This window comes from Prunus mume, linkage group LG4 (assembly GCF_029339155.1).
Source record: "Prunus mume cultivar Tortuosa linkage group LG4, ASM2933915v1, whole genome shotgun sequence".
NCBI classification, from domain to species: Eukaryota; Viridiplantae; Streptophyta; class Magnoliopsida; order Rosales; family Rosaceae; genus Prunus; species Prunus mume.
Window position 1 is genome coordinate 11,093,370 of NC_142701.1, and position 137,710 is coordinate 11,231,079.

Here is a 137,710-nt window from a genome sequence, read left to right on the forward strand (position 1 = left end):
TAATAGTACTATAATTACTTTGTGACTATGTCCAAATTCCAGAATGGAATCGAACAATTTGCTCTGTTTGGTGTGGTTTGACTTTTTGTTTTAGGATACCTCCATAACCATTTTATGAGGCATTAGTTTTGACTATTTTGAAGGAATTGACAGAAGGAATACCAAGACAGGGTAGTGTTTTGACATGAATTTTGATTTACTTAACAATTTCTATATGAACAGAAGTCCAAGGAGGAGGATTACTCTGGAGTCTATCAAATAAGGGTTTACATTGTTTTCGCAGATTTTGATAGAAATTAGAGACATAATTAAGAGATCCTAGGAACCTTTGAAGTTGACTTTTAGCAAGAATTTGATCTGGAAACTTATCAACAAACTGGATGACCTGATCAATTGGGCTGATTTGTGACTGACAGATATTGAAACCAAGAAACCTAATATTGGTTTGGAATAGCTTGATCTTTTTTGGTGAGATAACTAAACCATTTCTCTTGACTATTTGAAGGAATTTATACAGATGTTTCCAATGTTGTTCTATTGACTAGGAGAAAGTAAGGACATCATCAATATAAACTATACAGAAATCACTGAAATGGTTGAATATTTCATTCATTATATTCTGGAATTCACTAGGCGCATTTTTTAGACCAAAAGGCATGACATTCCATTCATAGTGACCAAATGAGGTTACAAAAGCGGTTTTATATTTATCTGACTTTTGGATTTGAATTTGCCAAAATCCACTTTTCATATCAAATTTAGAGAAAATGATTGCTTTATCTAATCTATTAATTAGATCTCTCTTATTGGGGATCGGATATCTAATCCATTCTAATGTCCGTATTAAGGGATTTATAGTTGATGACTAATCTTAGGGCCTCTCTTTCTAATTCAGCATTTTTCTGAACATAAAAGGCTAGACAGGACCAAGGTGACTTGCTTTTATGGATTATCCCTTTTTGAAGTAGTTATGTAATTTCCTTTTTGCAAAATTCCATGACTTCTTGACTCATTTGGATTGGTTTGCTTTAGTAGGAATATGTTTCTCATTAAAGGTTTTGACGTAAGGAAGACTCACTACATGTTGTTTTCTATGCCAAAAGGCATTAGGTAGGTCTGAACAAACTCCTTGTTTTAACTTTTCTTCAAAAATTTTGACTTGTAGTTGCAAGTTTTTATTTGCAAGTTGTTGTTCAATTCTATTGAAGTTGATTTATTCTTTAAGGAAGTTGACTTGCTTGCTTTTAATTTGAATTAGTTTGACTGATTTAGAGACTGCATTTTTTTGAAGAGCTTTTAACACTTGTAATTCTGGCTTAGTTAAAAATTCAAATTTAACTTTTTCTCCCATATGGATTGAGGTGACTCCGGCGTATTCTACATTAAAAGGGTAGAGTAGGGCAATAAATGGTAATCCTAGAATGACTTCATCAGTTATGCCTTTGACTAAGACAAAGGATGTCTTAAAGCATATTTTATTTTGGCATAAATGGGCTTTAAGGATTTCATATTTGAAGTGCAGTGGTTTACCAGAGGTTGTTCCTAAAGATTCTTTTGATTTTATGTAATATTTAGTGGGAATTAGTCCTTCTTGAATACAATTAAGGTTGGCTCCTGAGTCAAATAAGGCTATTGTTTTTAGTTCAAAGTTGTTGATATAAATGCTGACTCTTGAATACCATTTTCGGAAACTTAATTGTTTGATTAAATTAATGGTTTTGTCAGTACTTGAATGTTCATCCTTCATCTTCAAACTGGTCTTCAAACTGTTTTTTACCTTTGTTGTTAGGTTCCATTTTTTCTAGTAGATTGATTAAGTCTTGTTTAATGTCAATATTATCACTTTGTAATTGTCGGTTGGATTGTTTCAACTCAATGATTTCCTTTTTGATGGTTTTTTATTTCAAGTTGTAAATCTTGTAAAGTAACTTCTTTTCTTTTATTGAATTTTTCTAAGGTAGTATTTAGGCTTTTTTTTGGGGGGGGGGGGTGTTGACTCATATCTTTTTGACCAATGACTTTTCTTAGTTTGGTCTTTTGGAATTTTATTAAGAGCTTGGAAATTCATATTAGTTCTTGTGACTTTATAATAAATTCTGTAGACTAAAGCTAGAGGTTGGGTACATGGCAAGACTTTATACCTTGAAGTTTTAATGTTTAATGTTAGAGTTTTTAATATGTGAGGATCATAAGGCTTACTATGAAGTATGGGTAATAGTCAAAGTGAATTGGACCATTAAACAAGCTTGACTCTATTATTCCTATGGTACTATCACTAAAGTTGGTAAATCTGGCATCACGTAGGCAAAGTAAAATAGAGGCATTTAGTCCTAACCCAGTAAGGGGTTTGACTGCTACTTGAATGAGGCCAATGTGAAGGAAATTGTTTCCATCACTCTTATGTTTCTTTATTGACTCAAGGTTTAATAATTGACATGTTTCATGTTCTTTACTCAAGGCATAGACTTGTTCAACTGTTTTCACATGGGTTGTACTTTTGAAACTTGAAAGTGACCATTTTTTCTTGTAAATTTATGTACTAGGGATTTTGGGGATATTCCAATCTTTAAAGTCAATTTCATTACTAGTTTCATATTTTATTTCTGGGAGTTTACTAATATTGGCTCTAGAACTGCTACTATTACAAGAGTTTGTTCTAAAAAGGAGACTCATTGGGACAAAGATTATTGGTTTTCTTACAAAGGGTAGGAAGGAAAGCTAAAAATTCTATAAATAGGTTCAAGGATTCATGAAAAAAATAGCTAGCAATCTAAACATGTCATCACCAGCAGATTCGCCTTTTTCGTACTACCAAGATTCCCCCCATCCAACTCCTCCAGAATTTCAATATGAATCGACCCTGGCAACACACCTAAACTTTCAATATGAATCTCCGCCACCGCCACCGCCATCATCGATACCTTCTGATGTATCCCATTATAGTTAGGACCATTAAACAAGCTTGACTCTATTATTCATAGCGTACTATCACTAAAGTTGGTAAATTTGGCATTACGTAGGAAAAGTAAAATAGAGGCATTTAGTCCTAACCCGATAAGGGGTTTGATTGCTACTTGAACGAGGTCCCATGTGAAGGAAATTGTTTCCATCACTCTTATGTTTCTTTATTGACTCAAGGTTTAATAATTGACATGTTTCGTGTTCCTTACTCAAGGCATAGACTTGTTCGACTGTTTTCACATGGGTTGTACTTTTGAAACTTGAAAGTGACCATTTTTTCTTGTAAATTTATGTACTAGGGATTTTGGGGATATTCCAATCTTTATAGTCAATTTCATTACTAGTTTCATATTCTATTCCCATGAGTTTACTAATACTTGCTCTAGAACTGCTACTGTTACAAGAGTTTGTTTCTAAAAAGGCGACTCATTGGGACAAAGATTATTGGTTTTCTTACAAAGGATTGGAAGGAAAGCTAAAATTTTTATAAATATGTTCAAGGATTCATGAAAAAAATAGCTAGCAATCTAAACATGTCATCACCAGCAGATTCGCCTTTTTCGTACCACCAAGATTCCCCCCTCCAACTCCTCCAGAATTTCAATATGAATCGGCCCTGGCAACACCACCTAAATTTCAATATGAATCTCCGCCACCGCCATGCCATCATCGATACCTTCTGATATATCCCACTATAGTTAGGACCATTAAACAATCTTGACTCTATTATTCCTAGGGTACTATCACTAAAGTTGGTAAATTTGGCATCACGTAGGAAAAGTAAAATAGAGGCATTTAGTCCTAACCCGATAAGGGGTTTGACTGCTACTTGAACGAGGCCCATGTGAAGGAAATTGTTTCCATCACTCTTATGTTTCTTTATTGACTCAAGGTTTAATAATTGACATGTTTCGTGTTCCTTACTCAAGGCATAGACTTGTTCGACTGTTTTCACATGGGTTGTACTTTTGAAACTTGAAAGTGACCATTTTTTCTTATAAATTTATGTATTAGGGATTTTGAGGACATTCCAATCTTTAAAGTCAATTTCATTACTAGTTTCATATTTTATTTCCGGGAGTTTACTAATATTGGCTCTAGAACTACTACTGCTACAAGAGTTTGTTCTAAAAAGGCGACTCATTGGGACAAAGATTACTGGTTTTCTTACAAAGGGTAGGAAGGAAAGCTAAAATTCTATAAATAGGTTCAAGGATTCATGAAAAAAATAGCTAGCAATCTAAACATGTCATCACCAGCAGATTTGCCTTTTTCGTACTACCAAGATTGCCCTCATCCAACTCCTCTAGAATTTCAATATGAATCGACCTTGGCAACACACCTAAATTTCAATATGAATCTCCGCCACCGCCACCGCCATCATCGAATACCTTTGATGTATCCCACTATAGTTAGGACCATTAAACAAGCTTGACTCTATTATTCCTAGGGTACTATCACTAAAGTTGGTAAATTTGGCATCACGTAGGAAAGTAAAATAGAGGCATTTAGTCCTAACCCGGTAAGGGGTTTGCTGTTACTTGAACGAGGCCCATGTGAAGGAAATTATTTCCATCACTCTTATGTTTCTTTATTCACTCAAGGTTTAATAATTGACATGTTTCGTGTTCTTTACTCAAGGCATAGACTTGTTCAACTGTTTTCACATGGGTTGTACTTTTGAAACTTGAAAGTGACCATTTTTTCTTGTAAATTTATGTACTAGGGATTTTGGGGATATTCCAATCTTTATAATCAATTTCATTACTAGTTTCATGGCTCTAGAACTTCTACTATTACAAGAGTTTGTTCTAAAAAGGCAACTCATTGGGACATAGATTATTGGTTTTCTTATGAAGAGTAGGAAGGAAAGCTAAAAATTCTATAAACAGGTTCAAGGATTCCTGAAAAAAATAGCTAGCAATTTAAACATGTCATCACCAGCGGATTCGCCTTTTTCGTTCTACCAAGATTCCTCCCCTCCAACTCCTCTAGAATTTCAATATGATTCGGCCATTGCAACACCACCTGAATTTCAATATGAATCGGCCATTGCAACACCCCCAGAATTTCAATATGAATTGGCCCTGGCAACACCACTTGAATCTCAAAATGAATTTCTGCCATCGCCATCGCCATCACGGATACCTTCTAATGTATCCGACCAGGGATCGACCTTGAGGAAAAGGAGCGTAGTATCGACGGGAACTTTGGTTGGAGTGATTGCGGGGTGTGTGATAGGTTTCATACTACTTTTCATCGTCTACTATAGGAGGAAGAGAAGCAAACGACATGATGTGGTGGAGATTTTCCACGGAGAGCCTCCATGAACCCAAAGGTATGAGCGCATTTTGTTATATTTATATTGTCCTTAATTACCAATCCTCATTGCACCTAACAAGAATTTAGAGGCCTTGTTACCGAAATGATTTAATTGTAAAACGCACTTACATTTTCACATAATAATATAGAATTTAGTTGTTATATAATTGCAGATTGAATCATTCACTTCTTTTAATAATAAGACATCGTTTCGATCGGTGACAATACATAAATATTTAGAAAGTTTATCTCTGTACATGATGCCTTGTGTCTGATTTTCCATCCTTCAACATTACTTGTATTATTTTGTTCGAAATATTTCATGTATCCTATTGATTTTAGTTAATACCTTTCTTTCCTTTTGGGTTCAAATTAATTTCCAATTCCCCTATCACCGAAAACAATTAAATTAAGCAGGCAGGGAAACATAATAAAATTAGAGTGAATTTTGATACGTAAATGGCTCAATCCGTTCCAAGTTTCAAGGAAAACAATCTACGTCTATTTCTTAATTTTTGGTAAGAAAAGTTATCAAAAAGGAAAAAAGAAAAAGAAAATCAAATCTGACCAAAAAAAGAAAAAGAAAATCAAACAGTTAGGAAAAGTTGACGTACCAAAGACGAAGTATAAACTGTCTCTTTCGATTTGGGGCCCACCGCGTTAGTCTTCCCTTCATTCTCCACCAACTACCACGGTACTACCACCCATGTGACTGTTCATTTCACTTTCAGAGACCTTCTCTTCGCAAACGCAAAAAAAAAAACGGCGAATTGCTTCTTCAATCCCTCGGCTAACTTCGAACCTCGCCGGAAATGTCGGCGCCGTCTCCGGCGACCAACTCTACGTCACCTCTTCCTCCGGTGACTAACGCCACGTCACCTCCCCCTCCGGCGACCAAGGCCACGTCACCACCTCCTCCGGCGACCAACGCCCCAGCGCCTACTACTCCTTCTCCTCCGGCCAACGCCACAACACCTCCCCCTCCCCCTCCCACAGCGCCCACCGAGTCTCCGCCGCCGCCGCCGTCGCCGGGGAGTGGGACCTTGCCGACGAAAACGAATGTTGCGATTATAGTCGGGGTTGGGATTGGAGGGTTCAGTATGCTAGTTTTCGTGTCGATTTTCTTCTTTTTCTACAGAAGACGGAAGAGGCGGCAGCAAGGGAGGCCATATGAGTATCCACATGAACCTAAAAGTGAGCTTCCTTTTTTTGTTGTTCGAAAATTGAAATCTGAAAACTCGAATTTTCTTTTGGTTGGAAACTTTTGTTTATGTGAAGTTTGAAGTTTTGGTTTATTGAATTTTGATATTAATTATATAGTGAATGTGGGTGCACTGCTTAAGTTTGCACATTGGAATTGAGTGAGTTGAATTTGCAATTTTTGAATTTGGTTATGGATTTCTTGAATTATTTCCTCTGAGTTCATTCATTGGGTTTCATGGCATGGAAATGTCTATAGACATCTGGTCTTTGCCCCTAATTAATTTGTGCAATTTATGTCCTTTGATTTCTCCAGATGATCAATTTAGTGGCCAACCTCAGCATTTGCAACAAAATTATACTCCTCCACTGGCAGACAAAGTAGAAATATATTCAAAGCCTACTGATTTTCCAGCACCATCTTCAAGCAGTAGCAGCTTGAGCTCTGAGAAACCACCCTCAGGACAATCTCCTGGCATTGCCCTTGGATCATCGCAAATCACATTTACATATGAAGAGTTACTGATGGCAACAAATGGTTTCTCCAATGCCAATCTCCTTGGTCAAGGAGGATTTGGTTATGTCCATAAAGGAGTCCTTCCAAATGGGAAAGTGGTTGCAATTAAGCAGCTGAAAGCTGGGAGTGGACAAGGGGAGCGTGAATTCCAGGCAGAGATCGAGGTCATTAGTCGCGTCCATCACAGATATCTTGTTTCACTGGTTGGATACTGCATTAGCGGGGCCCAAAGGATGCTTATTTATGAGTTCGTTCCAAACAATACCTTGGAATTTCATCTGCATGGTATGTCTTTTCATTGGTTATAGTTTGCTGCCTTTCTAAAATCACCAAAATGGAATGAAAGAAAAAGAACGGTTATGCTAGGATCTGGTTTTTATTCTGCATTTCATAGCAATGATTGGAATCTTATCAAAGAAAATCATTGCAGGAAAGGGGAGGCCAACTATGAATTGGCCAACAAGATTGAAAATTGCCCTAGGCTCTGCAAAAGGATTGGCATATCTCCATGAGGACTGTAAGCCTTCTTTGCACGCTAGTTTTTTGTGTTGCTAACCATAAGCAAAATTGTTGGTCATTGTTATCTGCCTTGGAAGTCACCCACTGTTGAACTATATCTCAGGTCAGCCCAAGATCATACACCGTGACATCAAGGCATCTAATATTCTTCTTGACCATAACTTTGAGGCAAAGGTAGATAGTAATAGCTTCCCCATTTTGATACGATTCTTTTTAAACTTTCAAATGCATCAAAGTTACAATGTTCTTCCTGGATAGTTGAGCCTAATTAAGGTAGCATTGTAATAGCTTCATGGTTCATTACCTAATCTCTTAATTAACCACTAATTCCAAACCGGTACCGGTAAAATTCGAAGACATGATGAATGATATGATAATAAATAACTACTGTAGATTTGTTTGTTTTGGTCGTATCTACTTTCTTTTCTTAAAATGGAGGAAAAAAAAAGAGACAAGGAGATTCGCATTCATGTATGAGGGATAGTATTGTAAGTTCCTCACCAAAATTTTGATCCTTTTCCTGCCTTTTCAATTCTCCATGGCAAACTAAAGGAATGCATTGTAGTTGAATTGACTGGCTATCTGGATAACTTTAACTTAAAACATTCGAATCAGCACTGCTTAGCATTTGAACATGCAAATCCATCTTTAAGTCGGAATTCTTGAATGGTTTTTTAATTTGTTTTGAAATGCTCCTAAAATTAACTCGTATTGTGTATTGTATGTGATTTTTGTTCAGGTTGCAGATTTTGGACTTGCCAAGGTTTCTTTAGATACAGATACTCATGTCTCCACTAGGGTCATGGGAACTTTTGGGTAAGATCAATTGTCTGTATTAATTTACTCATAGCTTTACTGGTTCCATGAAGTCTATTTGTGGAGTGAAAATAAAACCATCTATTTTTGGGATATCATGGTTGATTTGCTAATATAGTTCCATTTTTGCTTGTTTGTAAATTTACCAAATGCAGTTACTTAGCTCCTGAATATGCATCTAGTGGAAAGCTCACTGAGAAGTCAGATGTCTTCTCATTTGGGGTTGTTCTATTGGAGTTGATAACTGGACGCCAACCAATTGATAAAACTCAATCTTTCACTGATGATAGCATGGTTGAGTGGGTGTGTAGACAATATCATCACTACTAATTTCTAGCATTTTATCAATTTGTTGTACTTGTAGTAGAGCTGTTCAATTGTGGCACCTGAACTTTACCATCATGTTTTTGTGGAGAACGAACTATAAAGCACACACCTTTGTTTAGATGCAGAGCGTAATCTCTCTCTCTCTCTCTCTCTCTCTCACACACACACACACACACACACAAAAACACAGTTCTGTGGGATATTTCTTTGGTTTAGGGAAGTGGACAAGTCTTCTGTGTGACTAACAGTTTTTGTTTTCACCTATTGTAATGAAATCTTATTCATTGCAAGGCTTGAATGGCATGGGAAAGATGATGGACAATGTTATTGAATTTCAGGCAAGGCCTTTGCTTGCACAAGCATTGGAAACAGGCAACTTTGATGCTATTGTTGATGTAAGGTTGCAGAATGACTACAACACTGGTGAAATGGCTTGCATGCTTGCTTGCGCTGCTGCTTGCGTACGTCATTCTGGCCGACGTCGGCCACGAATGAGCCAGGTAATCTTTACAAAGTTCTGAAATTAGTTTGAGCTGCCAAAATAAGTCTAATAGTCTTGTCTTTAGCAACCGAATTGTTATAATTCAGTTGTCTTTATATGTGTATGGACTTAGAAACCCCTACAGAAGTGCTTTAAGTGGATCCTTATTTTCTTGTTTAGCAAGAGTCCAACAATGGTTAACTTTATTGCAAAGTGTTTTCCATTTTCCAATTCGATCTGATCCATTCATTCGTAGAGCTATTTACTTACTACTGTAGTCATGAGGTAATTTTTAAGTACGGCTGAAGAGCAGGTCCATGCTCCCAGAGAGATGTGGGATTGTTGTGGATAACTTTGTGGAGAACAAAATTTGTTACCTTATTTAACGACAAAACTTGAGCAATACATGATTACACATATACAACCCTAAATAACATGTTGATTATCTAAAGTACCCCTGAAATATAAAATTTGTACCATAGTCAACACCTATCTTAGTTCTGTTCAACACTCACAGCTTTTAAGAGAAGAGTTCAAGGGACTAGAAGTGACAGTGGTGGTCTAATCGACAGCAGCTGTCACTTGTTGATCTCCAGTGGGAGGTTTGAATCCGAAGTCCCTCGTGTTAGAGGATTGGTTTGGTTTCATTGAGTAAAAGAGTGCATAACCTGCCAACAGACCCAATCTAATCTGTTTCATGTTTGGTGAATCCAAACAGACAGTTCAAAGTTCGAACCCACCTAGTTGTGTAAGATTGTGTGGGGTCGTTCTTAGTCAGATTTTCCGTTTCATTTATCTCTCCTATTACCTTGTATTTGTTCAGATTGTCAGTATGCCTACGAAATCCATTGATTCCATTTTGACTGTCCAATGCTGATTTGTGTTTTTACTCTGATATATATAAAAATTGTTCTGTATGTGGCATTTCGTTCTTAATCTTTGATTAAAAGCAGGTAGTTCGAGCTTTGGAAGGAAATCTTTCTCCAGATGAGTTAAATGAGGGAGTTATACCTGGTCACAGTACAATATACAGTTCCTACGGAAGCTCAGACTACAACACTAGTGAATACAAGGAAGACTTGCAGAAATTCAGAAAACTAGCATTAGAAAGCCAAGAGCAAGAGCAAGGAACTAGTGGGATTAGTGGGCCTAGCAGTGAGTTTGATCAGCACCAATCTGCCTCTAGTGGTGAAGGCCAACAAACCTCCCAAGAGATTGAACTTGGGAAAACGAAGAAAAACACCCGTAATTTGAGTGAAAGCTCTTGACAACTGATCCCCCAAAACCTTGGAAAAACCAATTTCTCCTGTTCTACATCCGATATCCTTCCAAACTTTCCAGAATCACACACTATACTGTGTCACGTTTTCATGAAAAAACACTTCTGATGGTACATTTGGTAGATCGAATGTACATTTTTCAGCTAGATTAATGATTTTTGTGGGAGTCGCATGCTCAGTCGTTTGAAGAATTCGAGTGTTTCTATACCTCCCAAGAGTTTGATTGAAATGTCCATATGAAGAAATCTTTTTATATATATTGAAGTTAGGAACAATTAGGAGGAATAATTATGTATGTATTATGGTGGATTTTTCATTGTTAACGTTAACGGTTGGTTAGTGTTCAAATTTTGTTGAATCTGTACATGTGTTATTTGTTTTTATTTTTTATTTTTTATGTGTATATCAAATAAACTCCAAGTCCGATTTTCATCCCTTTTATTGGAGACCAGGATGCCGTCCAATCAGTGTCTTCTTGTTGTCACCAACTCTCATCCATTATACAAGGTACAGATTGTTAAAATAGGATGAATTGCCAAAGGAAAAAGTAATTTATGCTTGTCAATAAATAAGAAAAATATTAAGTGGAAGTATTTTATTTTGTTTTTCTTTTGGGTGAATTGGTTCTATAACAAGGTTTTATAATCAAATCTTTATAAAAATAAAAGTAAAAGTTCAACATACTGCAAAAGTGGGTTACGCTAGTGGGACGGGATAGTGAGTCTGCTCATGTAGACTCAAATTTCGAGTCCTCCTTCCTTATTTTAAACGAAATTAGAATTATCTACTTCATAAAAATTGAATTGATTTGGCGAATTCTCCTATCCGTTTATTCTCTCCGCCATATATTTTACTTTTCCTATTCTCTTTGTACCATATAATAAGTAAGGGTTAATGACTAAAATGGTCCTCCAATTATTGCCCAGTATCATTTTGGTTCACTAACTAAAATTTTCATTTGAACCGTCCTTCAACTTTTTATTTGGTATCAAAACGGTCCTACCATTAAAGTCCGTCAATTTTATTGTTAAATTGAGGAGTAAAAATGTCTCTATGAATTAAAATAGTAATTTATAATTAAAAATTAAAGGAAACTATTATAAAACTTAGAAAATTTTAAAAAATTGAATCTCACTAGCCACATGGCTTTTTTTTTCTTCGTGAGATTGACCTAACAATTAATACAAAAAAATTATCTATGTTAAATTAATTAAAAAAATTAAAATCAAATAAATATAAAAATAAAATCCACCAACATGGCTTTTTTTTGCTGACATGGACTTAAAAAGTAATAATTTTTTTCCTCTATTGTTTAAATTAATTAAAAAAATTAAATCAGATAGATACAAAAAAATTAAAAAATTATATATGGACAGTTTTACCCCTTAATTTAACAATAAAATTGACAGATTTTAATGATAAGACCATCTTGATACGAAATAAAAAGTTGAGGATTGTTCAAATGAATATTTTAATTAATGAACCAAAATAATACTGAAACAATAGTTGAGGAACCATTTCAATCATCAGCTCTAATAAGTGAAGATGTGGACGAAAGATGTGGAAGTCTTATTAATTCCAAATCAAGAAAACGAAGTTTCCAGAATTGATTCGAGTGACAAAAATGGGATATTCTCTTTTTTCAGAAAGTCCAGACTTCATGTGTAAAATCAACCAAAAAGTGTGGGTACTTTTGGTATAGTAGAAAGTCAGAAACAGTGCAATTTTGTCCAGGCTGTCACTATTCGGTTAGCTCTGCTCCCATCCCAACAACACCAATACCCGCTCTAGAATATCCTCTCTCTCCTCTCTCTCTCTCTCTCTCAAACTTTCAAACACCAAATTCGAAGTTCGAAAAATTTCCCTTTTGTTTTTCTGGTCGCGCAAGCAAACCCTGATTTGAATTCTCCACGCCTTTGATCCATGGCTTCTCGTAGGCGCATGCTTCTGAAGGTCATTATCCTCGGCGACAGCGGGTAAGCTTCATCAGTTTCTTAATAATTGTTTGTTTTTTGCAAATCGAAGAATTAAAATTCTGAATCTCGTTGCTTGCTTATACAAATTAAAATTCACAATTTTGGTCAACTAGTTATATGTATTCTGATTTATTGGATAAAACAAGTTGTTTTATTTCTTTTGGTTAATAGTTCAATTTTGCTTGTAATTAATGCCAGGATTTAGACATTTATTTGTTGATGTTAAAAATGTGTTTCTATGCTAATCTATGTTTTGTTTACTTTTTATTTGGCAGGGTGGGGAAGACATCGCTGATGAATCAGTACCGTCCAAAATCTAGATCATGCATTTATTTTTCTTCAAATTCTGGATTTGTTTTTTGTCGGTTTGGTAATTCATTATGTTTTCGAATTTTAGGTATGTGAATCGTAAGTTTAGTAATCAGTACAAGGCCACAATTGGAGCCGATTTTCTGACCAAGGAAGTTCAGTTTGAAGATAGGTTGTTCACGTTGCAGGTGAGAGATCTCTGAGCGTTCATGTGTTTTTATTATTTGACGAATGTTATTGAATAAAAGCCAAAATCCATGTTGTGCAATGAATATTTAAACAATTATAATTGGTACCCCGAACTCTGTGGTCTGATTGGTTTGGTGTTGTTAACTTATTGTCACTTAGATTGTGACTTTTTAAATATTCTGCTTTCTTATTGAAAACCCCATTTGTTACTTTTGTAATTCTCGTTCAAAAAGTAGTTGCTTTCATTTGGTGTGGTTCATTTAATGTACCGATGGGAGGAGAAATCCCAAGTTGAAAATTTAACTTAATTTGTGCTCTCTCAAGATCAAGAATGTTTTCTTTAGTGGACAGCTTATGATATTTGTATGGACAGTTGATCATTGTGGGGTTTCGTGGTCACGAGAAAAGTTTCCACTATTTCTCTCTATGTCATTGATGCTGAGAGGGAAAGAATGACTTAAGTTCAGTGATGGCTGTTAAGGTATTAGATAAAAAGAAATTAATTATAATAGAAAAAGAAAGAATGGGAGATGAAATCTATGCTTTAGCAGTTGAAAAACTATTTGTTTCCATAAACAACATATACTGGAAAGAAACTGATTTGCTTCATGTTTGGGATATTATCTACCTACTTCTGTAGTATTGACACCCCTATCTAGAACATGCAGCATGTAGTGCAAAATGACATGAAGCAAGTATTGATGTGAATGTCATGAAATAATTTGTAAGAGAACATTTGGGATTCATGAACGTGTAAATTAGAAGGTTTACATCTTTTATTACAGATTTGGGATACTGCTGGGCAAGAGAGGTTTCAAAGTCTTGGTGTGGCTTTCTATCGTGGTGCAGATTGCTGTGTTCTTGTGTATGATGTGAATGTCATGAAATCATTTGAAAATCTTAACAACTGGAGGGAAGAATTTCTGATTCAGGTAATTACCATTAGATTGGCGTCTTAGATAATCACACATATTGAAACATTGACTGAAGTTACATTTTCTGGATTTGATGTTTAGGCCAGTCCATCAGACCCTGAAAACTTCCCATTTGTCGTGTTGGGGAACAAGATTGATGTTGATGGTGGAAATAGTCGAGTGGTATGTCATCTAGAATATGGAGGTTCTATGTTGTTGTAGGATGTATGTGCAGCTGTTCTTTTCTTATAGTGCATGCATGTGGTTTTACTCTTTTGGCTGTAGGTTTCTGAAAAGAAAGCAAAGGCCTGGTGTGCTTCCAAGGGAAACATACCATACTTTGAGACCTCTGCAAAAGAGGGCTTTAATGTGGATGATGCCTTCCAGTGTATAGCCAAAAATGCACTGAAGAATGAACCTGAAGAAGAGATGTAAGTATTCTCTAGTCTCCCCTTTCGCCATGGATTTCTTCTTTTCAGTATTGAATTTAGTCCCTCGTTCATTATTTAGTAAATAACTTATATAGCGCGGCCATAATTTGAGATAATTATCTGAATAGGTGAAGACAATTCTATAGTTGATCAATTTAAAGTATTTGGAAAAAAAATTATGTTATCAGTCAATTTATTTTTTGTCAAATGATGATGGTAGCTACAGAATAAGGATAGCAATTATCTTGTTTACTCTTATCCCATGAGTTGATATGGAGAAGTACCTCTTGGTTATAGTTGCTTTTGATAATGAGTAATTATAGTCAAGTGGTATTCCCTCGCCTTTTTATTAAGGGGTTCTTGCATTCAACCCATGGAGGGATGAAATTTGTGTGGAGGGAGGCTACCTTTTTGTTTAACGTACTTTGGCCAATTAATTAATGACGAGAGATCATTTTGTTTTGATGACTTAATAACAAGCATGAATAATGGAGCTCAAACAGTCAACACAAACAAAAGCTTGGGAAGCATGTTGGAATGCTATGGTTTTGGATTGAATTATAATCCAATCCTTCTGTACTTGACCAACAAATTCTTTGGTCCATGGTGGCATGGTCAATAGTTCTGATCTTAGCATTCGTATTGGGAAGCTGATTACCATCACAAAAGTCAACAGGGATAAACAAAGTTTAGGTAGAAGTGCTTATCTTGAAGTAAGGGAGAGAAAGAAGAACAGGAAACTGTTCTGACAGCTGGGGCCCATGATTTCTATTGTTTTTGGACCACAGTCCTCTCCAATTTAACTTGAAATGGGGTGGAACGGTCTTTAATATTAGCTGCCAGATCAAGATTGATGGTACTGCACATATCATGAAAGTGATGCTACTTTCTTGAAAAATTACTGCAGAATAGTTTGGTTTTGATTGCATAGCTATTATAAATGAACCAGCGAACTGTCCAACCAGAGAGAAGCTTGTGTGGGACCGTTATATGATGTCATTGTACTGATTTAGTGGGTCTAACCACTCAAAGGAAGTCATTTGTTAGAAAGAAGTGAAGTTCTTCATTTGAATGGCTTCCTTTGAATGGTTAGGCTCACCACATCAGCATGATGACGTGGTATGACGGTCCTACACAAGTTTTGCTTGTCCAATAGAATGTGGGCTGTGCAGTCAGAAACGAAAAGTTGCTTATGATTTCATTTCATGTTGGAAAATACGGTAGAACATCAAAGCTGCAAATTAGAAAAATATGGTTGAATGTAGTCCTTATGATTTCAGTTCCAGTCCTCTCTCAAACCAGGTTTTAGGTTTAACCTAAAATTGATACAGTGTAAAACAAAGCAATTGCCACAAACAGAAACAAATGACTCCTTTATATTTAATGAACTTGTTATAAGCTGCCCTTCTCCCATTTTTCTTTTCCTTATCATGTGAATGTTAAATCAGTAGGAATACCCAATTTTTGATGCGGTTACTAATTAAACACTTTTGGCTTTTGTGTGTGGATGATGAAGATACCTTCCTGACACAATTGATGTTGCTGGTGGAGGGAGGCAGCAAAGATCTACTGGCTGTGAATGTTGAAAGAGTTGTTGAATGGGGCTTATTATGTGGATGGCAGAAAGCAATTATCGTCGACGATATTTGGTGATTAAGACTCAGTAATTTTAAAAGTTGATAATGTAGGCAAGTTTACAAATTTTTTATTTGTATTATAAGTGGATGGGAAGAGTCATTTGTTTACTTTGTATTGTTTCTGTTTATATTTGATGGTTGTATTTCCCCTTCCATTTGTTTCTTCTGGGAAGATAATGGTTATTTTCATTTACTGTAGCTCCTTCAAACTCAACATAAACTTATTTACACGTAGAACTGGGTCATTTTTGTGAGGTGCATGCTTAAAATCTCGGGAGTTGGCTGTGCTGATACTTGGTAGATATCAGTTTCCAGAAAAACCCACTAAACACTGATCAGTAATTTCTTTAATCATGTAGCTTTGAACCTATGAAGGCCCATGAAATACTAGGTAGTTTTGGATTGAATTTAGACCCATAGGGTGTTTTAAGTGAAGATTATTTACATAACTACATACAATAATCTTTGAGGAATGCTAGCAACCTTCTCTTTAATCTTCTTTTTTGGACCTTCTCATTTTTCTTCATGACATGTGTTATTTTCTTTACATTAAAAACAATGTAATTAATGCATCAAATAAGATAACATTTGTTTCCAAATATGCCCTTATTTTTTGTATTAATTTTAATGTTTCCTTAAATTTATTATCCAAATTTGTTACAACTTTCTTATCACTTTGTCAAAAAAATTAAATAAGAAAAAACATTAGTTTTTTTTTCTTTTTTGAAAGACTCCAACAAATAAGACTTACCTAATTAATGGTTTTTAAAAAAAAATTCAATAATCAAACTTATCGAATTAATGGTTTGAAGATGCAATCAATGAACTTCCTTTTAAAACAGACTTCCTTAGAAGGACATCTTTTGTCTATATAAAAAAAGGATTTAAGGTCATTATTGTATTTTTTTTAACCCAAAAAAAAAAAAAGTTTTTCCTCTAAAAAAAATAGACATTTTCTTTTTAAAAAACATAATTTTTTACATTTGGTAAGAGAGTTGTAAAAAAAAAAATTGGATAAATTGAAGGACAATACATTTAATAAGGGTAAAGTTGGAAAACAAAAGGTGGTTTGTTTGATGTATTAGTGTCATTATTTTAAGTGTATGAGAAGTGACACATGTCATGAGGAAAAGAGAGAAGGTCCAAAAGAAAAAGTTGGAAAGAAGGTTACAAAGAGAAGGTTTGAGAGAAGGTTACTAGCATTCCCCATCATTCAATGAAACAATTGCTAACAGTTAGTTCTTTCTCATGTGGAAATTTTTACATTTCTCACTTATTCATGCACACTGCCTTTCCTTAACTGGTCTATCAATTTTCTATTATGTCTAAACTTATTGATGTGTATGAGTTCCTATCATGTATTGGGGGAACAAACAAAAAGGAAGACAGATTAGTCAATGAAATAATGTGTGAAATTTCTATTCTTTCTTTATGTAATTTTCATATTAAATGACGAAGAAAATTCTAGAGAAAGATAGATTAGTCAATGAAATAATGTATGGAATTTCTGCTCTTTTTTTATTCAATTTTCATATTAAATGACGAAGAAAATTCTAGAAGAAGACAGATTAGTCAATGAAATAATGTATGAAATTTTCGCTCTTTCTTTTTGTAATTTTCATATTAAATGACTTGGAAAATTCTAGAGGAAGATAGATTAGTCAATGAAATAATATATGAAATTTCCGCTCTTTCTTTATATAATTTTCATATTAAATGATGAAGAAAATTCTAAAGGTAGACTTATCAGAAAAGGATATACATGTGCTCATAAATGAAAAAGTAAAATACATGCCCTCCTTCTTTGTTCTGAGGAGTGGGACAAAAGTGAGTGTTTATAAGACTTTGAGGAAGGCTTTTACCAATCAATCATTGAAGACTAGAGGAAGACTTTTACCAATCAATCAATGAAGACTAGAGGAAGACTTAAATACCAATGAACGGCTCCTTTTTTGGTTGGGGGAACGTGTGTGGGGTGTTAAAACTCATTGGAGAAAGACTAGAGGGCTATACCACATCATGTGGTAGATAATGTGTTATTTTGCAACTAACTTTAATAGCTAGTGGACTATACTAGCCACCTACAGCTTAAAGCCTGATCATACAGATAATGCTTGCATCCTCTATTTTACCGTGATTGCTAGCGCAAAGAAAGCCGATGCTTTCATTGCCTCTTCTACCTCCACGTGACATTACTCTGTCGGGCTTTCTCCCATTGTCGAGAATTCCTCATTACTGCCTTCGGTAGGAGTATGGGATGTGTCTCAGTTAGTGTGGTTGATCTTCCTAATTGCCTTAGTTAGCTTTGCCTTACCAACTACCTAATCAGACACAAGGCCCCTCCTCGGAGAGAAAGTTATTAGCATAACTATATAAGACTTTTAACAGTTGTCACATATGATTATGTGTGTTAAACCCCTTTCAACCTTAACCCTAGAATTACACAGAGTAACAAGTATTATTCATTGAATTATCGAAACAATACAATATTCTCAACAACTCATTCTTGATACAATAATTTACTAGTAGAACTATATAAGACTTTTAACCGTTGTCACATATGATTATGTGTGTTAAACCCCTTTCAACCTTAACCCTAGAATTACACAGGGTAACAAGTATTATTTATTGAATTATCGAAATAGTACAATATCCTCAACAACTCATTCTTGATATAATAATTGCATAATATAGCTATAAGCTCTCATTAATCAATTCGGTTAGAAACTAATTTCTTAACTAATCAATTAACAAATTGACTATGTCAACTCATCACTAATCCAGCTCAGTAATGATGAAGGTTCCTAACAATGTCATCAGCCAATGTGACGTAATGTTATTGATTAAAATATATCAATCTCTACCACCTCATGTAAATCCCACAATCCTCCCATTCAAGGAGGGGAAGAAAGTAGGGGGAATGCTAGCAACCTTCTCTCTAACCTTCTTTTTTGGACATTCTCTATTTTCCTCATGACATGTGTCACTTTCCTTACATTAAAAACAATGTAATTAATGCATCAAATAAGATAACATTTGTTTCCAAATTTACCCTTATTTTTTGTATTGATTTTAATGTTTCCTTAAACTTATTATCCAAATTTGTTACAACTTTCTTATCACCTTGTTAAAAAATTAAATAAGAAAAAACATTTGTTTTTCTTATCTTTTTTGAAAGGCTCCAATAAATAAGACTTACCTAATTAATGGTTAGGAAAAAAAAAATCAATACTCAAACTTGATATATCTTTTTTGGATTTTTTAAAGGTCATTGTGTTTTTTTTATAACCAAAAAAAAAAAATTTCCTCTTAAAAAAACAGACATTTTCTTTTGAAAAAACATAATTTTTTTTTACATATGGTAAGAGAGTTGTAAAAAAAATTGGATAAATTGAAGGACAATATATTTAATAAGAGTAAACTTGGGAAACGAAAGGTGTTTGTTTGATGTATTATTGTTATTATTTTAAGTGTATGAGAAGTGACAAATGTTATGAGGAAAATGAAGAAGGTCCAAAAGTGAAGATTTGAGAGAATGATACTAGCATTCCCCATAATCTTTTGTCACCATTTAGTAGTAAAAGTAAATTACATGAAATCAAAATGGCTTGTTTTGTTGTGTTGTAACTTGTAAGAGCATGTCTGAAATAACCCGTATGGTGACATTGGCTAAAAATTTTTTCCCTTATAAAAAATACCTAACCATTTTATTTCCTTTCCACACCAAATCTTCATACAATTCTTCTTTATCCAATATTTTTAGTCTCCACTCACATTATTCACTTTCCACACCAAATCTTCATTCAATTCTTCTACATCCAATATTTTTTTATCCAAAAATTTAATTACAAAAGATTATCAAAATTAATGGTTTAAAGTATAAAAAATAGGAAATGAAGTACAATGAATAGTATACTTGAACCCTTCCAAATAAGACTTGTAAAACATAATATATTCAATTTTTGTCAAATTTATTAAGTCTAATACCGACCTGTGCTTGGATTTTTTTTAAAATTATTTTATTTCTTTTCTTTTTCTTCCATGCATTTTTTTCCCCGAAAAAAAAAAAAAACTGAGCAAGTAGCTATTAACACGTAGCTACACTAATATTCCTTCAGAGCGTGACACGTGTACCGCTGATCGCAGATATCTACGCGAAAAAGGGCAAAAGCGCATCATTCTTCAAGCAACCAAACAGACAGTATTTTTTACATCGATCGCTGCACTTCCTCTTCTTCTTCTTCTTCTTCGATCAGTCAGGGTTTTTGAGCACGAAGGTTCCCCTCAAATCTTAACAATGGAGGCCAGCAAGGAACAAGGAGCTGGCTTACTGCACCACATACTCCCTCCGCGTCTCGAAGACGCAGGCCTCGAAGACTGCGCGCTCCCAGCGGACTCCATCAAAGAAGCCTTCCTTAAAGCCGCCACGGCCGTTAAGTCACGATCCACCTCGATCTTCACCGCCGACGAAGACGAAGAAGCCTTTGAGGATTGCATCAGTGACCCATGGCCTGACCTAAAGGTTCCCGCTGACGAGGTGGTCGGAGCTGGGCCTGAGACTCGGTCGCCTGGACCGTGCGGCGGCGATAAGGTTGGGTCGGTGGAGGTCGGTGGAGATGAAGTGGTGGTGAGCGGTGAGGAGGCGAAAGGGGATAAGGTGATTGTGGGAGGTGAAGATCTGAGAGAGGGTGGTGATAGGGCTTGTGTGGATGGGTTGGCTGGGTTGGAAATTGGAGGGAAGGGGAACAGCAAGGTGAGGAATGGTGATGGTGAAGGACCAATTTTGGTTGGAGGTTATGTTTGAAACCCTAATTACTAGTTTTGTTTGGATTTTTTTTTTGGGGATTGTGTTAACTTCATGTTGTTTGTGGTTGTATTGTACAGTGTAATGAACTTTTACAAATTGACAATGTGAAGATGAGGTAAAATACACAAGCTTTGTTGCAAGTGGTTTTAAGAAGGTTTGCATTTTATGCATCCATCACCATAACATGCTGCTTGCCTCCACATGAATTGATGCATTCCCAACTATAATAAGAAAATCTTTAGTGTTAATGAACAACTATTTTCTAATTTCATAACAAAAATATGATAATTTCTGTAGGAAAAAAAAAAAAAAAACACTTGCATTATAATTTTTTTGATTAATTTAATTGAATGTGATATAGCGGAGGTGGATGGTGGCCGGCCGGCGGTGTGGTTGACGGCTGCCAGCGGCGGTAGTAGATATGCGAATGGAGATGGGAGTGATTGATTTTGATGAGTTTGTGAAACATATGAAGAACAGCTTTTGCATCCAATTTTTTTTCATGTTTATGTTTGAAACATGCTGAAGCTACTCATTAAAAATTCACAACCGCAGTCCATAACCTTAGCTCTGAATTACAATTTACAACCAGCCCTGTGTCTATCTTTGGCAACGAAACACAAGTCCTACTAGGAATACGAGTAGGTTTTGGTTACACATTCTTACTATTTTCTTGTTGCTGTGGGGAAAATAGTTTCCCTATTATTAAAGGATTTGTTTTCAATTCTCCATATAATTAAAGAGTTCACTTCTCATCATCAATTACTATGAAAGCATTCTTCTCTGCATAACATAACATCACATTCCATCCATACTTCGTTCTTATTATGTTCTCTGGTTTTGCCTTTTCCTTGTGTTTCCAAATCAAAGTTTGATAAGAATAATTCATTATCAATCATGTCCAGTTTTAAGTCTAATAAGAAGCCCTGTCGTAGGACCCCGGTTGATAGCTTCAGCTGTGGGGGATGGACAAGCCTTCCAGTGCTTGTTTTTTTGATTCTGGATAAGTTATTAGAACCCATTGACCATGTTCGTTTTGCTGCTGTTTGCAAGCATTGTCGTTCTATGTCCGAACTCTATAATCATGCAACGCAACGGTGGCGCAATAAACAACTTCCCCCCATGCTCTTGATCCCAAAGCAGGACGACAACTACCGAAGGGTAGTGTACAGCATTTCTGAAGGAAGAATCTACAACAATATTCGACTGCAAGTGCCTTTTAGCAGGAGGTGTTGTGGCTCTAGCCATGGTTGGTTTGCCACAGTAGATGTTGAGCAAAGACTTCCCGTGGTAGTACTCAGGAACCCTTTCACAAAAGCAAAGCCCATCTTTCTCCCTCCCTTGAGAACCATTATCTCACACGATGACCCCCCTTACCATGAGCATTATGTTCGTAAGGTTATCTTGTCTGCCGATCCCACTATGAATCCGGAAAATTATGTGGTTGTAGCACTTTACGGTCGCTTTTTCATGTTGGCTTTCATCAAGGCAGGCCAAAACAATTGGACTTACCCCATCCCAAATGGTTTATTTGATGATGTTATATTCTATAAAAGCAAAGTGTACGCACTTGAAACCTATGGAGAGATTGAGTCATTGGATGTTTTTAGCAGTGACTCGCCACGGCTAAAGCTATGCACACCTTATAAACCATTCCCATCTTGTAAATTTTTGCATGCATATCTTGTGGAATCAACTAAGGGAGACTTGTTGCATATCCTAAGATTTTATGCGTCAAGTGATGGTCGTTTCAGGTATGATGCTAGGCGGCAGACTACACACTTCATCGTTTACAAGTGGGTGTATGGAGATGGAGGATCTATTGGGCACAAGGTTGAGGTGAAAAGCATTGGAGATGAGGCTTTGTTCGTGGGTGGCAATCACTCAATCTCTGTTTTAGCTTCAAAGTTTCCTGAATGCCAGCCAAATTCCATATATTACACCGATGATTACTTTTCAAATTGGCCAACATTACACAGTGATGAACCATTTGATATGGGCATCTTCAACTTGGAGGATGGAACCATCACACAACATTACTCTCCACACTCCATTTCTCAAAGGGCAATTTGGGTTGTGCCACCGTTTAATGGACTATGATGTATTTTGTTTGCTACTAATTCATCTTACAATTAATGGCCCGCTTTGATCTAGGTTTTGGCGGAATGCCAAGGCAAATCTTATGTTATTTGCCTTTATTTATATAATTTGCACAATGGTAAATGATTATGAAGTGAAGTAACTCTACTTAAATTTTGAAGTTTTTATCCATAAAGTACTTCCGATGCTACTGAGTGGGTTTTTTTTTTATTTTATTTTATTTTATTTTTGTGTGTAGGTAATTTGTGTAATTTCTTTTTCCTTTTAAAAAAGTATTTATTAGTATTTATAGGAATTTTGGTTACACATTCTTATTAGTTCCTTGTAGCTTTGGGAAAATGGTTTCCGTATTCTTATAGGATTTTTTTTAGGTATTGTTAACTGATGCTCCTTATTATTAAGGAGAGAGGAAGGAGAAAAAGGAGTAGAAAATTGATCCTCCATCTTATTAACTAAAAAAAGATGGTTACTGTGCTTCTACATTTGTATTAACCTTTTTTTGGTAGTTTATGTCATTGCGGCTGATGGTCTTGGTGCCTAAATTAGAAAACAATTATCACTTACTCTAAAAAAAAAAAATCCACGCAATTATCCATGACAAGTAAAATGTTGTAATTGTTTGCAGCAGATTGGCTATATAGAGCTCGTCTGATTCAATATAATGCATTATCTGAAAATCCATTTTCTCCACAAACATTTGCAATTGGTTTTCTTAATCATTTTCTGTAACATATTTAAGTTTCATATGAATCTTTATCTTCTGTATTTTGTTAAGTATATGCGAACCCAGAAGAAAAGTTACTCATTTGACTTGTAATGAGATTAAATATTTTCCCTAGTGCTTCAACACGAATTTCATTATCAATTAGTTCACGCTCAATTGAGATTTGTCGAGTCCAAGCCAGCTCACCAAACATGACCTTAACTCAGGGCTCTATCAATGATGATAGATCTTCCCATTGCTTTCCCACTTGGTCACTCTCTGACCGTTAGATCTTCGGTCAGGTAAACTTGCCACGCTATAAAAACAGCGCTCTTGTGTTGTTAGTTTAACTTCCTGTTTGAAACAAATGCATGATTTTGTAAAAGAAGCCAAAATGAACAAATTTGCCCTGATTTATTTTTGAATTTCCTAAGAAATCATTTACACTTGCATGTCTTTGATTTGAAAGTTGAGAGGTTTTTCTGTCCTTTTAAAAAAAGCTTTGGCTTTTTCCAAAAGTGAAATTTTTTTTATGGCTAAAACCTAAATTTACTTTGAAAAACAAATGCATGTATGAATGATTCTCATGACGGGTCTCTACAGACGATGGTAGTGAATTGTTGTTACCGGAGATGAGTAGAGGTATAACATGAGTGATGTAGGATATGGATGAATTGTAAGATTTAGATAAATTAGCGAAAACAAAAACAATGAAAAACAAAAAATAGAACAATAAAAATGCCTTGGCTTCACACCGAGAATTCAAAGTCATTAATAAGTTCTTGTTTTAAATTCAATTCAGTGTCATAAATCAATGTATTAAAGCCGTCACAATTCCTTTGAGACGAGTCATTCGAGTAAACCAAAAACAAAAAGTAGAGGTTGATAAAACATTCAAATTACCAAAAAATGTTATTGGTTAACAAAAAAATTAAGAACTGAAATTATTAATTAAATAAAAATAATATGATAAATTCATAATTTTTCATACTAAAAATATTTTAAAATTAAAAACAAAATCATTATCCAATTTATGAAACACAATTTATCCATTTTTAATTCTAAAATAAAATAAAAAAATTCAAAAAACCAATTGCATTTCATCGATTGGTGTTTAGCGAAGTCAAAAGTAAGTCCTAATCAAAACCCAGAAAAAGTCTCTTTCTGTCTCTCTCTCCTCGTCCGTCTGCCACTTCGCCCTTTGTCCCTGTATCACTTCGTCTCTCTCTCTCTCTCTCTCTCTCCTCGTAGCTGCTTATTCAGGTACCCACTCCAATTATTATTATTTTTATTTTCAACTAATAGAATGCAACTTTCAAGAATGCGTTCAAGAATTCAAAGAAAAATTCAAGCCCTAAGAGAATCACAATAATTTTTTCAGAAAATTTTCTCTAAGCATTTCGTTATCATCAAGTAAATGTTAATTACTCTCTAATATTCTCTTGTGGTTAGGATTTTGGCTGCGGAAAGGTTATCTGTTCCGACCTTGGGGTTTGAATTCTTGTTTGTATGTTACTTTGCTCACCTTTTGTGTTACAATTGTTATTTGGTTTTAGATATGCTCTTGTTGTTTATATTTGAATGAGCGAGTTCGTTTTTGTAGGATTACCTTGGGCTTTGCATCGCAGTTTTTGTAGAGAAGACGTTTTAATGACCATGGATTCCTCGCGAGGAGAGCCGTAAGTTCTTCATCTCCTCGTCTTTTATTCTAATTTTTGTGAAATATTAATTTTTTTTGTTTGCTTTAATTTTGTTTAGGGAAATGTTTGTGGTTGATTATCCATGTCTATTCTGGTTGATGATGAGATTAAGCTGATTATTTTTTGATTTGATGTGTCCCTGCTTGTTGATTTACTGTGTGTGCATGCAATGTTTATTTTTATATTTTAAAATCAAAGGATAATTTTTCAGTAAAAATCTCTGAAATTAACAGTGTCGATTGACTTGCTGAGAAAGAGGAGAAACCAAAAATAGGAATTATTATCCTCATCACGTGTGCATGCTTTTCTTATCTCTCCTTTTTATGGAATAAATTTTAAGATGATGTTTAATTTTATGTGAAAAATATGTTTTTGGGTCTATTGATCTACTGGAACAGTTTGGAAATGATGCACGTTAACTAATTTGTAAGTTTCTTTCTGTGAATGAAGTTCGGGGCAACCCCAGATGATGGGCGGAGCAGCTGCCCAGAAACTAACAACAAATGATGCCTTAGCGGCATATCAAAAGGCTGTGAAGTATATATTTGAAGACAAGAAGGAAAAATATGAAGAATTTCTTGAAGTCATGAAAGACTTCAAGGCCCAAAGGTTCGATTATGGCATATGCTTTACTTGACTTTGTAAACTTATTTTACTTGATGAAGGGTGGGGTGGACATTTGCTTATATGAGCTTGTGTTGTTCACTTGAGTTTGTGTGTGTTGTGTTAATTGTAGAATTGACACTGTGGATGTGATAGAGAGGGTGAAGGATTTATTTCAAGGGCATCAAAAGCTATTATTAGGTTTCAATACCTTCTTGCCAAAGGGATATGAAATCACCCTCCCACTTGAGGACGAGCAACGGCCTCCTCAAAAGAAGCCTGTAGAATTTGAAGAAGCTATCAGTTTTGTTAACAAGAAAGTTTTCTCAGGTCACAGGTTAATCTATAAAGTTTTCTAACCTAAAGAATACCCTACCTGCAGACACGATTTGAAGGAGATGACCATGTTTATAAATCTTTTTTAGACATTCTGAATATGCACAGAATGGAAAACAAGTCCATTGCAGAGGTTTACCAGGAGGTGTGTTGGTGCATCTTTCACATACCTTATCCCTTCATTTGGTGCTGTTCATTCATCTCATGTTTAAGAAATTTACTTTGACCTTTTGCAGGTTGCAGCACTTTTCCAAGATAACTCAGACTTACTTGTGGAGTTTACTCATTTCTTACGTGATACTTCAGGAGCAGCCTCCATTCACTATGCTCCATCTCATAAAAACTCAATGCTCAGTGATAGGAGCTCTGCTATGCCTCCTATGCGGCAAATGCATGTTGACAAGGTTTATTTCATTCTCCGTCTCTCATCCTTGCGTAAAATTTTTATGTTTTATTTTTCATTTTAATATCTCGTTGTTGTTAAAGCTAACATCTGGTACATGTGCTTTGTTTCCAGAAAGAAAGGACTATGGGTTCTTATACCGACTACGATGATGACTGTTCTGATCCTGACCGTGATAGAGCTCTGATGAAAGCTGACAAAGAGCAAAGGAGGCGTGGTGAGAAGGAGAAGGAGAGGAAAGAAGACGGAGAAAGAAGAGATCGTGAACGGGATGATAGGGATTTTGACCATGATGGCAGTAGGGACTTCAACATGCAACCTTTTCACCACAAATGGCAAGATTCTCATATGACTGAAGACTCAGCTAATGAACAAGTGCATCCAGGTGCTCAAGGCGATGAAAACTTTGCAGAACATTTCATTTCATCCTCTTATGAGGATAGAAATTCTGCCAAAAGTGAGGATTATGATGTTTTTGACCTAAGTTATGTAATAATCAAAACTTATTGTAATCAACTACTTAGTACAGCAAAGCTATCCATCTAGTAAGAAATTTGCTTTATTCCTATGCGTGTATGTGTGTGTGAGAAAGGGGGAGGGGGTGGGTGTGGGAGGAAGTAAGTACTGTCACACCTTGGATAGCCAAAGTCTATTGCACGGGCATAAGTTTAGCGTCAGTATCAAGTATAGTCTTGTTTCTACATTTTTTTTCTTGGTTGAGCACTTTATCTGCCTGTTTGTTCTTGTTCCTGCAGTAGCTTCTTTTACTCTTGCATCTCATGGCAGGTATGTACAGCCAGAAGCTTGCTTACTGTGATAAGGTGAAGGAGAAGTTACGAAATCCTGATGATTACGTTGAATTTTTGAAGTACGTCCATTGTTTTAGCAAGGAAATTATTACACGATCCGAATTGCAGTCTTTGGTAAGACATGTGCATGTAATATAGATATATACTGTTATCATCTCCTTACTCATTTAAGGACATTAGTCAGAATACAATCTCTAATTTGTAGGTGAGTGATTTACTTGGAAGGTATCCGGATCTTATGGATGCGTTCGACGAATTTTTGGCATGTGAAAAAAAAGGTAATGGTCTAATCTAATTGTTCATTTTACCTGCTCTATATACTGTGATTAACACTATATCTAATTGAGTCCTGTGGCAGATGAGTTCCTTGCTGGTCTCATGAGTAAACGTGCGTAACATAATTTGTTCCCTTTTTGTTTCAATAAGCTAGATCCTCCTCTTAGTTTATCATAAGAGTTCAGGCACTGTCACATGCTTCAACAGAACCCTCTGTTTTTGGTTGTTTCTTAATTTAATTTGAGGGTGACATGCATTTTTAGTTTTGTACTTTGTCTATAAAACTGCAAATCAATTCTTAATTCTTGATTCATCACAGAAGCCTTAAGGAGTGAAGGAAATTTATCCAGATCAGTGAAGGTAGAGGATATGGATAGGGATCATGATTGTGAAAGGGATGATGGGGTTAACAATAGAGAGCGTGGAACTTGGAAAGGGGATACGTTTGAGAAAAATGGTGCCTCTGGCAATAAAGAAGTTGGAGGCCAGAAGATTTCTATATTTTCCAGCAAGGATAAATACTTGGCAAAACCTATTAATGAGCTTGACCTCTCTAACTGTGAGCGCTGCACTCCAACCCATCTCCTCCTCCCAAAGAATGTATGTGATGCTTTCTCAGATAATTCATCTATGTTTACTTTTAAGTAATTTTGGTGCTTTTACAGAAATTTGTATTTATATGTGTCATGCAGTATCCAATACCTTCTGCTAGCCAAAAAACGGAGCTTGTGTCTGAAGTATTGAATGATCCTTTGGCATCTGTCACTTCTGGAAGTGAGGATTACTCTTCTAAACATGTGCGCAAAAACCAGTATGAAGAGAGCCTGTTTCGGTGCAAGGATGACAGGTTGGTCTGAGATTTTCAGTATCTATGTTGGTTTTCCCTTTATTCATTTATTTGTTTCGAAGAGGCATCAACTGAATGTGGCTGTTCTCTGTTTCTTCTTTGCTGCCCGATTGTCTTCATTGTCATTGGCAATTAAATTTGATGCGGTCATTCTTGCACTTAAATTGGCATGCTTATTTATAAATGCTGAAACCTATGTTTTGTTTCTGACATTTGTTTTCTGGTAGGTAAATAACAAATTTTTTTTTATTTTTTATGTAGAGAAACTTGCGCATGTTGTTTGCATCTACATTTTGCCCTTTACTGCACCCGCTCATCTTGATTTAAACCCGATTAGGTTGCCTGCTCTCTCTATGACTTTTGTAACTGGTTAATTTATCTTATTGTTTGTCTTAGGTTTGACCTGGATATGTTGTTGGATTCCATGAACGTAACGACCAAGTGTGTGGAAGAACTATTAGAAAAGATCAATAACGGTATGATTAAGATGGACAGTCCAATCCGTATTGACGAACACTTGACAGGTTATATTCTTTTTAATGACTGAATTGAGGAATGCCTGTTTATGTAATCTGAGTTCAGTTGTTGATTTTCTTTATATATTGACTGGACATTTCTCTTCTCTCTTCTTTTCTAGCTGTGAATCTGAGGTGCATTGAGCAACTCTGTGGTGACCATGGGCGTGATGTGATGGATTTGTTGAGAAAAAATGGTCCACTAGCTTTGTCTGATATATTAACCTGTTTGAAGCAAAAGCAAGAAGAGTGGGCAAGGTGTCGTTCTGATTCTAATGAAGTTGGGGCTGATATATGTGACAAGAACTATCCCGAGTCACAGGACACAAAGAGCTTAAGCAGAAAAGGTAATCTAAAAACTTCATGTCACAGTTTCCACTGTTATTATGTTTGCTACTTAAAAATCAATGAGATAATATTCTATACTGTTAATCTTCCTTTTTTGGGCAGGCCATGCTATATTTTTTATTAATTAAAGCAGGCTTTCTCTTCCATTTCCTTTTAAACTATTAAGAATGTTCCTTCATGTTTTTTGCAATCGCTCATTTTACTTGTGCGTTATTGCTTGTTTCCACTTTCCTCTCATCTCATGGATGGGAACAAACTTTTGTAGCCTTGCTGACGGAGACTAAAGAGTTCAGTGAGAAGAAGCGGACTGAAAATGGTCAGGAGCAATGATAACTTTGCTTGGGACCTCAGATCAAAGACTCAGGCAGATTGTTTGATGCATACTGTACAGGAAATTGAACTCCATGGCTTTGGCAGAAGCGAAGCTGAGCTGATGCTTATATTAGGGATGTTGGAAAACCCCACTTGGGAGCAATAAACATCAAAGAGGTTTAATAGGTGGCATTGTTTATCCTTATGAGCCTACTTTAGTTCTCATCCTAGTTTGATCGTTCAGCTAGTGTTTGTGTACACACTTGGATTTTCTCAGATGCCGTGTGTCCATTTCTTTTGCAGATTCAGACTATTACTCTACCTCGTATATGCTGGTGTATCTTTTATTTCACCAACCCTAGGAAACTTGTGACTACGATGACATAGATTTTCTATTTCCAATGTTTTAATATTGACTTTTTAGTTAGATTTTTAAAAGAATTTTCAGGTGTTTTACCCCCGAACTATGACCCTAATCGAACTCCCCGAACTAAAAAGCCAGCCAATTTGGCACCTCAATTTATGAAAACAGCCAATTTAGCCATTCCCGTTAAATATTTTTAGTTTCGTCCCCTTTTCTATTTAAAAAGTCACGTGCCCTTTACAGGACTTGTTATTTGATTGATTATTATTAAAAATTAAAATATATAGAAAAAAAAAAATTGAAGAAAGTGAAAAACGGAAATGGTTCGGTAAAGCACAGATCCTAGGAAGCCATTTCCCTTATCTCTACAATATCACTTGTATCAAAATAATGCAAAAACGTCCCTCCCTCGCATTATCATCATGGGCAGGCAACATGGTTCTGTGGATGCATGTCACGTTTTCTCTACATAACTTTTTCATGTTTATGTTTGAAACTGACTGTATGTGTCTTTGGCAACGACACACAAGACCAAACAGAACTTATAAGCAAAGACGGAGACCTTCATACCCCAACCCACATAGCATTCTTCTCTGCATAACAAAGCATTACATTCCATCCATACTTTGTTCTTATTATATTCTCTGGTTTTGCCTTTTCCTTGTGTTTCAAAATTAAAGTTTGATAAGAACAATTCATTATCAATCATGTCCAGTTCTTTTAAGTCTAATAAGAAGCCCTGTCGTAGGAACCCGGTTGTTAGCTTCAGTTGTGTGGGATGGACAAGCCTTCCAGTGCTCGTCTTTTTTTATTCTGGATAAGTTATTAGAACCAATTGACCATGTTCATTTGCTGCTGTTTGCAAGCAATGTCGTTTATAATCATGCAACGCAATGGTGGGGCAATAAACAACTCCCCCCATACTCTTGATCCCGAAGCAGGACGACAACCATAGAAGGGTAGTGTACAACATTTCTGAAGGAAGAATCTACAACAATATTCGACTGCAAGTGCCTTTTAGCAGGAGGTGTTGTGGCTCTAGCCATGGTTGGTTTGCCACAGTAGATGTTGAGCAAAGACTTCCCGTGTTCACAAAAGCAAAGCCCATCTTTCTCCCTCCCTTGAAAACCATTATCTCACACGATGACCCCCCCTACCATGAGCATTACGTTCGTAAGGTTATCTTGTCTGCTGATCCCACTATGAATCCGGAGAATTATGTGGTTGTAGCACTTTACGGTCGCTTTTTCATGTTGGCTTTCATCAAGGCAGGCCAAAACAATTGGACTTACCCCATCCCAACTGGCGAATTTGATGATGTTATATTCTATAAAAGCAAAGTGTACGCACTTGAAACCTATGGAGAGATTGAGTCATTGGATGTTTTTAGCAGTGACTCGCCACGGCTAAAGCTACGCACACCTTATAAACCATTCCTATCTTGTAAATTTTTGCATGCATATCTTGTGGAATCAAATAAGAGAGACTTGTTGCATATCCTAAGATTTTATGAGTCAAGTGACGGTCGTTTCAGGTATGATGCTAGGCAGCAGACTACACACTTCATCGTTTACAAGTGGGTGTATGAAGATGGAGGATCTATTGGGCACAAGGTTGAGGTGAAAAGCATTGGAGATGAGGCTCTGTTCGTGGGTGGCAATCACTCAATCTTTGTTTTAGCTTCAAAGTTTCCTGAATGCCAGCCAAATTCCATATATTACACCAATGATTATTTTTCAAATTGGCCAACATTACACAGTGATGAACCATTTGATATGGGTATCTTCAACTTGGAGGACGGAACCATCACACAACATTACTTTCCACACTCCAATTCTCAAAGAGCAATTTGGGTTGTGCCACCGTTTAATGGACTATGATGTATTTTGTTTGCTACTAATTCGTCTTACAATTAATGGCCCGCTTTGATCTAGGTTTTGGCGGAATGCCAAAAAATGCTCTTGGTTAATTCAAACATTAAAAATTGAAATTATTAATTAAATGAGGATAATATAGTAAATTCACATTTTTTTCATATTAAAAAAAATTAAATAATAGGTCCTATTTTTATGAAACACAACTACCAATTATTTTTTTAATTCTAAAATAAAATTAAATTTTTTTTTAAAAAAAGCCTCTCGCATGCGCGGAAGTGTGTGTGGAGAGGCTAGTTAGTGTTTATAGGAATTTTGCCTACACATTCTTATTAGTTCCTTGTTGCTTTGGGAAAATGGTTTCTGTATTCTTATAGGATTTGTTTTAGGTATTGTTAACTGATGCTCCTTATTATTAACGAGAGAGGAAGGAAAAAAAGGAGTAGAAAACTGATCCTCCATCTTATTAACTGAAAAAAAAGTAGTTACTGTGCTTCTACATTTGTATTAACCTTTTTTTTGGTAGTTTATGTCCTTGCGGCTAATGGTCTTGGTGCCTAAATTACCAAACATCGCTTACTCTATAAAAAAAAATCCACTCAATTATCCATGACAAGAAAAATGTTGTAATTTTTTGCAGTAGACTGGCTATATAGAGCTCGTCTGATTCAATATAATGCATTATCTGAAAATCCATTTTCTCTACAAACATTTGCAATTGGTTTTCTTAATCATTTTCGGTAACATATTTAAGTTTCATATGAATCTTTATCTTCTCTATTTTTATAAGTTTATGCGAACCCAGAAGAGAAGTTAGTCATTTGACTTGTAAAAACTTTGAAGCTTCAAACAGGGCCCCAGTGTTTTTACATCTGTGAGCAACTCGGGGCTCTATCAATGACGATAAATCTTCCCCTGGCTTTCTCACTTGGCCACTCTCTTACCGTTAGATCTTCAGTCAGGTAAACTCGCCACGCCATAAAGGCAGCTCTCTTGTGTAGTTTAACTTCCTGTTTGAAACAAATGCATGTATGAATGATTCTCATGATGGGTCTATATAGACGATGGTAGTGAATTGTTGTCACCGGAGATCAGTAGTGGTATAACATGAATGATGTAGGATATTGGTGAATTGTAAGATTTAAGTAAATTATCGAAAACAAAAACGATGAAAAACAAAAAATAGAAGAATAAAAATGCCTTGGATTTTGGTGGTGTTGGCAGGTTTTTGTGTTAGATAGGATCTTATATTCATGGAGATTCTAATTCATCAAAGATTTGATGAAATAATGCAAACACTTCTCCCAAGGACTAGTAATTTAAATGGTTAAAGGTATTTTACCTTGCACTCTAGATCCTAGATTCGATTCTCTCCTCCTGCAATATCGCTTGTATCAAAATAATGCAAAAACTTCTCTCCCTCACATTATCATCATGGGCAACATGTTATGGTGGATGCTTACAAATTTTTATTTTTATTTTTATTTTTATTTTTATTTTTATTTTTTTTGTGTGTGGTGTAAAGAGATATGTGTATGTCAACCTTTTGTTTCTGTACCTCGTTCTGTCGGTTGCTTAATTTTGCCGGAACCCATGATAAACAAATCATTGCAGCTCAATTTCCTGTCATTTAATTTAATTCAATCACTTGTTGCTGATAGTGCTATTTTTTGTATGGAGATCGGCCATTGGATCTGCACACAACTTGATGGACCAATGCAGTTCATGGATCTATTCGCTTTATTAATTGGTTGATTATGTTGAGAAATAACCATCACAGCCAATTATTATTAGAGATATTTAGTGATATACTCATTTTTAACACTAATATTATAAATAAACCCTACACAATTGAATTTCTATAAACATACCCAAAAAACCCCCAAAAAAATGACAGCTGGCCTTATTAAATTTAATATTGAGTATTAAATTACTTTGATGTCCTATTGAGTGTTTTCGGTATTTTTATGAGATTTTGGGGTTGGGCTTGTTTTAAGAAATTGATGGCAGTTTTGTAATTTATAAAAAGTTAAAAGCTTTTTTATTATGTTGTAAATGAGATTTGGGTGTGTTTCTAAAGTCCATTTCATATGTTGTATTTTTATAATTTGAGCCTATATATTGAATATAATAGTAAATCTTTTAATACAAGTAATAATTTATTTTAATTTAATTTAATTTATAAATAAGAAAACTTGAATTTGAGTGCAAAATGACGTACTCACTGTACCCGCAACTAGTGTAACCCACGTTTGCGCATCATATCCAGATATGTTAGCTTTCCATAAAGAAAAGAAAAAGAAAAAGGCAAGTGTTGGTCAACATCTTGCCAAAATCATATGTATATCTAAATCCCGTTTACGTCAATCTATATATCTTGAGTCATGTATTAGCGAAACACTTTTTGACTTTTTAAACAAAGACATAATTTACTCCAGTGGATGATACTTTCAGGACCCAATAAAGCACAAAATGTCTGCCATATATGAAAAGCTAATTTTAGATTATAGAGGATAAAATCCTAGGAAAGATTGGAATGATTTACTAAACATTTCCCAGTGGACGAAAGCTATTTTATTTATTATTTTTTATTTATTTAAACTCCGCACTTCTCTTTGTTCACTCTATACTCTAAGTTTATCAATTTTTAATTCGAATTTTCACAATTTTTAAGATAATCTCACTATCTTCCCAAACTGCCATAAAATACACACCCAGCAGAAAAAATAAAAAAATGAAAAAATTCATCAACCTCACTCCTCACTCTCTTGCCCCTCATCACTTTAAGTTCACCTCAACCTCACATTACTTGAAGAGATAAAAATAATGTTGTCAACCGTGTAGCAACATTATATTATTATTATTTTATTATTTTATTATTTAGGGTTTGTGAAGAGAAGATGAGAGTGTAGTAGGTATTAGATTAAAAGAGAAGAGTAATCTGGCAATAAGGCGTAAAGGAGTTTGTGTTTTTATAAAACTTAATATGAAGAGTGGTGAGATGTGTAGAGGTGTGTGCATATATATATAGGATTAAGTATTAAGTTAGATGACTCTTTTTTGTCTTTTTACACAATAATAAAATTTAAAAGTTTAATGATTTAAGTATTTGAGTGAACAAAGAAAAGTGTGGGGTTTAAATAGAAAATTGTTTACTTATTATTGTCTGCAAGAGAAGCGGGCTCATGGTTTGAATGGGAATATTTTGAAGAAGCAAACAAAAGATTCATGAGATTTCCATTCCATTCCACCTTATATAGGAGAGAGAGAGAAAACGGAAGTGAGAGCCAGTGAGAGAAAGGCAGAAAGAGACGGTGAAGACAGATTTTGGACGCGAGAGAGAGAGAGAGGTAGAAAAAGACAGTCAAGACAGATTTTGGACGACACAGAGAGAGAGAGGGAGGCAGAGTGTGACAAAAACAGAGCTCCTTTCTGAAAGCTTCTTGGTTCTTTTTGGCAAGAAGTTTCTTAGTACTTTCATGTCCGGTGATACGCAGTTCTCTATAGCTTTAAATTTAAAGTCACCGTCTTTATACAAATATAGAAAGCAAAGCTCACTCTACTTCCAGGTTTTGGCTAGCAACTCCATTTCCAGCTTAGAGAGTGAGGGACAGCAGCAACAAATAGGAACTGTGTTTTTACAGAGCTTTTGGTTTAAGGAAGTTTGATATTCTGTAGGTTGGAGTTATTAGATGGCTCAAGTTGGATTAGAATGGTGGAGTCTTAGGAGGAGGGCTGCAATGGTTGTGATTGGTTTTCTTCTAGCAGCTTCAGTAGTTGCTTCAGCACAAGAAACTTCGGAACAAGATGCTTCAAGTTACAGTGGGAGTGATAAGTTTCTACCCGATTATTTCGACAGAGTGTTGAACTTTCTTTGGCAGCCGGGTCGATTGGGTTATGAGCATGTTTGGCCTGTACGTCTTAACTTTAATTACCTTCTTGATGAGTTTTTCCTTCATGATATTTCTGATATGTCATTCCCATATTTTTCCTTCTAACAAGAGCAGATTGCAACCTGAATTGCTTAGAAAATTGAATAGTTTGATCCTTTGATTGATTGTGGAACCATGGAAGTACAGATGGTGCATGCTAGAACACCCTTTGTTTATTGTTTTAAAATGGTTCAACAAGACTTAAAACTTTTGGCCGGTAACTGCTCAAAACTTGTCCAACTTATGATGTGGCAAAATCGGATATGCAGGAACTGAAATTCGACTGGAAAATTGTTGTCTGTACAGTAATTGGATTCATCGGTGCTGCTTTTGGGACTGTTGGTGGAGTTGGTGGAGGTGGCATTTTTGTTCCAATGCTCACTTTGATTATAGGATTTGATGAGAAATCTTCAACGGCAATATCCAAGTGTAAGTCATAGCTTGGTGTAGGCTAATTGGCCACCACACTTGATTTAGTATGTAGTTTGGGTTATTTGGCCCTTCACTTAGATTGGTGAGCTTATTGGCTCCTCAACATAGCTTTGTTGGGTAGCTCTTGGCTTCGTTGTTAGACTCCACTTTGCTTCGTTGCACTGCATGCCTATTTATAGGCATTCTTTGCCGACATCACCAAGTCCACCGACTTGGCTTCTTTACTCCAGCCACAAGTGTGTGGCTTCATCTAGAATATTCTATATTGTACAATATTAATTTTGTGGCTATTGTTTAGCCATCATACTCCACCGCCATAGTCTAGCAACATGAGTGTTCTTGCTCTTGAGAGTTCTTCCAACTTCAATTCTCTTTGTCTAGCCGACATAGTATGTTCTCCACAACTCTAGAACCATCCTTGTATTCATGATTCTTCTAGAACTGTGTAGAACACAAATGGACATTATTTTTCGACATTTGATTTTGCCCCCCTAAGATCATCTCGGTAATTTAGAAACTGTATGCTATTTGAATGTTGATGCAATATTGAAATGAAACCTATTTGCCCCTCAACTGCTGTTTATAGAAATAAACATGATGAATTTATACTTCTGGTTCTGTTTTTCTCCATGGAGGATGTAACCGATCGCAATTTGAGATGCTTAATTTCAATTAGGTCCTTTGCTTTCCACCAAATGATGTGTGTGCCATTGCCTTTGAAGAACAAAAATTATAAATAAGTTCATCATTCTAGCTTTTCACTTTGCAAATGTTAGCGTTTTCTGATGTGTGTGAGTGAGAGTGACGAAGGGAGAGAGGAAGGAAAAAAGAAAAATGGCTACTGCTCTGCTTTCTTGGAGCAGAGGAATGTTTTCTTCTATTCCATTACAACCTCAAGCACTTGGAGTGTGGAATATAACCGTTAGGCATCTGTAGCTGGATACCTTACATCACAAGGTGATCTCAGCTATTCATTTAGTTATCCAATAGGATCTTTACACTTGGCTATAAAATTAAGAAAACAAAAATGCTGTTTTAACTAACTCTTAACTCAGCTTAAGAGCTTATAATTCAACAGCAAACACACCTGAAAGCAGTTTGGCATGGTTCTCTCTGGTTGGACAGGTATGATCACTGGTGGAGCAGCTGCAAGTGTTTTCTACAATTTAAGGCTAAGGCATCCGACACTTGATCTGCCGATCATCGACTATGACCTAGCACTTCTTTTGCAACCAATGCTTATGCTTGGGATCAGTATTGGAGTTTCTTTCAATGTTATCTTTGCTGACTGGATGATCACAGTGTTGCTAATTATTTTTTTCTTATGTAAGAATTATATGATTTCTCGTTCCATTTTAGGCAACTCGTTCAAGTCGTATTCTGATAACCTCCTGCAGGCACATCAACGAAGGCATTCTTGAAGGGTGTTGAGGCATGGAACAGAGAAACTGTAATGAAACAGGTTGTCTCAAAATTTAGTCATTGGATTTATTTGTATATGTGGCTTCACTTAATCAAACCCTGCATTTCAGTTGACTAGTTTTTGAATTTTCAGGAGTTTGCCAGACTAATGCAGTCAGATGGTGAGTTTATCTATCATTCTGTCTTTGCTAGCAATGTTCCTTCACCTATCCAAATTTGGGCGTCGAAACGAGGATTCGTTTCCAGTCTAATATTTAAGTGTCTTTGATTCAGGTAATTCTAGTGACGAAGTTGAATACAGACCTCTAGCTAGTGGCCCAAACAATGTCATTCTATTAGGCACCAAGGAATCTAAAAGAACAGAGGTACAATTTTTGCAGCCTGAATGTCCTTCCTTAGACACATGATTTTGGAGACTTGACTTCTATAACCATCTCAGGTTTCTATTATTGAGAATGTTTACTGGAAGGAATTACTTCTTCTTGTTGCTGTCTGGGTCATAATACTTGCGTTGCAGATTGCTAAGGTCTTTTTCCATTTCTATGTGGTTCATTTCCCTTTGCTTTCATGCATTGAAAACTGAGCTTGAAAACTTGTTTGTTGTGCACAGAATTACACCACAACTTGTTCAGCAGAATATTGGGTATTAAATCTCTTGCAGGTACCTTCCATGTCTTTTACAAGGAAAAACACTTATATTTTCCATTTGTTGCATAAGAAAATACAGTCCCCATTATGAGCTTGAATTATCGAGTCGTCGTTCAGTAGTTTTTTAATTTATATTTTAGATCCCTGTGGCTTTCGGAGTATCTACGTATGAGGCAGTTAACCTGTACAAGGGGCGCAGAGTGATTGCATCCAAGGAAGAATCAGTCACAGACTGGAAAGTGCACCAGCTTGTTCTGTATTGTGCCTGTGGCATCATAGCTGGTATAGTTGGCGGATTGCTTGGTCTTGGTGGAGGGTTCATTCTGGGACCTCTCTTTCTTGAGCTGGGAATCCCACCTCAGGTGTACTGACATTTCTTTAATTTCCTCATATAATTCTAGCATTCAATCCCAGTAAGAAACAGGTCCCACCTTTCTCTTATAAGTTAAAAACAGCTCAAAATTAGGTACACACTTTCCCACTACACTGTCTTCACAACTTCACTCAAGTGATAAGTCATGAGTGTTCCTATCTGTTAGAGATAAGTGGTCCTAAAATCATTTAAGAGACGACGGCCCTTATTTTCTAGAGATATTTAGTCATATACCCATTTTTAGCACTAAAATTATAAATAAACCCTACACTATTTAATTTCTATAAACAAACCCAAAAAATGACAACTGGTCCTATTGAATTTAATTTTGATTATAAAATTACATTGATGCCCTATTGAGTGTTTTGAGCTTTTTTATGAGGTTCTTGGGTTGAGTTTGTTTTAAGAAATCAATGACAGTTTTGTAATTTAAAAGAAGTTAAAAAGTCTTTTTGTTATGTTGTAAATAGACTTTGGGTGTGTTTCTAAAGTCCATTTCATATATGGTTTTTATTTTATTTTATAATTTGAGCTCCTATATTGGATATAATAGTGAATCTCCCTATTTTCTAATGATATTGTTTCCATCCTGGCTCAATGGTTGAGAATTGTCGTGCAGGTATCTAGTGCAACTGCCACATTTGCAATGACGTTCTCTGCATCCATGTCTGTTGTTGAGTACTACCTACTCAAACGTTTTCCGGTCCCTTACGGTAACTTCTCTCATCCATTCAAGTTTCTGTTGATAAAACGTTGAATGGTAGGAATACAAGGTTTTCTTTGGCATTCAATAATTTGATGTCCCGGCCTCTGGTCATTGTCAATTTATTTTTTGCAGCTGTCTACTTTGCTGTTATGTCCAGCCTGTCTGCCCTTGTAGGCCAACATGTAGTGAGAAGGGTGATCAGTGTATTAGGCAGAGCATCTATAATTATCTTCATTCTGGCCTCCACAATCTTTGTGAGTGCAATATCACTAGGTATGTGAATATTTTTGATTGATTTGCAGAAGAGATTACCTTGTATTTGTCATGTCCCAATGATTTTGATTCTGGTTTCTTTTCAATGGATGCTTAATATTTTGTTTTTAACAGGTGGGGTTGGCATAGCAGATATGATTGGAAAGATTGAGCGCAAAGAATATATGGGATTTGAAAACATCTGCACTTAGCAGGGCTAGTTTTAGTGACTTCTGTCTTCACTTCCCCAATCTCAAGCTTTCTGGACCTACGAATTGGCTGGTCCTATTAAGTTATCTCCAACTCTCTTTCCGGGAACAAAAGCATTTGTTGACCTGTATTTGTTTTTGTTTTTTTTTTTCAATATTATATAATCCAATGGGAAGGAAGAAGGTGTTGATAATTCATTAAGTTATGGTCTATGATATGAATTAGATGTAAAGGAGGTGGGCATTGTGGTGTTAACAACTCTTTGACACTACAACCTTTATACCCAGGTTTAGGTTTAGGTTTGGGTTCTGGCTCAGGACAGGCATGTCCCACAGCTTGTGATCTAAGACTCTTGTCTGTCTTGTGTGGTGTGGTTTTGCTTGTCTAGTCAATTCTTGCTAATATCACGTGTTTTAAATAAATAAATAAATAAATAAGTACTGATAAAGGGTTGGTACGTTCACATCATTTATTTATGCCACGAGATCACGTGTTGAAAATAATAATAAAAAATTTATTGTAAAGGGATTGTACGTTCAAATTACTCATAAAAACACAAATATATATAAAATACATCAAATCATATAGTTGACGAGAAAGTAAGAGTTTCTTTTCTTAGAAGTATTATAGCTCAGTGATACTAGTATTTATTTGCATATCAATGATTTCAAATTTGAACTCATGACATCTTCCCTTCTAAGTTTCGACAAACAAAAAAAAAAGTACGTATTTTATTTTTAACTAGAAAAATGAAATTTCTACCTAAAAAAACACGTGGATGGCCTTGAAACGGAAGGTCTGTGTGGCTACGGTGAGCACTGTACAGTCCCCCCCACAATTATTGAAACCCCATCGAAAGCTAATTCAGATCACCAAAAACATATTTCGGCAATAATTGCTCAGGGATTAGCATAAAGTCAAATTCAAAATTTAAGAGTAATATTGACTGAAGTGAATGACTTTTAATTTGCTATCATTATTTACCTTGGCAAAATAGCCATAATTAGTAACTAATGCATATTTGGCTTCAATTTAATAAGTGTAATACAAGGGTTTTATTTTATTTTTATAAAATAAATATTTTTAGTATGGAATGAGTCTATAATAAAAGAAGCTTTATTTATTATTATTAATTTTTTTTATACAAGAATATTCTACTTTAATCTGATCTAAACTACGAAAAGAGATATTCAAACTTGGGTATAGAGTTTATTTTTATATCCTGAAAGAAGTTTAATCCTCAAAAAATTTGTTCCTGTAGAAACAAGGAAGGGGAGAGAGAGAGAGAGAAGAGAGAGAGAGAGAGAGAAGAGTAAATGATATGATTGACATAAGAGATCCATCCTATATATAATTATATGACTGACATTACAGGGCCATATAATAGAGTGAGTACGCTGAAGCAAGGTAGTGCTTTTTTGGTTTGACTCAGTTGAGCTACAGCTTCTTTTCCTTTTGTTTATTATTTCTTTCTTTTTGGTTAGCTTCTTTCTCATATCTATATGTCGGTGATCATGCACCCATTACTATTTATAGAATTTTATTAATGCATGCATTCGGGTTAACCTGCTTTCTTTTATATAACTGGAAATTATTCCTTTTTTTGTTTTCAGAGTTTTCATTACAAAGATTCAGACATAAATCTGCATCCATGGCTACAGAAGTTGTTGGAGCAGAATGGTCGGGTCTAAGGTGGACTGCAATATTGCTTGTGACTGGTTTTCTTGTACTTGCTTCAGCAAAGGAACCAGCTTGGAGCAAGATGATGCTTCTTCAAGATACATTAATGGGACTCAAAAGTTTCAATCTGATAATGATCTATTTACCAGAGTGTTCAACTTTCTATGGCAACAAGGTCCAGGATTATGGAGTTATGAGCATGTTTGGCCTGTAAGTCTAATTTTCATTTCCCTTATCATATATTTTGAATGGTAAGTCCTATATTTTTCTTTACAGGAAAAGGTGTTTGTGGGTTATGATAAATTTATGAGTCTATGGAGCTTTAAAAAATATATATATTTAAAGGCACTTTTTGCAGTGCTTTATTTATCAAAACATCATTTATCCAGCATATAATAAAGTCTATGTAAAGGAATTATTACAGATGAACATGATTGTGTATGCTGCAGCTAGTCTCTGTTTTACACTCACAAAATCTAACACAAACACATAAAAAGATTCTTCCTTTTTTTTCTTCTTTTTTTGGGGTGGTCTTAAGACCTACTCATATCCTCAAAGGGATAAGTAGGGGAATTCAACCCTCTTTGATAGCGAAGTTCAGCCCAAGAAAAATAACCGAACTCCAAAAAGATTCTTTCAAGCAGGCACAAACTTACAAGAAGATACTTTTTGTGGACTATGGTGGTTTCTGATAGGGGTGTCTGGATTTTAATCTGAATCTGATTTGATATAGCTTACTTTCAATTTAAAATTCAATTACGATCCGAATTCGATTCTAAAGCTTGAAAAACCATGATAATGGTTGTGGAAGAGCAGCAGAAGCCTAGATATGTAGTGCTTGCTAGAGCACCCTTGTTTAGTGCTTTAGAATAGTTCAAAATTTGCTTCTTTTTTTATGTTTTTAAGTTTTTATGTTTTTGTTTTTGAGGGTGCAGTAAGTGTTCAAAACTTGACTTATTTATGACGTGGTGAAATTGGATATGCAGGAAATGAAATTGGGCTGGAAAATTGTGGTGGGTTCAGTAATTGGATTCTTTGGGGCTGCTTTTGGGACTGTTGGTGGAGTTGGTGGGGGTGGCATTTTTGTTCCAATGCTCACTCTGATTATTGGGTTTGATCAGAAATCATCAACAGCAATATCAAAGTGTAAGTCCTTTCTCACAGGTTTTGCCTTCTTTTACAGTTTTCAGCTGCAACAGAAGCCTCAAATTTTATTGCAGCGTTTATAAAATCCAATTAGGCACCCCCAAATATCATCCCAAGTCATGCTATTTGAGGTCTTGAGTGTTGATGCAATTATTCAACTTATGCATCAGTGTATACTTCTGGTTATGACCATTAGATAAAAAACTATACTTCTAGTTCTCTTTTCCCTTCTTACATTTTAATAGTAGTATTTGACTATGTGTCTCAGTGAAAAGCTTAAACTGTTAAGAAATGTGCCAAACAATATATATCAAGCTAATACCATCTCTCGCATGCAACTCGATCCTGCACGTGGAGAGACCGAAAAATGCAGACAGATAGAAACATATGGGTCCTTTTTGCTTTCACCGAATGAATCCATAAAAATGAACGCAATTTTGAATGCTTGTGCTGGTTGGTCAGGTATGATCACTGGTGCTGCATTTTCTTCTGTTGTCTACAATTTAAGGCTAAGGCATCCCACGCTTGAGCTGCCCCTCATCGATTATGACTTGGCGCTTCTTTTCCAACCAATGCTTGTGCTTGGGATCAGTATTGGAGTTGCTTTAAATGTGATATTGGCTGACTGGATGATTACTGTGTTGCTAATTATTACTTTCATAGGTAAGAGTTATTTGAAACGAAATCTTTTGTGCTTTTCTTGTTTCATCAATTGGACAACTTGTTTGAGTCGTATAGTGATGACATGCAGGCACATCAACTAGGGCATTCTTCAAGGGCGTTGAGACATGGAAGAAGGAAACTATAATGAAAGAGGTCACCTTAAGATGTGTTAGTTTGATTTGTAAATATGGCATAACTTAATCCATCCCCTGCATCTTGGCTCACTCTACTTTTCCAATTTTCAGGAGGCTGCTAGACGACAAATGCAGTCGAATGGTGAGTTGATCTCTCAATCTCTCTTTGCTAGCAATGGTTTTTCATCTTTTGAACCAGTCTAACATATAGAAATTTTTTCATTCAGGGGATCCTAGGGAAGAAGTTGAATACAAACCTCTACCTGGTGGCCCAAGCATTGACACTTCAACAGAAATCAGGGAACCTAAAAGAACAGAGGTACTAATCTTTGCAGTTTATATTTTCCATGAAGCATTTTAGAGGCTGACTTCTGTAACCTTCTCAGGTTCCTATCATTGAGAATCTTTACTGGAAGGAACTTCTAGTTCTTGTTGCTGTCTGGGTCATAATACTTGCATTGCAGATTTCTAAGGTATTTATCTACTATTTGGATGATTTTCTTTATAGGCGTTATGATTTGGTACTTCCCTTTTTTTGCTTTTATGCATTGAGTCAGACTGATGGGAAAATTGTTTGTTGTCACAGAATTATACCACAACTTGTTCAGCTGCATATTGGGCATTAAACCTCTTGCAGGTACCCTTCATGTCCCTTATCAGAAGAAAACATAAATCTTCACTTTCCATATTTCACGCTTCAAATACGACCCTCATTTGAGATTGAATTAATGAATTTTGGTTCAAAACCATGATGTTTTTCTTTGTTTTTCCTCAAATGAATTCTCAGATCCCTGTTGCTTTCTCAGTAACTACATATGAGGCAGTTAACCTGTACTTGGGACATAGAGTGATTACATCCAAGGGCGAATCGCACACAGATTGGAAAGTGCACCAGCTTGTTCTTTATAGTGCCTGTGGCATCGTAGCTGGTATAGTTGGTGGATTGCTTGGTCTTGGTGGAGGGTTCATTTTGGGTCCTGTTTTTCTGGAGCTGGGAATCCCACCTCAGGTGAATTTTGTACTTCTCTTTGATGTTAGTGAGTGGACTAATTGAGTTTGTGTTTATTGAATTTCCTTGCATATAATCCAGCATTTAATTATCCCATTAAGAACAGTCATCTTTAAGTGGTAATTATGCTATATACTTGTTTGTTTTCATGCCTGGCTCACTCTGTTTGAGAACTTTCATGCAGGTGTCAAGTGCCACAGCCACATTTGCCATGACATTTTCTGCCTCCATGTCTGTTATAGAGTACTACCTCCTACATCGTTTTCCAGTTCCTTACGGTAACCATCGTAGCCATTCAAGTTTCTGGTAAATTATAGAATGTTGAATGGTCGGAAGATAAAACTTATTCCAATAATTTGAAGTTGGCTTTAGTCAGTGTTATTTGATTTGTCTTGCAGCTCTCTACCTTGCTGCTGTAGCCACCCTTTCTGCCGTTGTAGGGCAACATGTAGTGAGAAAGGTGGTCATGATTTTAGGGAGAGCATCTATAATTATCTTCATTCTGGCCTTCACAATCTTTGTGAGTGCAATATCATTAGGTATGTTTTCATTCATACATTATGTTAGTGATCATTTCCTGCCCATGAAATGGATTAGGGTATCTTTTTATTTTCCTCCATATGATTAATGGATGCTTAATGTGTTTTTAAACAGGTGGGGTTGGAATAGCAGATACGGTTGAAAAGATTGAGCACAAAGAATACATGGGATTTGAAAACATCTGCACTTATGATGCCTAGTTTCAGCGACTTTCTGCTTCCACTTCCACCATCGCAAACTCCTTACCCTACCCTAAGCTTCAAGATTCCTCTGATTTGACAACAAAAGTTGGATCCTTTTTTGGACCAACTAAGCTGGCCCTACAAGTTATCACTAGCATGAGAGGGAAGAGAAACGAACTGTCCTGAAATTCTTGAGCACCAATTCGGCTTGTACCTTTTGAGATTTGGAAAATAAATTTTATCAGTTGCTTTCCTAATGATTTATGAGATTTTATTATAAATTCCTTTCTTATAATAAAATAAATGGAAATTAGGGTATCTTTATATAAAATTTGAAGGATGATAAGGGCTAAAAACCTGAACAGGATATAGAATTTGAACCATCAAAAGCAACCTATACAAAATCAGCCAAAGTTGCTTTTGGCTTCCTATGGACAAAGATTTATCCTTCACGTTATGCACACAATGGACAAAACAGCTTCCCTTAATTATTTTCTACCTTATATCTCTATCACATCAAGCAAATATGAACGGGTTAGCTTTTTCTTGGTGCCTTTGACTAAATTTGGATTTTGTTTATAGCAGTCTGTTGGACCACTGAGAAAATTAACAATGAGAACACATGAAAAATTGCATGCCGTATTCCAAGTAAGTTTTCATTAATTTGGTGACGCTCTAATCATTTCAACAAAATTGGAGTGGGGAGTTTTTATGTACTTCCATTGATTGGTACAATTGAATATCTTTTTTTTGGAGGCAGCGCTTAGACAATTTGAAATAAAGACAACAAAAGGCGGAGCAATATTTGACACGTTAAAAGTATGATGTTATTAAATAATTTAACATGTTATGTTTTCAAATTGTAAATCGATATCATATATGATAAGTGTTTAGATCAAATCTTTATCAAGATCTGATTGTAAAAAAATCCGGCCACATTTGGGTCTCGAGTTGTGCATGACATTGAGATGGCCTAGACATGGCTCAAACCAAATTGGGATGGGTCAAGCCCATCTACAGTCTTGATACATTTTGTCTGGTCTCGCATTTATCACACAATACATACGTTATGTGGCATTTATCTTGTGGTTGTGACACTTGAGAATGATATTTGCTTTTTCTCATGGGTATCTAAAATCCAATTGATGAAGATTTTTCAAACAAACCAAGATTTGTGTTTCTTGTTCCCATCTTGTTGTCTTAACCTTGTACTATAATGACATGAGAATGAAAATAACACCGAGCATTAAATTTGAGAGAAATATCATTAGACCAAAAGGTGGTTAGTTCACACTTAGAATTCTTAAAATAAGAAGGCTTGTGGAAGCAAAGCGACCAAAATTTACAGCTTTCAATTTACCTTTTGTTTTATGGAATCCCCTTTTTTTTTTTTTATTTTTTTTTAAATTTTTTTTTTTTTAAACACTGACGGTAATAATTTACCAGAATTTTGGTGATGTGAACCAACTTGATGTGATGGGATGCTTGGAAGCAAGGAGAAGTCGGCCACTAAATTAAATGCATTTAACATCATATTCTTCCATCTCCTTCACCTTTTGCAAATGATAACTTCTAGCTAGATAAAAATAAATAAATAAACGCCAAAACACAAGCAATTAAACACAGAACAATTAAGTTTCCCGTCCACCAAAACTACAAGAATATATAAATTGAAATAAAAGTTCTAACCAAAACTATAGCCAGTGAAGACTACCAGAAACGGTGTACACAAAGAAACAAGAAAAAAATGTGGATGCATCACAGATATTGGTCAGTTGTCTGCATAATGCTAGGCTAAGTGGGTTTCTACAACATCAAGGTTAAAGTAATTTGATTCTTCATTTCATAATTTTTTTACATGGTCTTTTTTGTTGCTACTTTTTTTTCTTCCTCTGATTTCATCAGAAAAAAATTTATCATGGCATGGGAAGCAGACAGGCAACTGGTAAGTTGAAAGTGGACGGGGTGTGTGTGTGAATTAGCAGACCTCAAGCTTGTTTTCATGCATGAAATTCTTGCATGCAATCTGAACTTGAAATGTCTTCTTGGCTGGGAGTTTGAGAGAGACTAGTCCACGGCTGGGCTACCACTATACTTTTGACAAGTTGAGAAAGTACCACTTTTGTGTACAGTCACAAGGAAAAATTCTGAACACAAGAATAGATTCCAAAATTGACTGCTTATGTCTAGAGATTAGTACTCCTCTTAACAGTACTTTGAAATTCTGCAGAACTTGGTAGAAGAACATGGTTTTGGTTTCAACCATGAGTATTTGTTAGAATAAATGTTCTGTTTCGATTGTTGGGTTTGAGGAGGAAGTTCTGAGGCATCCGATGGCGTCTCGGAGCGGATCAAATTGGTGGAGTCTGAGGTTGCTTGGAATGGTTTACCTTGTTTTAGCTTTAGTATTTGTTTCAGCACAAGAAATTTTGGAGCAGCAACCGTCAAGTCAGACTCTTGGGGAAGAGGTTGAATCTAATGACTTAATCCGAGCGTCCAAATTTCTTTCGCATCCCGATGGAGTGGTTTATAAGCATGTCTGGCCTGTAAGTCCAATTTCCATTAACTTTGTCAGATATATATATTTTTTTGGTGATTCTAGACTGATTGTGTGAAGCTGAACTGTTTGGCTGGTGAGAAAATGTTGCTTAAGAATGATTTAAGTATGTAAAAAGTTTGGCCTATATATTTATGTATACTGTTTTACTTCTCAATTTCCATTCCCTATTGTTCCCTCCGACCTTCCTCTGTTTTATCATCAAAGAAACAACTTCTCTGTTACCAATAGGCCAAAAAGCATGGACTCATTTGTTTTTCTCTTCTTAATAATAGATTTTAGAAGGTCTGGCACTCTAGATAGCTCTTACTGAGAAATGTTGTGGTGCATTATTCATTGAAATTGGGTCACAGGAAATGAGGTTTGGCTGGAAAATTGCCATTGGAACGATAATTGGATTCCTGGGGGCAGCATTTGGGAGTGTAGGAGGTGTTGGTGGGGGTGGCTTTTTTGTTCCAATGCTCACCTTGATTATTGGCTTTGATCAGAAATCATCGACAGCAATATCAAAATGTAAGTACTTTCATCACAGCTTTTTCCCTTTTCACCTTCTGAAGAAGCCACCTCTTCTGAACTCAAATACATTAGTTTTATAAAATTCCAAAGAATTATAATAATAAGCAGGAAAATTGATTTTATATGTTTCTGTGTGGTTGGTCAGGTATGATCACAAGTGGAGCAGCTGCAACTGTCTTCTACAATTTAAGGCTCAGGCATCCGACACTCGAGTTGCCCCTCATTGACTATGATCTTGCACTTCTGTTCCAACCAATGTTGGTGCTGGGGATCAGTATAGGAGTTTCTTTGAATGTTGTTCTTCCTGAATGGATGATCACAATCTTACTCATTATTGTTCTCTTAGGTAACACTTTTCTAAACTGCATCCTTCCCTGTTCACACTTGGACAACTTATTTATGCATATCTGCAGGCACATCAACTAAGTCGTTCTTCAGAGGCATTGAGATGTGGAAGAAAGAAACCATCACGAAAAAGGTAGTTTTAAAATTTGCTTGTTTTCTAGGCTGATTGTATGTTCTGCATCATGTTGTCCATCTAATACTGCACCTTGTTTCATTTCTTCAGAATTTGCTGGATGCTTCCAAAAGTTTGCAATCAAAAGGTGAGTTGGTCACTCATTTCTTCACTTTCTGGTATACGTCTGTCATCTATAGGTTTTCCAGGCTAACATGCTCCTTAACTAGATGCTGGCAGTGAAGACATAACTATCCCTGGAGGTGTAGGCAACGACACGACTGAAACCAAGGAAACTAAAAGAAAGAAGGTTAGAATTTTCAAACTAAACTCTATGCATGGTTTTAGGGACTGACTTCTTCTGTGACCTTCCCAGGTTTCTATTCTTCACAATGTTCACTGGAGGCAACTTGGGGTCATAGTTATTGTCTGGATCATAATACTTGCATTGCAGATTGCTAAGGTTTCAATCAAGTACATATGATGTTGATTTTCCTTGATAGCTTATTTATTTGGAATTTCCCTAAGAAGTCAGATTAATAAGAAACTCATTTTTGCTGGCACAGAATTACGCGACGAAATGTTCAGTGGTATATTGGATATTAAATCTCTTGCAGGTACCTTCCATGCTGCTTGTATCAGGAAAGCTATCTTCCTTGTGGCTGGAAATGATGATTGCGAAATAAGAACCTAACAATATGGGAACTTTTTCTTTTTGTTCAGATTCCGGTGACCGTGGGGATAACTTCATATGAGGCAGTTAAGCTATACAAGGGGAGCAGAATAATTGAATCCAAGGGAGAAGGTGGTGCAAACTGGAGAGTGCACAAGCTTGTTTCTTATTGTGTCCTTGGCATAGTAGCTGGAATACTTGGTGGGTTGCTTGGTCTTGGTGGAGGGTTTATTATGGGCCCAGTCTTTTTGGAGATGGGAATTCCTCCTCAGGTACATTTCATGCTTCAACATTTGATAAGTTCTGCAGTTGAGTTTGTTTCCTTTGAAAGTTAAATTTTTTTTTATTAATTACAGTACAATTCACATTGTTTTCATTTCCATTTTTGCACCCCTCAAAGGGGAAAAGCTATCCATCATAAACTTTCTAGGAAATTACTGGACGCCTTTAAATCCTCCTTACATTTGCAGGTTTCAAGTGCCACAGCCACATTTATCATGACATTCTCTTCATCCATGTCTGTGGTAGAATACTACCTCCTAAAACGGTTTCCAATTCCATATGGTAAATTTCTTAACCATTCAAGTTTCTGTGTCAATAAGTCTAGAAGATGATTTCTATCTTCAACTAAGTCATAAATGTTGGCTTTTATTTCATTGTGATTCTTGTGCAGCTCTCTACTTCGCTGCTGTTGCTACCGTTTCCGCGATCATGGGGCAATATTTAGTGGGAAAGGTGATCAAAGCATTAGGAAGAGCATCCTTGATCATCTTCATTCTGGCTTTAACAATATTTGTGAGTGCATTGACATTAGGTATGTGTCATTTTTACATATGTGTCCAGATCAAGATATGGATTTTCTGTTTTACATAGCTTTTGTTTGTGAACAGGTGGGGTTGGCATAGCAAACATGGTGAAAAAGATTGAGCACAAGGAATTCCTGGGGTTTGAGAAAATGTGCACTCAGAAATCCTAATCTTGTTAACTCTTCTCTTGACTTCCTCAATTCCCAGACCATCAAAATTCTTCACACTTCAAATCATGTTGCAATGATCATATGATTTTAAGTGTGCCAACGGTAATGCTGAAAGTCAAACTTCAATTTTCTGCTTTGCATTTGTTTATTATTTTTAAAATTGTTGGATATACTTGCTATTCAGATGCATAAACTTGTATTGACACAATTCTAGATATGGATGCATTTGACAAGGACAAGGTGAGGATGAAATTGACAAGTATTTGAATCACCACATCACTACCTACAAGATACTGCTAATAAAAATCAACCTATTCGTTCATGCCAAATTTGTAGCTCAAGTTGTTAAAAGAAGCTACTCTTCCACCGAGTTTTTGGGTTTGAATACCCTTCCCAATATCGCTTGTATATTATTAATAAAAAATAATAATAAAAAATAAAAAATAAAAAAGAAGAAGTGTTTAGGTGGTGAATTTTTTTGTTCAACAAATGGCGACTGAAAAAACCTTTTGCTAGTTTAAGTATCAAATTACGTAGACATAGGGTCTAATCCAATAAAAAAATGCCTTGATTTGTGGACAAGTAGTCTCAAATTGAAACCTTATGGTGTGTGTATGTATGAGAAATCTTCCTCCCCTTATAATTTAGACTATCACTTGTATTTTAAAAAAAATATCAAATCACGCAATGTAAACTAAACTAATAATATGAACTTTATGTTTCTAGACAAAAAAAATACATATACATGAACTTTATGCAAGGGGCTTATACCTCAAGTTGTCAAAAGTATTTACTCATGCACTTGAGGTACTAAGTTTGATTCTCACCTCATCCAATATCGCTGATTTTAAAAATAAAATAAAAAACTTATGAAAATTAATAAAATTAGCCAAAAGAATCAGTCGCTGGGCATCCTTTCCTCCCCTTTCAACATTGACCATTATAGAACTACAAGCAATTGTGGTAGATAACAAAGGTTGTCATAAGCATTGCTAAATTCCCAGGCTGATTTTATATTTTTAGTGGAAGATAATACTACTCTAATATTTATTTTTATTTTTTCCTTAGAAAGAGGTTTATCGACATCATATACTAATTTGCTTGGTGATTGAGAAGATAAATAGGAAAAAATATGTGAATCTCAAAAAGTTAGTGGTGGATAAAGGGATAGGGTTAATGAGGAGGTGGATTGAGACATCTTTGGTGATGCCAACTTTTGCTGACTCACTCTTCAGTCAATCTAGGACATTCCATTCATATGCCACGTAGGTCTCACATTTTTGTGTTTTAAAGTTATTTTAAGGGTATTTTCAGACAATATATCCTAATCCTAGGATAAAACCAAAACCAAAACTACATTGAAAAACATTGACAAATTCGTACTTAATTGTTAAAATTGAGTGCTAAATTGAAATTAATTTATCTTATGAGTACAACTGGAGAGTGCTAAATTGAAATTAATCCATCTTTTTAATATTGGAAACAATTCTAATTCCAAACTAGTTAGGGAATAAAGAAGGCTAAACTAAAAATAAATAAAAACAAAACTGATAAGAACATCCACAAAACAAAAATAGTTTAGGCTAAACTAAGACAAGGCCCCTCTGGACCAAAATCATTTTCCTGTTATTTTGGGTCCTTCTTTCTTCCCTTTGAGCCAGAAAATGTCAGATAGGAAATTAATTCCAGAAACAAACAGTAAAAAAAGATTCTAAAAAAAAAATAAAAATAAAAAAGCTAGCTAAAAGCTATATCACATTGCTTGCATAGAAAATCATTACAAAGCACTTGATCACAAAATAAAAGTCCATACCTAGCATAGCCTAGCCTAAACATCACCATTGCAAAACCAACCCTGTTCAGGAAAACCAGAAAAACCCAAAAAAAGGGAAACAAAAAAGCAAACTGTACAGCCTTCCTGAATCTCCAACTTTTTTTCTTTTCTGCCAAACACTGCGTTAGCCTTTGGGTAAGGAGGAAGGAGAAGAAGCCCCTTTGAAGATGAGAAAGCTGAGACTCTCAAGTGTAAAGTAGATGAAGCTTCCTTTTGAATGAGTGAAGAAACACCCAAAGTTTGAGCCCACCACACATTGCCAACCGCCTCCATATCTCATGTCAAACTCCTGAAAAAAAATAATTAAAAAAAATGAATCCATCAATTAGCCACAGAAAGAAAACAGAGGAAATTCTTCAATTATGTTAGTTTAGACAAAGTGGCAGAGAAAGTTTGTACCTTTTTTATGTGGGCGGCTATGGATCTGCAATCAAAGACGTCATAAAGATCCAGAGCTTGAGAAGCAGCAGCCATGGCCTGCATCTGCATCTTCACTGGCATGTCTGTGTCCTCCACGAAAGCTTTGCCTTCCAACATCTTTTCTTCTCTTTGGCTCTCTCTCTCTCTCTCTCTCTCTCTCTCTCTCTCTGTTTTTGTCCCTAGAGAAGAAAAGCCAGTTGGGATTTTGTAGGATTTGGTAGTTCTTATCTTCAAGGAGGAAATGATTCTCTCTTGATTTTAATATGAATTTTCAGAGTGTGGTGATCAGAAATAGAAGAGGGAAAAAATGGCACATGTTGCTGGAGGAAGTAGACAGAGATAAACACACGGCAGATTTTGCTGAAGCCCAAAGGCAATTCCAACCTGGCACGTACTCCAATAAATATTGTTTTTCTCAGTCTTTTCTCCTCACTTTATGGACTTTCTTTAACTTTATTCTATTTTTTAATTATATAACCAGTACGGCTCTTGCCACGTTATGGACCATTTTAGTTTTTTTTTAGTTTTGCTTTTCGGGTATGGATAAGATTGGAGGTTTGTGTATTGCTATTTGTATCATCTCAGTCTGACACTTTAAGATTTTGAGGCTTACGGATGATCCTAAAGCAAGATGAGACTTACTCATGTTTGTGAATTTCATCACACATTTCCAAGATATTTGCTCAAGAAATTGAAGTGATGTGCACTCATGTTTGTGCATCTCATCTTATCATGTTTTCAAAAATTTCTGTTTTGACTTTTCCGATTGGAGTATTGAACTTGAAATATCTACCAACATTATGCGGTAAGTTATCAGTAAAATCATTAACGGGCTTGATTCTAAATACTTTTCAATTTACTTACATGGTCCCAAAACCCTATTAAACATTTCCCCTCTTTATTTTTTGGTTTTTGATATAAGCGATCTAAATTAGGGAAGAGTGATTCAAACTCAATGCAGAATGAGGAGTATAACCGCTCTAAGTCCATATCTGCAAACATTTCCCCTATTAATACTGTCAATAATAAGATAGATCAATTTAACAAGATTCATGCTTGGACTTTTTTCTTTTCTGAAAATAAATAAGCTACATTATTTTTACAATTCCTTATTGACCTTTTTCAAATCGAATTCCATGATATATTTCCTTGATACCCTGATTTTGTTGCACAGTCTATTTACTTGGCTTTGACGTCTCTCTTATTTCAATTTTTATATGCAGAGAATCACCCATAGTTGATTATGTGAATCGAGTCACTAACTTGCAATTTGCTCTCTCTTTACACCATCGAATCATTATATAGTTTGAGAATATGTGTTTATGATATTTCACGTATATGGGGTGTTGATGTTGACATTTTTGTCATGGGGATTTTTAGGAGGTGATTTGATTTGATTCGAATATCATGTCGTTCGGCCTTGAAATATTTACAAGTCATGAAGGCGTTTATTATTATGATTTTCAATTGGAAGTTTTTGCTAAAATATGAGAAACTTAGAGAAAATATTTGTTTGTGAGAATTTTTTGTGTATTCTTCTCCTTGTAGGCGGTCATATTTATAATACAATAGATCCTTAGTGGCCAAGTAAAATAATAAATTCTTATTTCTATTTACTGTAGGAAATTAGGAATTAAAGTAAATAAATTATAATTAATATGGGAATCCTTGGTAAGCAAGGAAAGTCAATGGTCCACAAGTTACTCCAATACTCCATCTCACGTTGGTGCATAGATGTTGCCAATGCCCAACTGGTCTAGTGAATTGTGGAATGCTCTACTGGAAATTGCCTTTGTTAAAATAACCACCAATTGATCCTCGGACTTCACGAAAGAAAACTGAATCACTTTAGCCTCAAGCTTCTGTTTGATGAAGTGTCAATCCACCACAACATGTTTGATGCAATTATGTTGAACCGGATTTTGTGCAATAGCGATTGCAGCCTTGTTGTCACAAAAAAGATTCATTGTGGATGTAGGTTCATACCCAAGTTCAGTAAGCAACTTCTTTAATCAAATGAGCTCACAAATTCCTTTAGTCCTACCTCTAAACTCGGCTTCTGCACTAGCCTTCTGTTTCTTGCTCCTCCATGTCACAAAATTACCTCTTACGAATATGAAGTAACCAGATATGGATCTTCTGTTTGTTACATTGCCTACCCAATCTCCATCTAAATACCCATCAATATTAAGATGACCATGTTTTGAGAACATAAGTCCTTTTCCTGGTGAACACTTCAAATATCTAAGTATCCAAAGAACTGCATTCATGTGGTCTTCACTTAGAGAATGCATATATTGACTGACGACGCTCACCACATAAGCAATATATGGTCAAGTATGTGACAAATATATCAATCTTCCCACTAACCTTTGGTATCTTTCTTTGTTAGTTGGAACTTAATCTGGGTATTCTCCAAGATGATGATTCTGAACAATAGAAGAGTCCACAGGTTTGCTGTCTAGCATTCTTGTGACTGTCAACAAGTCCAAGACATATTTCATTTGAGAGAGAAATATGCCTTGCTTTGATCGAGCCACCTTAATTCCCAAGAAATACTTGAGTCCACTTAGATTCTTCATTTCAAATTCAGTAGTTAGACTTGTAGCTATGATATTTCATGTTTATCATTCTCAGTAATAATCATGTCGTCAACATAGATTATTAAACCAGTTACCTTTCCTTTTTGATGTTTCAAGAACATAGTATGATTTGAGTTACACTATCTAAAACCATTGTTCTTCATCGCCATGGTTAACCGTCCAAACCATGCGCGTGGTGACTGTTTCAATACATGTAATTCCTTTCGTAATTTGCATACTGTTCCAATCTTAGTTGTATTATATCAAGGAGGAATGCTCATATACACCTTCTCTGTGAGTTCTCCATGCAAGAAAGTATTCTTTACATCAAACTGGTGTAGTGATCAATCCAAATTAGCTGCAAGGGACAGTAAGACTCTGATTGTGTTTAACTTTGCTACTTGAGCAAAGGTTTCTTCATAGTTTATATCGTAGGTTTGTGTGTATCATTTGGCCACAAGCCTTACCTTGTATCGCTTGATAGATCCATCACCATTGGGTTTAATAGTAAACACTCATCTACATTCGACGGTCCTTTTCCCTTGTGGTAAAGTTTCTAGTCTCCAAGGCTAATTTTTCTCAAGAGCTTTCGTCTCTTCTTTTATAGCTTGAACCCACTTAGGGTCTTTCAATGCTTCAGCAACCTTGGTTGGGATACGAATAGCAGACAACCGATGCACAAAGCCTTGAGTGGTTTAGACAGTTTCTCAGTGGATACATGATTCGCAATTGGATACTTTGATGTCTTGCCAATATCTGGTGAATAATGATTTGGTGGCTTCCCATGATTCTACCAAAAGGTAATTGATATCCAATATATTTATCCTATAAATTCACAAGTGTAGTAGGAGTAATTACCTCAAAGATATTATCAGGAAATTGGTCTGTTGGTAGTGTTGAGTGAGAGGGATGGTATTCAACTTGTTGCTATAGGTTGTTTCTTGGAGTGAGACTTAAATCAAAAGAAGATTTGCAGGGTTAGGCGATAAATCATACGGAATGAACGATTGATCGGTTTGCGGCATAGAAGAACATTATGCTTCATGCTCGGGGCGATCAATCGTCGGTGTTGGACGAGAGATTGTTTCTTGGTAGAGAGAAGACCCATGCTCCAAACCTTGTGGCGATCAATCGTTAAAGGTAAGACGATTGATCGCTTTTGTGCAGACGCAAATTTCTTCTTTTTCCAAGGTGCTCCAATTCTGCTCTTCACTCTGTATCTCCTCCTAAAGTATATAATTGGATGCGGGATCTTGCAAGAACGTCACAGATTCTAGAAAGGTTATATCTAAAGTGACATATGTCTGTCGGGTGGGAGGGTGATAACACCAATAACCTTTCTTATGAGTGACATATCCACACAAAAAAAAAAACGAATGATGCATGGATCAAGCTTGCTACGTTGTTTTTTGTGAAAATGAACAAAGGCCACACATCCAAAGATTCAGGGTGTGAGCACCAAAATAGGGGCAGTGCCCGTGTTGCGAGAACACTTGTAAGGGAGTGCGAAAGTTTAGGACCACAGATGGCATGCAGATGATCAAGTGAACGGCAATGATGATAACAACATCCAGTGATGACGAGGAACATGAGCACTAATCCGAAGTGCTTAGGTTGTTTCCATAAGATGTGGATTCTTTTGTTTAGCAACACCATTTTATTGTGGTGTGTGAAGACAAGTCGTCTCATGGATAATTCCATGTTGGAAGTAAGTCTGAAAGTCATGATTGACAAATTCTCCACCATTGTCTGAGTGAAGAATCTATATTTTAGCATTGAACTAAGTTTGCATTTGTTTGTGGAAGAATTGAAATAGTAAAAACACTTCATTTTTATTCTTCATCAAATACAGCTATGTCATATGTGTACAATCATCTACAAATTTGACAAACCATTGAATGCCTGAAGAAGTAGTGATAGGTGAGGGTCTTCTGACATCACAATGAATTAACGTAAACGGAGTAGTATACTTGCTCGTACTCAACGGATAGGGCACATGGTGACTCTCGGTCATAATACATGTTTCACATTTGAAGTCGTAGTCTTTAAAATCTGAGAATAAATCCGATAGAATATGTTTCATATAACTAAAAGACAAACATACCAATCAGCAATGCCACAACTAGATTTGCTTTTGTTTGCTATTAGAAGGATGCGTCACATTGTTAGCCATATGTAGGAGTCTTTTTCGTTCCAGCAGCCCAACGAATGGGTTGGGCTACCGTAATGAGCAAACTGATGAAATTACCCCCTGTGTCTGAGTTCAAAGATCAGACCCCAAGAATACTACGAAAGTGTAGCGGAGCCTTAGGAAGCACCTTGGTTATCTTCACTAACAAAAAAGACAATTGCTTACAGGTAGATTCTTAGCTTGGCATGAGAAGTTTGTGGCATGGGAGCAAAACCATCATGAGTTTAGCATAAACAAAGAGAAGGCTGTGAATTCCTATGAGAAACAGGGGTTTTAAGACAAGAGAGAATAGATTCTAAGAGGATTTGTTGAAGAGTGAGAGAGATGGAGATATGATGGGTGTGTTGAGCAGTTTCCGGCAGCTTGATGAAAAGTCTGTCAAGCTCTGGAATGATTTAGTAGAAGAGAAAATGGGAGGAAATTGAGGAATAGGGCACGAAATTGCAAAGGTTTCAAATATGAGAGATGAAGCTTGCTCTCTAAATGTGTGTTGTAGCTAGTGGTGAAGTAGTGAGTGTGGTTTGAGTGAATTTCCAATTGCTTGACAAAGCTTGGTTGCACTCTGGATGATGATTTTGCTGGGTAGAAGAAGCCTCCTTTTATAGGCATTGGAAGCTCCTTCTTCCCAAGAAACCCTAATGGTTTATAACCAATTTGGCCAAGTTTTTCCTCTCCTTTCTCTTCTCTTCCTTTGACTCATCCTATTTGGTGAAATTCTCTCTACCCAATCGCATAAAACAGGGTTTTGGGAGCCCTAGGCTTTAGCTGTTTCAGTGGTGATTTCTTATTTTTTTTGGCTATCATATAATCTCTCCTCATTTCTTCCCCTATTTCATGGAAAGGTCTGGTAAATGAAGGAGATAGATAACTTTGGCTGGTCTGAAGGCTGCATTTTCTCCTGCACGAGTCAATATCCTCTGGTTTCTTAAAGGATTTGCTTTGAGGTTTGTTTTTGCCCATGTGCTGGAGCCTCCCAGCAGCTTACAGACATACACATTTTGGCTTTTCATCGTGGTTCATGTTTCCGGCTAAGCGATGGAGACTATAGATATTTTTCTTGACTTGCTTGGGCCTTGCTAAAGCGATGAGTTCCATTAAGGACATGAGCTAATTTCCTTAAGTGATTGGCTAATTTTCTAGAGTATTTGAGCTTTTTCCTCTATTTTATGCTTACCCACATATTTGGGTTCAAGAAATGGGCTTGAGTTTTGGGGCTCCCAAGCAGCCCAAAACTTTCATTTATCTGCTCATCAATGGGTCTCGTGAAAGCTCGTTACCATCCATACCACAACCCACTCAAGCAAGCCTCAAACATTTGTATGGCTTGGAGTCATTAAAGTATTAACAGGATTATACGTTGCAAGTGTAGTGAATCCATGAACTTTATATAAGTACCCCTGCTACCCATATTTCTAGTATTGGACCAGTCAGAGGAGGCAAAACTTCTTTCTTTAACTGTACAACAAGATCTTTATTGTCCTACAAACTCCATCTAGTCCTCTCCTTCCAAAGGGAATACTATCTGGAGTAGATATCTACACTATTATTCTGTACTCTTATAGTATATAGGTAACAATTGAATTGTTTCTTAGTTTATGGAGCTGCTTCCTATTGTTGTAGCATTTCTTTTCATAAGGGAGGAATAGAAAATTGTCTAACATGAAATGTAATCATAGATACTTGTTGGACCATCGAATTTATGTATGTTGTAACATCCTGCCCCGAAATTTAATTTAAATTTCAAATTTCTAAAGTGAAAGGACGACTTTAATCTTAGGGTTCTTTGGTATGTGAGAGTTTGTGATCAAATATATGTATGCATGTATGCTAGGCAATAATCTAATTTAGCTGCAACTTTTTATTATAAAGCTCACTTACTATGCATTTGTCTTGATTTGGAAATGGTCACTGTCATATAATATTTTAAGTAACATTTTGCAATACCGTTTAAGCTTTAGTTCAATGAAATTTTGTACAGGTTATGCATTGTAGTTTTGCACAAACAACATTACAGTTTTGGAAACTGCATTGCAGTTTTCATTTAATTACAGTTGAATTTTTGCCATTTCCTTGGCTTTCAACCTCACCAATTTGAAGAATAGAGGCTACCCATATGAGAAATTGGGTGGGCAAGAGAAAAGTAGAACTACCCAAGAGCAAGGCAACTCAAAATTGGGCACTGCCCGATATGAAGCTCTTCTAAAAAATGGTGACCAAGTCACTTTTGTTCTTGAAGAGATGATCACCCTTGTAAGTTTTTGCTCCTCTCTCTCTCTCTCTCTCTCTCTCTCTCTGTAGATTGGTTGCAGAGAAATTGGTAAAGAAGGAAATGATGGATAATTTAGTATAAGGCGTAGTTGAGTCAAATTTTAATTAATTTCAGTTCATTTAAATACCTATTCTAAATGTGGAATTCATATGGTTTTCATCAATATGATGACATATATTGCTATGTATTAATTGCCCTATTGTCTAATTTTACTGAAATTGGATTATCAAGCTGTTTACTATCTAGAAGTTGCTTGCGTTTCGTTTGCATATATCTGTTTTTGCTCTTTGTTTCAAAATCACGAGCCAACTAATGCTTTCGTCTGCATATATATCTTTTTGCTCTTTGTAGAAAACGGAAACTGCATTGCAAAAAACGGAACCTACAATGCAGAAAATAGAAACATGAATAACCTATTTTACATTCTAGGTGGTCTTCAGTATGATTCCCGCTCTCCTAACATGTCTTGAATTAAAAGAAAATTGTTTTGTTTTGTTTAACTCTAGAGCTGAGCATTTTTGCCCAGACTTAGCATTGCAGTTTCCATTTTTGTATTGTAGTTTCCGTTTATGCATTACAATTTCTGTTTTAGCATTGCAGTTTCCACTTCTACATTGTAGTTTTCGTTTCTGCATCGCAGTTTCCATTTTAGTACTTTCATCTTGGTTTTCCATTTGGTTCATCACTTATTAATATATTTATTTTTCCTCATACTCTGGAGTGTAGTTTTTGTTTGCAGTTTGCAGTTTTTATTTATTTACATCATTGATATCTACCTTATTTTTGTTTTGAAATCCCACTTAAATATGAGAAGTTTTGGTTTTTCTAGAAACTGTAGTGCATTTTTCGATCTTCTTCTATTGCAGTATTCATGTTTTGATGTGAAGGTCAGTTTTTCTGTTGTTGAGGTATGTATATTCGTGATCAAATTCTTATTTGAATTTTCTAGTTATTTTTTGCTTTTTATAAGTTGATTTTTCTACTCTTTGATGTAATTTTTATTTTTTACTTTGGCTTTTTTTTATTTATCAGATTTGGTTTGAGGTGCTATTTGGTTAGAGATTTTTGTATAATTTTCTAGTACTTTCATCATGTTTATTTTTTCCCCATACTCTGCAGTGCAATTTTTGCTACTATAAAATTAATTTTTATTTTTGTTGCTATTTTTATTTTTTAAATTTACATAATTGATATCTACATTGTATTTTTGTTGCAATTTTTGTTTTTATTTGCAGTTTTTGCGTGAATATGTGTTGAAATGATATATATATATATATATATTTATAACCGTTGGTTGTTTATATAAATATTGTATAACTGAATAAATATTACAAAATCAAGTTTAGTGTAGTGGTTTGTGAGTGAGCCCTCCTCCTTTAAGGGTCAAGGTTTGAATTAAAATAAATCAATTACAATAAACATGGACATCTTTGGTGTGAAAGGAAAGTCAATGATCCACAGATCATACCAACAATTTTTTTGTTAGTTGGAATTTTCAAACAAAATATATATGGATTATGGAGGAATTACAATGACAATTTGGAAAGTGTGTAACTTTATATAATTCAAAGGTTACAGAAAGATAACCAATAGGTGGGCCCCAAAAAAAAAAAAAAAAGATAACCCATGGAAGTGCTGGATGCAAAATATAAAAATTAGTGAGGCCCAAAAAAAAAGAAAAAAAAAAAAAGAAGGATCTGAGGGCAGAAATTACATTACTAGCTTTAAGAAATGGTTAAATATGAGTAAGTGTAGACAATATTCAACAGATCAGAGTGGCGCAGCGGAAGCGTGGTGGGCCCATAACCCACAGGTCCCAGGATCGAAACCTGGCTCTGATATAGGGGAGAAAGCTTCCAAACGCTCTTTTTGTATTTTTTGTATTTGGATTTTTGGGCTTGCTATTGGACCTTTTTGCTTATAATTTACTCACTATTGGGCTTCTAGTCCGTTTACTATTAATAATAATAAACCCAATACTTCACCAGCATCGGTCATATTGTTTTCTTTTGTTGTTATTTTTTTTTTCTTTCCAATTTTTAGTTTCTCCTCTAACATTACTTAAAAGGAAAAAATAAAATAGGCGAAGTAAATTTTAAAAATAAAAAATTAGTTTAGGAAATGAAGAATCTATTCAGTTCTTTTCGTACTATTCGTATACGTATGCTCACTTTATCTGTAATCAGACAATGCATTTTGTTGCTAAGAATGTGCTTGTGTGTCTCAATTTTCATGTTAGGATAGAAGAAGACCTTTCCAATGTGCTTAACTTATGATACCTAATTGAATGAAGTGTCTTTTGAACAAAGAAAAAAAAAAACCAAACGTCTTGCCCTTAAATTGCCCAAAGAAGAAAATTCAAGTTCTAAATCACCTCCTTCCCTTTTCTCTTGTATCATGAGTAGAGAAAACAATGACTTTTACCCCATGCTTATTCACACCCACCCTTAGCACGCAAACCACGTGGCAAAGTGTAGGTGCTTGACTTTGTTGTGGGGCTATTTTGGTTGTGGTTATTATTATTATTATTATTATTATTATTTTTCAAATATAAATAAAAAAAATTATTTTTGTGGTCTGCGTGGTTCATAAGTCACAGACCTCTTATGTCATGACAGGAATAGGATGAGAAAATTTATAACACACATACATAAACAAAACATTTTCCAAAGCACCACCAAAGAAAAGCATAAATGTAAATATTAAACATTTATTTAAGGACAATCATGCAGATAAAATAAAATAAAATAAAAAGTCACAAGCACTAGGCTCCGAATCTTATTAGGTAGTTTGTCGAAACACCCATCAAAACAAATAATACCATTAGGAGCATCGTTGTCACATATCTACAGATAACATATATAATCACAATTACATAATTAGACAATTATTTATGGGGTAATATAATAACAAGAAAATATGTTCTGCCGACACTTACTTGCCCAATTCACAACTGGTGGTGGCTAAAAAACAAAGTGTCAAGTGGGGGCATGCATAGCTTCTCATTGGTCGTTGAGTGCAAAAAGAAAAAGAAAGCTTCACTACACTTGCCATCTTTGTTTTGCTTACGTATGGAGAGAGAGAGAGAGACAGCAGAGAGAAACAGACAGTGATTTATGGTGGCATTTGATACAATCTTGACTCTTCTTTATCACCATCTCATCTGTTGAAGTAGTTCAATTGTGAAAATTCCATAAAGGGTTTTCAATTTTGTTCATTTTTCTTTCTAGTACACAGTTCAATTGGTCAACTTCTTCACTTTAGCATGGAAACCAGTTCATATCTTTCCACCCTTTTCTGGGTTTCAGAGAACTTGCTCAAAGTCTGAAGCTCTGGTGAAATTCCATTCAATTTTTAGTGTTTTCTTGCTCCATCAACTAGTTTGTGAACTTGGTAATTTCCAAATTTGTGTTTTAAGTTTTTGGCACAGAGCCTTGTCTTGTAATTCCAATCCTGCATAGTTACTACTAGGAAATGCTGCATTCAACAAAATCTGAGTCTGATGTCACAAGCTTAGCTCCATCATCACCATCAAGGTCCCCAAAGGTACCTGTATACTATGTGCAGAGCCCTTCTAGGGACTCTCATGATGGAGACAAGTCCTCATCAATGCAGGCCACTCCAATCTACAACAACAGTCCCATGGAGTCACCCTCACACCCCTCCTTTGGCCGCCACTCAAGGAACTCCTCCGCGAGTCGATTCTCAGGGATTTTCAGGTCCTCTTCGGGTAGAAAAGGCGGTAGGAAGCAGAGGAATGACAAGGGGTGGCCAGAGTGTAAGGTGATTATGGAAGAAGGGGCTTATGATGATTTTGATAAGGGGCTCTCGCGGCGTGTGCAGGTCTGCATTGCTCTCCTTAGCTTTGTGATGTTGTTCACTATCTTCTGCTTGATCATATGGGGTGCTAGCAGGCCTTACAATGCAACGGTTGTAGTCAAGGTATGCTAATTTTACAACTTGTCATTGTCTAATATTTGTTCCAAATTTTCTATAGTATATATGTCTTTATCATCATTTGATACTGAATTTTGTCTAAGTTCTTATTCTGATGTTGAACAAGGTGTTCCTTAGCCTTTTGTAGTGTGAGACATGATGGAAAATGATTATTTGTAGAAATTGGACTTGTTGGTTTTCTATTTTCAAAATGCCCTTTATGATAAGTTGGTGTATTACGCAAAAAACAGAAAAGTGTGTGGGGGTTCTAATTCAAGGATAATGTAGCATGAAGTGGGAATTTTGCTGTTGCAAACAGGATGAGATTGTTTTGGCCTAACGGAGGACTTGTGATTCTTGCAGAGCTTGGAAATTAGCAACTTCTATATTGGTGAGGGTTCAGATTTCAGTGGGGTTCCAACAAAGCTGTTGACAGTGAATGGCTCATTAAGATTGAGTGTGCACAACTCTGCTTCAATGTTTGGAATTCATGTTAGCTCCGCACCTATCATTCTCGCCTACTCAGAGATTTCTGTGGCAACTGGCCAGGTTGGATTCTGTGCTCCATGAATACCATTTTCATCTCTAAGAAAATTGGTGATCAATCTGCTTAATCTTAAGGGTAAACTACCATTTTGGTTTCTGTTTCTCGACATTTGGGTTCCTGAAGTTTCAATTTGCCAATTTGCAAGGGACCTAAATGGTTTTCAGGTCAGAACACAGGAACCAAAATCGTAATTTACACCAGGAAGATGCTATGTTAACAAACAATGAAAGTTGTAGCATGTTGCACAAAATAGGCAAAAGAGCAAAGCATATTGAACCAACCCAATAAAGATCAATGGCTGTTCCATTGCCATTGGAACCTCATGGTAAGTTTTGAACTTTTGCCGACTTTGTTGTTGCAGTTGAAGAAATATTATCAGCCAAGAAAGAGTCTCCGAACGGTATCAGTGAACTTGCAAGGAACTAAGGTTCCTCTATACGGGGCTGGATCAAGTTTGACATACACAAAGACTGGTGGGTTGGTTCCAATTCCATTGACCTTAAAGTTAGAAATCCGGTCTCGAGCGTTTGTGGTAGGGAAGCTAGTGAAAACGAAGCATCGAAGGCGAATCTCGTGCCCTTTGGTTCTGGATCCCACTGTTACCAAACCCATCAAGTTCAAGAAGAGTTCATGCACTTATGAGTGATGTCCTTTAGCATTGAGGTGCATACTTGCAGTGTCTGTTACTCGTTGCATGTGAAATTTCATGGAGCACAGAGTACTGCAATTTGAGTTGAGTTGCTCATTTTCGACAAGTTAAAATCTTCGCTTTCTTTTATGGCCTGATTAAAATCCCCACTTTGACAATTCCCGGCACTGGTTTAGTTGTGATCCTCTTTGAGGATTGTGCAAATAAATGTAAATAAGTTTGAATTTGTGTTATGCATGTTGTATTGTATGAACGATTTCAACGACAATGACGTTTTGGATGTGCAGCACAATGTTCTGAGTCATATAATTGGAGGGTCAAATCCTCTGCTCACCTCTTCTAACTGATATCTTACTTTACAAGTCTTTTAACACCAAATCATAATCTCTAGCCGCTAAACCTTAAAGCAATCTCCTTTTAGACATAAGTACAATATTAATATGAGAATAGAAAAAGAAAACTGTTATTAGTACTTCAAAATAAATAGAATACTTTAGGTTGCAAATAACAGCTCCTAACATAAACGGAATATCGTAATTTCAACGTTAATGATCACCGGTAATCTAGTATGTATTCTCACATTTGCTTAAAATGGTGAACAAAAATATTTCCTTTCGAAAATGATCTGAAGTTCCAGCATGTATTATTAATTTTGTGATTGCACTCAATTTTATCTACAAGAAGTGAATCGATGGAAGGGAAACTCGTTATGGCAACAATTTCATAATGACTTTGCCATGGTCAACCTTATTTTGTACCTGAAAACATGGTTCGTAGTGGCTACCACGATAAGGATGTACAAGAAGCAATAAGAAATAGTTCATGCATGTTATATTCAAAATAAAATTTCAATAAAAAGAGAATATTTGAGATTTTCTAAAATAACTAAAAATTGACAATTTCTTTTATTTATTCTAATAATATTACAAAAAGAAAAAGAAAAATACGAAGGCAACAATTGCATAAATCAAGGCAGTGAATGGCAGTAGCATCAATCAAGGGAATTGGACATTACCTTTCTATTATATTTGACTGACACTAGATATTAAAGACCTTCCCTCATTTTCATCTTCATGTTACACAGACCCCTTCTCAGTTCTCTCTGATATAAAAGCTTCTCATAGAGACCCTGTCTTTTACACCATAGGTCTCATTCAAGATCCACAAGAACCGCACTTCCCTCTGCAAAATTCTGATAAACCCATTGCTCAACACCATGTTTAGACCAAAACCCACTTCAAGATTGATCCTTTTAACCCTCACCCTTCTCCTATTAGTCAATTTCCTAACTTCCATCAAAGCCTCTGAACCCACCACAGATGAAAATGAAGATGGTGAATTGGAGGAGCTATTGGCATTGGATGAACAAGTGGAACAAGAAGACGAGCAAGAAGGTTCCAGTGCCAGTGTGAGGTCCTCAGAGGCAGAGGTGTTAACCAAAGCCCAGAGGATTGTTCTTGAGCTTAACCATGACAACACAAAGAGGGTCATTGAAGGGCATGAGTTTGTTCTGGTTCTTGGGTATGCCCCTTGGTGCTCTAGGAGCGCTGAACTAATGCCTCAGTTTGCTGAGGCTGCAACTTCATTGAAAGAATTGGGAAGCCCCCTTTTGTTGGCTAAGCTTGATGCCGAGCGGCATCCGAAAACGGCGTCGTCTCTTGAGATCAAAGGGTTCCCTACTCTGCTTCTGTTTGTCAATGGCACCTCTCAAGTGTACACTGGTGGCTTTTCTGCGTAAGTAGCTCTCAAATTGGTCAAACTGTTTAATTGAAATATTTTATATGAATCTTTGTTGTTTTGTGGTCAGTGAGATGATGAAAATATAACTCAGCAGAAAATTTCTGTGCTTTATGTGCTTGTTATTGTCCTTATAGTGTGTTTGACTTGAACAATTTTTAATCATTTCTGTGCAGCATGAATATAATGTACGTATGTGTTTGAATATATACATCAACTGAGTTGTGCATTTCCATTAATGTTCTTGTTGGGAAAATTTTGATTCAGGGAAGAAATAGTGATTTGGGCAAGGAAGAAAACTGGTGAACCTGTTATTAGGATAAGCTCAGTGACAGAGGCTGAAGAGTTTCTCAAAAAGCACCATATATTTGTTGTTGGTCTGTTTGAAAAATTTGAGGTTGGTGCACGTTTATTGTTTTCAAAATTTTCTTAGAATGCTACACAAGAAAACTGTCAACCTGATTTTGAATTAGAATGAGGCCTCTGCCTTGATTGAATATTTGTTTGGACAGTATTTATATTCTTGGGCTTATATGTTTGTTCTGAAATTATTCAGGGGCCTGACTACGAAGAATTTGTAAAAGCAGCAGCAGCGGACAATGCAATCCAGTTTGTAGGAGTAAGCAACATCGAGGTTGCTAAAGTTCTCATTCCAAATGTAAAACCGACTAATGTTTTCCTTGGAATTGTGAAAAGTGAGCCAGAAAGATATACTTCATATGGTGAGTTGGTGAATGAGTAAAACTTATCTGTTACCGACACAATTTTTCTCTCAGAAAAGCTTGTTATTTGTAGTTCAATTTTATTCTTGTGTATTTGTGCTTTGTGTAATTTATATCTCCTTTTTTCCAAGGTGATGAAATTTATTGTTTTCCTGCTTGCTTGTTCAACTTGGTCAATATGTGATTTTTGCTCCTTTTTTTTTTTTTTTTAAATGAAGTTTATATTCTGTGAACAATAAGTAGACATATTTTTGAGTTATGGACTTATTCTAAGATATTCATGAATTTGTTTGGTTTTGCAGAAGGGACCTTTGAAACAGACAAAATTTTGCAGTTTCTAGACTATAACAAGCTTCCATTGGTTAACAAACTGACTGAAACAAATTCCGCCAGAGTTTACTCCAGCCCTATTAAACTTCAGGTTTCTGTTTCTTCCAATACATCATATCTTTTTTAATCTTCAATCATAAATTGTATTATTATTATATATATGTCTACATCTTTTTGTTGAATTGTTATATTGTTTTACCATGTACCTTGTTACAGATGAAAATTTGAAGTCTGGACAATATTAAACGAAAAAGGTCATTGAAAATAAATAAATAAGAAACAACAATCATGTGTACAATACTCAAAATTATAAATTGAACTAGTACACTTGGTACACAATTAAGAGCCAAGTTTGGACTTCTGAATTAGATTATTTGACAAACAGTAATCAAAAGCTACATTAAGATCTTCCAAACATGTGGAAACTGTTCATCTTCCTTCTGGATTCTGGAATTCAAGATACTCAAAATGACAATTTGCAGGTTTCTGTCATTCAATGTAAATCATATGTCAAAATAATATTTGTGGACATACATTAACTTTTAAGGGTTACACTTTTCTTGAAGCTCAGTATAAATCACAATTTGGAAATGTGAAAGCATAATTGCAAGGTTATTTTGTTTAATGACTCTCTTTCATTATTGCCTAGGTTCTTGTCTTTGCAGAGGCAGATGACTTTAAGAAACTGCTTGAGCCCCTTCAAGATGTTGCTAGACAGTTCAAGTCAAAGGTACTCAAATGCACTAAATGTTGAAGCTATTGGGTGAACTGGTTAAACCTACTAATGATTTTTCCTTTGTCATTCTCTTGATCCAGATACTGTTTATATATATAGACAATACAGATGAAAACCTTGCTAAGCCGTACTTAACATTATTTGGGCTTGAAGAATCAAATAGTACTGTGGTCAGTTTCCCACATCTGAACTAGATGTTGACTATGAGTTCATGTTCTTTGTCAAATAAGCTTTTAATAAGGCTATAACTAATCAGGTTTTGTATGTGCTCTGAACAGGTGACTGCTTTTGATATCAGCGTCAACTCTAAATATTTATTAGAGTCAGATCCAACACCAAGCAATATCAAAGTAACAATTTCTCATGTTGTGAATTTTCCTTGTGAAGAATATCTACCTAGGCCACTAAAATTCTGAATTGGCTTTTGTACAGGAGTTCTGCTCAGGGCTTCTGCATGGTACTCTATCTTCGCACTTCAAATCGCAACCAATACTGGATAACGTGAGTCCCCTCCCTTCCTCCTCGAAGGTTTTTTGGATCAGTGATGATAACTAAATCTTGGAATCCTATCTTAGTTTCTTTTCTATTAGGATACTTTTGGACAATAGTTGCATGATTGGTTCTCTGTGTGTTACATTATCCTTCAGCCAAAAAGTTTATGTTATTCACTGAGCTGGTGAACTGTGAACCAACCAAAACTGTAGTGTGGTGTTTAACATAGTCCATTAAGAACAAATATGAAGGCACTTCTTGTAAACTTATAGTTCTATAACATAAAGTATTGTCTAAATCAGCCAATAAATCTGGGAGATGCGTCACATTTTTATGAATTTTTTAAATATATGCTATATCACATATTTTGATCTCACTTCCTTACATTTGCGAAAATTGCAGACAAATGAAACTGTCCAGAGCATTGTAGGAAAGACATTTGATGACAAGGTTTTGAATAGTCACAAGAATGTTCTACTAGAGGTATGTGTGTTTCTCCCTTCTACTTCTGCTCACTTGATCACATCTAAGCGGAAGTTCCTCATGTTTGAAAAAGAAAAGTATGTAATAATGTTTCTGTTATATGTAATTATGCACTGTTATGTTAGGATTTGTCTTGTTTATCAAACAAAATATGAAATATGGAATATGGAATATCAGTGCTGTTAGTTTGACTGAGCTATGTTATGATTGTATTCTTTGATATTCTTTACTATATGAACATGTACATTGTACATTGATACAGGTACTGCACCTATTTTTCCTGAAAAAGAAGCCATTGCATAGCAGACAAAAAACCACTGAAAATACAAAGAATTGTAGAATTCATCATATTTTTGTACTAGTAATCTCGAGTTCCATTGGTCAAGATACATAGAAGAAACCACTTCTTTAAAACAAAGAATTATGGAATTCAATAATAACCTTGATCTCCATATGATAGCGGTGACGGTGAGCCAATTTTTTGAATATACGTAACTTTATACCCCACCCAACTTCCAGAATTTTTTAAATCTTAATTGGTGTTGAGGTTTCAGAATTTTCTTTAGAGAGACTATTTTGACTATGCCCATGGAATATTTATCATCATTGTGAAACAGGTGTTCACACCATGGTGCATCAACTGCGAGACCACTAGCAAACACGTTGAGAAGTTGGCTAAGCACTTTAAAGGTTTGGATAATCTAGTCTTCGCAAGAATAGATGTTTCTGCAAATGAACATCCAAAACTGCAAGTAAGTGTTATTTTTGGGATCATGTATTGGTTTTCAATATTGGATAAAACCTAGCTTTTCATGTAATCCATGACCTTGGACATTGGATAAGCATTAAGGAAATACAGACATGAACTTACTCTCATCCTGTGTTCATAGCATCTTAGAGCGTAGGGAGGGCTAGTTATGAATATTCCTTTGTTTCAAGCACTTCCTATAGCATTTACTTATGTCCTGTTAGAGCATTTAGAGTTCCGGTCGTCTTCTTTGTTTCAGTAGCTTGATAAGTCCTGGCTGTGAATCCTTGTTTGGTCCTCTGAAAATAGTGAGGCATTGTACATATAGGCAGAGGGTGTCAATTTCCAAACAATTTAATATGGCAGAAATATCATCAATGAGAACCAACTCCGAGTCTCTAACCATGAAGTTTTCAGTTGATGAGATGCTAGAGTGATGATTTTGAAATCTGTCTGAGTTATTATTGTTTGCTATTGCAGGTAAACGACTATCCAACACTCTTATTTTACACAGCCAATGATAAAGCCAATCCGGTAATTAGTCATTACACATCCCGGTTTTTCTGTTATATTCCAATCTGTAGAGCCATCTTATGCAAGAAATGTTTTCCACTGTGCAGATCAAACTTTCCACAAAATCCAGCTTGAAGGACCTGGCCACAACTATCAACAAACATTTGAAACCGAAAGATAATGTTGCTAAAGAAAAAGATAATGTCCATAAAGATGAGTTATAGAACATATACTGGTTGGTATACCGAGAGTTCGAGATAGGATATGATACTGATTACTGCGTGATTTATAACTAGAATACTGAGGAAGAGACCTTTTTTTTATCTTTTATATTTTTATTTTTAATGGTCTGTAGGGAGACGTTAGGCATGTGGAATTGGTATATACACTCCCTTGTTAAGGCTTCTAGCTTTTCTGTGAAGCATTATCTATGTAGACTTGAAAATTTTGTCCTCACAAAAGTAGCTGCCTAGCTAAAGGTGCATATTTATTCACTTACAGTCAACAGGGATTTTACTCTCGCAATTCCTTTTTTGTGGCTAGTTCATCGCACGGTGCAAATGATAATTTTCAAGAAAAAAAAGTTCTAATTAGTATCTCAATCCATATTTGATTTGTTAAGCCATTAAAGAGAAAAATCTGCTTGAGGTTGCATTTAGCAATTCTCGATTAGAAGGTTTCCAATTAAGGGTAAAATGTACTGATTCATGCTTCAATGAATTAACGATAAATTTCAATCAGTTGTTTCACCAAGACTCATTTCCAATCCTAGAAACAGCCATCTCTTTTTGTCTGATAGAAACAATTATTCAAGAAGACATTTGCGGTCAATGGACGACATGTTCAGATACTACAAGTACTAAACCACTGGTGTCAACAATGGTTTCTTCAAGAAGTGAGCCTCAAGATTCTCAACCACGAGGTCAGCCATGACATTGCGAGTTTCTACCGTGCCACTTCCCACATGAGGCAAGAGCACCACATTCTCAAGTCCAAACAGCTGCTCGGGAACTTCTGGTTCCTTCTCATAAACATCGAGCCCCGCCCCACCTAACCGGCCTTCTACCAGAGCGGATACCAACTCAGCTTCATCAACATGAGGGCCTCTCCCAATGTTGATGAGAACACCCTTCGGACCCAAAGCATCAATGACTTCCCGGTTGACAATGTGGCGGGTCTCTTCAGTTAATGGGCATGCAACAACTAGAACATCACAGTTGGAGGCCAACTCCACAACACTTGGGTAGTATTTGTACTTCGGCTCTGGTTTTGCAGTTCTGGAGTAGTAAGCGATTGGGCAGCTAAAAGCCTCAGCTCTCTTTGCAACTGCTTTTCCTATTCTTCCCAGACCGATGATGCCAACTGTTTTTCCAGTGAACTGAAAAGGAAGGACAACTATTAAAACAAATATACTATCAAGAAAGAAATGTTTTAGGCAGACTTTTCCCTAGCTCGTAGTTACTAATTACTACTAACTCTATTTCAGGACCCAATAAAGGGAAAGAGAAAGGGGAAAAAAGCTATTTGTTCTACATTCCTATAAATAAATATATAAAAAAGCTATTTGTTCTATCAATTGATAAACTCGACATTTCAAATTAGAGCTACATCTGTCTCCAACTTTAAAATGGTAGACATAATTAAAAGCGGTAAAGAACCCAAAATATCAACATGTCACAAAATTATTACATTCGAACTACCATAATAACAACACATCTTGATAATCTTGATTTCATGAAAGGACTTCATATCTTATGCTATCATGTGCATAGCACATAAGCAGCTTATATAAAAGTGGCAAAACTCCTTGAAACCCACAGGGAAGCAGTTTATACATGAAAGACAGAGGAGCAAAAGCAATTACACAGAATATTGAGAAATAGCAAAGTCCACGATATTGCCAATGAGATCACACAAGAACCACACACAGGAAAACAATAAATCGAAAAATGCGTAATTCAACAGGCATTGACATTTGCACACAAAACAGATTAAAAATAACCATGTTTGGTTACCATTGAAAGTATTATACAGGATGGAAGTGAATTTTGTTACTAAATTTTCAAATGCATTACTGTAAAATTGGAAACAATACGAAAAGTTTCAATAGATACACCAAGCCCGAAGAGCAAAGCAGCCAGTAAGCAAGCATTTTTCAACCAAAGAAATAGAATGCGATGAACACTCCATAAACACAAAGGGTTCACAGATGCGCATATACATACAATAATGAGAAACAAACAATCAACAGCCGCAAGCTTTCCTCATTACATCTACAGAAGAAGCTATTCAAATAAGAATCAGAAACAAACAATCAATATCGAATACCATCTCACCCTCTTTCCCTTTAATGGGTATGGGTTGATGTCATCCTAAATACATCAGTACAAGAGTTGCTTTCAGTACAGACAACAACACTTGAAGACATCTTTCAGCCTGTACTTAAACTTACTGCTAATCTGCAGAAGCACTACTATTTCATGCCTTTAAATTCTAAACTCAGTAAAGAACATCAAATCCAGGACTTCACATCTTGTGCTTAACAACAAAGCTTTATCATCAATTCAACTGGTCGATACCAGTATCACGTTTCTTATTTCTTTCAAACAATTGGGTTTTCTTTTTTTGGGGTAAATTTTTACCATAAACTCAAACTGGGTATTCCACCAAACCCAACAAATAACAAAACACAATTACAAAATTTTACTTTAAACCTAGACACAAATCACAAAAACCATAATCAATATTACTTGAGACCAAAAGAAAAAACGAAAAACAAACCAACTCAACGGTGAGTAGATGAAAAAAGAAAGAAAGCATAACCAATGCAAATTAAGTCCAAAAACAGAGAAAAGACACAACCTTGGTGGTCAACTTGTAGTCACCCTTCTTCCACTGCCCGCTCCTCACATACCGATCACACTCACAGAGCCTTCTCAGCACAGCCAACGTCAACCCAATAGCAAGGTCCGCCACGTCATCGGTCAAAACATCGGGCGTGTTGGTGACCCGAATACCCTTTTCCCTGCACTTGTTCAAATCGACCTTATCGACCCCGACGCTGAAACAGGCCACGATCTCCAGCTTCGGCAATTTCTCAATGAGCTCGGCGTCCGCTCCGTTCCCTGCATTACCGACGAAGGCTCGGATGGAGCCGGAATGGTCCTTGAGGAACTGGGTTTTTTGAGGGACGGTCCAGAGCTTCAAGAGGTTGAAGCGCTTCTCGAGCTCTTGCTCTAAGTATGAGGACATTGGGGCTGGCATGAGAACGCCTATGGACTCCATTGTTGGATTTTCGGTACTGGGTTTCGATTGGTGGCACCCAAAACGGTGGGAAAGGTTGAGATTTGTGGACTGGTAGTGGTGGACGGTTGTTTGTTGTTGTGTTGTGGTGTTCAGAGAGGAGGACCAGTGGAAGGGAAGAAATGGAGTGAAATGTAGACGTCTCGTTGGATGAACGCAGGTTGAGATTAGCTTACAACCAAAACCAAGCGTGCTGTAGTGACCAGCCATTTTTTATTTAAAAATATAAGATAAATTATATTAATAGAATAATGCAAAAAAAAAAAATGGTCTGAAAATAATGCAATTTGTTTTGCTAAATAATTAAAAGTTTATTTTGTTAATCATTAATGTGATATATAAAGCAAAAGGCAGTGAAACATTCAAAATACCAGAAAATTTCATTGGTTAATTCAAACATTAAGAATTGAAATAATTATGAATTAAATGAGGATAATATGGTAAATTCACATTTTTTTTAAATATTAAAACAAATCAAATAATAGGTCATACTTTTATGGAGCATGCTATCTATGTTATCTTTTCTTAATTCTAAAATAAAATAAAAAGAAAAAGAAAACCAATTGGCACATGCGTGAGCATATGCCAAGGGGCTAGTGTATATATATATAAAACAAGGGGGCTTCTCCATTGTGAAGTCCCACAATGCAGATTTGTTACGGAATTGAATTTTTGACCCTAAAGTGAAAAAAAGAGCCAACTAGCCGGAAAAGAGAAGAAGAAAAAAATCACCAGATGACGAGAGAATAAAACTGGAGGAGAGAAAGAAGGAAAAAAGAGATAAGGAAAGGGAGAGGGGAGAGAGTCGAGAGAAGGAAAGGAAAGAAAAAATAAAGATGAGAGAGGAGAGAGGAGTTAACTCAAGAAGAGGAAGAATAGATGTGAACCGTTCAAATCAATTTCACAGTCAAAAATTCAATTCCATAACAAATCAGCATTGTGGGACTTCGTAATGGAGAAGCATATATAGCAAAAGTCACATAATGATTAAACATTAAAAAAAAACTTGAAACATTCAAAAGGCAGAAAAATCGTTACAAAGAAAAAATTAAAAACACAATTTCATTTTGAAGGAAGAAAAACGTAAAACAGTAGCTTATATTAAAATACAAATAATTAGAAAGCAAAAAGTAAATAAAACTCCATGTTTAACAAGATTCTCCATAATTTGACCGAAAAAACAAGATTCTCGTAAAAAGAAGTGACACGAGGATGAGTCTGAATCGAGAGACTAGTTTACCGCAAAAATGGGCTGGCAGAGTAGAGGGAGTTGGTGGAAATGGAAACTTCAGCAAAAGACAAGAGAACATGAACTGGAGTCTGAAGTGTAGGTATTTTTAAGGCAAGTAGAAGATGCTATCCTTTGAAACTATGCTAATATAGTAATTATGTTTGATTTGAGATGCATTTTGTGTGGGCCTAGTACGTTTTGTGTTTGCGTTGGTTCTTTATTGCTCTGGGTTATTTTGAGTTGGTTTCTAGATTGGGATTTTGTATCTCTTGTTGTAACTCTTCAGATTTTTTTTTTTTTTATACTTCTTATAACTTATAAGATCACTTTCAGCAGTTTGCCATTTGCCATGGCAAAGGAGGGCTAGACAACCACTAAAGTTGTGGTGTTTCTACCAATTCACATGAATAACTATTCACATGAGATATGATGAGAGAAATTTATATAGAGTTCTGGTATGGGAAGCAAAAACTATGACTAAAAATTTATTTTTTAAAAAAATCTGAATTATTTTGTAGATTTTTTTTAAATTGTTGCTGACTTTAGCAAACCCGAACTTGAACTAGGGCTATTCTTGCCCGAGGGCTGGCCTGGTTTTGTGGGCCCCAGCAGCTGCCCTGGCCAACCCGAGTTGCTGGAATTACTTTTTGGGCCCTCACCCCTACACACACACCCCACCAAAACCACCCCACCAATTATTTCATTTCCTTTTATCAAACCTACGACTGAGTGCAAGGGTAATTTCATCACTTTAATTCTCTTCTCTCTCCTCTCATCTCTTATTTCTCTCTTTTTAGGGCATTTTGAAATTACAGACTCTTCATAGGGTAAAGGAGATCTTGCCGATTGAGGGTATCCACCACTTAATGGATACTTCAGATTGTTGTACTCGTTGGAGGTTCCAAGCACTTGCAAGTGAAGGATGAAATCCCCCATTCTTCAAAACACACAATAACCTGCAAGTGAAGCATACAAAGCTTGTTAAGGAGCCATCCCAACTACTTCCATTGCAGAAATTGCAATAATTGAATAAAATGGATGCAATCAATCTCTAGTCAAGCAGAAGCGAATATGCACTTTAATTACCAAGATTCTTTGCCAACTCTTGAAAAAATGGTCATGGATTGAAGAAGTTTTGGTACCAGAACAAGACAATGAAGCCTTCAATCAACTTTACCTTCAAATACTCTGTTAAACGACTGGTGTCAACAATGGTTTGTTCGAAAAGTGAGCCTCAAGATTCCCAATCACAAGGTCAGCCATGGCAGTGTCAGTTTGTACAGTGTCACTTCCTACATGAGGCAAGAGTACCACATTCTCAAGCTCAAACAACTTCTCAGGTACTTCTGGTTCATTTTCATAAACATCAAGTCCAGCACCACCTAACCGACCTTCTAGCAGAGCAGAGACCATCTCAGGTTCATCAACATGAGGACCCCTCCCAATGTTAATGAGAACACCCTTTGGGCCCAAAGCATCAATGACTTCACGATTAATAATGTGACGGGTCTCGTCAGTTAATGCACACACAACAACCAGAATATCACAGTTCGAGGCCAACTCTACAACACATGGATAGTATTTGTACTTCAACTCTGGTTTTTCTGTTCTGGAGTGGTAAGAGATTGGGCAGCTAAAAGCCTCAGCTCTCTTGGCAACTGCTTTGCCAATTCTTCCCAGACCGAGGATGCCAACTGTTTTTCCAGTGAACTGTAAATGACAGGAGAGCTATTAGAACGCAGAAACAAAGATACTATACGGATGAAATGTCAGGAAGAGAATAAAAAAAGGAAAGAAAAAGAGAGAAAAGAAAAAAAAAGAAGCCATTTGTTTTAGTAACTTATGAACTTGACTTATCACATTAAAGGCACAACTATCTCCAACTTTTAAAAGTTCAAATGTCAAGTACTTGTAACATAACCATTAGATTCAAACTACCCTAAGAAAACACATCGTTAGCATCCTGTCATGGTTTTAAGAAAGGAATTCATACCTTTATGCTGTCATTTGCTTGATTACTATATCGTGCAGCATTTTATGCATAGAAAATGAGCAATACCCAGTCTACGATAATGGCAATTAAACAAACACCACACAGCGGAACACATTAAATAGAAAATGCGTATCAGGTTTATTATTCTTTCCCTTTTGGTTCAACAATTGGTAAACTTTCTTTACCATAATCTTCAATTCCAGTAAACCAACATTAGAAATTGGTTGCCAATGCACAAGCAAAGCAAAGCAAAACAAAATCAACACAATAATAAGCAATAAAAATTATGTCTAAAATACTAAGAAAAAGCAAACCTTGGCTGTCAACTTGTAGTCACCCTTCTTCCACTGCCCACTCCTCAGATACCGATCACTCTCACAGAGCCTTCTCAACACAGCCAACGCCAACCCAATAGCAAGGTCCGCCACGTCATCGGTCAAAACATCGGGCGTGTTGGTGACCCGAATACCCTTTTCCCTGCACTTGTTCAAATCGACCTTATCGATCCCAACGCTGAAACTGGCCACGATCTCCAGCTTCGGCAAAGTCTCGATGAGCTCGGCGTCCGCTCCGTTCCCTGCATTACCGACGACGGCTCGGATGGAGCCGGAATGGTCCTTGAGGAACTGGGTTTTTTGAGGGACGGTCCAGAGCTTCAAGAGGTTGAAGCGCTTCTCGAGCTCTTGCTCTAAATATGTGGACATTGGAACTGGCATGAGCACGCCTATGGAGTCCATTGTTGGATTTTGAGTATTGGGTTTTGATTGGTTTTGAGTTTTGTGGCCCCCAAAACGCTTGGAAAAGGTTGTGATTTGTGAACTGAGAGTGAGTCGGTGACCGTCTGACTGTTAGTTATGGGGGTGGCTCCTAATTCTGTGGTGGTCCCGCGAGGACGACAATGTAAACGTCGACGTATTGTGTAAATGGAGAGAGCATACAAATAAATAGAGTTATTTTCAGATATTTCACAAAAGCCTATGAGGTTTCAGAAAATACATGAACACTCCTTGAGTTTTTAAATTGTTTTCATAAAAATCTTTTCGTTGATTGTTCATTCAAAATTTGATGATTTAATTTTAAAAACATGTGCAAATGACAAAATCAACATCAATGAATGCATGTGCAATCTAATTCCAAAGACTTTGTCATTTGGAGAAATTCTTCTATCTAAAATTATCAATCTTTAGATGAAAAATCAACGAAAATGGTTTTATGAAAATAATTTAAAACCTCAAAAGGTGCTAATGTAATTTCCCAAATCTCATAAGGTTTTGTGAAATATCTTAAAGCCTCAGGAGATGTTAATATAAATAACTCCACACAATTACAACCAAGTGAGTAAGCAAATTACAATAAAGCGAATTAATAAATAAATAAATAAATAAAATAAAGTCCAAATTACTTTTCTTTACCCTTATACAATAAAATATTGTGAGAGAAGTATGAAGCCAAGCATATACATAAATACTTTTTTTTTATGCTTGTATTTATTACATGTGAGAAGCAAGTTCATTAGAATAGACAAAATTTGATGACTTAGTCCAACATATGGCCAACTACACAAGTTCATTAGAATAGACAAAATTTGATGATTTAGTCCAACATATGGCCAACAACACTTGGATGGACACAATTGAAAACTTGAGTTAAAAAGGATGAAAAGTTTGTGATTTGACTTAAGTAAAAACCTAACCTCTTGTTGACCGAGAAAAAAAACCCTCTTGACTCGCCCTTACACGTGTGTTTTGTATTTATTTTTATATTTTTTTGACATAAATCTTTATTTTTTTTAAATATATTGTTTTTGTGTATTTGTCTATTTAAAAATGTAATTCTATTTTGGAATTTTTTGAGTTATTTGGAAGGGTATTTCGCTAGGTATAGACTTTAGAGATTACACAGCTTATTTATGGTCAATGTCAATGAAAAAAAAAATGCTCTAGTGAAGTTATTTTAATTAAATAGGTGTTCTTATTTCCAACCGCAGGATCAAATGAACGGCTCTGATTTGAGGAAGACCCATCTGGAGAAGAGACTAGAGAAAGGGAGAGACAACACACGCCTCACTCATTTTTTTCTTCGCACAATCGATGAGAACACAATCCGAGAAAATTGAGCAAAGCTTTGCGTTCTCAAGGTTAGGGGATTTTATTTTTGTTGCTTAAAGTTCTTCTGCACTAACTATATTTTTTTTAAGGCTTCCTATTTTGGATGTTAAGGCTTTTGTTTGTTGATTCCAATGAATCTAAGGTCAGTGTTTCTTGTTATTATTATTATTTTTTTAAAATTTTGTAGTTTCAAGTTTCTGAATTTCTTGGGGTTTTCAGATTTTGTATATCAGAGCCTTTGGTAATTTCTAGCTGCAAATGAGACTAGGTTTTTTTTTTTTTTCAATTTTTTTTTCCTTACTGATGGTTGTGCTGGTCAAAGTTCTGATCTTGGTTATATTTTTGTTTATTTGTTTGGTATTTTGTATATGGAATCACTAATTGCTAAGATGCAACCAATTATCAACCTGAATAGATGGGTTTGGTTATACTGGAATTCTATTGTTTAGTATTTGAATTGGGTAATTCTAAGCTTTGAGAAAATAATTTGGATTGAAGAAATTTTAGAAGTATATATATATATATATATATATATTGAATAATCTATCTGAATAATTTATCTTTTCAACAATGGATTTAGATTTTGATATTCTTTGATAGTATCAAATGTAGTTTCAATTTCTTTATATGAAACCATCAAATTTGAATTTGTTTGGGTCCAGATTGTATGATTTTTAATGATTTTGAAACAAGTGGCTGACCTTGTGTCTGAATCCTTTTTTGATCTCCCTATGTTACCATGCTCAGATAACCTTCAAAGATTGAGGAGTTCAGAGACGAGACTTGTTGCTTGTACAATAAGATTTGAAAGAGCAGAGGGAGAGGAGATAATGTCAAGTGGCCGAAACACCCATTGGTGTTACAATTGCAGGCGACCGGTTCGTCTGCAAGGGCGAGATGCAGTTTGCCCAAGCTGCGATGGAGGATTTATTCAAGAACTCGATGATATGGTTCATGTCAGTCCACTGGATTTCTTTGGACTGGACAATGATGATGATCATGACAGGAGGTTTGGGTTCGTGGAAGCTTTCTCAGCCTGGCAGCAATCGACAGACAGAAGACGTAGCGATATCAGGGGAAGATCAGATGTAGTTCCTGAACGTAACCCGGCATTTACTCCTCTGTTGATCTTTGGTGGCCAAATTCCTTTTCGACTGTCTGGGAATGGTGCATTCGAAGCTTTTTTCAATGGCTCTCCTGGAATAAGTGTGACGCGGGGTAATGTGGGGGATTATTTTGTAGGTCCTGGCTTGGAAGAACTGTTTGAGCAGCTTTCAGCTAATGACCGGCGAGGCCCTCCTCCAGCATCTAGAGTTTCAATTGATGCAATGCCTACTATTAAGATCGCAAATAGGCATCTTCGTTCTGATTCACACTGCCCTGTTTGCAAAGACAAGTTCGAGCTTGGATCTGAAGCAAGGCAAATGCCCTGTAACCATCTATATCACACAGATTGTATTGTACCATGGCTAGTCCAACACAACTCATGCCCTGTTTGCCGCCAAGAACTGCCTCTGCAGGGAGCCGCAAGTGGTGGTAGCTCGAATGGTCGAAGTAGAGGCAGTAGTTTTGGTAGCAATACCAATGGAAGGGAGGGTGGTAGAGAAAACCAAGGAAGGAGAAATCCTTTCTCTTATTTGTGGCCATTTCGCTCATCTGGTGCCAGCTCTAGCTCGAGCCATACCCATGCCCATACCCATAACCATAACCCAACAGCCGAAAGTAGCTCATCGACTATGCGTGAAAACAATAATCAGATGGGCTATTCAGGATGGCCATTTGATTACTGAGGTTATAAAGTTCACATTACTGTTTGCTTTCCTCTTGGATCAGAATGTAGAGCTGCCAATTGAACTAAGCAAATTGCTTGTGGTGAGTGCGGGTTTGAGACCCTGTTTTAGTGTTCCAGTATGTTGTTAAAAGGTGCATGATGGTCTTTTGGTGTTTAATATGCCTCTCTTTCTGTGTAAATGACTATTTCCTTCTTTTGTGAACTGCTGTATTTCTAAGTTGTTCTTGGCTTCCTTTGTATGCTTCATACTCGCTGTCTTGATCGGTGTAAAATTGTTACCGTAGGAGGTTTTAATCATTTTGTTAATCCCACATAAGAATCATTAGTGTAATTTACCATGAAGGATTTGGAAATTGATGGAGACTTCAGAAAAAAGAAAACTAAGCATTAATTTGAATAGATCATAAGAACACATAAAAACTGGTTTTAACGTTTATCCATTAGTACTTTAAACTTTTTCCTTTTAATGAGATCAAAACCTTAGACTTGGCTATATTATAAATCAAGAAAATCTTAATCAATTTTGATTGGAATAAGAAGAAACTTGTGATCCAACTTGCAGTCGATGTAATGCTGACTTAGTCCTCCCAAATCAAAGGTGCACGGTTCCGAAACCAACCCGGCCAAATATTCAATTGCATGAATAATATTTTCCTACAAAGTAGAGAGAAATACCACTATATTAACAATGTCGGTCGATGTATTATTCATAGATATTTTCTTTTAAAAAAATATTATTCATAGAAATTATATGCTGTTTTAATGTCTTTATTGTATAAACAAAAGGCAGTGTATTCATAAATATTGGAGAATTGATAATGAAGTTCTTATAAAGAAGTCGTTGGAGTAGAGAAGATGAACAATTTTTTTTTGTCTGTCTGTCTGTCTGTCTTTCTTTCTTTCTCTCTCATATAAAATGAAATAAATATTCTATGGAGGGAGGAGCTGATATTGACCTACCAGAACCATCCACTTCATGAGGAGAGAGAGAGAGGGAGAGAGAGAGCTGGTAAATTAGAAATGCACCTCTGTCTTACCGGGATTTTAGCTCTCCTTGACCTCCACATTTAAACCTCAACCATCCAATTCATGCAAACCTCAAAAAGCCAAAGCCAAAACCTCCCAACACAACAAAAAGAATAGTTTTGTTTCCTCATTTCTCACAACATGCACCCCACGTTCCACCAACCCAACTGATATCAAAAAAAGAAAAGAAATTAACTAACCCCAAAAACCCATCAATCTCAAAACCAATCACCTCCGCATTTTTGTCAAAACTTGCCAATTTCTCAAGAAACAAGAGCACACAAAAAAACAACATCATCAACCACAAGAACAACAACATCAGCAACAAAATACAACGACAACAGCTCTGTTTCTCAATCATTTACAAGTTCTCACCTGCAAGAACTTGAGTAACAGACAAAATTGATCCCTCTCCTCCCCTCCCTCCTGCCAATAGATTGAGCAGCACTCATGCCTTGTTCTCGCTTGTTCATTCTATAAAGGTTTTTCTCAAAAAGTTGAGAATGGTCCGAGCACTTGAAGAAGAAGAAGATAATTACAAGTCAAGATTGTATCATTTCAAAGGGATGCATGAGAATACAGGAAGGCATACCAAGAGTTTGAGCGTTGAGAGCGCTACCGCGTTAGAGTTTCAGGACGATGATAAGAAGGGTTCAAGAAGTAATGGAGCTCAAGGCTCCAAGTCACGGTTGAGCAAAGAAGAAGCCGAAGCCAGAGAAAAGCAACAACAGACAGGTGAGCTTGTCACCACCATAATTGTTGTTGTTAGTTTGAATAAATAGCTTAGCTGGTCCTGCAGAATTTGCCAGCATACATATCTTTATTTGAATTATAATTATTTGGCTTGTTGGGTTTGATTCAGATATGGAGCAGATGAAGGAGAGGTTTGCCAAATTGCTTTTGGGAGAAGATATGTCTGGTGGAGGAAAGGGTGTTTCGTCAGCTTTGGCTTTGTCGAATGCTATTACAAACCTTGCCGGTATGCATACTTTTCGTCTATTTCGTGTAAATGTGGTACAAATAGTTTTATTATAATTGTTATGACAGCAAGATATATCTGGAAAGATTATACATTAGTTTAAGGTGAATGTAGGAATTGTGAAATGCAGCTATTTCACATTTCATATTAGTTTTGACTCAGATGGTGGCATTGACATATTAATGTTGGTTTTTGATTTTGAATGTCCAACTATATTGACCTTTTTCTTACAAATTATATAGTATGCACTATTGAAAAGGCTGACTTGTTAGATTTCCAGTTCGCATAACAATCATGTTACTCTTCCAAATGCATTGCAGCTTCTGTTTTTGGAGAACAAACTCGCCTAGAACCCATGTCCGCAGACAGGAAAAAGAGGTGGAGAAAAGAAATAGATTGGTTATTATGTGTGAGTGATTACATAGTTGAATTTGTTCCTTCACAACAGAAATCCAAGGATGGAAGCAATATGGAGGTACAATCTCTTCCCTACTCCTCTCTCTCTTTCACACACATACACACATGGGCGCATGGCGCAACATTTCACATCTTGATGAGAGTTTGCATGTTTTGGTTTAATAGATAATGGTGACTCGGCAACGAACAGATCTTCACATGAACATTCCTGCCCTGCGAAAGCTTGATGCAATGCTTATTGTAAGTAATTATGTGCTTGCTAAAATTCTTTTCCATTTTCCATAACATATGATTTCATGTCCTGTGTGTACAATGGATTATATTGCTCTGACAAAATTTATAATAATCAGGACTGTCTAGATAATTTCATAGACAAGCAAGAGTTCTATTATGTATCCAAAGATGCTGATGAGAACGAGAAAGGAAATGCAAAGAGAAAAGATGACAAATGGTGGCTACCTACTCCTAAAGTTCCGCCGAATGGTTTATCAGAAGCGGCAAGAAAATTTTTGCAGTATCAAAAAGATTGTGTCAACCAAGTGCTCAAAGCAGCAATGGCCATAAATGCTCAAGTTTTATCAGAAATGGAAATTCCCGAGAACTACATTGAATCCCTCCCGAAGGTAAAGAAAGTTAGAACTAATCTCATTGCAATGTTACAGGCCACTTTTGAGCCTTGATGAGTTCTCTTACCACTTTATGAAAATGAGATGGTTTATTGGTTTTATGCAGAATGGAAGGGCAAGTCTTGGTGATTCGATCTATCGGAGCATTACAGTTGAATTCTTTGATCCTGACCAATTTCTTTGCAGCATGGACTTATCATCAGAGCACAAAATACTGGACCTCAAAAACAAAATGGAGGCTTCCATGGTAATATGGAAGAGAAAGATGAACCAAAAAGATGGGAAATCAGGTTGGGGCTCAGCCGTGAGCTTGGAAAAGAGAGAGCTCTTTGAAGAGAGAGCAGAGACCATCTTACTCCTCCTCAAACAGAGGTTCCCTGGAATCCCTCAATCTTCACTAGACATCAGTAAAATCCAATACAACGCGGTAAGACATAATTCATATCCCTTAAATCTTGAAGAATTACTCCACCCCCTAATTGCAGAATCAAAAAGTTAATGCAAGCTTATTGGCAATGTAACAGAACATACCACATAATATATTCTATTCTGTTTGTAGAAGTGTTGTTTGGGAAAAATTATTTCTTGTAATATTTGATCATGCTATATGAACTTACATAAAGGCTTTTTCTTGGCTTTATAGAATGTTGGACAGGCTATTCTTGAGAGCTATTCAAGAATACTAGAAAGCTTGGCCTTCACAGTCTTGTCCCGGATTGAAGATGTACTATACGCTGATTATGCTTCTCAGAATCCATCACATGTAGCATGTAAAAGGAACAATTTAGGAGAATCTACACCAGTTGCAACTTCTCCAGATAGGTCCACAAAAGAAGAGAATTCCGGGACAGAGACACCCGGTTCAATGACACTGTCGGATTTCATGGGTTGGGGATTGGATCAAGCTGACACTGAGGCACAAAAGGACCTAGATGCTACAGATGAAGGCAAAGACTTCTGTGAGGTTAAGCATCCACATATGCAGAAGATTGCCAACATAGTGACCAACAAGAAGATTTCCTATCTAGATAACTTGGGTGGATTGAGAAGTCCAACGGCACGCCACTAACAGCATTGACAGGAGAAAAATCAAAGGAGTTTGAGCAAAAAAGAGAGAGAGAAAAGGAGAAACAAAATGAGAGACGCAGCGATGTAAAGAGCAAGAAAGCCTAGCCTTCAAATGTAAATTTCAGCACTCATTGGCATCCTTGGAGTTGTCATCACTAATTTTCATTCAATTCCTTCCTTTTGTACATAGGGAAGAATGAGAAAACCCAATGGGGTGCATATGAAGCATTTTGGACATTGTTTCTTCTTCTGTAGAAGAAACGGCTTTGTAGACTGACTGAAAATATAAATTTGATGACTTCTCTTAGACATATGCTCATTTTTTTCCTTGCCCATTTGTACTCTAAATCCTCCAGACTGTTCGCAATATTTTCTACCAATTTTCATCATGTTTTGAAGATTTCAGACTTCACTGATCATAGACCACAAAATATGATGATATCATGATCTTAAAACATAAAAGCAGTAGTGCCCCAAATTGCACTTGAAAGAAATATCTTTGAATAATTGTCAAGTGAGGGGGTCTTAATTCTGCATTAGACATACTTACAAGTACAAAATAGAGAAGCAATTACATACACATGATGAAAAGCTTTGAAAATATGGAAAATCCCAAATGCAATTAGATCTTGCCACGTGGGCCTAGCTTGGGTGGAAGTTGTGGGCCCTTCTTGATGGGTAGAATGTCATCTGAAGCAGTGGCACTAAGGTAAGCAATGGTGGAAGCACCTCCCAAGATCAGGAACTTGAGCAACAAGCCTCTCTTGGTGAATGGAGCAGCAAATGTCTCAAAGAACTTGCTCTGCATAAATATTAGCATTTCATAGCCATTGGCAAGCTTAAATTAGATGATGACTTGGTCAAATAACTGAACCAACTTGGGTTACATATTCAATTGTTAATTATTAGCTTGGATTAGAAAATAATTGGGAAATATTGGACCAACATGACCTAGATTAACATATACATGATATTTGATTATATAGCACATGCTATAACATTAGAGACAAATATAAAGTTTAATGTGTCAGGATTTCCATTAAAATTAATAATAGAAAAGAAAACTGCTTTTCAAATAAGCTGTTTAAGTTCTATAAAATTTTGCTTCTGTCAACAACAGCTTTCATAGCTCAGTTGGTTAGAGCACCCGTTTAGTAAGCGGGAGGTCTTGAGTTCAACTCTCAATGAAAGCATTATTGTTTTTTTTCTCTTTTTCTTTTCTTTCTAATTTTAAGTACATTATTTACATACATTCAAAGAATTTAGGGTAGTTAGCAACGGAACCTGAAGAGGGTTGTAGGGTGAGGGTGCATCTGAGCCGTACAAGTCCCACTTCCCGGTAGTGTTGCCCAGATCCTCAAGGTCAAAGTAGACACTTTTGTCTCCATACTTGGCCACCACAGCACCACTCCTATTTACCCAACACACCCAGTAAACTTATAATTAAACACACCCATTACAAATTTACAAGCTCATGGAAAATATATAGAACCTTTTCTTCTAGCACTTACCTGATGTTTTTGGGTCTGAGGGTCTGGCGGGTGGGCTTGACAGAGAGCTTGGTTCCAGTGAAGGAACTTCCGGCAAGGCCATTGATGGTGGCTGGTTGAACAGCTGCTAAGGTTGCCAGAGATGCCATGGCCAAATAATTTGGTCTGCTCTGAGTCTCTGGCTAGCTAATTTTATTTTTCTTTTGTTCTTGTTTCAGTTGGGTTCTGGAGGATGTGGAGCTGAGTGTGTATGGGTTTTTGATCTTTTGCATGGATCTGAGCATGACACGTGGTGAGATGGGTTTTGTTTAGAGGATATTGAACTTCACTTGCATGCTGCCACGTGGAGTGGATGCTGGATAAGCCTATCCTTGTTGATCATATTCAAGAATCTCGCTAGAGCACACTATTCTTAGTGGTAATTTTGTTTTGTTATGTTCTTTGTCTATAGAGAAAATAATAAAAATGATCATAAGACGGGATATGTGAGTTAGAATAGTTGTTTAGAGTATTGTGTCTGTATTCGAGTTTGAATTTCCCTTAGTTTAATGACTTTACTTTACTTGTACTTTTTGTTCATAAGTTAACTCACGCTTTAAGAATAATTAAAATAGATAATATAATTCGAGGAAAATATATTAAAAGTCGTTAGCCAAAATAACTTTAAAATTTATATAGAAAAAGGTCACACTTGGAAAAATTAATCTCAATTAAAATTTTTAATTGAATATCAAAATTAAAAACAAGAAGTCAAATTTGAGATATTGTGATTATTTTATTTTATAGAAAATATTGTATTCGTTTATTTATTTGAACATAGTTGAATGATTAAAAGTTTTTCAATTTGAGTGTGTCATATTTGAATGATTAGTAAGTTTTTTCAATTTGACTAGCTATTAATACATTGATTTTTCTTTTCCAATGTAAAAGATTAATTAAATTCGAATCCCCTCTTATAGAAATATTAAAACACAAAGATTCTCTTTCTCTCTATTTATTTATCATCCATGGAATATATTGACTTAAAACATATTAATATGAACTTGGCCAAAGGAGGAAAAACTAATAATGGACTTGATAGTTTAGATTATCGCCCCTTTCAATAGAAAATGTCCTAAAAAAAATATAATATTAGAACTCAACATTGTCCCCAATGTTAAGAAAAGAAAACATGCAACACCAAAGTTAAGGAAGGAAGCAGAAAAAAATTAAACTAAAAGAAAAGAAACAAGAAAAAGAAGAGGGCTTCCGGGGTTTATTGGCTCTAGCTCCATAAAGAGAAATTGATGAGTCATGATGCTCGTGTACAAGGCAAACCACCCTCAAACTTGGTGTGAGATAGGGTGGGCATTGAGACCGGAAAATCGGAACACCGAGCCTCATTGGATAGAAAAAACTAGAAAAAAACCGTGTTGATTAAAAAGTCAACAAACCAACACCGAACTAGACTGGACCAAATCAAACCGATTTCGGTCACACCTTACAAAACTAAACATGATGGGACTGATTGTGTATTTTTTAAATATTTAAGTCCAATACTAAAGTTCTAATCCCATATCTAATATTTCCCAGCCCAATTTCAAAGCACCTCTCTTTTCTAGGCCCAATCATTTCTCTGCGCATGAAATTAGATCATTTGTGAATTTTGAAGCCCAAAATATAAATTTTAGTTGGAATTTGTAAAATAATAATAATAATTGATAATAATTTAAAAATATACAAAAAAATTCAATCAAAACCGGAAACCGCACTGTAATTGGTTTAAACTGAACCTACCGATTTCATAAATTTTTTCACCAAAATCGGACCGAACCACACCAATTGAATAGTACCAATTCCGGTGTGAGGTAGAAATTGAACCGAACCGGGCCACGCCCACCCCTAATGTAAGATAGCAGCCCTTGAAGACAACAATATCAGTAAAAGGTGCTACAAGGATAGCAGCAGCAGCGCAAAAATTGCCAAAGTGCAGCAACAAGACCAATGTCCTAAATAAATTGTTTTGTCAAAAATTGGCCCCAAAACCAGTTCCCACAAGTGTAGTATGTTATGTAGAAAATATCTATGCAGGATGTTGGCCTCTAAAATCTTCAAAGAAAAATTGGACCCCTCAAACCTCATCAAAAAGGAACAACAAGGTCTAATTGAGGTTTGTAGACTACACTTTTCCACTTTCTTCACATTCATGGCTATAAACCCACTGGAATAGCTTTGAATAGGTAAAAGAACATTATTGGCAGCTGAAATTTGATGAATTGAGCTATTCATCATAATTTGGGTAGCTCAAACCCCCAAACTAGCCGTGTAAGAGATCCATTGTTCCTTTGAGGCCTTGTACACCACTTCACATTGAAAACTATCCTCCCACATCACATTAAAGGTAGGCAAACGGTAGAAAGATTAATTTGTGTCGGTATGCTGTCGTTACATGTTGAACGTTTGTTACATGATTTGTTTCTTGATTGCATTTATCTTTTTAATTTACGAGGATTTAACGAAGATGAAAACTGTTGGAATGCAGGGGTTGTGGAACCATTATAAAAAATATACGAACTTTCTTCCTCTCATGTAGAAAGAAGTTGCCTTGTAGCTCTCATAATGTGATCAAAGTACTAATCAAACGTGGCTAATTAATCGGGGACCAGAAAGCATCACACTCAACTCCCCATGTGTGTTGGAAGGTTTTTTAAGTGATGACCATTTTAGTTTTACGAAATAATAGGTCATAGTAAGCTTAAAATTAGCAATCTCAGATCCTTTTAAATAAATCAAATATAAGTACTAATTGTCACTTTGATAATGATATGAGAAAAGGATATTTCCCACTTAAATATACAAGTGTAAAAATTTCTACTATATCGCGCTAATTTTTTTATGAAAAAAATAAAAAATGTTGAATTTAAAATTTCTTTCTTTTTGGAGATTTTTTTAAAAAAAAAAAAGGAAAAGAAAAGAATAGTAGTTAGGAGGTTTAATGCAGATAAAAAAACAACCGTGTTTTTTCCACATGGAAACGACGTTAAGTTTTCAAAATACACTATTCATTCTTCCTCGCGATGTCTTCCTTGCATGGTATGATCATGTTCTTCGCTCCGCCTGGAAAGTCTGTTTCTGCAAGAATTGAATTAAATATCACTTATATGATAATGGAGAAAACTTGTGAAAAAGCGTAGTAAAAAATGTTGAATTTTTTCTAAAAAAAAAAAGGAAAAGAAAAGAATATGTTGAATAACCACATAGAGACTATATGTACTGCAACTTGCAAGAATAGGTTTATATTACTATATGAACAATATGTATCAAGGATTTCCATTATTAAATGGGCTATTGGAGGAAATTAAATTTGATGTTTAGCCATTCCTCGAGCCATTCATGAGAACCTTCACCATATATTTTGCCTGCAGTGGGTGGCATTTTAGTCTAGAGTCTAGTTTTTTCAAAACTCAGGAAATGTTATAAGTATGTGTAAGTAATAGCTAGGTGAGTGAAAGTCGTCTCAAAGGCCAGTCCAAGACTTGCCCTCCCCTGCAGAATCGCCCTTCGCTGTAGACTCACCCTCTCCTTAGTCTGAATCTCATGTCACGCCTTCAACTGCAGAGCCTCCAGCTGCTTCCGTACTGGATGTTGCTCCTGCCATGTCTGCTTATATTATTCTATTTCGTGTTCTCTTGCGTGAATTGTGTTTTCCCTTTCGCTGCCCATCATTATTCACTGTGATAACTTGAATACCACGGACATGGCAGCCAAAATATGTCTTAAAAGTATGTGTATTATATATAATGGTCCATATATTCTTCTTAGGAATACTTAATTGATGGTTGTGTAAAATGTGGATTAATTGGATGCAGCTACGCCATGATATCATTTGTGGCATCCACAATCAGGGGCGCTCATCGCCATCAACGTGTTAATCATGGAGTTCGGTCTCATTCAACGCCTGGAAAAGTTTTTGATATGCTGAATGGATTTGGAACAGTAGCATTTGTTTTTGCAGGGCATAGTGTGGCCTTGGAGATTCAAGCCACAATCCCTTCACCTCCAGAGAAGCCATCAAAAGTTGCCATGTGGAAAGGTGTTGTGGTTGCTTACATCATCGTGCCATTTTGCTATCTTGCTGTTGCAATCTCTGGCTTATGGGCTTTTGGCAATGTTGTAGAAGACGATGGACTCATCTCACTGGAGAAAACTAATTGGCTCGTTGCATTGGCCAACATTATGGTGTTCTTTCACGTTATAGGAAGCCGTCAGGTAAAGCAAAACTGTTACATTAATTCAAATTAATTAGAAGATGTATTATATAGACTAAAGAAATTGTGAAAATTAAATCATTTGCTAATGGATTTCTTTTTCTGTTTTGTATTCAGATCTTTTGGATGCCTGTGTTTGATGTGATTGAGTCATATTTAGTAAGAAATTTAGGTTTCAAACCCGGCGACCTTTACGCCTCATTGGTCGTAGTTTGTACGTACGTAAGTACCATTTCAATTTATACAAAACTACTCGTATCACATTCATAGGTAATGCGCATTGTTAAGTAAGACTAAATTGCATATCTGAGTCTCTCGTACATCTTATCACTACTTAAAAATATTAATGTGATCAACAATGTAATCAGTAAATGTGATACATATTATTATATTGTTACTCTTTTATTTTATATATTACAATTTCTTTATTTGTAACTATATTAGTTTTGGAATTTGACTCCAATTTCCTATTGCAACTTGAAAAAAATTGATTGTTTTGAATATCCACTTATCTTTGTTAATTAATCATGTATTTTCTTTTATTACCCATTTTCTAAAATTAAAAACAGGTTTTCTATGACATAGGCAGCAAATTAAAGTATTGATTATAGCCATTCTTCATCTGTGCTAATTCTATGTACTTGTCATATGTCGGGCATCTTCTATGTCCTGATATTTGATTTTGTTTGGAATGTTTATCCAGTCTTCGCAGGATTTATTGCAATGTGCATTCCATTTTTTGGAGGCCTAGTGTACTCTTCGACATCATATTATGTGAGTCAATAATAAACACGAATTCGAGATGATGATTTAGGCACTCTACATCTCACATCTGCAATACTCTACTACTCACAAATGAAAAGTGCATGAGGTATTTAATGGTGATTTCAGAATACCAAAATCATCACCGTGCATATATCGGATATACACTTTACAACACAAAAGATAATCTACGCTGAAGTTGCTAAGTAATTTCACATTAGTTAATGATTGTATTTAGTTATCTTGATCATGATAATTAGTAAATACGATAAAATTTGGTGAATTTGGTGCATATTAGTGGGCGGATCCACATAGGGGCAAGAGGGGTCAATTGACCGCTGCAAGCCTGGAATCTACCATTGGAGGCGAAGATGTTAACCCCTGCAAATTGCCCACAAACTGTTTGGTATCTTTGTCATTTTACTTTTATTTATTTTTATATTACTCTATTTACTTAATTTTACAATGTAAATAAGGAAGTACCCTCTATTTGGATTCAAATAAAAATACTAGAAAATCAAATTCCCACCAAATCAAAATATGAAAAATCGATTTTAGTGCAAAATACAATTTAGGCTAAAAATGATGGCTCATTAAGTCAATATATACTTCATAATAAAATCCCATAAAATCAAGTTTTCTTATTTGATGTGTAAGGAATAAAAGCCGCCAAAAATTATCTTGAGAAAATGATAATTCTGAAAAACCATTTTTTATACTTAGCCAATATTTTTACATAGAACAATTTTTCATGTATGATATGAATGCATGAAAGGACCTAATAAAGCCAATTTAGATAAAAAGCCTTAGATGTTCAATCCACAAAGAGTTTTTCATGAATAACCTAACTCTTACGTATTGAAGAAATATTTGCTTGAATAAGCTCTCCCAAGATAGTACTCATAAGGGTTCAAAGTTTGAGAGCTACAGCCTAAAAAAATACAGATAAAGTTAAAAATCAAAACGACAACAAACCTCAAAAATGACGTAAATGTGGTTTGCAGATGCAAAACTCCACAACATGTAATGCTTTTTCTTTTATGTTATGTATTCTTGTTTTTGGAGTTTTGGAAGACAAAAACAAGAATGCAATGTTGGATTCGAACTCAGTCTTATTTTCAATTAGAATACATTATTTTATTTCAGCAACATTTTAAATTGTGATAACTACCCCTTTTTTTTTGCTTTTGAAGGGGTTGAAGTTTATTCAAGTCTTCATGAGTGTGTATTTTAGGGTTTGAAGTTAATTTTTCTTACTCTTTTCTGTTGTCGAATGGTAACTTTAAAATTTAGACTCTTGGCATGAGAATTTCTTTGGCTCTACATGGGAGTTGAGGTATAGTGTGTGAGCTTGATGTTATCATTGGACCTCTCCATATTTTTATGAAGAATTTGTAGTTAGTGTATTTGTATTGTATTGGCCCTTGGGAATATTGTATTTGTAGCTAACGGCCCTTATATTTGAATTATGAATGCAATATTTCAACATTGGCAAAAAAACAAAATGGTTACTTTAAAGTTTAAGGTACTAAATAACTTTTTATTTTATTTGACTCAAATCACAAACTTTAGACCTGCAACTCGGAACTATATACTGTAGATTTTTTAATCTATAAAAAAAATTAGTTACATTTCACAATAAATAAATAAATAAAGTGTTATATAGTCCAACAATTTTAAAAAATTAGATATTAACTCAAAAGTTCAAGCATTCATGGAAAAAGCCATGGGTTTTTTTAAGATCAATTAGGCTCATTTTTTTGGGGTTATATCAAAATTCGAATGAATGAAGTGTCAGCTGATTTTCTGAACAAGATAGGTTTCCCAATGCTCATTTTAGCCCCAATAATATCTCTTTGTTATTTTTTTACCAAAAAAACTCCATTCATTTTGAAATTAATTGGACAATTACCATTTATAATACAAACCTACCCTTTCCTTCCCCAATGTCTTTCACACCCTTCCACCAAAAGAAAAAAACTCTACACACCATTTAAATTTAAATTTCTTCTCCTTCAACGTTGGTGGTTCTCCTTCTTCTTTTTGCCCCATTTGTGTACCTAGGTAGCAGGGGTTTATGTAACTACGTACTTACCAATTAGGTTCGAGTGTTGAGTTAGTCTACCTATTAAAGGGGAATGATTTCGTGAGTTTTTTTGCATATATAAGTATACTAATTATGTCTTCCTCTTAATATAAGGTAACACAAAATTTATGTCAAATATAAGTAAGAAGTTATAGATCTGGAGTCCTATATTGGTTTTCACTGTGGACTTATGCCGATGATGAAAAATCAATCGGTGGAGGGCAGTGTGAAGGCATGAAAAATAAAAATAAAAACATAACTGACACATAAGTAATTGATGTGGCATGTGTAAGTTAGATACCACATAAGGTGGTATAAAAATACCGTATAGAAATATAGAAAATATGATAAGAGTAGAATTTCCAATAAATTTTGCATAGCTGCATTGCGTGCTTGTACTCACTACACATTTGCATGTACCCGTTTGTAATTTAATATGGCCTTGTGATGCTAGGCATCTTATCTATTTGTATATATCTATATATATATATATATATATATAAAGCAAACGAAAGAGAATGGTGAACAGGGACATACCCAGGATTTCAAATCGGGGTGGGCTAAATTTACATTACGCACAAACATATTAAGAAGATAGAAAACTTGATAGTACGAGTGAATTTCATTGATCACAAAAAATATATCCTAATCAAGAGGACATAATGAGCTTTACCCCATAAAATTCATCTAGTACATATCTCTTTTTTGTTATCTATGGGCAGGGGGTGTGTGAAGTGAAAGACAATTTATTTTCTATCAAAAAATAAAATAGGGGTATTTTCGACCGAAAAATGGGGGTTTAGTCTTTGGCCCTTTTTGTACCCAAAAAAAAAAAAAAGGTGAAGGCTTAGGGTTGAGGTAACTGACCCTAACTTATATATTAATATTTCTAGTGCAAAATTGCAACCAAAAAAGAAAAAAAAACGAGTGACCATTTATTTTTGTTCTTTTCAGTGTGATGTGCTCAATGGAAAGTCATAGGCTCATAACAGTGGAGCACCCAAGTGGCGCACAACCAATAAAAGAGTGCAGTGCATGGTGCATGGTTGTCGATTGGCTGGGCTGGGTATATTAGTTAAGGTTGAAAAAAGACAAAGTCGCTTGGGCTATAGCCCAGGTTAGCCAAAGGGTAGGTCCGTTTCTGATGGTGAAACACTCAAAGTATTAGAAAATGCCCTTGGTTAATGCAAACATTAAGAATTGAAATTATTAATTAAATGAGGATGATATGGTAAATTCACACTTTTTCACATTAAAAAATTAAAATTAAAAGAAAAATATGATAATGGATCCTATTTTTATGGAACACAACTACCCATTATCTTTTTTAATTCTAAAATAAAATATATTTTTTTTTAAAAGCCTCTCGCAGACGCGGAAGTGCGTGTTGAGAGGCTAGTAAAGGGATAAAGGTCAAAGCAAATCTCTTGCCACGCACGTAACATTGCTCTCAATACTATACCACAAAAAAATTACACAACTACATGAGTCTTATTACTGCAAAAGAAGATAAGGGAGTGGTAGTTGATTGGCTTTAGGTTAGTGATAATAAGCAATTAGATATTCCAAAGAAAATTAAAGTAGAAAGAAAATTCAAATAGTTAATTACTATTTATTAAGTAATATAATTATGGAGTTAATTAAAATAACTAATATTAATTACTCACAAAAGAAATAACAATTAAAACATAATTACTAATTAAAGTAATTAAATAAGACTAAGATATTATTTAATTACAAAAAAGAAAAAAAAATTTATTGACCTAAAGAAACTAATTTTATATTTTAAAAAAAGAAAATGATCCACTTTCGAATTTTAAATAGTATAAAACAATATACTTAATAAATATACAAATTTATCTAAAGAGTATAGCCGTGCTGCTATACTGTTTAAATATTTTAATATATGTCAAGAGTATAGCTGCACGGTGGGTGAGGAGAGAAAGGGAGAGTCAGTGAAAAACAGAAAGAAACATGTGTCTTTTTTAAGGAGGCCACATCATGTGTTGAGGAATGACTTCTAATATATCAAGAGACAAGCATATTGTCCTAGTTTAAATGATTGATTGGATGTTCACATTCTAATGTTGGGTTTAGGGTTTATTTGACCCGGCAGTCGAACTCAAGAATTTCTTGCGAGCACAAAATCAACATATGTGGGCTAAATAAACAGAATATTTACTAGACCCATTTTCATGTAGGTTTTTGGGTCTGAAATGTTTGGTGAGTTGAGTCTCAAATTAATTTTAGATTTTAATTTAGAATTTTATAATATTGAAGAAATGAATATTACTAACACCAAGAGCTAGTTGATGTAAGTTTCAAATTTAAACATGAATGGCATGAAAATTATATGTCCAAAAACCATTTTCTTATTTTTTTGGGTGTACATAGAAAAATTCAATAGAAAAACCCAAAATTCCTAAAATCCCAATCCAGAAGATAGAGTGGAGAGAGACACCACCTCATCCCATCCCTCTTATCCTTTCCTGCCTTTTTTTACCCAAAAACTCCAAACTCAAACATCAAACCAAAGAAAATGTCACTCACAGCTTCACTTCTCCACCTTTCTCCCAAGCTCTCCACCCAATTCCTCCATGGCTCCTCCACCCCTCTCTCTCCTCTCTCCAAACCCACTTCCTCTCTCTCCTTCCCAACCCTTCAACGCCACTCTTTCCTCCCTCCCGTTAGAGCCCTGAAGTACCTTCAAGGCCGAGTCGTCTGCTCCACAAGCGACAAGACCGTCGCCGTTGAGGTCACTCGCTTGGCCCCACACCCGAAGTACAAGAGGAGGGTGAGGAAGAAGAAGAAGTACCAGGCTCACGACCCAGAGAACCAGTTCCAGGTTGGGGACGTTGTGCAGCTTGAAAAAAGCAGACCCATTAGCAAGACCAAGACTTTCATTGCTGTTCCGCTTCCTGCCAAGAATGTGAAGAGCAAGTCTGGTGAAGAAGATGCGTCCAAAGAGCTTGGGATTACTTTGGAGTCTCAGCAGGTTTAGAGTGAGGTCCATGTTGCTGTTTGATTGTTCATTTTGTGATTTGGAATGAGAATTTGTGTAATTTGGTCGAAAATGATTCAATGCTTAAGCTTTTGTTGCATGGAATTAGTGTAATTTTAATGGGTTTTTGGTAATGGATTTCATATTAACTTATTTAACTGATTTTGTTCTAATTCTGGTGTTATGGGTTTCGTTATACTTCTAGATTGAATTGTGTGGATTTAGCTTTCCATGAATTTGGTTTGGATTGGGAATTGAAGAATCCGCAAATCTAATGTAGATAGTGTTCAGTGAATTTGGATTAATGCATGCATGAGAGTAGGAAAGTGTGAGGAATGTGGGTAAAAGAAGGCATGAATGTGATCATTTGTGGGTTTAAATTCGTTGTAAAACTATGAAAGAATTTTTCTTGCTTGCTGAATTTAATATGGAAATTGGTTCTCCTATTGGGTTGGAGTAATTGTGTTTTACAGGGTAAATTTAAGGTGATATATGCTCTTGACACAAAAAGAAGTTTGTATTAGTCTAATATTGGGGAAAATTAGAACTTTTGCTACTATCTGATTTCTCTAGCTGTAGTCTCTTGAGTTAATACCATCAGAGTGGTCTTTTGATTACCTTGAATTACATTGGTTAATACTACTAGTGAGCAACTGACACTAATCCTTGGAGTTGATCATCACCCTATGCTGTCAGGAGGAACTTGGAACAGCTGGTTGACAATATGCCCGTAAGTGGTGGTTGTTAGTATTTGCAATGTAGGGTTTTATTTAGTTTTCAGGTTTGGTTTCTCAACTGGAAGAAATTTAGCATTTGAGTGATTATTATAGTCATAGGGGGTGATTTTCCTCTTAATCGTTGTTGTTACTTGTGTTTCCATGAGCAAGTCCGAGCTATATTCTTGTCAAGTTAGAAACCTTGTGAGGCTGGGACCTTTTGCTAGAACATGTTCTGTTTTCACTACATATGGTTTTTGGATTATTTACTTGCCATGACCGATAAATATGAGATAAACATAGACTAAGTATTGAGGAGATGCCATTATACCACTAGCTGGTTTCATTAAGCTGAATAGATGTAACTTGTAAGTTTGTTTGTCCAGGAAATGCTATTTTATGGAATTTGAAACAAAGATTGGATGTTTAAAGTGCTGATACTTAATTACAGAAGTATGAAGTCTGGTGTATAAAGGGGACTGAAATAGTTGGAAGTAAAACTTTTCATTCCTTTTTCTTTTTTAATCTGACAAATTGCATGAAATTGACTGACAAGGAAGTGCATAATCGCTGATGTAGCTGCAAATGAGTCTTTTGTGATTCCTGTTGTGTAAAGTTCAAGTGTTGCCATTCAGTGAAGAATGATCATAATGCTGAAAGTCTACAGGTAGAAAAAAATTATTGAGCTAGTTGATAGAAGTAAAGAAGGGTATCTCCAATCTCTCATCTTTGTGGGGACTGCTGCATCTTCAATGACAGCATGATGTAGGCGGTCAATTTGTCAGTAGTAATCCAGTGCGAGTTAGAGCTGAAGTAAATTACATCTGACTTGTAACGTGTGCTACTTTCTTTAACCTTAAGGTAAATGATGGTTTACCATGGTGACTGATAGTGTTAATCTATAGAGTTTCTTTTAGGCAAGCCAGTTTTGCTTTGCTTTAGTGTGGCATTCTGCAGGATATTATCTGCTGTAATGCATGGTATGGCCTTATCTGAACCATTTCAGATGGTAAGAATGCAATACCAATTAACTTTAAGCAAATTTCACATTGATAAATAGTTCTGTACATTGAAATTTGTAAAACTATAAAGATTATAAATCAAATCTTGCCAGAATACTGATGTAGACTTGCCTCCCAGTACAAGTCACCCATTCCAACCAAAACGAATGAAACAAACTCACAAAACATATGCTAAAACCACTGGTAATTCCAAAATGAAGAAAGAAAACCCTATGTTTAACTGTTAACTATGTCTAACTAATTAATAAAGTTGTGGTGATCAGCCATCCTCACACTGCAAGCTTGTTTTAATATTTCTCAAGGTACATGATATAAGGGTGTTGACAGACTCCACAGATTCCATAGTTAGTTTGGCTGTAGGAGAGGAATTAGTTAAGACTTGAAATGCTGCTGTCAGCAAAGTTCCTCCTTCACTGCTTCTGTCTTCTTGCCTGGAAGTGATGACCATAGGCCTTGACTCCAGCCCGTCTGGAAGAATTGAGAACCCGGAAGGCAATATGGCAATGTTGCTTGCGTCACATCCGGTCATCACGGACTGCATGCCAGTGATATCCACCGGAGCATAGACCACCATGGACTCATAAGAATTTATGCAGGTATCTTGCAGTATCCACATGCTGTTCTCTTTTGATTTCATCGTCTGAAAGATTGGAATTCCAAAATATATTAGCAAAAATTATGAATATTTTGCATTAAAAATATGAGGCTTATTAACTTGTGCGTGAAGAAGGAGAACCCACTTGGATAGTAACAGCATTGCCACGATCTTGTCCTTTAGATAGGTTGGCAATTGTTTGAGCTGGGCCTCCATTTAACATAATGTCCCACTAGCAATTAGAGAGCAAAAAACTGTCAAACAATTATCCTAACAATTAACATGATTGTTGATTAGTACATTTGTATTGTAAACAGGGCCATCTTTGCTAACCTCATTCCTGCGAGTCTCATCTCTTAAGAAATCGAAGAGGACGTAAGGACAGACAGGCAACCATACTGAAGAAACTGCACACAAGATCACGCCGAGAGGTTCTCCAGGGTCATTCAAGTTCTTCCTGGAGGCAATCCTTATGTCATCACCTGTCTTGCTTGAGATCTTAGTCCAGGTATGATAGCTTGATGCTCCGATTGCACGACAAAAACTCCATGTCATTCTTTGTGCCAATTTTAATATGCTTTTTCTTCCAGCCAGGGTGGCTACACCTAATATTCAGTAATCAGTATCAAGCATTTGATTAGAGACTATATGTCCCCTGCTGCAGCGATTCTGTATGTGTTTGAATTCTGTTTAACTTGGACATACCAGTTGAATCCTTCATAGGAACATTGGTTGCCATGAAAAAAACGAGCCGTTCGCATTGCAGTTGTAGCGTTGCAACCCAATGTCTTGCACCGAATGCTAGACCGCTGTTGACAATAGTGCGGTACATGGTCTGAATTGTGCTTTTCTGGCATTCTAAGTGTTCTACCCAGATTACCTGTAGACCATTATTAGATCATTATAAACCTTGTTTGCACCACTGAATATTTATGCATGGCTCTATCATTTTCACCTCTGTGTTTCTGTTTTCATTTTTGTGTAGTTTCCATTCCCTGGCCAAAGTCAATTGTCAAAACAAAACCAATACTCATGTAGGTACTTCATCTAAAATTCTGATGTCCCAAAATTCACACTCGGGGGAGTCTAGGTTCTTGAAATGCAGTCAATGAATGAATTGAAAATCTCACCAAAGGATGCCGATCTAATGTTTTGTTCTATGCACACAAGATTAAAATATTGACATTTGCTAACATATCTACATACCTTGCAATGGCCATTTGATTTGTCCTCAATGATGCAACCAGAGGGACGCTTTCTGCATTTCACCAACGATGCATCGATGTTATCTTCAACTTTGTCAATTGAAACATCTACGATAGCCCATTGCTCAGCACTCAGTTGCTTGCAGCATCGAACAAAGTACACTTCTCTTGTGGGAACTAATGGTGTAAGCATTTGAAGCTCTGCAAACATCTGCAACCACACTCAACTATCAAACATCTGCAAAAGGCTTCGATCTATGCTGCAGGCAGACTGATCTTACGTATTCATGTCAAAAACGAACTTTGCAGCTCATCCAAATGAAAGAAAATGGGTTTCTATGTTTATGGAGAAAAGGAAACAAAAAAGGGCATAATTCTGCAGCTTACCAATTGTACAGCACCATTTCTATTGTCTCCTTCACCATTGCTGATAACATCTACAGTGGCTGCCTTCGAGATCATGCACGGAAACATTTCCTTCCATTGATTCTGCAGATCAAAATCATAATATTAAAGGTATTAGCTCGCAATTCTTGTACCTACAAGGCAATAAGACTTGGCATGATATAAGATTTCAGCTTCATGCATACAAGAGGTGCTAGTGTGTACCACATCCATGAAACTCTGAACCAGCCGCGGCATATCCACAAACACCACCCCTGTCTCTCTGGAGGCCTCGATGGATCTCTTCGGCCTCCCATTTCCAGGAATTTCAATGTTGAACTCTTTCATGTACTCATCATAGTTAAGTATTTCGCGGCCTGTCTCCACACTCCGAACCCAGAGTGGTTCCCCTGCAGTGGCCATCTTCTTAAGCTCCTCCATAGCTTGATTCACTATCTCCATAATCCTCGACTTCTCTAGACCAAAAATTCCAGTATAGAAGTCCAAAGAGCTTCTGTTCTCCTGGTCATGCCCAGAAGAGCATGAAGGAGAGGATGTCCCAGGAGGATTTTTCACAAGAGCTGCTCTGAGTTTTTCAACCTACATATTATATATTGGATCCACTTAGTCACTTCCAAACATGGGACATGTACAATATTAACTTGAGCATTTTACAAAATTCGAACCTCGGATTTAAGTCTGGCATTTTCGATTCGCAGTTGTTGCTCTTCGGTCGTGAGGCTGGCATCTCTGCTAGTGGTTGCAGTGCCACAGTTGGGGCAACAAGATTTGTTTATTTGCTCCCTCATTGCCTTGTTTTCATCTCTGAGTTTCTCCATTTCTCCTTTCAACAAAGAGTTCTCATGGCGCTCTTGTATGGCCTGTGAAAAAGAACCAACCATCCCATTTTTCGTTACAAATTATTTAAAAGAACAAGAAGCAACACTGTCAATAGAAATGATCAGAAAATGAAATTAAGTACCTTGATTTGGGTTCGACGATTTTGGAACCAAAACTTGACCTGCCTTGGAGCAAGGCCTAATTGCTTGCTCAGCTGCTGCCTCTGCTTCTCATCTGGATGGGGCGACTCTTTGAATAGCCTGCAGAAGTTTCATAATGTAAGAGGCAGGATGTTCATTGACAATATAGGAACACATCGCATGCAGATCATACTGATTATTTGTAATTGAAATCAACTAATTTGGATTAAGGAAATTAATTAGTGGTTTTAGTTTTCTTCTTTGCTGTAGAGAGAGATAACTACTTGCATATAAAACAAGAGCAAAAAGGGGAGTCATTTAAAAGATTGAGTCATCTTTGGATCTTTGTAGTACATCGTACATGATAAAGTTATCTTTTTTGTTCATAAAGCTGCATGCCTTGTGTGGCATGAAAACTAAAAAGAATTAACGCCGACCAATCCCAAAACCATGTGCATTATTCAAATTCCAATAAGTCATATCCAATTTCCAACAAAACATGGAATTTTGAAAAGAAAAATAAAATAAAAACTCTACTATGAATAATTAAGTGTTCAAATTTGAAATAAAAGAGCTAAATTGAAGAAAAGAGAGAAGGACTTGAAGTTCATATGATTAACTTTGCACTTATGTGTTGTGCTCGATTCTCTCTCTTAATATCGCTTGTATTGTAAACGTAACAAATAGGAAAATAGGAAAAAGAGAGGGAATAGGGAATTTACGCTTCCATTTCTCGGATTTGCTCAGTGGTGTGCCTGTGGTACTTCTTTCTCTTCTTCTTCTTATTCTTGTTGTCTCCATCACCATCATCTTCATCATGCTCTCCTTCTCCATCGAATTCGTCTTCCGATCTTGACCTCGCGGGCCCCGAGTTCTCACTACTAATTTCTGCCGTGTCTTCTCTCCGGCGGACACTGCCTGCGCCTCCGCTGCCCTCGTCTCCTTCCTCCACTTCCCTGCTAGCCGCCGCCGCTTGTCCAGCATCACGAAAAATCCCAGCCTTCAAAACCCAAATACAAAAAACAAAAAAGAATGTTATTTAACACAAACATGTAAAGGAAATGGATGAGAAGAAATGAAAAGGGTTGTGAAGAAGAATGAATGGTACGTACAAGGCTGAGGGAGAGGGCTGGGGAGGCAAAGAAGTCCTTGGTGCGAGAAGTTGGTGGATTGTTAGACATGTCCACGCCCATGGCAAGCTTGGTGCATGCTATAATATAGATGTTAAGAGTTTTCTACTAGAACTTGTGACCAACGGGTTTGTTTTATGGGATGCCAAGGGTGGCTACCTAGCTAACTGCAGCTCAAGGAGAGAGAGAGAGAGAGAGAGAGAGAGTGCGGGTGTAGCTGATTTAAGGATATAAAACAAAATGAAGTGAAAGAGTTGCTTTTTTTCCTTCCTTTTTTTTTTTTTTTGCTGTTGGGATGTGAGGGATTTTGATTTGAGAGAGAGAGAGAGAGAGAGAAGGCTGGTAGGGGTTGACTGTTAGATATTCTTATGTAGAGGAGGAAGTGTGAAGTGTGAGAGAACTCAACTACCTTGACTTGAAGCAGTTGAGTCCAACGCCTCAACGGTATTTTCTGTTTCCTGTCTTTCGTCATATTTTAGCTAGCTAGCGGCTTATAAGAGCCTTTTAGGTTTGGGCTTAGGTGGGCGGGCTCAAATATATATATTTGAATTTATTTATCTATACATATTTTTAGACCAGTTAATCAAAATAGTGTGTCCGCTATCTTGCATTCAAATTCCATTTCCTCCGTTGCTTTGTTAAAAAAAAAATAAAAATGGATGTATTTATTTTTCCATCTATGACGCCAGAATGACAAATCAACCACCATCTCCTATATATTCAACTTTCAATGGCACAACAAAGGAAGCAATGAAGGATGAAATCATGAAAGGGTTTTAAATTGGATCCCACTAGCTCTCTCAATACAAATATGAACTAGGAGAAAGTAATATACGTGTTAAATTATTGTGGCTTTGAGACTCATATTTTTCCCCTTTCAGGCCTCAAGCTCAAATCAATTTCCTTGGAAAAAAAGTAGTCATCACTTGTCATTTGAGCATAAATTTGCCCAAAAGAGAAATATAAGTGGTAGATGCTAGGTGGAGTTTGGTGCTCACACTTCTCCTCTTTTAGGTCTTAAAACCTCAAATCTCTTTCCATGTGCCATCATAGCTCATAACCATCCAACATAATGAGATTAAGAAAAGATTATTCTAGATTCAATTCTCTTACTTAACAAGAAAAGGTTTAACTTCAATATTTTATAAGACTTTAAAGACTCCAAAGAGCTCTTGCTTATCATGATATCTTATGACATTAATTGCTCTACCTAATAACCTTGTTAACCACAATTTTCAAGAGGGCATTGCATAAGATAGATCAAATAACTCTTTTTGAGTTGTGAAGAATGAATCTCTAGCAATCCGAGGCGTTGCTCAAATTGAATGAACTTCATCAACTATTCTTGTGTTGTATGATTGGTTTACTTTTGTATTTTCCGATCACATTTATATTGTATCGCGCTTGTTCTTTCTAGGAGACTAAAGACCCGATTTCCTGATAGAATGGATGACATGTCCATTAATAATTCCATATCGTCAAGCTTAACTCAACTTCTACAGACCTGTTTGAACTACGAGAATCTCAATATTATAAAGATGGTTGCTCTTCTTTATTCCAGTAATTAGCACCTAATGGTCATCATCTTCACTATTGAGCAAGTTATTTTGGATTCAATCAAGCAAACATCAACCAGCTCACTTATTCCTTTCTTCAATACATTCATATACCTACAATAACATTTCCTGTCACCAAAATATATACTATAATGTCAACTTGTCCTACAAGGTAATTAGTTAATATTATATATTCATGTGAAGAAATTTTTAACAAAAATAATACATCTCAAGTCTTTTTCTTCTAATGTTGCTTCCTAAACCAAAATTACATGCATTTTCCCATTGTGGCGGTCGTATAAAATAAGAGTGTGAAAACCGTCGACCATAGCTAATTAAAATAATAGAAACTATATAACATTTTCCTATAATTAATTGTTTTTCTTTTTAGAAGTTAACAATTGTTTGGTTGAGAGTAGGAGGAAGGAACAAAGAAAGTAGAAGAGCCATGAGCTCAGCTTAGCCAAGCCACATAGAAGAAGACAAGAAAAGAAGCTGCAGCTAACGAACAGTAAGGTCAAAACTTACAGTCAGAAGTCATGAACAACCAGCACATGGTGATGCTAGTAGACTGAGCTTTTTTGTGCTATCCAATCCTCTCTCTTTTTTTTTTGGTGCCCTTTTTAAATTGTTTATTTATTTATTATATTAATATTTTATTTATTTTGTTTGTGTCTTTATGTCATTTAAAAGGCCGAAAGGAGTGAATGCAATTAATGAATTTGGGTCCAAGCTTTTCGAATTATTTAAGAAACAGAAAAACAATCCCAACTTCAAAAGGCCCGACGGATGGACGGATGGACGGATGGACGGATGGATGAATGACAGAACACAACGGTTCTTCGGTCAAATGCCCTGTTCTTGTTATGCTCTTGGACCTCATGAGAAATAGACAACACTCTCTCACATGAGGCAGGCAATTTTTGTGTCCTTAAAAATCTAATTTCTAATCAAAATCTAATTATTACAATTAGAAAATGATATTATTAAAGTTTTGAAAAGTGACATTTGCCCACCAAGTAAGAAATAGGAAAATTATGATAAATGCTTTTTTTAAATAATTTATCATTATTTTTGGATTGTGGGAAGGATTTCTTTGGTTATACAAACTTTTTTTTTTTTTTTTTTGTTACAATGGAGGAAAAAAATTTCATTGGGGTTTGATCCTGGGTGCCATGGAGGAGAGGGGTAGGAACCCATTGGCGTTACACATACTGCTTTCATTTATATTAAAAGTGAAAAAAGAAAAGAAAAAGAAAAGAAAAAAAAAAGGCTACTCCCTCTATCCCTACAACTTTTGGAAGAAACAAAGGAAAAGTAGACTTTGCAGGGATTAAGGGAAAACCGAAAGTCCTAAGCAACAAGGTAACCCCCGGTCCCTGAGGACCAACACACTTCAGTTTAATACTAAACTTACAATTGGTAACTCCAATTTAAAAGGTAAAGTACTACTTTTTTTTTCTTTTTTTATAAACGGTATTAGTAAAAGGGAGATCCGAACACAGAACCTCAAATGTAGGAATAAGTAAATAAAGTAATACATTTAGTTTTACAGTAGATTCCACTATAAAAAAAATTACTTGGTTCATAAATAAATAAATAAAACCACTAAGTTTGGGTTGAGCTAGCAGTGTACTTGAGTGATGTATCCCAAATTTCAGACTGAATTCATTATTTATAAAATATTAGGTGGCATGCAGCTTGAAGTAGATGATCTATTGGTTCTTGATACTTGCTGTCATACAGCACAACACAACATTGATTTGATGCAGTCAATCAAAATTCACAAATCACAATGTGAGCTTGTAGCTTTCTTTTTTCTTCCATCAACACCCCATTGACCTTAGGTTGTGCATAAGAGAAATCTTGATTAAATTTCAAGCTCCAGGCATTTATTTTTTTTATTTTTCCCCAAATAAAATAAAATAAAAGTCACCAGCACCATTATGAGCCATCACAATCCATAATTATAGTTTTGGTGCCATATGGGTTATGATTAAGCTCATCTGCAATTCAAATCGTCAAATTATATAATGTCCTTCATGTCCTCACAATTCTCCTCTGAATATTGGTAGTTTGGAACGGTAGATAGTTTGTAGCAATCACATGATTCTTATAAAAACAAATAATAAAAAAACTGTATTTATTGGCCTGAGGTTCCTTTTGGAATTTCTCTCACCACTTTATCCCTCTCTCTTTCATCCTGCACTGCCTTGTCCTTTTTAAGATCCATTGAGGAAAGCAAATAAAAGGAAGAAACCAAAAAAACCCACAAGAAAGTGGCATCTTTGGCTTTGCTTTGCTTTGCTTTACCTTTGATTTGAAGTAATTTTGGCTTTCTTGTGAAACAAGTTTTGGTGTCACTCACAACACATAATCACAATTTTTTTTTTCTTTTTAAAAAAAAAAATTAGGGAAAAGCAAGCCAAAGAGGAAGAAGCTTTGATAAAATTGAGGTGGGGAAAGACCTGAAATGATGCAGTCCACACAAAGATTCAAAAGAAAAGAGGGAAAGCCATACAAACAAGAAAAGGTTGTCAAAGAAGAATATTAAACTTGCTTAGAGAAAGTATTAACAATGTTATGTCCTGTTCCAAATCACTGTTTCCTTCAACTTTGGTTTACTTGTTCCTTGTATAAACATCTCATCATTTATTATAAGAATTACAACAGAGATTAGTTATTCCATTTCCTGCATAAATATCATTATCTCATTCACTTTACGAAAACTCAAAGACTAAAAGATGCTTGTTTTGATCATACAATTGCATATGTCACTACAAGAAGAGAAGAATCATAGAGATTAGTCTACATAAAAAAGATAATATATCAAAGATGGCAGCCAGTAGATATTTTACACTATAAACATGTTCCAAATCAGGTTGAATTTCATTAAACAATCACCATATGTTGTTAAACCGGATATGAGCCACCTTGGAAAAACGGTAATATATTCTAGTAAAATCAAAGAAATACAGCTAAATCGCCTACCTCGCCATCATATGGAATTCTATGGTCCAACAATTCCTAGGTTCAAGACTATCATTCATCAGAAAGAACTTGCTCAGAACATCCATGAACATCTTCCAATATAGTAATTTAAGTCACCTAAGACTAATAACATGGCATTTAGTCATAAATTTCAGATCACCAAGCAAACTCATGCACCGAGTAGCACTTGGTTTGTTCGTATTTCTCTTCTCAATGTTGGAAGAGGTTCCAAATTTGAATCTCCCCTACCCTCGTAATAAAAAATAAAAAATAAAAACTAACACGACACGCAATTCGCATGGCGGCAGACACTCCATGACACGTAAAAAGACCATCCACCTTGGGATGTGGTCTCATTGAAAATTGGGTCAAATAAGGATGCCACGCCACTCAATCTTGGCACAACTAGCATGAAGCTCATACGATCCTGCAGAGAAAGCAGACTTCCTATCCAGCCCTTGAGTGGCAGTTAGCTATTGAAGAGTAGATGAGATGGTGGTCTTGGAAGTCAGGTGAAAAGCTACCACCTAGTAGCGCCAAGCAAAACTGAATAGATTAAACAGAAATGAAATAAATGCTATGGACATTTTGTGGAGTATGTACTTCAGAATAGATTTGATGAGTCTCTGAACAATTCTATGTAATTCATTAATGAACGCCCGAGTATAACACTGAGGCAATATGTGATTCCAAAAACAAAAATAGATCCTCCACCACAATTTGTCCCTTCTTAGTAATTAGACTCCTAAATAAATTTAGATTCATGAGTGCTGAAACTGGAGATTAGGTGAGCAAAAACTTTTGCCCGCGGATCATTGTTACTCTCTGCAATATTAAACCATTATCCAGTCCACTTACAGATCAAACCAAAGTGATTGTTTACTCAACAACTTAGAAATTGTTATCATTTATCTCCAGTTAAAATTGCACGATAAAATTTTATGCGAAGCCTATATCAACCAGCCACCATAGTATTCAGTTCTATCAGAGAAGCAAGTCTTTTCAGAAAATCCCTTTCATCAAGGTAGAGTCATTGGGATATGGACTAACTAATTCTGGAATTGTTGTCAACTTTTCAACTAGAATACGTTTAAACTAAAAAAAATCAAAATGGAGAGATTAGTCATGCCAGATATTCCTAAACTCAGCATGTTCAGGTATGGTCAGATTAATCATTTCAAGCAGGCTAAATGTTAGGCAAAACCCTCACACTATCCAGACAACTATGTCATTAAATATACAGAATTGGATCTCAAATGAATGCCAATCATTATAGTCGAATGGTTGGTTATTGGTTTGGAAAATTAGCCTTTTCCCTAACAATTTGATGGTTCACATCAATCAAAAAGAAAGGATAAAATCAACTACCAGTCTACAACTAATTCAAATGCTGATCCAATGCATGCATGCCATATTTTTCACAATATCCAACATGAAGTTAATGGAGCCATAGACATAGTCATCAATTAAACGTGCAATGCACATTTTATTCAATTGACTGATCACCTACAGTTTCATTCAGGGCAATTGTTCATAAAGGAACTATAAGCAAAAAAAGAAACAATCTGCAGAAAGAAGAACTCAGAGTACACTAGAGAACTATTGCAACTTTATTCAATGAAAATTTGTAAATTCTTCACCGAGGCAGACAGGATGTGCTCACAAAATGCAATAAGATTACCTAGTGCAAAATTTATAAGGAAAAGCTTAGAACTTGTAAGTTGTAATGTCTCAAAATCAACACTGAATTCACTTGAAAAACCCTATGAACTACCCTAATTTCTTTTTCTTTTTTTCTTTTCTTTTTTTGGCGAGAAATAAAGGGGCTTTATTGATATGATATAAATACAGAACACATAAAAGTGCCATTTCACCTTTAGGAAAAGAGACTAACCTGCAATTGTTGACTGCAAATTCGACCTTGGTGTCAATTGCCTTCCACCAGAAAAGCTAGGGCTTCAATTGGGTCTTTCTATCAGATCTTCTGGGTTGAACAATTACCTAGCAATAGGCAATTTACACAAATCAGGATTTATAAATATTTAAAATTCGAAAGTACCAGAACAAGAAAATGCAGGCAAGGAAAAATGGAGCGAAGAAAAATCAAAGCTTCGAACTCCCACTAATCGTCACCAATTTAACTGAGCGATTAGGTGATGGAAGGATTTTTGAAATTTTTGAGTGATTAGGGTTTTCTACATAACCGTTAGTTAGATTGGGGAAAAGATGTTGCCGGCAGAAATTGACCGTCGTCTAAAGGCTAATGGAATTTGGCCAACGAATTTATTGGGCTTTGGTCCAGTCTAATGGGCCTTACACCCACCTTCGCTCCTAAAATGTTATAGTGTCGTTTTTCTGGACACCTATATTATTATTTCAATATTCTTTGGACACCCAAACTTGATTTTAAAACTTCGAAATATACTCCTCATTTAATTTATTCAGCACATTACTTGGACACCAACATGTATACTTTCCAGACCCTGAAACTAAAACCTATTGTGATATGGTGAGGGATTCGAACACATAACCTAAGTTGTATTTAGTTTAGTTTAATTTTGGTTTAAAACTATTAATTAGCACTTTTTGGTTTAAAACTATTTCACATGGCCTAAGTTTAATTGTACATGAATCAGAGGAAACAAAAAAAAAAAGGGAAATACATGTTGCAATCTCATATTTCACATGGCCTAAGTTTAATTTATTAATTTTATTTTTTTGACTTGAAAATTAATAAATTATTTAATTTCATATTAAAATAAATATTAAAGCTAGAAAAGAGAGATGTTTTGAAATTGAACTTGGATAAATATTAGTTATGAGATTAAAAATATAGTATTGAATATAAATAAATATTAAAATTTATATATTTTTTAATTTGACTGGTTCGGTTTTTGAAGACATAGAACAAGATCCAAAACCGGTCCAAACCGGTCCGGTTTGGTTTTTGACAAGTTGTTGATTTTTTGGTCAACACGATTTTTTTTTTTTTTTTTGTACGGTTCGGCTCGGATTTCCGGTTTGCCGGTTTGAATGCCCACCCCTATTTTCGCCAATATAAGCATACAAACCTTGTTAGGATTGTAGAAATAGGATGGTTTGAGAAATAAGTCTGACTAGGGTTGAAGGAACGTATGTGGGGTGTAGTGAGTAAATTTAATTTTAATTTAAATATTTTTTGTCCTTACAATAATTATATACAAGGGTAAAATAGGTTGTTCATGTTTAAAATTAGTGTGGGGTCAAAAGAGAAGACTATGGAGTTACAATAAAATCACCCTTGGGTAAACGATCGTCGTTACTTCTTGTTCCTATGTTTCTTATGGTATTTCGGCTGCACAGCTAAAGTAAGCAAGACATTGCTCCATACCTCCTACCTCTATCTCTAGAGGTTCAATTAGTGGTAGATGAATTTTTCTATATATCAACCACCAAGGAAAGATGAATGGAAAGAAGAGAGGCGCATGAGTCCTGAAATATTTGCACAAAAGGGAGTGTATATATACTATATGAATTTTTCTATATATTAATACTATAACTTGCTAAATATGTGCACAAAAGTGTTTGTGGTGGTGTTGGCTTTCCAACGCATCTCCACTTAATAGGGGTGCATGAGTTCGATTCTCATTAAAGCCTATCTATTTGCTTTTTTATATATTATTTTTTATTATAACAAGTTAATAACAACAAACTTAACATAATTATAAAATTTATATATATATATATATATTCCCCTCTAAGAAAAGTACTTTCTTCATTCAAAACCAAAAAAAAAACTTCATGGTTTCTTCTTTCCCTTAAACTCTGATTTTCTAGTAAGTAATTATCATCATCAATCCTTTGACAATTTTTGTTATTCTTTCAATTTCAAGAATTTTAACACCAAAAAGTGAAAACCCTAATTCCTAAATTCATAAAGACCACTCAAAATCAAATAATCAGATTCAGATCTCATTTCAAATTTAGGTATATATCTAAATTTCAATCTATCTATTACATGACTTATTTTATTAAATTATTATCATGATGATGATTGGTTATATGAGAATATGGTTTTTAGAAATATTTATCTATTTCTTGCTAGGGTTTTCTTCCAGGTTAGAGGGTTTTAGAATTTTTCTTTGTAATCTAAACATGCCACCTACTAGAAAATACGTTTTTGGATATACAAAACGAATTAGAAAAAGAAAAATCGAGGAATTGACTCAATCTCAAAGAGGAGCTCTTGAATCTTGATAGATTCATTGTTAAAGAATCACATGCTACAATTGATGAAAATATTTCCAATAAACAAGAAGAAGATGATGTTGAGGAATTGCAAGATATTGAAAAAATATGTGGATGAATGTGTTGGTAATGCTGAGAAGAATGAGAATGATGACAATGAAAATGTTGATATTGATAATCACAATGAAGTTGTTGAACAGGTACTCTTTATTTTGTGATTGCCAATTTTTTTTTTCCTATTAAACACAAATAGCTTATAGGAGGTAGAAAGGGGCCTTATAGGGGCACAAGGAGCTTATTTTTGTACCAAACATACTAAAATTTAACTTTATCAAATGGAAACATTTAAATTTTTATGAATTTGATATTTGATTGTCATTACATGTTTATTGATGGAGACTTTTAGTTATAAAAAAATTGTTTATGACATTAAGTTATGGAAAATTTGTATTTAAGTTTCGCACAGGGCCCTCAAAATCTGAAGGACGGCCCTGTGAAGTGGGTTAGTTTTGGTAATTGGATTTGTGACACCTAGCCACGATTTGTATAAATTCCTTTTTGGGTGCTGATGAGCGGAATATGAATGTATTGACCGAAAAAGCTTTTCTTATTTTCCATACGAATATCATGGCATCAAAATTTAATATATCACACTAGTAATTGCGATTTATATCTCCTTAATTTGGGCTTTCGGTTCTCTCTTTGGCAGCATAATTTTAGTTCATTTTGCTTTGTTACAGAATTTATACTCTCTCTTATAATGGTTTTTGTCACATACTTGTTTCTTTCCTAGTCTTTATATGACGAAATTGAGCTTTTCATGTTTGAGTTCTCTACGTCCAACTGGCTGGTGTATTTTGTCAAGCCATGCTGGGATTCTTTCTGGCTAACATATATAATTCCAAGATGCTTGTTGATACAAATCTGGTTTGTTGGTACTTAGAGTTAGCTTCAAGGCCATGCTGCCCTGAAACCCGTTGTTTTGTGGAAACTAGTCTCTATGACTTCTACTGTACCTGCTTATAATCAAACTTGTGGTATTTTACTTATCTAGAATCGATCACCATGATCGATATATTATCACTCAAATTACTGATATGGTTTTTTTTCAAAAACTTGCACTCGACTATAGCGTACCTTTGTTTTTAAAGAGTAGTCTGGCCCTTAGTAGCTTGATGTGAGCCGTTTCTGGCTTGAGAGTCCTAGTCTAGGCGATAATGAGTTTTTCTCAAAAGTGTGTGAGGTATATTGGTCCCTCTAGTCTTGTGTTTTGTTATCAGATCCTGATGGCTATGTTTCCAGACGGGGATGGAATACTATCCATATGAGGATAGTCTAGATCTAGATTAGCGGCCTGACCATAGAACTACTACGGTGGGACTTCTAATTGCTCAACATGAACCACCTCAAACTGCTATCAAGGAAGTCTTGCATTTTGTATGGAATAACATAAGAGCAGTTAAAGTCACTAAAGCAAATGAGAATGTCTATGCTATTACAGTGGGGGAGGAAGTTGTGGCCCGTCAACTCCTTGATGACAACCCTTGGTTTGTTAAGGGCTTCTCTTTCAGCGTTAAGCATTTGGCCATTATATTGTTCTCTAGACGATATTGTTACTGATCGTGCCATCTACTGGGTTCAAGCCCATGGCATTCCAAGGAACATATGCACCACAAAAAATGCAAGAATGTTGGGTGCTAGAGTGGGTTCAGTGCTAAAGGTGGAAGATACTGAAAAATTGACTTGGATACCACAAAACTCCTTCCTTCAAGATTTATTATGTCTTGTCTTACCATGGGGAAGAGGAGAATAAGGTTGAGATATGAGAGGTTGAAGGACTTTTACTTCAGATGTGGGCATCTTGGACATAATAGAGGGTGTTAATGGCTTCCTAATCCAAGCTTGATTAAGGAGAACTTATGCTACAATGAGGAACTTCGTGTTCCTCCGATTTCTAGAGCCTCTTCTTTGTTATTTCTCATAGTGAAACCAGCGGGGCAAGCTTCAGGCCCCATCTGTATCGTCAATAGTCTAAACCTCTAATGCAGCCTGGATCAATACAACATGCAATTAGCCCTGCCACGACAACGATGTGTAGACCTATTATCGTTGTCAACAGGTTATCACTATTAGGAGGTGGAACCAGGAGAACTTTGGTACCCAATTAAAAAATGGCACCTTGACGCAAGCTGTCAACAGGGTATGCGAACCCCAATTCCTTTAGGTGAATGCCCGTTGGATATTCTTTGATTTAACGTTGAACATGAACTCAAATATGTAGAATCACGATTTTACACCTTTATAATCGAAGATAATGTTATAAAGACTTTGTAGTAATTTTCGGTGTATTTTTCTGATTTTTTAATTAACTTTTTATGAATTTTTAAACATAAATTTGATAAAAGTATAAAACTGACACGTGGCGCAATGACAAGAGGACAGCCATTAGACGCACTGACTGCCCTCCATTCAGCTTCTGCCATGTGTTGCCCCATACGATTTAATATTATTTTTCTAAGATTTAACTTATAAAATTAATAATAAATTAAATACAAATCCAAAAATTACACTGAATATTGGAATGAACTCATTGTCACATTATCTAAGCCTTAAAACTCCAAAAATATAATTTTTACTCATCAAAATTGAAAATGATAACAAAAACTCAACTTTGTTTTAAAACAAACCAAAACCAAATAATTCTATATTTATATTGCCTTCTTCTTCTTCTTTTTGTTTTGTTTTTTTTTTTTTGCACTTGTAATTAGGTTGACATGTTGGTTGCGTACAAATTTCATTAAGTATATATCTATATATATATATAGGTTAATTACACTTTAGTATATCACACAAGTAATTGCGATCTATATCTCCTTAATTTGGGTTTTTCGGTTCCCTCTTTGGCAGCATAATTTTAGTTTCCTTTGCCTTGTTATAGAATTTATACTCTCTCTTGTAATGGTTTTTGTCACATACTTGTTTCTTTCCTTGTCTTATATGATGAAATTGAGCGATCATGTTTGAGTTCTCTAAGTCCAACTGGCTGGTATATTTTGTCAGGCCCTGCAAAATGCTTTCGTTATCCTATCCACTATCCAAAAAGAGAAGATTTCAGTTTCACCAAAACATATATTAAAACTCCTCGTACCAAGTAAAGTAACATGACCTAATTAACAAAATAGTTTGAGTTTCTCTAAAACTAATAACAGTGTATACAATTGAGTCTTTCAATTTGAAAAATACTATGTTGGAATGTCTTTCAAACAAAAAATAAATCAACAATGAATATTGTTGGAATGAAAAAAAAGAAGAAGAAAAAAGAGAGGAAGTTTTTGAGAAAATATAGTATTTTATTAAACCCATATGATACATAGTAATAACTAGCATGTTAATAATTGTCTCGTTAAAACCTTCTGAGAGAAAACTAGACCATGTCTCTTTCTTATTTGTAAAATAGAAAAACTAAGATAAATGACAAAGAAAACAATTGGTTCCGACTTGAGTGTGTGCCTAACAAAGCATAGTTGAGTCAGCGGATCAAGAACTTGATCATATGCCTCCAATCTTCATATTGTTCGAGGAAGTCGTCCTTCTCTATAGTGTGTGTCTTCTGGATATTGTTAGCAAAGTAAAATAAATTAACAAATTTCCTTTTCTCTCCATCTCTGCTTTCGCTTACCTAAATTGCATTTGTTTTTTTGGCATCCGCATATTGTTTCACTTTAGTTTATGATTTTTTAAAGCATGAACACGATGAACATGACTTGCACGACACCTTGCACTTCCTTTGATACTTGATAGCGACACGTACAGAGGTTATACATTTATACAATAGGTAATTGTCATTGACTCATAAATCAACCTAATTACATCAGTCTCTTACAAGGAGACAAAACCTAATGAAATATGGATTCAATAAATTCTATATGGGAAAGTGAATATATGCCCGAGATATGCCCTTTGCTTTACTTGAAGGAAAAGATAAATATTTTTTATTATTTGTCGCACACATATATATGGCTCATAAATGAGTTCATCTTGTGCTCCCTAAACCATCACATATACTTTTGCTCCCTAAACCAAACAGAATCGACCCAACTTCAAATTTTTTCTAATCTAAATTAATGGCAAGGAAAGATATTTCAAATATGGTGTTGGGAATGATGGGAGCAGCCTTCTTTAACTTTATATGTGACTACATCTCTACATATAGAGAAACAGTTTCGGTAGTTAGAGAGATTGATGAAAAGATGGAAGAGATTCGGAATACATGGAGGTCAGTACGTAGGTTTATCTTTAATCAGTATTCTTTTTTTTTTTTTAACCTTGATCTTGGCTTTGATGCTTTGAGTTTGCTGAGGAAAACCTCAAAGATTAATATTCCAATTTGAATGCCCAAGCAATTGCATTAATTATAAATTTTGCTTCGACATTATTATATTTTCCTTGCCTTGTATGTGTTAATAGCCATGAAGAATTTAAAGAGCTTGTTGGTCGGGACATGTACGGCTTCTTCAAAGGCTATGACGAGTGGACGAACTATTTCGACTTCTTCTAGTATCTCAAATATTTCATTTTCCATCAAGTGTTAATCAGTGGAGTGGTATTGTAGTTAGGATATATTTGGAGGCTTATGGTTTTTGCATTAATATATATATATATATATATATATTGCCATATTATGCTCAATTCACATAGATGACGATGACGATATATCTTTTTGACGAGTTTGATGTCTCTAATTGTGGGTTGATCAGTTATTAAACTTAACCCCAAATTTTTGTCCCAACAACTTTCCGTTTGGCCCAATTAAAAAGTTTATAACACAAGAAAGAAATCCTCCTATGACTCGCAAAACATCAAAATTGAATTCAATAGTGGGAGACTGCTTTTCTTTTTCTTTTTTTTCTTTTTTAAACGAGAGGAGAAATAAGACTAGAAGATTTAAATCCCATGAATTGGAGGATGGGGCATTAAAAATAGTACCAGCTGAATTTTATTTTCGATTAGGCTATGTAGAAAACTTAAAATTAAGGGGTTGGGTAGGACATGTAGAAAACTTAAAATTAAAATCGGGGGAAAAAAGGGCAATGGTTATTGTGAGAGAGTATGTGTTAGATAATGTAGGTAATATGCCATTAATTCACAAAATACGGGGAAAAGTTTTTATTTATTTTAAATTTGTTAAAGAAGAGATAGCCGATTGTATTATTGCAGTGCTGTTCTCCTGAACCCCGGTAGTCGAAGAAAACTATGGACAATCACCCTTAGATTAGATCTAAGGGTTGAGGGAAAGAAAAAAACTGATTTAAAAATTATAATTGTATCATCAAAACACTATTTTGATCATTAAAAATAATTTTTTAAAAAAAACCAAACAACCACCACCATTCAAATGGGTAAGTTATCGGATCCTGTTGGGGCCACCGAGCTCACTTCCTTGAGTTCGTTGTAATTTCAACCGGAGTTGGTGGATGTGAGCGTCGATGGATGCAAGAACATGTTCTTCGTTTTCTCCAGGGAGCGTGTTTTGCTTTCCTTTACTTTTTTAATTTTAGTATTTGTTAAATAAAATTAAGGTAAAATGATAATGTATTGATTTTTAAACTTTTTTTTTTTTAATAATTGGGGTGTCTTTTAGTTGTTCTTGAGTTTGAGTTTTTAAAAACGTGGCTACCATACAGGTTTTCTTGGTTTTGGACTTAAATTCTGTTTTGAGTTTAAAAAGTTGTATTCAAGTTGAATACTAAGTGCTTGTTTGGTACTTATTTGGAGCAAAAATCACTTTCTTAGAGAGTTTTCTTCCACCTAGCTGTTTGGTAAATGAAAAAAATAATATGATTATATGAATAATTGCTATCAGCCAGAAATATAATCTGATTATTGGGAAACAACTTGTGGACGAATTTGTCTAATTCATAAGTACTATTTGAGAATTTGGAAAATTTCGAAGAAAACCACCACCACTGTATAAGTTCTTTAGCTCTAGACTATAATACCACAACCTTTTTTTTCTGAGAAAAATAAAACCAAAACTTAAATATGCAATTTAAATACTAAATCATATGGACTAGCTAGCTAGCAACCCATACATATATGCAGATGTTCCAGCAGTAATCGAGTTTCACATCAAACAACCATTTAATTCGTTGCCCTCAAAACATTCGTAACCTACCATACCTGCCACACGATTAAACCAAAAAAAGAAGCAATATTAATAGAGAAACTGATAAAACGAAGCAATTAATACCACAAACGAAAGGAAAATAAAACATATCAATTGCTTTGTTTGTGGCATCATAGTGAGATTTACATAGTTTTCATCATATTTCGACATGCGGGCAGATTAGCTGGAATTAGGTATTAAATTTAAAATCATCACAAATATATCATTCCATATCAATGTGATTAGATTTCGAGACTTGTACCAACAAAATGAACACAACTACCACTACACGAAATGCTAATTAGTGAGAAGCAGAAAATTAAGACCGTTAATTGCCGCTTTACTTTTACTTTTTTTCTTTTTTTTCTTTTTAAAAGAAGATCAATATGTATTGTACCATGGCAGAACAAAACTAGAGTTTGTTTAATATCGATATTGAGTATGATTGAGGGCTTCTTCTTGTTTCAATTTAATAAGCAAGCACTTGAAGGTGTCTTTCATACAAATTTAGATCAATACGAATGTTATTCATTACATATATACTAGGAAATGAAAATAATGAAAACAAAAATAACAAAGGAAGTAGAATTAAGCAATACATACCAGGGAAGTTTGGGCGTGTGGATCGGTTTATTTGTTAGGATAATTTTTCTAATTCGGCCGTCTAATACTCTCCCTATTGAAATTTGATTGCATACAAAGCAAATCAAATTGTAATTACAAAAAGTTTAAATTAGCGGAAAAAAGCAGCATAATATTAAGAATTAATGCTTGGGACTGAAATTAAAATATAATAAAATATGATGAAGAGGAAACTACCTGCACTTCCTCAATTCTTCCAGATTTTGATTAAACGCTCTTCGTCTTGTTAAGTCCCTTTTGCGCAGAAGGTGATCACCAATGGCAACCACAAGAAGATACGTGCAAAGCCATGAGATGTGTTCTTTCATCATCGTCTTGGCTGTGCAAAAGCTATAGAGTTCTCGATATATGGATACAACCCAATTACAAAAAGAGTATATTATATATATGTTTGCAAAACTAGGGTTTTTGTTACGAGCCAGAGTACATGGTTTTTTTTTTTTTTAATTATAAATTTTTATGGGAAGTTATAAATTACTTTTCTTTGGTATCAAGAAATCTTTCTTCTTTTCTGGTAAGTATCTTTCTTCTTTTCTGGTAAGTAAAACAAACCTTTCATTCATAGAATTCCCAGTGAGACTGAGAGATCAAATATTTGTTTTGGTTGTTTGGACGTCCTTAATTTATTAGTCGTTTGGCCCTATGTCCATGTCAGCATGAATATTCTGATAAGGGTCGTTCTCCTCCGGATGTGGTTTCCTTATTTTTGTAATTAATGTCTAAGCACAAACAAACACAATGTGGTTTCCTTATTTTTTGTAATTAGAACATTCCCCGTTGGCCCTCTGTTTTTCTTTTAATTACATATTCTGCAAATTCTTAATTTTATTTTTTATCATTTGAGTTTGTTTAATCCCTAGCCTAGCGGGGCGGGAGGAAACAGCTATATCGTTTGTGGTGAGGTTTTGGGGTTTGAGTTTGTTGGGTTTCACTAAAACACCCAAAATGGGGGCTGAAATTATAAAAAAATTCAACACCCAAAACACTTTATAAACACACCCAAAACCCATCATTACACACACTCAAAACTCATTTATAAACACACCCAAAAAATATACAATTGTTGATTTTGGGGTTGAGTTTGGGTGTGTTTCTATGTTTAAATGGTGTTAGGGTTTTTTTATAAATACATGTCTAGGATTGGGTTTATTTATAAATTTGTATTGTTGTAATAAATCAATGGTAGTTTTATAATTTAAAAGAAATTAAAAGCCTTTTTGTTATGTTGTAAATGAGCTTTGAGTGTGTTTCTAAAGTCCATTTCATGTAGGTTTAAAAAAAAAAAAAAAATTTATAAATAATTTGGGGTCTCTATTGGGTATAATAGTGAATCTCCCTAAATTAAAAGAAAAAGAAGAGGGCTAATTTCAGTTACTACAAGTGATACAAAACTTTGAACTATTCCAAAGTAGTAAAGAAGAGGGCTTTTTCACCCTTGAGTATCATGTAGGGCATATTCGGGGCAACTCTAGTAATTTTTTTTTAAAAAAAATTGTTATTAGAACTATTTGAGGCGAATTTGAACTTCTATGTATTATTTTGTCATGAACTACTAGCCTCTTACATTCGTTCAGTTAGTAAAATACAGAAAGGGTAAAATATGAATAAAATACATACGTGTTTTATTCTGCAATATTTTGGCAAATTACAACTGATAAGTTCGGCCACTATATATAATATTTTAATTTAATTAATTTAATTTTTTAAATATATGCGATTTTTATTCAATAATATGCTAAAATTATGTGTATAATATGTGAATTTTGTGTGACCGGACCCGACCCAAATTCCACTTTGGAATCTGAGCCGAACCCTGTGCGTGTTCGACACATGGCAGGTGCCGAGCACACTTGATCAAAATGCCCTTCTAACTACAATTCACAATATTTATCAAGTTTGACTTCTCCTGTGTAATTTGCTTGTTTCCCCAAAAAATTTCATTGGAATGTATTCCTTTTATTTTGTTTACTTCACTTGCAAGAAAACAAGATTTTCTTGATACGAAAGAAAAGAAAATCAAGAAAATCTTGAACTTACCATTACAAAGCACGCTCACTAGCCATTACAAAGCAAACGCCTAATATGCGATATCCGATCGACACGCAAACGATAACCAAATTCATATCCGAGCATAGCATCGTGCTCGAGACGATATGAGGATTATTTTAGAACTCTAAGACCGGCCAAAAAGTGGCCCAAGCACGTGCGGCAGCTCGTGAGTGTCCAAAGCAATTTCAACGATCGGAAAATCTCCAAATCGCCCGTCAAGACCTATACCTACATGATCAGAACAATGAATGGAGCAACTTTTGTTCTTAGACCATGGCCAAAAAATGGTCGGAAGTTGGTAAAAAATGTCTTGAAGCGTAGGCCCAAAATGGGTGTTTAAATCAATCTCCAAAACTCCAAAATTAACCCAAACTACTTACATTATGACAGGACCCGTCCCGGATTCCTCGAAAACCAGGACGAAGCCCGTCCTATTTCCGACATCACACCGATGCATGGCTCACTTATGAAATTATATCATCTTTTCCAAAATTAATGAAAAATGGTATGAGACTTTCTGCCGAAATTTCGGCAGAGTCTCCCTTATAAATTGAGCATTTCCCAAATTTTCAACCTGTTAAAAACACAATTCATATATCCCAACAACAGCATACACAAGATAATAACATGCAACTTTACGTAATAGGCATCCAGCCTTCAAATAATTCGAAACAGAACCACCAGCAATGTTCTTAAATCAATAATACCTTAAACAAAACAAATAATAAACTCAAACATAATTATGAATGCCAATTGTAAATTTACATAATTTAACTTTCCAAAATAACTATCATGCTAGGTTTTAACCTCTTAACACAATCGCAAGTTGTTTAAGGCCTCAGCCTGAATCGTACAACAATCGAAAACGGGTTTTCTACCTGTTTTGACCAGAACACATTTACACAACCCTCCCTTAGCCAAACCGGAGTATGAACAATTATTTAATCGCACCTCAGTCTCAACCGAGTTTCAGGACCAACGACAAGGTCAGAACCAAACTCAATAAAACAACATAAGTAAAATTTAGTCCACGGCTGCACCAAGGTACGACCCTAGGCTACCTACGTACCTCTCGTGAGGGATCAAGCCACACGTAGTTCTTTCACCAACAATCACAACTCCTGTAATATACAAACTTTATATTACAATGGTAGTTTTATAATTTAAAAGAAATTAAAAGCCTTTTTGTTATGTTGTAAATGAGCTTTGAGTGTGTTTCTAAAGTCCATTTCATGTAGGTTTTTTATTTTATTTTAAATTTATTTATAAATAATTTGGGCTTCTCTATTGGGTATAATAGTGATTCTCCCTAAATTAAAAGAAAAAGAAGAGGGCTGATTTCAGTTACTACAAGTGATACAAAACTTTGAACTATTCCAAAGTAGTAAAGAAGAGGGCTTTTTCACACTTGAGTATCATGTAGGGCAGATTCGGGGCAACTCTAGTACTCTTTTAAAAAAAAAAAATTGTTATTAGAACTATTTGAGGCGAATTTGAACTTCTATGTGTTATTTTGTCGTGAGCTACTAACCTCTCTGCACGCGTTTCTGCGCCTGCGAGAGGCTTTTTTTTTTTAAAAATAAATTTTATTTTAGAATTAAAAAAGATAATGGGTAGTTGTGTTCCATAAAAATAGGATTCATTATCTGATTTTTTCTTTTAATTTTAATTTTTTTTAATATGAAAAAGTGTGAACATACCATACTATCCTCATTTAATTAATAATTTTAATTCTTAATGTTTGGATTAATTAATGGCATTTTTTGGTATTTTGAAAGTTTCACAATTCTCTGCCTTTTGCTTTATATATATAGATTTAGGACGGATTTGAATTTCTCTTCTTGAACCTTCTTGCTAGTCTATTTTGGTCAACCGATGATCAATTTCTTTGTTGGTCTATTGTTTTTAGACTTGCTGGAGCAGAACCCTCTTGCTTGCTAAAGACCCTTAAGATAAACAAGTTTTTATCATATCTAGCCAAAATTTAATCTCTAATTCATAAATGTCAGTGTTTGCAAAAACTTTCAAAATATAACCAAAAATTCAGTTGAAAATCAAAGGGCCTTGCCCGCAAGAAAGTTCACTAAACCCTTTTTTAGCTTTTACGGTGCGTTTGAATGAGGGAAATAAACTTGGGATTTTGACAAAAGTGAGAATTTCTAAATTGACATGAACCAATTCCAGTGTTTGGATAAATAAAAAAACATAGCCCCGTGGGAAAAAACAGGAAATTTGGAGATCATAAATCCCAACTTTAAATTCTATATAAAAGTCACCATTTCTAAAATCCCAAGAGAGACTGATTTTTTTTTTTAAAGATAATTTTACAAATAAAGGTTAAAATCCATGTTTTAAATCCATCACCCAAACAAGAAACTTTACAAATTCTAGAACATTAATTTCCGTCATTTTAAATTCCGTCATTTATGAAATCCTTTGTACTTTTAAATTTCTACATCCAAACACTATTAGGGTTATGTATCTATATCTCGAGTATAGAGTATGTCATATTCTTGCTTGCTTCAAAAGGTTTGCCATATTGTGCTTTCTAGTGTTACAATAAATTCAACAACAAATATTAAAGCAAAACATTAACACAATATCATGTGTAAGTAGTAAACAAAAATCCAAATCGGCCTCAAAAAGAGAAATCCAAATCCATCTTAAATAGTTCATGACAAATTATTAGAGACGTTCAAATCCGCCTCAAATAGTTCTAATAACAATTTTACAACCAAAAAAAAAAAAAAAGTTGTAGAGTTGCCCGAATCTGCCCTACATGATACTCAAGGGTCTGCGAAGGGTCTGTGCCATTATGCATCCGTGCAAGGTGCTCAATCGAGTTTACTCTTTCAGGGCAGTTGAAACTTGAAGCCTTTACATTTGTATGATCAATAATAACACAAAAATATTCATATAAGATATAGTAGTTCAAATAAGATTTGATTGCTATTAAAGGAATGACTTTTGTTAACCGATACATTAAAAAAAAGGAAAAATACTAATCCACAAAGCTTTGTAGTTTAGACTATCGCTTGTACTAAAAAAAACATAAATACAAGGAAATATAACATCACAAATTGTGAAGAGAATTGTGAGAAGAAACTGTTGACCCTTGAAAAGTTTAAAAAACAAATTAATATATATAAGATCGAAGAAAGTACCTCCGACGCCTCAAAAGCAATAGATCTTCATTAAGGCTGTCCAGTAAAAGCCTTCTTTCATGACGTATAATAAACCCCAAAGGAGGACCAAGCAGTGCACCTGGAAGACCAAGAAACGCTGCTAGAAAAAGAAGCGCAGCTCTCATCATTTTGTTTACAGGAGGGTATAACTTTTGTGCATTCAAAGTGAGAGAAGAACAAGTGCAAGGTTTCCGCGCACAAGTATATATGACATATGTATATAGTTATAGGCTTGATTATATTTATAAAATACCTGGAATGTATTCCTTTTATTTTGTTTACTTCACTTGCAAGAAAACAAGATTTTCTTGATACGAAAGAAAAGAAAATTTTAAACTTACCATTACAAAGCACGCTCACTAGCCATTACCCTTTTTCTTAATATTCTTTCCAGTTTTGCAATTAGGTTGTCGATCGCATCGCATCCATATCTTTTGCCTAATTAACCTAATTCCAAGTACCAAACAGGAAGAAGGAATATAAATATAGAGGCTCACAGACAAATAATTTTTATTTATTTATTTGTTGCACGTATATATAGCTTATAAATGAGTTCATCTTGTGCTCCCTAAACCCTCACAGATACTTTTGCTACTCAGAACACTTGTTTAAATTTTCTCAATTTTCTTTGTCTACCCAAAAAGAATCGACCCAACTTCAAATTTTTCCTATTCTTAATTAATGGAAAAGAAAGATATTTCAACTCTGGTGTTGGGAATGATGGGAGCCGCCTTCATTAAGTTTATACGTAACTATATCTCTACATATAGAGAAACAGTTTCGGTAGTTAGAGAGATTGATGAAAAGATGGAAGAGATTCGGAATACATGGAGGTCAGTACGTAGGTTTATCTTTAATCAGTATTCTTTTTTTTTTTTTTTTTTTCTAACCTTAGATCTTGGCTTTGATGCTTTGAGTTTGCTGAGGAAAACCTCAAAGACTAATATTCCAACATTATTATATTTTCCTTGCCTTGTATGTGTTAATAGCCATGAAGAATTTAAAGAGCTAGTTGGTCTGGACATGTACGGCTTCTTCAAAGACTATGACAAGTGGACGAACTATTTCAACTTCTTCTAGCATCTCAAATACTGGTTAATTAGCTTGTTTGGCATCAAGTGTTTGGAGGCTTATTCTTCTAGTACCACTACAGCTGCGAATTCATCTTATTATTTTATTTTCCATCAAGTGCTAATCAGGGGAGTGGTATTGTAGTTAGGATATATTTGGAGGCTTATTGTTTTTGCATTAATATATATATATATCTAGATTGCGATATTATGTTCAACTCACATGGATGATGAGGACGATATATCTTTTTGAGAATGAGGATGATATATCTTTTTGAGAATTTGATGTACCTAATTGTGGATTGGTCAGTTATTAAACTCCACCCCAAATTAAAGAAATCCGCCTATGGCTCATGAAACATCAAAATTGAATTCAATGTAGTGGGAGACTGCTTTTCTTTTTCCTTTTTTCTTTTTCTTTTTCTTTTTTAAATGAGAGGAGTAATAATTGGAGGATGGGGCATTAAATATAGTACCAGCTGAAATTTATTTTGGATTAGGATATTCCTCTAATTAATTGATTTTAAATTATTATTATTATTATTATTATTATTATTGAATTAAGGGGTCGACAAAATTAATAATTGTTGGGTAGGACATGTAGAAAACTTAAAATCAAAATCAGGGAAAAAAAGGGCAATGGTTATGGCGAGAGAGTATGTGTTAGAAAAATGATGTAGGTAATATGTCATTAAATCACCAAATATGGGGAAAAGTTTTTATTTATTTTAAATTTGTTAAAGAAAAGATAACCAATGGTATTATTGGAAGTAAAATGAGCATTGAGAAAAGTCAAGTAAACATGTTACCATTTTTAATTTTATTTTTTTTGTGGAAACATGAAGAACATTACAAAATAGATCCTGTACACCATACAAATCTAATTTGAAACCATTACTAATTTTTTTGGGGAAAAATCTCAAATCAAATATAATAAACATGACATGTTGGTACCATGGTACCATTATGTATCATTTTTTATTGTGTACCCTTATTTTACCAAAATTGACCAAAAGAGCTTTTCGAAGAGAATTTTACAAATATTATAATTTCAGACCGCAAATATAATACAACCATTGATTCCCACGAAAACACTTAACGCACCCATTTTCAAAATACTTTGTATAGAAAGGATGTGTTATATATATATATATATATATATATATATATATATAATGTTTTTCTTTTTAAGGTAATTCATATATAAATGTATAATTTTATATTGATTGTAATCTCAACTTTGTAGACAATCGATTATTTTTCTGCAAGAGATGAACGAATTACTGGGAAACAACTTGTGGACGAATTTGTCTAATTCATAAGTACTATTTGAGAATTTGGAAAGTTTCGAAGAAAACCAGCACCACTGTATAAGTTCTTTAGCTAGACTACAATACCACAAACTTTTTTTTCTGAGAAAAATAAAACCAAAACTTAAATATGCAATTTAAATACTAAATCATATGAATTAGCTAGCTAGCACCCCATACAAATATGCAGATGTTCCAGCAGTTTCACATCAAACAACCATTTAATTCGTTGCCCTCAAAACATTCGTAACCTACCATACCTGCCACACAATTAAACCAAAAACCGCCGATTTCCGGTATTTGTAGTCCAACTGCACACTATGTATCACCTTTTAAGGGTGGTGGTGAGCATACACTTATGGTTAATGTGGTGGGCAAAAATACTCCATAATAGTAATAAATAATGCTCTAAACTACTCTTATCAAAAAACAAAAATCGGGGAAAAAAAATAAAAAAATAAAAAAAAGATCCCATAATATAAAGAGTATAGCCGGCCGGCTATAGTATTTAGAAAAAAATGAAAAAAAAGTATAGCTATATATATATATATATATACATAAAAGGAATTTTGCATAAATATCACTTGAACTTTTAGGCGTGTACGTCATTATCACTGTTCACCCTTTTTGTGTTTACTCTTGAGATGGAAGGGCGAAGTTCCCCACTACCTTGGAAACCATTGACTGGTCAACAAGTCAGCTTTCTTTAGTGTATGAGCGTGCCACTGCTAGCAATGAAGATTCTAGCAGACTTCTTCTAGAATAGATAACTGGGGCCCTAAGTTACTGATTTGTAAAACAAACGATTGTGAATTTGGGTGAGGAATATCTCTCAAGTAAGTTCTTTTCGTACCTCAGACTGGTGAGGACTTTTATAATTTATCTTAGTATAAAAACGGTTGTTCTGGCCAGAATAGTTGATAGAAATAGGACTGTTTTAGGCAGAACTGCCCTTTACAAAACTATAAACATACATATCAACGCTAGAAAGATTAAAAGACAATTGGAACTTCATTCCTGCCTGGATAAAAGGCTATGCTCCGGGCTGGACTGGATATATCTGGGCTGGACTGAATCAACAACTTCAACCGCTAATCTTCAGCTGTAAATCGATACCAAAGTTCAATTTTGGAAGAGTTTTAATCTACTTCAAGCTTTGTGAGGCTTTTGGGTGGGCAGAACTGCGGTTTCTTCAAAGGCGCGTAAGTGGTCGTTCTTGAGGACTCAGGTGTGCTAAGGACTGCCTGTGAAATTTGTTGAGGTTTTCATGTTTGGGAAAAAACTCAAACTTTGCCTGTCTTGGCTTTGCTAAACCAAATTTGTAACGAGAGAGATCTCGTTTTAAATGACTTATTTTCTAAGTCTGAACTTTGGGGATTTTGCTCTAAAGCTGGCTTTTCTTGGAGTTCAAGTGAGCTTTTTTGGTTGATTTCTTCTTGTTTGTTTGATTGATGAATTGAGTGTAAAATTGATTGTGTTTTTTTGCCTTGTTCACTCGCTTTTGTTTTTATAAGAAATTCTTTGGACTAGGGTTTCTTTCTTTTAAATAATGGGCGGTAATTTCCCAAAAAAGATCTTTCATTTTTCAAATGTAAAGAAAGGGGGTTTTATCAATCCTGGCAAATAGGTTCTCAATAGTCAGTTTAAAGGCAATCACTTCCCTGTTTTTCTTAAAAGAGAACCTAATCCTTCTTAAATTCCAACTGCCCCTTTGTGAGAACTTAAACAGTGATGGTTAGTTTGATTCCCCATTTGAACATCTCCCTGTTTCCTGCTTATCTTTTTCTGAAATTGAAGTTTGCCAATCTCTTGGGAGAATCACCCCTTTTCTGGAGTAGAAGGAATATCTCTGAACATTTTCTATAAATAGGGATTTGGTTTTCTGATGGCATAGATTTAGAGAGGTCTTTTTCTATTTTGCCTATTTATTAACTCCCTATCAACCCAGTTGATTTTGTTGACAATTCAAAGTTCTTGGTTCAGATTTAGTCACATGGGTCTGTCTCTGATTTCTATGTTTATTTATGCCGGGCCTAGTTTTTTAGGCTATGGGCTGATTCCCCTTTTTTCGAAGCCCAAGTCTTCATGTTTCGGGTAGATCCTGGACTGGAGCTTTTAATGCGTTGGGCTGAATGTGTATTTATGGCCCAATATTTCATCATACTGGGTGTGCCAAATTAGGCCCAAACAATCACATGAACTTTTATGTGAAATTTCCCTATAAAAAAAATTAAAAATTAAAAGTTCAGGTTGTAATGATGCACATACCTGAAAGCTCAGGTGGTATTTATGCAAATTTCCCAATAAAAGAAAACATGACGACCCGCCTATCGCGCTAGGCCTCCTCGCATGTCAAAAATTACGAATAGTTGCGAGGCTATACTATTTATTATAAATAATTTTTTTTTTTAAAAAAAAAGGGACCCTCCTATTTGCTATTTTCAGTATATCCAAAACATATATTTAAAAGAGAGAAATTTCGGAGTAAATCAATTTGGGAGTTCTATTTTTTTCCATTTTTTGTGTTGGAATATTTGCCTTTGATCTACCTCGTTCTCTTGAGTGCTACTAAATTTTGTTAATAAACACATTATTTGTTGTAGAGAATTGCATGCTGAGTTTTGGAGTGTTATTGGTAATTCCTTCACATTTCACACTACACTTTACATGAAGAATACTACCACTTCGCTTACTATTATACCCATAAATCTTTGTTTGAAATTATTGTTCTGGTTGGCAGAGAGTTTGCAAAATCACCATCGCGCATTTTTGTTACAATAAGTAAGAAATAATCATAGCCTCTCACATTCTTTCAGTTAGTAAAATACGGAAAGGGTAAAATATGAATAAAATACATACGTGTTTTATTCGGCAATATTTTGGCAAATTACAACTGATAAGTTCGGCCACTATATGTAATATTTTAATTTAATTAATTTAATTTTTTAAATATATGTGATTTGTATTCAATAATATGCTAAAATTATGTGTATAATACGTGAATTTTGTGTGACAGGACCCGACTCAAATTCTACTTTGGAATCTGAGCCGAACCTTGTGCATGTTCGACACATGGCAGGTGCCGAGCACACTTGACCAAAATGCCCTTCTAACTAAAATTCACAATATTTATCAAGTTTGACTTTTCCCTTGTAATTTGCTCGTTTCCCCAAAAAATTTCACTGGAATGTATTCCTTTTATTTTGTTTACTTCACTTGCAAGAAAACAAGATTTTCTTGATACGAAAGAAAAGAAAATCAAGAAAATCTTGAACTTACCATTACAAAGCACGCTCACTAGCCATTACCCCCTTTATATATATATATATATATATATATATATATATTCTTTCCAGTTTTGCCTAATTAACCTAATTCCAAGTACCAAAAAGGAAAAAGAAGGAATATAAATATAGAGGCTGTGAGTATTTCCTTTTATACTTGATAGTGACACGTACAGAGGTTATACATTCATACAATAGGTAATTGTCATTGACTCATAATCAACCTAATTACATCAGTCTCTTACAAGGAGACAAAACCTAATGAAATATGGATTCAATAAATTTTATCTTTTGGTCGATTTCCTTATGCTATTCTTGTTAGAATTCTTAGTTTGTATATGTATTTTCCGATTAGGAAGAGATGTATTTTCTGGAGATTTCAGCTAGAGAGAATGAAGAGAAATGAGGAAGGCACTGTTCTATTGAATTCTTACAATCTGCAGCTTACATAGTGTGTCTGACAGAGAGAGAAATGTGATTCTCTTCTAACAGAATTACAACTGTCACCCTATTAGGTGCTTACACGTGTCATACCAAATCTAAGCTAGAGAATCCACCTAGACTATGATCTAATGGTTCTCATTACATCATTTAAAATAGACAGAACAGAAAATAGAAAATGACTTCTGCTAACAAATCAGGCAGAACATGACTTCTGCTCTAAGAAATCAGTAACAGGACTTCTGCTCTAAGAAATCAGGCAGAACAGGATTATATTTCAACACTCCCTTCTAATCCTTTAGCTGATTTCACTCCAAGCAAGCTTCTCAACCTCACAAACCGATCCTTAGGCAGAGCCTTAGTCAAAATGTCTGCTATCTGATCTTCTGTCTTGCAGTACACCAGTTCGATTTCTTTTGCTTGAATGGCTTCCCTTCTAAAATGAAATTTCCTGCTGATGTGCTTTGTCTTTTGGTGATGAACTGGATTCCTTGCCATTGCAATTGCAGAGGTGTTGTCACATAGAATTGGAGTCCCTTCTACCTGTTCTTCACCAAAATCTTCAAGCACAAATCTGAGCCACTTAGCTTGTGAAATTGCTTCTGCAGCGCTCACATACTCAAACTTGGCTGTAGATAAAGCAACTGTGTTTTGCTTGATGGAAGCCCAAGAGAACATGCCTGAGCCTAGTGTGAAGGCATATCCTGAGGTGCTCCTCATATCATCCTCACTTCCCAGCCCAGTCACTGTCACAATACCCAATTAGAGTAGCTGTTTTCCCCTTTGCAAACTCAATTCCAAAATCTAATGTGCCTTGTATGTATCTCAGCACCCTTTTAGCAGTTCCCATGTGTTTCTTTGAGGGATTGTGCATAAACCTAGCAAGCAAGCTAGATGCAAACATGACATCTGGTCTTGTGGCAGTCAGATAAAGCAGACTCCCTATAATCTGTCTGAATTCATTTTCATCTGCTGCTTCACTTCCATCTTCTCTACACAATTTCTCATTCACCACTAATGGAATTGCCACTGACTTGCAGTCTCTCATTCCAAACTTCTCAAGAATTTTCATGGCATATTTCTTTTGATGAATGAAAATATGCTTATCAGTTTGTTCCACTCCCATGCCAAGAAAATGGTGCAACATACCCAAGTCTGTCATCTCATAGTGTTGCATCATATCTTGTTTAAACTCTTCAAGCATTTTAGGACAGCTTCCAGTATATATAATGTCATCTACATAGAGTGAGACAATGATAATACCTGAGGTGTCACTTGTTTTGATATAGAGAGTAGCTTCACTTAAGCTCTTCTTAAAACCTGCAGTGTTGAAATAGGCATCTATTTCATCATACCAGGCCCTTGGGGCTTGTTTCAGTCCATATAGAGCCTTGTTCAACCTGTACACCTTGGTTTCCTTGCTCTCTTGAACATATCCTTGAGGTTGTTCAACATAAACTTCCTCCTTTAGAATGCCATTGAGAAAGGCAGACTTCACATCCAGTTGAAATAGGTTCCATTCCTTTTGTGCTGCAAGGGCTATCAAGGTTCTGATGGTGTCAAGTCTTGCCACAGGGGCAAATGTCTCATTATAGTCGATTCCAGGCTTCTGTGAATAGCCTTTAGCCACAAGCCTAGCTTTATTCTTCTGCACAGTACCATCTAGGTTCAGTTTGACCTTGTAGACCCACTTAACACCAATTACTGGTTTGTCAAATGGCCTGTCAACTAATTTCCATGTATTGTTCTTCTTAATCATCTCGAATTCAGCCTCCATTGCACTTCTCCATGATTCATCCAAATCTGCTTCTTCAAAGCTGTCAGGTTCTACAATGCACATGTTGCATTGTGTCATGATGTCATTAATACTCCTCCACTTGTGAGGTGTGTGATCAACCCTTTGAGTCTCATCAAGCATTTCTTCCCCTTGAGGTGCAATTTCTTCTTCCATCTGCATTTGAGTATCCAAAAACTGAGATTGTTCATCTAATACCTTCTATTCAGTTTCTGCAGTACCTTGATTTCCATCTGGCATAGGCATTCTCACATCTGCATTGCTAGGATTCTCCCATGTCCATGAGGCTTCTTCATCAAAATAGACATCCCTAGACAAGATAATCTTTCTAGCCTTAGGATCATACAGTCTATAGCCTTTTTCACACAATCAATAGCCCACAAAAATGCATTTGTGACTGTTTTCTTCCAACTTGTGTCTCAAAACAGAAGGAATAAGCACATGACATAGGCATCCAAACACTTTCAAGTGTGCAATACCTGGCTTTCTTCCTGTGAAGGCCTCAAATGGTGTCATTTTCTTAAGAGACTTAGAAGGACACCTGTTGAGAAGATAGACTGCTGTATGAACAGCTTCGCCCAAAACTCATATGGAAGTCTCTTTTCATGTAGCATAGACTTTGCCATCTCAATTACAGTCCTGTTCTTCCTCTCAACAACTCCATTTTGTTGAGGGGAATATGCTACAGTCAGCTGCCTTTGTATTCCAGCCTCACTGCAGTATGCAAGAAATTCATTTGACATGAATTCTCCACCTCTGTCACTTCTAAGTGATTTCACCTTGTGTCCACTCTGCAATTCTGTCATTGCTTTGAACTTCTTGAAACATTCAAAAGCATTAGATTTATTTCTGAGAAAATAAACCCAAGCCATTCTTGTATAGTCATCAATGAATAACATGAAATATCTGTTTTCTGACATTGATGCAATCTGCATAGGACCACAGATGTCAGTGTGGACTAATTCAAGTGGAAACTGAGCTCTCCAAGTAGATTCTGCAGGAAATGAGTCTCTATGCTGCTTTCCCAGCTTGCAGCCTTCACAAACTGCAAAATCCTTCTCCAGACTAGGCAGTCCATGAACCATGTCTTGATTTGCCAGCATCCTGATGCTTTGATCATTAAGATGGCCCAGCCTTTTATGCCAAGTCTGCAAACTGTGAGTCACACTTGCTCTCAGCACCAACTGAGTAGCAGGTACCATTGTGAGAGAGAAACACCTATTGATAGTCATTGGAACCTTAGCTATAGGATTTTGCAGTGACCAATCATCAAAAATTGTCACCATTCCCTTTCCAAATACTAAACAATACCCATGTTCCATCATCTGACCAACACTGAGCAAGTTCTCTTCTAAACCAGGCACCAACATCACTTCTTGAATGTGTTTTCTGCCTGTCTTGGTTTCTATCACAAGTGTGCCTTTTCCTACAACTTGAACTGTCTCTCCAGTCCCCATTTTCACCTTGGAAGTTACATCCCTTCGAATATCTATCAATAGCCTTTCATCTCCAGTCATGTGGTTACTGCAACCACTGTCCACATACCAAGAATTGTTCAATTTCACATCTGTCACGGCATTGCATGCATAAAACAATGTTCCAGTTACTTCAGCCTGATTGGCATAATTCACCTTCTGCACAGGTTGATTTTCATGGCAATTTCTAACCATGTGACCAAACTTTCCACATCCTCTGCATTTTGGTTTTCCTTCAAACCAGCACTTGCCATAGTGCAGTTTTTCACAGTGCTTGCAAGGTGTTTTAGTTCCATCATTTGATGCATTTGGTTTGGGATTAGAATTGGACTTGTTATTCCAATTCTTCCCATTTCCCTTCCAGTTCCTCTGAGACTTGTTACCTCCAGAAGAACTTCCATTCTTAGAGCTTTTACTCTCTATGTTCAGGCTAGTAAAAGCCTTTTCTGTGGAATTTTCAGTGTGCCTATCCAACCTGAGCTCAAAGTTCTTGAGAGACGCAACCACTTCTTGAATTTCAAGAGTGTCAAGATCCTTTGAATGCTCAATCACAGAACATATAGAGTCATAAGATCTAGGCAAGCTAATAAGTAATTTCTGCACAACTCTTTCTCTAGGTAACTCTTCACCATAACTTTTCATTTGATTAATTAGATCAAATAGTTTAGCAACATAACTAGAGAATGACTCACTATCCTTCATACGAGTGTATTCAAACTCTCTACGTAAGCCTTGTAGCTTCACACTTCGTACCTGTTTATCGCCTCTAAACTCCTGCTTCAGAATATCCCATGCACCTTTTGAGGTTTCTTCATTCACTATTCTGGGAAAAATTTGGTCGAGACTGCACCTTGGATCAGTCCAAGTGCACGAGCATCTTTCATCAAAATCTCAGCCGTTATAGACTTCTCTTCTTCGCAGCTTTAGATCCTTCTTCCTTTCCTTTTTTTTTCTTTGGATCTGAAGCATCAAAACCATTTTCAACCAAATCCCACAGTCCATGAGATTTCAGAATGGTCTTCATTCGAATGCTCCAAAACTCATAGTTTTCTCCATTGAAAACTGGTGTACAGCTCAGGAAGAGCTTGATCCTGCCATGTTAGACATCGACGCAGGCTAGAAAAGCTTCGTGAAATTTTGAGTGAGCTCAACGTCAGCCCACCAAACACCAGCTCGATCTTCACAGATTCACGCCCAACAAACAATCGAACCTGGCTCTGAGGCCATGTTAGAATTCTTAGTTTGTATATGTATTTTCCGATTAGGAAGAGATGTATTTTCTGGAGATTTCAGCTAGAGAGAATGAAGAGAAATGAGGAAGGCACTGTTCTATTGAATTCTTACAATCTGCAGCTTACATAGTGTGTCTGACAGAGAGAGAAATGTGATTCTCTTCTAACAGAATTACAACTGTCACCCTATTAGGTGCTTACACGTGTCATACCAAATCTAAGCTAGAGAATCCACCTAGACTATGATCTAATGGTTCTCATTACATCATTTAAAATAGACAGAACAGAAAATAGAAAATGACTTCTGCTCTAAGAAATCAGGCAGAACATGACTTCTGCTCTAAGAAATCAGGCAGAACAGGACTTCTGCTCTAAGAAATCAGGCAGAACAGGATTATATTTCAACAATTCTAGGGTCAGTTGTTGCAATGATCTTGATGGATAAGCTTGGAAGAAAGGTGCTTCTTCTTGGAAGTTTTTCTGGCATGGTAAGCTCCTAAAAACACTGAATATTTGATGCAAACTTTTGAGCTGAAATATTGGGATCAGAACTGTCAGTTATGTCTGTTCTGTGGTATCTGTCTTACCAATGTTGCATTTCCTCCTACTTAGGTTTTTCCTTTTTGTTTGCATTAAATAAACTAGAAAACTGACGTTATATAACCTTTTTATGCATTTCTTGGTTTAGGCAGTGGCAATGGGTCTTCAAGTAACTGGAGCAAGTTCTTATGCATCGGGATCTGGAGCATTGAGTCTATCGGTTGGTGGCTTGCTGCTGCTTTGAGTAGTCAATTAATCCTCTTCAACCTTGTTTATGCAAGGATTACAAGAGCTATGATAATTTGTACCCCATCCCAGAGCCATATTATGTATTGTATGCCAACGGTCCTCTGATATTTTAATTTGGGTGGGCCCAAGACAAACCCACTGTACACCCTGCCTTCCTATGGAAAAGTTAGCCGGCCTAATTTCCCTGTTTTTTTTGTCAACTCCGGCATCTTGGAGGGGTTGGCTGGTCTTTGCAGTCGGCTGGAAAATATTATCTGTCAGACTTTAGACAAGGTTTCTACAATTTTGCTATGCGGGGTCGTCATCTCGATTAGGGAATGGTGCATGTCACATACTCCTCAGGTAGCTGAAGTATATGAGTCTTAAACAATTTTAATGTGATTTTTCAGTGCAACAACCAAAAGTCTATGGGTGGGAACTGGGATGGGCATTGGCCCACCTGTTGCTGCTATCTATGTATCAGAGGTATAAGAAATTATCTTTGTTGTTTTCTCTGCAACTGTCAATTGAAATTGCTTAGTCTCCATTTGATCTTCTTAAATATTTAAGCATGCTCTGTTCACTTGAGCAGATTTCACCAGCATTTGTAAGGGGTACTTTTGGGAGCTTCACACAAATTGCGACATTTCTTGGACTTGTGGGATCTCTCTTTTTTGCACTCCCAGCCAATGATATAGTGGGTTGGTAAGATAAATCTCATGGGATCACAATATTCTCGAAAACTTTTTATTTCAAGTTTTCATCTATTATTTCTTATGTTACGCATCTTATTTATTTTCCAACAGTTATCTAAGGCACTATCTTCTTTCAACATGATTGATACTTAGGTGGCGGGTTTGTCTTTGGGTATCTACTGTTCCTGCTGCAGTATAGTCCTCAGTGGCTTTTCAAGGTTTTGTGCTCTCATTTCTTAATCACCAATCCTTAAAACAGTTGGTCAAGTTAGAGTCTTGTGTTCAGTTCAATATAACTTTTCCTATTTGTTGGACCTGAATTGGTTGAGATCTCTTCAGCTTTAGGGGCATTGGATTTTGATATGTCAATAGTAAGTAAAATTTTTGTTATTTAATGCTGTCTAAGGAATTAATATTATATATATATATATATATATATATGTATGTATGTATGTGTGTATGTGTGTATATTTGGTATGAATGTACCTGTTGTCTAGTATATTTCATTTGATTATCATGTATGTCATCTCCTAATCCAGTTTGTATATAAATCTGGAGTGATCTGATTGATAATTTCGTTTCGTAATCCAGTTCTGGCTTAAAGGGGGATATGAAGTTAATTCTTTTAATTTCTTCCTTTATTTTTCCTCCTCATTCTCTATTGTCTCTAGTAGAGAGAAGGTTCATTTTCTCTTTTATCGGAAATGTTGGATGTTAGTGCTCAGAATTATATGTTGGTGCAACGGGCTTCAATCTTTCTTTCTGTTTTTTCTCCCATATATGCATGCCTTTTGGTGATATTATACAAGGATTATAAGAGCTGTGATAATTTGTTCACCTTCTAATACTAGGTATGAGTCAGATATAATGCGTTTCATTTGATTTTTGACCCATTGAAGGCTATTTATCAACATTGATGCTAACAGTTCTTCCTGACTTGGTTCAGAGAGGAAGAGGCACCGAAGCTGAAGCTGAATGTGAGAAACTCTTAGGTGCAGCACATGTTAAATTTGCAATAGCAGAATTGTCAAAGTCTGACAGAGGGGATGAACTTGAGGCAGTAAAGTTCTCACAGCTACTGTATGGCCGACATTTCAAAAGTATATTTTTAGTTCACATTAATATATGATTTATTTAGATTTGACATATGTGCTTCCTTCTGCATGATTTCCTTATCGCCTCCGTATTTTGCAGTGGTTTTCATTGGGTCTACCATTTTTGCTTGACAACAGCTATAAGGCATAAATGCTGTATTCTATTTCTCTTCGACTGTCTTTAAAAGCTTTGGGGTGCCTTCAGACCTGGCAAACATGTGTGTTGGGATCGCTAATCTATCTGGTATGGTTGGGTTTACTCTCAAGCATTTTATTTTTGCATCTTTGAGATTACGCTTATTTGTTTCCTCATGTATTCATTGTACTATTATTTTTATCTTTTGGTCGATTTCCTTATGCTATTCTAGGGTCAGTTGTTGCAATGATCTTGATGGATAAGCTTGGAAGAAAGGTGCTTCTTCTTGGAAGTTTTTCTGGCATGGTAAGCTCCTAAAAACACTGAATATTTGATGCAAACTTTTGAGCTGAAATATGGGGATCAGAACTGTCAGTTATGTCTGTTCTGTGGTATCTGTCTTACCAATGTTGCATTTCCTCCTACTTAGGTTTTTCCTTTTTGTTTGCATTAAATAAACTAGAAAACTGACGTTATATAACCTTTTTATGCATTTCTTGGTTTAGGCAGTGGCAATGGGTCTTCAAGTAACCGGAGCAAGTTCTTATGCATCGGGATCTGGAGCATTGAGTCTATCGGTTGGTGGCATGCTGCTGCTGTGAGTAGTCAATTAATCCTCTTCAACCTTGTTTATGCAAGGATTACAAGAGCTATGATAATTTGTACCCCATCCCAGAGCCATATTATGTATTGTATGCCAACGGTCCTCTGATATTTTAATTTGGGTGGGCCCAAGACAAACCCACTGTACACCCTGCCTTCCTATGGAAAAGTTAGCCGGCCTAATTTCCCTGTTTTTTTTGTCAACTCCCAGCGTAATTACCTCAGGCTGTACAACATTATTTTTTTCTTTTTTAAAA

General features: G+C 35.6%; 18 protein-coding genes, 1 long non-coding RNA gene, 2 other non-coding genes and 3 pseudogenes across 33 annotated transcripts; 17 read left to right on the plus strand and 7 right to left on the minus strand.

Moving 5' to 3' along the window:
- The window catches only part of LOC148917896 (uncharacterized), a 6,103-nt pseudogene extending 3,191 nt beyond the window's left edge, over nt 1-2,912 (minus strand).
- Nucleotides 2,913-5,980: 3,068 nt separating this feature from the next.
- Nucleotides 5,981-10,783, plus strand: LOC103327940 (proline-rich receptor-like protein kinase PERK15). Its single transcript, XM_008230315.3, has 8 exons — nt 5,981-6,477; nt 6,800-7,285; nt 7,431-7,517; nt 7,623-7,693; nt 8,259-8,335; nt 8,491-8,638; nt 9,001-9,162; nt 10,097-10,783. The coding sequence occupies exons 1-8, from the start codon at nt 6,096-6,098 to the stop codon at nt 10,409-10,411; spliced, it is 1,728 nt and encodes a 575-aa protein (XP_008228537.2). The 5' UTR covers nt 5,981-6,095; the 3' UTR covers nt 10,412-10,783.
- A 1,414-nt stretch (nt 10,784-12,197) lies between these two features.
- On the plus strand, nt 12,198-16,133 carry LOC103327941 (ras-related protein Rab7). Its single transcript, XM_008230316.2, has 7 exons — nt 12,198-12,399; nt 12,675-12,701; nt 12,797-12,896; nt 13,683-13,829; nt 13,914-13,994; nt 14,097-14,242; nt 15,759-16,133. Exons 1-7 carry the CDS (start codon nt 12,347-12,349, stop codon nt 15,826-15,828), a joined length of 624 nt encoding a protein of 207 aa, XP_008228538.1. The 5' UTR covers nt 12,198-12,346; the 3' UTR covers nt 15,829-16,133.
- Nucleotides 16,134-20,051: 3,918 nt separating this feature from the next.
- LOC103327942 (uncharacterized) lies at nt 20,052-21,445 on the plus strand. 2 transcript variants are annotated; one of them, XM_008230317.3, is made up of 3 exons: nt 20,052-20,672; nt 20,764-20,801; nt 21,048-21,445. In XM_008230317.3, the coding sequence occupies exons 1-2, from the start codon at nt 20,177-20,179 to the stop codon at nt 20,766-20,768; spliced, it is 501 nt and encodes a 166-aa protein (XP_008228539.1). In that variant the 5' UTR covers nt 20,052-20,176; the 3' UTR covers nt 20,769-20,801; nt 21,048-21,445. The 2 variants fall into 2 exon arrangements, with proteins under 2 accessions (XP_008228539.1, XP_016648858.2); XM_016793372.2 differs by having other exon boundaries at nt 20,052-20,801.
- Nucleotides 21,446-21,578: 133 nt separating this feature from the next.
- Nucleotides 21,579-22,976, plus strand: LOC148917897 (putative F-box protein At3g25750). Its single transcript, XM_089050941.1, has one exon. The coding sequence runs from the start codon at nt 21,584-21,586 to the stop codon at nt 22,784-22,786; it is 1,203 nt and encodes a 400-aa protein (XP_088907067.1). The 5' UTR covers nt 21,579-21,583; the 3' UTR covers nt 22,787-22,976.
- Nucleotides 22,977-24,604: 1,628 nt separating this feature from the next.
- Nucleotides 24,605-30,079, plus strand: LOC103327944 (paired amphipathic helix protein Sin3-like 3). 4 transcript variants are annotated; one of them, XM_089050092.1, is made up of 14 exons: nt 24,605-24,752; nt 24,942-24,996; nt 25,093-25,168; nt 25,640-25,798; nt 25,926-26,273; nt 26,365-26,532; nt 26,646-26,988; nt 27,318-27,454; nt 27,546-27,618; nt 27,936-28,216; nt 28,309-28,463; nt 28,860-28,987; nt 29,101-29,325; nt 29,592-30,079. In XM_089050092.1, exons 5-14 carry the CDS (start codon nt 26,229-26,231, stop codon nt 29,654-29,656), a joined length of 1,620 nt encoding a protein of 539 aa, XP_088906218.1. In that variant the 5' UTR covers nt 24,605-24,752; nt 24,942-24,996; nt 25,093-25,168; nt 25,640-25,798; nt 25,926-26,228; the 3' UTR covers nt 29,657-30,079. The 4 variants fall into 4 exon arrangements, with proteins under 4 accessions (XP_088906218.1, XP_088906221.1, XP_088906219.1 ...); XM_089050095.1 differs by having other exon boundaries at nt 27,939-28,216; XM_089050093.1 differs by lacking the exon at nt 24,942-24,996 and having other exon boundaries at nt 24,606-24,752.
- A 630-nt stretch (nt 30,080-30,709) lies between these two features.
- LOC103327987 (uncharacterized) lies at nt 30,710-31,882 on the plus strand (annotated as a pseudogene).
- A 3,194-nt stretch (nt 31,883-35,076) lies between these two features.
- Nucleotides 35,077-40,253, plus strand: LOC103327945 (sulfite exporter TauE/SafE family protein 3-like). 3 transcript variants are annotated; one of them, XM_089050096.1, is made up of 13 exons: nt 35,094-35,790; nt 35,956-36,025; nt 36,115-36,237; nt 37,366-37,566; nt 37,638-37,702; nt 37,796-37,823; nt 37,936-38,027; nt 38,102-38,188; nt 38,273-38,323; nt 38,451-38,672; nt 39,303-39,396; nt 39,522-39,662; nt 39,777-40,253. In XM_089050096.1, exons 1-13 carry the CDS (start codon nt 35,569-35,571, stop codon nt 39,851-39,853), a joined length of 1,473 nt encoding a protein of 490 aa, XP_088906222.1. In that variant the 5' UTR covers nt 35,094-35,568; the 3' UTR covers nt 39,854-40,253. The 3 variants fall into 3 exon arrangements, with proteins under 3 accessions (XP_008228542.2, XP_088906223.1, XP_088906222.1); XM_008230320.2 differs by lacking the exon at nt 35,956-36,025 and having other exon boundaries at nt 35,077-35,790; nt 36,078-36,237; XM_089050097.1 differs by lacking the exons at nt 35,956-36,025; nt 37,366-37,566 and having other exon boundaries at nt 35,077-35,790; nt 36,078-36,237.
- An 895-nt stretch (nt 40,254-41,148) lies between these two features.
- LOC103327946 (sulfite exporter TauE/SafE family protein 3-like) lies at nt 41,149-45,486 on the plus strand. Of its 5 annotated transcripts, none has more exons than XM_008230322.2 (13): nt 41,157-41,258; nt 41,465-41,741; nt 42,518-42,677; nt 43,140-43,340; nt 43,429-43,493; nt 43,586-43,616; nt 43,702-43,793; nt 43,861-43,947; nt 44,061-44,111; nt 44,262-44,483; nt 44,668-44,761; nt 44,882-45,022; nt 45,138-45,486. In XM_008230322.2, exons 2-13 carry the CDS (start codon nt 41,529-41,531, stop codon nt 45,221-45,223), a joined length of 1,443 nt encoding a protein of 480 aa, XP_008228544.2. In that variant the 5' UTR covers nt 41,157-41,258; nt 41,465-41,528; the 3' UTR covers nt 45,224-45,486. The 5 variants fall into 5 exon arrangements, with proteins under 5 accessions (XP_088906029.1, XP_008228544.2, XP_088906028.1 ...); XM_089049902.1 differs by having other exon boundaries at nt 41,232-41,282; XM_089049901.1 differs by lacking the exon at nt 41,157-41,258 and adding an exon at nt 41,264-41,330.
- Nucleotides 45,487-46,851: 1,365 nt separating this feature from the next.
- On the plus strand, nt 46,852-50,623 carry LOC103327947 (sulfite exporter TauE/SafE family protein 3-like). 2 transcript variants are annotated; one of them, XM_089050542.1, is made up of 13 exons: nt 46,852-47,030; nt 47,436-47,751; nt 48,116-48,275; nt 48,424-48,624; nt 48,692-48,756; nt 48,847-48,883; nt 48,966-49,045; nt 49,112-49,198; nt 49,302-49,352; nt 49,459-49,680; nt 49,879-49,972; nt 50,082-50,222; nt 50,299-50,623. In XM_089050542.1, exons 2-13 carry the CDS (start codon nt 47,539-47,541, stop codon nt 50,382-50,384), a joined length of 1,437 nt encoding a protein of 478 aa, XP_088906668.1. In that variant the 5' UTR covers nt 46,852-47,030; nt 47,436-47,538; the 3' UTR covers nt 50,385-50,623. The 2 variants fall into 2 exon arrangements, with proteins under 2 accessions (XP_088906668.1, XP_008228546.2); XM_008230324.3 differs by having other exon boundaries at nt 46,891-47,150.
- Nucleotides 50,624-52,122: 1,499 nt separating this feature from the next.
- LOC103327948 (dynein light chain LC6, flagellar outer arm-like protein) lies at nt 52,123-52,903 on the minus strand. The gene is made up of 2 exons (XM_008230328.3): nt 52,618-52,903; nt 52,123-52,507 (listed from the first exon to the last, which is right to left on the minus strand). The coding sequence occupies exons 1-2, from the start codon at nt 52,753-52,755 to the stop codon at nt 52,343-52,345; spliced, it is 303 nt and encodes a 100-aa protein (XP_008228550.2). The 5' UTR covers nt 52,756-52,903; the 3' UTR covers nt 52,123-52,342.
- An 8,546-nt stretch (nt 52,904-61,449) lies between these two features.
- Nucleotides 61,450-61,521, plus strand: TRNAM-CAU (transfer RNA methionine (anticodon CAU)). Its single transcript has one exon. It is a non-coding gene; the product is annotated as a tRNA-Met (tRNA).
- Nucleotides 61,522-62,599: 1,078 nt separating this feature from the next.
- Nucleotides 62,600-65,104, plus strand: LOC103327949 (uncharacterized). The gene is made up of 3 exons (XM_008230329.2): nt 62,600-63,622; nt 63,980-64,165; nt 64,525-65,104. The coding sequence occupies exons 1-3, from the start codon at nt 63,155-63,157 to the stop codon at nt 64,807-64,809; spliced, it is 939 nt and encodes a 312-aa protein (XP_008228551.1). The 5' UTR covers nt 62,600-63,154; the 3' UTR covers nt 64,810-65,104.
- A 705-nt stretch (nt 65,105-65,809) lies between these two features.
- On the plus strand, nt 65,810-71,098 carry LOC103327950 (protein disulfide isomerase-like 1-6). Its single transcript, XM_008230330.3, has 12 exons — nt 65,810-66,546; nt 66,817-66,946; nt 67,106-67,271; nt 67,574-67,692; nt 68,251-68,331; nt 68,418-68,507; nt 68,616-68,687; nt 68,770-68,838; nt 69,232-69,312; nt 69,930-70,064; nt 70,541-70,594; nt 70,681-71,098. Exons 1-12 carry the CDS (start codon nt 66,029-66,031, stop codon nt 70,795-70,797), a joined length of 1,632 nt encoding a protein of 543 aa, XP_008228552.2. The 5' UTR covers nt 65,810-66,028; the 3' UTR covers nt 70,798-71,098.
- A 159-nt stretch (nt 71,099-71,257) lies between these two features.
- On the minus strand, nt 71,258-74,101 carry LOC103327951 (glyoxylate/hydroxypyruvate reductase A HPR2-like). Its single transcript, XM_008230332.2, has 2 exons — nt 73,436-74,101; nt 71,258-71,951 (listed from the first exon to the last, which is right to left on the minus strand). Exons 1-2 carry the CDS (start codon nt 74,084-74,086, stop codon nt 71,433-71,435), a joined length of 1,170 nt encoding a protein of 389 aa, XP_008228554.2. The 5' UTR covers nt 74,087-74,101; the 3' UTR covers nt 71,258-71,432.
- A 1,747-nt stretch (nt 74,102-75,848) lies between these two features.
- LOC103327952 (glyoxylate/hydroxypyruvate/pyruvate reductase 2KGR) lies at nt 75,849-78,009 on the minus strand. Its single transcript, XM_089050250.1, has 3 exons — nt 77,415-78,009; nt 76,285-76,817; nt 75,849-76,063 (listed from the first exon to the last, which is right to left on the minus strand). Exons 1-2 carry the CDS (start codon nt 77,835-77,837, stop codon nt 76,299-76,301), a joined length of 942 nt encoding a protein of 313 aa, XP_088906376.1. The 5' UTR covers nt 77,838-78,009; the 3' UTR covers nt 75,849-76,063; nt 76,285-76,298.
- Nucleotides 78,010-79,078: 1,069 nt separating this feature from the next.
- On the plus strand, nt 79,079-81,246 carry RHC1A (RING-H2 finger C1A). Of its 2 annotated transcripts, none has more exons than XM_008230334.2 (2): nt 79,079-79,237; nt 79,956-81,246. In XM_008230334.2, the coding sequence occupies exon 2, from the start codon at nt 80,039-80,041 to the stop codon at nt 80,996-80,998; it is 960 nt and encodes a 319-aa protein (XP_008228556.1). In that variant the 5' UTR covers nt 79,079-79,237; nt 79,956-80,038; the 3' UTR covers nt 80,999-81,246. The 2 variants fall into 2 exon arrangements, with proteins under 2 accessions (XP_008228556.1, XP_016649250.1); XM_016793764.2 differs by having other exon boundaries at nt 79,194-79,350.
- A 135-nt stretch (nt 81,247-81,381) lies between these two features.
- Nucleotides 81,382-85,429, plus strand: ROPGEF12 (RHO guanyl-nucleotide exchange factor 12). Its single transcript, XM_008230335.3, has 7 exons — nt 81,382-82,761; nt 82,889-83,005; nt 83,326-83,480; nt 83,588-83,662; nt 83,773-84,045; nt 84,155-84,475; nt 84,692-85,429. Exons 1-7 carry the CDS (start codon nt 82,530-82,532, stop codon nt 85,115-85,117), a joined length of 1,599 nt encoding a protein of 532 aa, XP_008228557.1. The 5' UTR covers nt 81,382-82,529; the 3' UTR covers nt 85,118-85,429.
- Nucleotides 85,430-85,537: 108 nt separating this feature from the next.
- LOC103327955 (photosystem I reaction center subunit VI, chloroplastic) lies at nt 85,538-86,794 on the minus strand. Its single transcript, XM_008230336.3, has 3 exons — nt 86,628-86,794; nt 86,401-86,527; nt 85,538-85,918 (listed from the first exon to the last, which is right to left on the minus strand). The coding sequence occupies exons 1-3, from the start codon at nt 86,753-86,755 to the stop codon at nt 85,739-85,741; spliced, it is 435 nt and encodes a 144-aa protein (XP_008228558.1). The 5' UTR covers nt 86,756-86,794; the 3' UTR covers nt 85,538-85,738.
- TRNAT-AGU (transfer RNA threonine (anticodon AGU)) lies at nt 86,236-86,309 on the plus strand. The gene has a single exon. It is a non-coding gene; the product is annotated as a tRNA-Thr (tRNA).
- Nucleotides 86,795-96,150: 9,356 nt separating the features above from the next.
- Nucleotides 96,151-96,875, plus strand: RPS17 (ribosomal protein S17). The gene has a single exon (XM_008230337.2). It carries the CDS (start codon nt 96,241-96,243, stop codon nt 96,700-96,702), a length of 462 nt encoding a protein of 153 aa, XP_008228559.2. The 5' UTR covers nt 96,151-96,240; the 3' UTR covers nt 96,703-96,875.
- A 1,570-nt stretch (nt 96,876-98,445) lies between these two features.
- On the minus strand, nt 98,446-102,990 carry GL2 (HD-ZIP IV family of homeobox-leucine zipper protein with lipid-binding START domain-containing protein). The gene is made up of 11 exons (XM_008230338.2): nt 102,717-102,990; nt 102,327-102,604; nt 101,607-101,724; nt 101,311-101,505; nt 100,850-101,224; nt 100,628-100,729; nt 100,242-100,451; nt 99,741-99,915; nt 99,369-99,640; nt 99,181-99,267; nt 98,446-99,080 (listed from the first exon to the last, which is right to left on the minus strand). The coding sequence occupies exons 1-11, from the start codon at nt 102,795-102,797 to the stop codon at nt 98,700-98,702; spliced, it is 2,274 nt and encodes a 757-aa protein (XP_008228560.1). The 5' UTR covers nt 102,798-102,990; the 3' UTR covers nt 98,446-98,699.
- Nucleotides 102,991-107,350: 4,360 nt separating this feature from the next.
- Nucleotides 107,351-109,559, minus strand: LOC103327959 (uncharacterized). The gene is made up of 2 exons (XR_513820.2): nt 109,176-109,559; nt 107,351-107,827 (listed from the first exon to the last, which is right to left on the minus strand). It is a non-coding gene; the product is annotated as an uncharacterized LOC103327959 (long non-coding RNA).
- A 25,544-nt stretch (nt 109,560-135,103) lies between these two features.
- LOC148917898 (putative plastidic glucose transporter 3) lies at nt 135,104-137,452 on the plus strand (annotated as a pseudogene).
- Nucleotides 137,453-137,710: the final 258 nt, after the last annotated feature.

Bases quoted from the DNA above. Each gene is read 5' to 3' on its own strand.
- LOC103327940 (XM_008230315.3), top strand. From the start codon at position 6,096: ATGTCGGCGCCGTCTCCGGCGACCAACTCTACGTCACCTCTTCCTCCG. The intron at 7,694-8,258 runs GTAGATAGTAAT...ATTTTTGTTCAG, and splicing joins ACCATAACTTTGAGGCAAAG to GTTGCAGATTTTGGACTTGC. The intron at 8,336-8,490 runs GTAAGATCAATT...TACCAAATGCAG, and splicing joins AGGGTCATGGGAACTTTTGG to TTACTTAGCTCCTGAATATG.
- LOC103327941 (XM_008230316.2), top strand. From the start codon at position 12,347: ATGGCTTCTCGTAGGCGCATGCTTCTGAAGGTCATTATCCTCGGCGAC. The intron at 12,702-12,796 runs GTACCGTCCAAA...TTCGAATTTTAG, and splicing joins AAGACATCGCTGATGAATCA to GTATGTGAATCGTAAGTTTA. The intron at 13,830-13,913 runs GTAATTACCATT...TTTGATGTTTAG, and splicing joins GGGAAGAATTTCTGATTCAG to GCCAGTCCATCAGACCCTGA.
- LOC103327942 (XM_016793372.2), top strand. From the start codon at position 20,177: ATGGAGGCCAGCAAGGAACAAGGAGCTGGCTTACTGCACCACATACTC.
- LOC148917897 (XM_089050941.1), top strand. From the start codon at position 21,584: ATGTCCAGTTTTAAGTCTAATAAGAAGCCCTGTCGTAGGACCCCGGTT.
- LOC103327944 (XM_089050092.1), top strand. From the start codon at position 26,229: ATGCACAGAATGGAAAACAAGTCCATTGCAGAGGTTTACCAGGAG. The intron at 28,217-28,308 runs GTATGTGATGCT...TGTGTCATGCAG, and splicing joins ATCTCCTCCTCCCAAAGAAT to TATCCAATACCTTCTGCTAG. The intron at 28,988-29,100 runs GTTATATTCTTT...CTTCTTTTCTAG, and splicing joins TATTGACGAACACTTGACAG to CTGTGAATCTGAGGTGCATT.
- LOC103327945 (XM_089050096.1), top strand. From the start codon at position 35,569: ATGGCTCAAGTTGGATTAGAATGGTGGAGTCTTAGGAGGAGGGCTGCA. The intron at 37,567-37,637 runs GTAAGAATTATA...AACCTCCTGCAG, and splicing joins GCTAATTATTTTTTTCTTAT to GCACATCAACGAAGGCATTC. The intron at 38,189-38,272 runs GTCTTTTTCCAT...TGTTGTGCACAG, and splicing joins TTGCGTTGCAGATTGCTAAG to AATTACACCACAACTTGTTC.
- LOC103327946 (XM_008230322.2), top strand. From the start codon at position 41,529: ATGGTCGGGTCTAAGGTGGACTGCAATATTGCTTGTGACTGGTTTTCT. The intron at 42,678-43,139 runs GTAAGTCCTTTC...CTGGTTGGTCAG, and splicing joins ATCAACAGCAATATCAAAGT to GTATGATCACTGGTGCTGCA. The intron at 44,484-44,667 runs GTGAATTTTGTA...ACTTTCATGCAG, and splicing joins AGCTGGGAATCCCACCTCAG to GTGTCAAGTGCCACAGCCAC.
- LOC103327947 (XM_089050542.1), top strand. From the start codon at position 47,539: ATGGCGTCTCGGAGCGGATCAAATTGGTGGAGTCTGAGGTTGCTTGGA. The intron at 47,752-48,115 runs GTAAGTCCAATT...ATTGGGTCACAG, and splicing joins TTTATAAGCATGTCTGGCCT to GAAATGAGGTTTGGCTGGAA. The intron at 49,681-49,878 runs GTACATTTCATG...TTACATTTGCAG, and splicing joins AGATGGGAATTCCTCCTCAG to GTTTCAAGTGCCACAGCCAC.
- LOC103327948 (XM_008230328.3), bottom strand. From the start codon at position 52,755: ATGTTGGAAGGCAAAGCTTTCGTGGAGGACACAGACATGCCAGTGAAG. The intron at 52,508-52,617 runs GTACAAACTTTC...ATTTTTTTTCAG, and splicing joins TAGCCGCCCACATAAAAAAG to GAGTTTGACATGAGATATGG.
- LOC103327949 (XM_008230329.2), top strand. From the start codon at position 63,155: ATGCTGCATTCAACAAAATCTGAGTCTGATGTCACAAGCTTAGCTCCA. The intron at 63,623-63,979 runs GTATGCTAATTT...TGATTCTTGCAG, and splicing joins ATGCAACGGTTGTAGTCAAG to AGCTTGGAAATTAGCAACTT. The intron at 64,166-64,524 runs GTTGGATTCTGT...TTGTTGTTGCAG, and splicing joins TTTCTGTGGCAACTGGCCAG to TTGAAGAAATATTATCAGCC.
- LOC103327950 (XM_008230330.3), top strand. From the start codon at position 66,029: ATGTTTAGACCAAAACCCACTTCAAGATTGATCCTTTTAACCCTCACC. The intron at 66,547-66,816 runs GTAAGTAGCTCT...ATTTTGATTCAG, and splicing joins TACACTGGTGGCTTTTCTGC to GGAAGAAATAGTGATTTGGG. The intron at 70,595-70,680 runs GTAATTAGTCAT...TCCACTGTGCAG, and splicing joins CCAATGATAAAGCCAATCCG to ATCAAACTTTCCACAAAATC.
- LOC103327951 (XM_008230332.2), bottom strand. From the start codon at position 74,086: ATGGCTGGTCACTACAGCACGCTTGGTTTTGGTTGTAAGCTAATCTCA. The intron at 71,952-73,435 runs GTTGTGTCTTTT...CTTCCTTTTCAG, and splicing joins ACTACAAGTTGACCACCAAG to TTCACTGGAAAAACAGTTGG.
- LOC103327952 (XM_089050250.1), bottom strand. From the start codon at position 77,837: ATGGACTCCATAGGCGTGCTCATGCCAGTTCCAATGTCCACATATTTA. The intron at 76,818-77,414 runs GTTTGCTTTTTC...TGTCATTTACAG, and splicing joins ACTACAAGTTGACAGCCAAG to TTCACTGGAAAAACAGTTGG.
- RHC1A (XM_008230334.2), top strand. From the start codon at position 80,039: ATGTCAAGTGGCCGAAACACCCATTGGTGTTACAATTGCAGGCGACCG.
- ROPGEF12 (XM_008230335.3), top strand. From the start codon at position 82,530: ATGGTCCGAGCACTTGAAGAAGAAGAAGATAATTACAAGTCAAGATTG. The intron at 82,762-82,888 runs GTGAGCTTGTCA...GGTTTGATTCAG, and splicing joins AGAAAAGCAACAACAGACAG to ATATGGAGCAGATGAAGGAG. The intron at 84,476-84,691 runs GTAAGACATAAT...TTGGCTTTATAG, and splicing joins GTAAAATCCAATACAACGCG to AATGTTGGACAGGCTATTCT.
- LOC103327955 (XM_008230336.3), bottom strand. From the start codon at position 86,755: ATGGCATCTCTGGCAACCTTAGCAGCTGTTCAACCAGCCACCATCAAT. The intron at 86,528-86,627 runs GTAAGTGCTAGA...TTGGGTAAATAG, and splicing joins CTCAGACCCAAAAACATCAG to GAGTGGTGCTGTGGTGGCCA. The intron at 85,919-86,400 runs GTTCCGTTGCTA...ATATTTATGCAG, and splicing joins CACCCTACAACCCTCTTCAG to AGCAAGTTCTTTGAGACATT.
- RPS17 (XM_008230337.2), top strand. From the start codon at position 96,241: ATGTCACTCACAGCTTCACTTCTCCACCTTTCTCCCAAGCTCTCCACC.
- GL2 (XM_008230338.2), bottom strand. From the start codon at position 102,797: ATGGGCGTGGACATGTCTAACAATCCACCAACTTCTCGCACCAAGGAC. The intron at 102,605-102,716 runs GTACGTACCATT...TGGGTTTTGAAG, and splicing joins CAGCCCTCTCCCTCAGCCTT to GCTGGGATTTTTCGTGATGC. The intron at 99,916-100,241 runs GTATGTAGATAT...AATGGTCTACAG, and splicing joins AATCAAATGGCCATTGCAAG to GTAATCTGGGTAGAACACTT.